Here is a 144,179-nt window from a genome sequence, read left to right on the forward strand (position 1 = left end):
GTTTATATAATCAGTGATGCTCGTTCAGTGGCCTTTTTCAGAGCTAGGCCTAATTACGGGTGATTTTTAGACTTAATTGATCGGCCGTTAGCCCTTTTCATTGCTGCGTATTTTAAAAAAAAATGCTCGTTCAGCTGCCTTTTTTTTTGGCGCTAAATAATCTGTTTACGGGCATTTTACGCGTTTATTTATTTTTTTTTTAAGCTAGACGTAGATCTAGTTAAATTTTTTTTTTATACAGCTGGCTGTCTAGCATGCCTGATATGTGAACTTTAAAAAAAAAATGACCGAACTTTAAAAAAAAAAATGACCAGAAGTAGGGAAGTAGGTCTGTTATTCAATTTGCTTGAAGAAGGGGGGGGGGGGGGGAAGAGAGAGAGAAGTGAAGACACCGACCATCTCGTGTACGCGTGTTCATTCTATGACGTGTACTATAGGTCACGGTGACCCCGCGACCGTGGTGGGATTTTTCATCCACAGGATAGTAAACATAAGCAAGCAATCACGCGAGTGACGATGTTTGGAGATTTTATTTTTAAAAAAAAAATCACATACGTCATGTTTTCAAGATGAAAAAAAATGTAATGTAAAAAAAAAAAGGGGGACACTAATACCATGTATGAACCTCAGCTGCAACACTGTTGACTCAATATAATGTGATTGAGTGTAAAATGTATTTGTATTTATAAACTATCTTAGCAATTACTATCATATTATTTTATGCATATTTATTATTTGAAATAAAAATATTTATTATGGTCATTTGATTTATGCAGGTGTTCATTACTTCATAAAATGGTATGAATAACATGTAGAGTAGAATTTAATAAATAATAAAATAACTAGATCTAGTTTTATTATCAACCAGTTGCTTTTTGTTATTTTCCGGTGAGTAAATAACCTAAGCTGACGCAATTACCATGGCGGGAATTAAAAGCTCGTGGACACAAGTCCACGACGTAATGTTATGCCGGTCGAGGGGATAAAACGCGGTTTTGTCTTTCATTTTCCAATATCGGAAAAATTTCAAATTCTCTCTTTTCTCGTCAACCGAGTAAGCTAGATATTTAAATGTGGTGTCAAATGTTCTCTTAAGGGGTAAGGAAGTTAATGGTGTATTTGAAATAACAGAATATTTTATTTTAAAAAATCCATAATTCAACCTAGTATTTAAGTATTTGTAAGTAAGTACTAGATCTAGATTCTAGACTAGATCTACAGACTACAGACTCTACAGTAACAGAGTCGTACAGTAGTTAGTAACTACACTACAGACTAGTACAGTTAGTACAGACTACAGACAGTGACAGTAAAGTAAAATCACAGTTAGTGTCAGTCACTGCTGTCAGTTGACAGTTAGTGATAGTGAGTTAGTACAGCACTGGAAGATCCCACTTCAACTCCACTAATAGCTTTTCACACAAGATTTTTAAAGACTTTTTTCGTCTTATTTTATCACTCTCGTCAATTTGTAGCATCAATACCTAATTTAATCGTTACCTCACATACTAATGCTATACTTATTAGGACAACGACCTTCGGGAGCTTACCTTTCGTTCCTTTGGTCGCCATCTTTGCTAAAAAAAAATAACAACTGCTTCTCTTTCTAATTATTTTTAACAAAAGAGCTCTGAGTAGCTGTTATTTTATATTTTCAATTTAGGAAGAGCTAGTTTAATTTTACGCAATTTTACCGATCTCGTCACCAGAAGTCGACCTTAACGTCACAAATGTGTATTTCATCATAAAATGTTGAAGCATGGCGCTTCTCATACAAAACTTAAATCAAAGTGATATCTGTTTTAAACTTAATTAAAATTTTGGGCTGTTTCTTTTTTAATAAGGTATTCTAGATCTAGATCTATTTTTAGATCTAGACTAGAATCTAGATTTTTATATCCAGATCTAGTTCTAGATTCGATCTAGATCTAGATCTAGATTATATCTATTATCTAGATTCTAGCTAGAGTAGTCTAGAACCTAACTAAACTAAGTAACTAACTAAACAATACTAGAAAATCTAGGCCTAGCCTAAATCTTAGGCATTCCGACTTCAGCTGTTTCGATTCGGTATTCAACATCCGGACTTTTCGATGCAGTCTTTATAAAAACTCGCCCTTTTCCGAAGAATGCCGAATCTCACTGTTGGAATCAAGTTTTTAGAAATATTCGATATAGATATTCTAGTGTGGTCGTATTATATGTTTCAATTAGAAAATTACCGCCAGTATGACAATCTTTAAGCCGAAATCGATCGCACGACTCTAATGAGTTTATCTCGCGAACATGTCCCGTACGGTGCTGTCACATTTTAAATAAGTTTACGTATTAAACACATTATAAGTGTCTTGCCATTAGTTGTAAGTGTCCATTAAATAAACAAATATTATTATAATAACGGTTTTATGGCACTTACTACTTCTGCTTACGAGTTATCATACATGTCAAATCCCCGAGCTAGCGATTCGGCCTTGACAACGCCATGGCGTCGGTTTAGCACCGCATTACCTATTATCGATAAAATACGCGCACTAATGCCAATGACGTAGTTTTCGAAGTTGGAAAGAATTTAAATTGTGGGTGGCACTGTTAAAACTAGATAAAATACGTTGATCAAGTTATCTATTAAAACCGACAGGCAAGAAGCTTAGGCTTACATTAAATAGTGTTAAGCATTTCACACATACCTACTTACTTAAATTTAAGGCTAATAGTAATACTAATAGTATACTAATTTTATTTTTAATAGCCTTTAATATACTATTACTATTATACTTTATACTATAAATAAGTTATAGGCTAGGCCTATTTCTTAGTATAACTAATGCTATATACTATATGTATCGATTGATAAAGTAAGTCTGGGCCTATTATTGGTTATGATAAGTAAAGAAGCTTGGTGATAAACTTATTTAATTATTTGTAATAATTATGCTTATGACATTAGTAAATAATTAACAAAAGGTGCAGCAATTGACATGGGGGGGGGGGTACTAATTAATAAGGCAGTGAATTTAGAATGACATGAAAAAGGCATGATAATTATTATTCATAATAATTTAGGATACAATTTTTACATTTAATAATAAAAAGTAACAAAAAACAAATAACAACAAACAATATGGATTTAAATCACTGCATGTTGCCAATATATTCATATAAGCAGATAGACATGGAAGCTGTAACTTCTGATTTGGTACAAATTAACACTTAGCTTAATAAACTTTTACAAGAATTTAAGGTTTTTCTATTGATTAGTAATTTAGTTGTACCAAAATATCAATAGGGTCCTATAAAGGCCCTAGTATATTAAAGTAGTTTCCCTTTTGGACCTGTCAATCCATCATCCATAAAGCAGCTGAAGTAGAGTCTGTAGAGTTTATCTGTTTCTTGACCCATGCACATGAAGTGATGGTGTGGTTAGCTCTCTGCCAAACTATCTTTACTTTCCCTTGGGTCAGGTACTCATCTGAGCTTGGTGGATGCTGCACGCTGCACAGACTCGTCTGAGATCTGAGCTTAAGACTTGCATGTTAGTAGTTGAGTGCTTTAACACACCATCCCTAGTTTTATTTTTCAGCATTCTTCTTATTACATGCTTCAGTATCAATAACCAAAATGTATCCTATCTATTATAGTAACATTCTGGACATACGTCCGTTGCAGTCACTATAATTACTATAAAAGGGTGCAACACCCTTTCATAGGACTTTTTAATTATATGCAGTCATACTTAATATAATTTTTTTCTATATTTCTATTGCCCCCACCCTCTAGCAAAGTTTCAATTTTAATATTAAAAAAAAACATAGACTTTCAGTCTGCATATTGACCTATATAGAACAGTACCCCTCACTTTAATTTGACTTGATTAGTTCTAATTATCCTTCATCAAATTTTGATTTTACTTTCATATTTCTATTGCCCACACTCTCTAGCACTAATGTGCAAAGTTTTATAATTATATCTCGAATAGCAGCAGTGGTATGCAAGCCTAAAGCCAATCACACAATTAAATCCGATGTTACAGTGATATATAACAGGTTTAATACATAAATTTAAAAATTCATATAAAAAAAACTATTAGGCCTAGAATGATAAATTTGGTATTTTTATCAATGGGGTATATTATAGGATTAATCTGTGTACATTTTATCATTCTATGGTAATTAGGAAAAATATCCCAACATCTATATACTACTAAAAGTCAAGTTTGTTTACATGTTTGAATATTTATTTGTTTGCCTGATCGAAAATTGTGATATGTTCGACTCTATCTGGAAAGCTGTAAAATGGTATGCAGGTAGAGAATAATTTTTTAATGCAGACAGACTGTTGATCACAAATTTATTTAAAGACGTTAATTAATTTATTGATTTATTCCTATGCAGAATAACCCATTTTTTTTTAAAATATTTGAAAAGCCACTAGACTCGGCGGGACCGTGACGTCACAGGTTTTTGTTTACTCTTTAGTACAATAAAATGGCGGCGTCTATTGAAGAAAATTGTGTTCCCATTCAAAAGTTTAACGCGTTCTAAATCTAATTTTCTGTCGGTCATAACTTTAACAATACGTCCGTTTGCTGTATTTATTACGTTCCAACACTTATATCAATTTTAAACTGTCTTTTTTCATTTACTTTTACGATAAATTTCTCTAGATCTACAATCTGTCCAAGAAAATGTTAAAACATTGACTAAACTTTGTGGGAATAGTGACGTCCCTTGATGTGTTTACTTTTTTAGTACAATAAAAATGGCAGACTTCATCATAGACTTTGTGGCCCATTCAAAAGTTTAACGCGTTACAAAGCTAATTTTCTGCCGGCTATAACTTAAACAATACGTCCGTTTGCTGTATTTATTACGTTCCAACACTTATATCAATTTTAAACTGCCTTTTTTCATTAGTTTTACAATAAATTTCTCTAGATCTAAAGATCAGCTGTTTATGAATCTAGCCTAGATTCTAGACTAGAACTAGATCTAGCCTAGATCTAGGTCACTAGACTCAATGTAATATGTATATCTAGATCTAGACTTAATGTAAATTCTACATCTAGAATCTATTTCAGGCCTTAATTATTTTACATAAATCTTTGTTTAGCTTCAATGATCATCTAATTCGAGAATAAATGGGATTTTTTAAATCTAGGTTCTATATCTAGATATAGTAGGATTACTAACTAACTTGGAGGCGTGGTCGGCTGCTAACAACAATATGGCGTCCGGACCGGACGAATGACTTCGGACCATTTTTAGGCCATGTTTACCACGAGCAAGATGGCGGGTGTTCACATTATTTAAACATGGTATAGGTGGCCAGGGCTAGATATGCCAGAAAAGCATTTTAAAATTTGCTTTGGAGAGTGAAGGCTAAATTTTAAAGTCAGTGTCATAAAAATTAATAGAACTTTTTTTTTACGTTTTCAATTATTTTTTCTTAAGCCCTATATGTGAATGATAAGGTTGACTATCAGGAACTCGCGGGGCACAGGGCAGGTGAAGTAAGTTTCATCTGTTTCTTTGTCCTAAGCATATGAAAGGATAGTGTGGTCAGAGACATGCTCGGCTAGAATCGTTTTTTAAACGATAAAAACATGTTGTCTGAGACTTGGCGGGACACTGGGCAGGTGAAGTAGAGTTGAGTAGGTCACCTGTGACGTCAGTATATGAAGGGATAGTCCGAAATCGGTGTTTTCGGTGTTTTTAAATGATAAAAAACATCTTTTTGAATGTGGGGTCTGTTTTTGTGACGATAAGTGACACTGCAGTAGCGTAGCGAGGAGGGGGGGGGGGGGGGCGGGTGGGGGGGGGGGGAGGTGGAGGGGGGGGGCGGGGGGGGACATATGTTGGGGCGCCAAAATGGTTTGGAAAAATAAATTGAAAGGTTGAGGGGGGTTCAAATCGAAAGTTTGAGTGGGGGGGGGGGGGTGCACATCAAAAGTTTGAGGGAGGGGGGGTGAAAATCGAAATCTTTGGGGGGGGGGGTTAAAATCGAAAAGTTTGTCCCCGGGCGCCGGGAAGGGTCGCTATGCCTCTGAGTGACAGACGTGATGTTTTTTGATGGATGACCCCCGAAACCCACAGTTATCCAACGGATGACGGGTATTCTAGTTCCTACTAAATCTAGATGATCTAGATCTAGACTCTAGCTAGAGTAAAGTGGCGTCTGCGGACAGTTGCCTCTGTGTGGACACCTTGCCGTTTTTCGCTTAAACAACAATTGTATGAATGTTTTATACGAAACTAACGCAAACAACACAAAGCATGTCCATTTTTAAACACAACTGAGTCAATTTCTTCTATTTCACTCAATAGGGAGATTAATTGGAATTTTTCAAAGTTGCGATGTATGACGTTTTGTGTAGGGAACCCTCACCCGGATGAAGAGCACTAGTCCCCGGATTAGAGGAATAAATTGAACCAATCATAGCTTAGTTAACTGGGTTAACTATAAATAGCTTATATATATATATAGAAAGCTATAAATACCATAGTTAAGGTTGTTTAAGCAGGGCTGCCTACTTGTACGGTTTTGCCCGTAACTTTACGATTTTGACACCCAGATTACGGAATTACGATTATGCTGCAAAATTACGGTTTTGATTTCAGTAGAGATCAAAATCGACTTTAGTGTAAAAAAAAAAAAATTTCTGGTGGTAACTTAACTTTATGTTCCCGGTCTGAGTTTTATATTTTAATTTAGCTAGTTATATTTCAGTGTGTTATCCGGTTCTAAGGTTCTCAGCCTCTTCCGTAACAATCCCCCCTTCCCGCTCATGTCATGGCCGGTGGCAGTCGTGTTTATATTGTGAACTATTGACCCCGCGAGTGGTCTGTGTTACCTCATGAGCCGGTGTTGTCCGGAGAAAAAAAAGGGCGTGGCCTAAATCATTGAAAGTCTGGTCGCGCAGTCCGGCGAGACATATTTGCTGAGGCGGTATTACGGCTAAATGCCTAAATAGCGAGATATCAAGGCATTTTGTTTGAGATGTGCGAGAAGACAAGATTTTACTAAACAACGAGATCTAGGCTCACCTAGATCAATTACGGATCATATTTTTAAAATTGTTCTTTTCTTCTAGATGTTACATTGATAAAATGTAGATTTAAAAAAAATATTCAAGAAATATGCTAATTCTAAACATCGTCACCCGTCGGCCGCTTACGTTTTCTTGTTCGCGGGAGAAAAAATCCTGACACACACACACACAGTCGAGGGGTCACTGAGTTCACATTGGTTTAGATATCCGTAGTGTTGGCCTATATCATACGTCATACTACTCATTGCAAGAACAATTCCTATTTGAAATTTTCCATTGTCGCCTTACATTCTGAATTTAACGGCGTTTTTTTTTTTTTTTTAAAATTATTAGTTCATAAAATAAAAAGTAGCACGAGTCGCCGACTGTCATCATTACGCCGATGAGCTTTACGATCGTATAATATGGGTCTTATTTACATTGTATTTAAAAAAATGTGTAAAAATACGGAAAGTTACGGAAAACCTATGCTCTTGTTACGGGAAAAATTTTTTTGGGGTAGGCAGCCCTGTTTAAGCCATCTTAGAGGAAAAATTGGGGTGTCCGCATCTTTTTTGAGGGTTAACCTTTTGCGGACACTAATGAAAAATCAGAGTATATTTCTTACACTTTAAGTAAAAAGGAGCTTTGAACTAATCTTGATACTCCAGATTTATATTTAAATTTAAGTCTAAATCTAGATCTATAAGTTTTTAGTAATGTTTTTAGGTTTTAAAAATATTTTTGATCATCAAACGTGTCTACTAAGCAAAAAGTGAAATAAAATCTCAACTGGGTCCTGAGTTTCTTTCAGGCATCACTTTAATTTAATTAAAACTTATTTCATATTTCTTCATATTTTTTGTTTTCCAATATATTAATATATAAAACAATCAACAACACTATTTATGTATGTAACATGTTTATTTCAATCATTTAAATAGAAATAAAATGAACAAAATATTCCTTGTCCGCATAAGGAGCAAGTGTGCGCACAGAAAATAAAATGTAAAAAAAAGTGCACTTACTGTCCGCACAGAGTCTCACCACTGAAAATGTTAATACATTCAATGCTATGGGTATGAATACAAAATGAATCAGACGTGATTAAACTAGAAAGAATGCGGAGTGAGATGGTACTTTCGGTTTGTTTCTATGTGAAGCGGTTACTGAATGGTGCTCAATGGAAATCGGCACTTCCAATTTTTTTTGCTACGTCTGTCCGCAGACGCCACTTTACTCTAGATCTAAACATTAATTTAACTTTAAACATTACTAAACAAAATTAAAAAATTGTTAGGGCCCTACTTATACTTAACTTAGCTAATAATTAGTTAGGCCGATGTCTCTAGATTGTAGAATGTACTGTAGTACTGTACTAACTGCCACTGTGTAGAATAGTCTAAGAATAGTAAAGCATACTGAAGAGTGTAGATCTGTTTTAGTTTTAGTTCTAATACTAGTTCTAGATCTTGATTCTATCTAGAAAATAAGTCATCATAATCATAGAGCTATTTAATTGATTTTAAATAAAATTAATTACTTCAAAACAATTGCGAATTAGGCCTTTTTAAAATTATTATTTTACAATTAAAGGGTCTTGGTGAAATGTTAAATAAATGGGGAGGCAGTTAAATGTGAAAAATGGCGTTTATCGTGATATTTCACTATTTTTTTCACACATTTTATCCCCAAGCGATTGGTATGCTTGGTGTGGATAAATAGTGCTGATATCTGTGAAAATTTTATTGCATCTCATATAGGGACAGGTTACAGTTAAGGATAAGTTAGGGGATAAGAATAGTCACATAGTGTAAGTGGTATGTGTACTTTTTAGTGAGAAGGATAGGTAAAATATGGTTATAGCAAATATTGCCTACATACAGTCACATTTTTGTTGACAATTAGCCTATATTTGATGATTTGTGTGTTTTAACTCAAAGTATTCAGTATAACATGATTTTTTTGTATTTCTTTTAGGTCAAATTTAAGTAGAATTATAGAAGAGTAGAAAGTTTAAATGGCATCTAGTTCTGCAAGAGAACGATTTATGGCTGACTCTAAGTCATTGAACAGTGGATCCAAGAAAATCCTCCACTCAGATCCACAGACCAGTAAGCCAGTTAACAGAGCAAAGACAATCTCCAATGCTGATGACCCTGTGACTTTGTTGATACCTCATCTAGACAATGATGAGACAGCCACAGAGAGAAAGCCAAGGGCAAACAGGGTTAGTAGATTCATGTTGCTTTTAGATATCCTTGCATGTTAAGATAGGGCTGGAACTAGATTCTAGATGGTTTCTTTAAAGTCTTTGATTCTGATTTAACCATGTGTGTTTGCATATAATATGAATAATTGAATGTCCACAGTATGATCCCTACTCCTTTCTTGAAAATATGACACTTCCCTTTGAGTTCACTAACATTGGCAAGTCTAAAGCTCAGGCCAGTAAAAAAAAACACGAAGCTGATGCAGCCGCTGCTGTTGCTGCTGCTGCTGCTGTTGCCACTGGTGAGAAAAGGCCTCTGCCCCATTGTAAGGCATGCACTGATTTCAAAACCTGGATGGAACTTACAGCTCATCCTAAACGGGTCAGTTAGGTTTGGTTACATTCAGACTTTTTATGTTTTCTAGCATTAACCCTTTACAGGCCTATGTGCCAGCGGTCGCCCAAAATTTTTTTTGAGTGGTACAGTCTGGTGCTCCTGTGGTAGCCCTACTATGTATATAACATTTATTTATGCGTAGTAGCGGAAGGCTTGTTGATAACGAGATTTTGAAGATGCCTGCAGTAGCCCGGAAAAAGCTTTTCTGGGTGGTACAGCCTGGTGTGCCCGCGGTCTCCCTATTATGTATAGTACAATTACTTATGCGAAGTAGCGGAAGTCTTGTTGATAATGAGATTTTGAAGAGGTCAGCGGAAGCTGGAAAAATATGTTTTATTTATGTTGTTTTCTCGTTGTTCTATCACTAGTGGTCCATTTTCTACAACTTTCCAAAGTTAAGATTTTTTTCTCAAAATTACGGGCAATATAACTAATGAAATTAAATCTAATTAAAATGTCGCTGTTGTTGAATCAGGCTTTATTTACATTGTCGGTTGATTTTTTTTTAGCATTTAAATACAAAATTTATAGAAATAGAATTAAAAGCAGTGTTTTGTTTACGTTTTTCTGGGATTAGGGTTATTTTTATTAATTATTTGTAAATTATTAAGCTATTTACTTCAAGCATAATAAACTTGGACCAGTTTTGTGTATATTGCTTTTTATTTTATTTAGTTTAACTTAAGTGATTTTTTTTTTTAAATATTTTTAAAAAGTGCCGTTGTTGAAAAATGTCTTGTCCTTTCACCTGTCCATAGGGGAAGTAAAACAGTTTAGTAAAATGGTTTAGCTTGTTGTTAAACATGAATACTATTCCTTTGTCAATATTTTCATTCATCTGTATTAATATATGAATGGTACCAGTATACTGGATTATGCAACATGAGTTGTTTCTTATCATGTACAAAAGGGGAACTTCGTATTGACTTGTTAATGTTAATAAATGCTTAATTTAAGAAAACAAAAATGCTCTGCACAATTTTTCGTTGCGCATATTTCTGGTCACCCAACGAACAAATCCCTCCAAAGGTATTTTTTGTAAAACAGCTGTGCCATTTTGAAAGAATGTTATGTGGGGTTCATCATTTACATTTTAGTGTTACTGCTAAATTGTAGCCATTCAATATTGTTTATATGTATTTTCTAATTTTTGTCAGCATATGAGCAGAGAAGAAAGAGAACAAAAGGAGTGTCCTCTTGATTCTGAATTACTTGGCAGAAACTCATGGGCATTCCTCCACACGATGGCAGCTTACTACCCTGAAAAACCTTCCCCGGAACAGCAATTTAATATGAAGAAATTTATCTCCCTATTGTCACAGTTTTATCCATGTCATAAATGTGCATCACATCTAAGAGAAGAGTAGGTCTTTGTTTATTGAAGTATAACTGGAAGGGGCTAAATATTGACAGACTTAAATATCACTGTTCTATCAAAACCTTTGTTTCCATCATGAGTTCATGTTTGCTACAGTGTTGTCTAGTAGGTTGGTTTCACTCATCTAAATTCAAGGCAGTCTATGTCTCATGTAGTACATGCCATAACATCCTGTACTATCTGTTACACTGTGTGATGGGGGGAAAATGAAGAAACTTTGCAAGACTAGCGAAGATTTGAAAGTATCTTTATTTATTTCACTTTTTTTTTAGCTTGAAGACCAACACACCTGACACCAGTAATAATATAGCACTGTCCCAGTGGTTTTGTAATCTACACAATAGTGTGAATGTGCAACTAGGCAAGGTTGAGTTTGACTGTTCAAAGGTAAGATACCCACTAGTGCACCATCCTATTTATTACTGTAGTCCTGAATATTTATCAGAACATTGTCCACCAATATTTTTCTTGGTTTTTTATTTTGCAAAAAAAACACAGAAAAAGTCTAATTTATTTGAAGGACTATTTTAATAATAGAAATTTGTTGAGACATGCTAAATGAATTTTACTGTGGACAGTCTCTACAACAGAAACCACCCCTCACTCACTTTCTTGATCATGCTGATAGTGAGGGTTACAGTGTGCCCTGCTAGCTAGCCCAGACTGTCTCACCTCTGCTAGCATTATTCTTTCAATATGTAGTTTTATCATAGTTATTTTTAGTTTAAAAACCTACACTAAGGTCTGACAAAATCAAAGGCATGTTTGAGAAAGGTGAAGGGGTTACTCAACAATTCATGTAGTTAAAGATTAACAAGATAAAAATTGTGTGCCAACTGTGGTTGCAGTCTGTTTATTTTTTAACTTTATGTTTGACAATAAGAGTTAATAGGGTGAGAAAATTTAGACCTTAAGGGCATGGGCGGGTGATGAGTACCAATTTCCTTATTTCCGAGTCTAAAGATGTAATACTTGGCTAATAGTTATAACTCAAAGAGATAAGCATAAAAATATTTTTTTTAATTTTTTAAATCCTCCGTTGCCATGGTGACGGCGGCCATATTGGATTTTATTGACGATTTTTAAATGGAAATAACTCAAAAATGGTTTGTACAAATTTCATAAAAACTTAATATAGTCTGAAGACACATGTGTTTAACACTTCTGATAGATTACATTTTCAAAAAAGACGATAGTTTTTTTTTCACTTTTTTTTCCTATACATCACTGTAAAAATTTCATTATTTCGTCCAATTTTTTCACTATTTCAACAATAAAAAAAATTTTTTTTTTAAATTTCCAAAAGTGTTCTATCAGTTTTATTTGAACATATATACAGAGTAACTGGAGCAAATTTAGTTCAGTTCTGATAATTATTAACAAAGTTATTTCACTAATTGTACACAAAAGTATCAAACTGAGAAAAACGCAAAAAACCAACAAAAAGTTGCAAAAAAAGAAAATTTACAGCTGTATGTCACTAAAATTGACCACATTTATTGCCTGAAGTATGGTGCTGCTGAATATATTTCTTCTGAGCTTGTTCAGCTGTTAGTTTTCTTTTTTTCTGGCTTTCTTTGTTGTACCTAGAGCTGTAGTAAAGCTGTTGCGAAGGCGTCTTTTTTGGCGTCCTTCACTGAGTCTTCGACTATGGTTTCCTTCTTTTGACAGCAATTCTATAGCATGCATGGGCCCAATACTGAATTATGCTATCGCAGAAACAGCAGTATATTTTGCATGGTCTCATGTCTAAAGCCAATTATGATAAGACGATGTCTTTGTTTATTATGAATGGCCTTGTTCTGGATTCTTTTGCAGTTGTATACATACGGTTTACAACATTTTTATTACTGCCACACCATGCTTGAAGCAAACCCTTTACACTTTTTTCATCGATAGTAGCCACTACATCACAGTTACACTCTGGGCAAGGAAATGTATTGATAACATCAAGAAGCAAATCACAGTCGACAATAATTCTGCATGGCTGTTGTTTACAATTAACACTACCATACTAGATGTAACAGTGCTTTCTTCTGTCTGTAAAAACTGTCTTACATTGCCGCAGTTTCTTAGTAAATGTGCATATTACATCTGCACCAGTGCTTGTCTGAATAGTGCTAGATTGAGTAGAGGTAGATCTAGATGCAATCAGTTGCATTCGGACGTGCCTTTGCTTTAGTAAATTCGTTAGATGTGTGTATCTATTTTTAGCGAGTGTTTTGTTCTACCCATTATCGAAAGAGAAACAAATTAAATCGTCTGACTGCTTATGATAATTCTCACAAACTAATCTAAACTGTTAAAAGTATATTTAATTTAAATAATTATATGTTAAAATAATGTAAGTATTTCACAGAAGCTTAGAGAAACAAAACTAGATCAAACTTAGCAACGCGCTGAAACTAAGGGATTGTTTACTTACGAAGCGAAACGACCAATCGCTAACTAGCTTCCGCCGTTGAATGCCAATGAAAAAATTGAGGTCAAAAATTTGCATACCGGAAAAACCCGACTGAGTAAAATAAACAACTTTATGACGTAGAAAAATAATCACATTAAAATAGGTATTTTGATTGGTCCTTTAATTTTAGAACAAATAAAGAAAGGAGGTCACGGCCTTTCCATTGATATGAAACACATTAGGCTTCCGCAAAATCTAATAGTACTTTTCTAGGTTGAAAAATGGCTATTTTTACCGAAAAAGTGAACAAATTACCCTGAACATACTACTTTGAACCCGGTTTTTCATAAATAAATAATGTTTTCAGGGTCATAACAATGTCATTTTTAGATTCAACGATGGTTATTCTGTATAGATCAAGTAAAAGTGGGAAATCGATGATTTAGTGGATTTATGACGAAAAGTACACCCGCCCATGCCCTTAACCCCACTTTTTCTTAGACAGGTGGTTACATCTCTGATATATTATGCATGTGGTTACATCTCTGATACATTGTGCATGTGGTTACATCTCTGATATATTATGCAGGCAGTCACATCTCTGATACATTGTGCATGTGGTTACATCTCTGATACATTGTGCATGTGGTTACATCTCTGATATATTATGCAGGCAGTCACATCTCTGATATATTATGCATGTGGTTACATCTCTGATATATTTAATTATGCATGTGGTTACATCTCTGATATATTGGGCAGGTGGTTACATCTCTGATATATTGGGCAGGTGGTTACATCTCTGATATATTATGCAGTCAGTCACATCTCTGATATATTATGCATGTGGTCACATCTCTGATATATTGGGCAGGTGGTTACATCTCTGATATATTGGGCAGGTGGTTACATCTCTGATATATTGGGCAGGTGGTTATATCTCTGATATATTGGGCAGGTGGTTACATCTCTGATATATTGGGCAGGTGGTTACATCTCTGATATATTGGGCAGGTGGTTATATCTCTGATATATTGGGCAGGTGGTTACATCTCTGATATATTGGGCAGGTGGTTACATCTCTGATATATTGGGCAGGTGGTTACATCTCTGATATATTGGGCAGGTGGTTACATCTCTGATATATTGGGCAGGTGGTTACATCTCTGATATATTATGCATGTGGTTATATCTCTGATATATTGGGCAGGTGGTTACATCTCTGATATATTGGGCAGGTGGTTACATCTCTGATATATTATGCATGTGGTTACATCTCTGATACATTGTGCATGTGGTTACATCTCTGATATATTATGCAGGCAGTCACATCTCTGATACATTGTGCATGTGGTTACATCTCTGATACATTGTGCATGTGGTTACATCTCTGATATATTATGCAGGCAGTCACATCTCTGATATATTATGCATGTGGTTACATCTCTGATATATTTAATTATGCATGTGGTTACATCTCTGATATATTGGGCAGGTGGTTACATCTCTGATATATTGGGCAGGTGGTTACATCTCTGATATATTATGCAGTCAGTCACATCTCTGATATATTATGCATGTGGTCACATCTCTGATATATTGGGCAGGTGGTTACATCTCTGATATATTGGGCAGGTGGTTACATCTCTGATATATTGGGCAGGTGGTTATATCTCTGATATATTGGGCAGGTGGTTACATCTCTGATATATTGGGCAGGTGGTTACATCTCTGATATATTGGGCAGGTGGTTATATCTCTGATATATTGGGCAGGTGGTTACATCTCTGATATATTGGGCAGGTGGTTACATCTCTGATATATTATGCAGTCAGTCACATCTCTGATATATTATGCATGTGGTCACATCTCTGATATATTGGGCAGGTGGTTACATCTCTGATATATTGGGCAGGTGGTTACATCTCTGATATATTGGGCAGGTGGTTATATCTCTGATATATTGGGCAGGTGGTTACATCTCTGATATATTATGCAGGCAGTCACATCTCTGATATATTATGCATGTGGTTACATCTCTGATATATTTAATTATGCATGTGGTTACATCTCTGATATATTGGGCAGGTGGTTACATCTCTGATATATTGGGCAGGTGGTTACATCTCTGATATATTATGCAGTCAGTCACATCTCTGATATATTATGCATGTGGTCACATCTCTGATATATTGGGCAGGTGGTTACATCTCTGATATATTGGGCAGGTGGTTACATCTCTGATATATTGGGCAGGTGGTTATATCTCTGATATATTGGGCAGGTGGTTACATCTCTGATATATTGGGCAGGTGGTTACATCTCTGATATATTGGGCAGGTGGTTATATCTCTGATATATTGGGCAGGTGGTTACATCTCTGATATATTGGGCAGGTGGTTACATCTCTGATATATTGGGCAGGTGGTTACATCTCTGATATATTGGGCAGGTGGTTACATCTCTGATATATTGGGCAGGTGGTTACATCTCTGATATATTATGCATGTGGTTATATCTCTGATATATTGGGCAGGTGGTTACATCTCTGATATATTGGGCAGGTGGTTACATCTCTGATATATTATGCATGTGGTTACATCTCTGATATATTGGGCAGGTGGTTACATCTCTGATATATTGGGCAGGTGGTTACATCTCTGATATATTGGGCAGGTGGTTACATCTCTGATATATTGTGCAGGTGGTTACATCTCTGATATATTATGCAAGTGGTTATATCTCTGATATATTGGGCAGGTGGTTACATCTCTGATATATTGGGCAGGTGGTTACATCTCTGATATATTATGTATGTGGTTACATCTCTGATATATTGGGCAGGTGGTTACATCTCTGATATATTATGCATGTGGTTACATCTCTGATATATTGGGCAGGTGGTTACATCTCTGATATATTGGGCAGGTGGTTACATCTCTGATATATTATGCATGTGGTTACATCTCTGATATATTGGGCAGGTGGTTACATCTCTGATATATTGGGCAGGTGGTTACATCTCTGATAAATTGGGCAGGTGGTTACTGTTAGCAGTATAAGAATTAGTATTGGTGATTATCTGTGCACTGGGTGATTCAACCGGTAGGAGGGTCTGAGCCGCTTCTCTACCGGGAATATAGTAAATGTATTTTTAAGTATGTATTCAACTATCACGGACAGGGTCAAGTAATAATAAAGTTTCAGCAGCTAATGCAGTAATAGTAATAAGTAAACTTAATAGTGGCGAGCTGAAGGTCTGATGACTACGCTACAATTCAATGTGCGCATTTTGAGTAATAGAGCAGGTAGAGGGTGGTGGAAGAATAAAATGGAGCTAGCCTAAACGGTTTTACCTCACAGTTACATCTCTGATATATTATGCAGTCAGTCACATCTCTGATACATTGTGCAGGTGGTTACATCTCTGATATATTGGGCAGGTGGTTACATCTCTGATATATTATGCAGTCAGTCACATCTCTGATACATTGTGCAGGTGGTTACATCTCTGATACATTGTGCAGGTGGTTACATCTCTGATATATTGTGCAGGTGGTTACATCTCTGATATATTGGGCAGGTGGTTACATCTCTGATATATTGGGCAGGTGGTTACATCTCTGATATATTGTGCAGGTGGTTACATCTCTGATACATTGGGCAGGTGGTTACATCTCTGATATATTAGGCAGGCAGTCACATCTCTGATACATTGTGCAGGTGGTTACATCTCTGATATATTGTGCAGGTGGTTACATCTCTGATATATTAGGCAGGCAGTCACATCTCTGATACATTGTGCAGGTGGTTACATCTCTGATATATTGGGCAGGTGGTTACATCTCTGATATATTGGGCAGGTGGTTACATCTCTGATATATTGGGCAGGTGGTTACATCTCTGATATATTGTGCAGGTGGTTACATCTCTGATACATTGTGCAGGTGGTTACATCTCTGATATATTGTGCAGGTGGTTACATCTCTGATATATTAGGCAGGCAGTCACATCTCTGATACATTGTGCAAGTGGTTTAGTGGTGAGGTCCGTACAGCTGGCTGTTGTGCTGTTTGTCCACTTCAGCTGTACCAAATGAATGTCCAATGACATCATCATTTTGCAATTAAACATAGGATAGACAGAATTGTTTTAAAAATCCCAGTATTTGATTGCTATATAACATTTATTACAGTGTCAGTTTCTTTAGTAATTTTTTTATTTTGAATTTCCTTAGGTGCTGGAGAGGTGGAGAGATGGATGGAAAGATGGCTCCTGTGACTGATGATTTACTCTTTACTTAACAAGCTGCTATTGATTGCATGTTAGCTTTGGTAGTGTGTTTTATATATGAAATTAGAAAACCATCTTTTGAAATCAAATAATAAAAATCAATTGTAAGATCGTGAAATAATTTTTGTGACAGTCAGTATATAAGGTAAATCAGTGTTGACCAAATGGAATGCTTGAAGAAATGTTACCCAGTGTGCTTTCTTGAAATGTTCCAGCCAATCTATAGTGCAAGGAATTGAAACAAATTTTGTGTGGAGCTTACCAGTTTTGTTACGCTTTGGAGATTAGTTTCTATCAAGGCATTTTTATGGACAGTTTTTTTTTTAATGTTTTAATAAGACAATGAATATCTACATGACTGCTTATCATACAGATGACTTTCTCCTCTTGATATTTAAGTAAATTTAAAAATTCGTGGTTACTTTTATTTAATTTGATTGAATGGGAGATAATAAATACCAGTAGTCAACATCTTTACAAAGTTTTTTTTTTTATTATTTCAGAAATTAATAGTTTTTCTTTCATAAAATAGTCTCTACAAAAATAATGTATGAAAGAAGTTTTTTTTTTGTGAATCTTGTTTATCTTCAATTCAGTTCACAATTATTTCAGTTCCTACATTTTAAAAATTAATTCATATCAATTCTGTACCATTTAATATACCATTTAATATACATTCATTCTAAAAATACAAAATGTTGCTTTAGAATTCTATGATCAAATTAAATGCTTTTGCCATGCATGATGCAAATACAGAGAGAACAGTAAACATGCTAGCATTACTTTATGCTTTAAAACAATGCAAGTCAATTTTTTTGCAGTTTCAATTTTTTTTAAACTATTGTAATGTGTCAAAATTTGTTTAGTTCCCATTACACACCAGTTGTCAAATATTGACTACTTTGTGTGAAAACTTTTCTCAGCTGTGTGCTATGTTGCCATCAGTGAAAATCCTGTTCTTTAAGCCCAGATAGCCAGTAGGATATGTCCAACAGTAATATAAACTGGGATGATCATTTGACTAGATAGCTATGGAAGTTATGTTTACTCTAGAATCTTTTTTTTTTTCTCAATGGTGAAAAGTACTGCACCATTTGGGTCATTGCCCTCTCTAATGTATTGTTATTTTCTGTTTAATGTCATTCACTATAATATGCAAATCAAAGTTTGAGTAAAGAATGTATTGTGTACTATGTTGTGTTATGTACATACATTAATAAACATCGAATACCTAGTCAGTGCCTTGTTAATAATCAAATAGACAATACAGACTGGCTGGCTTTTGTGGAACATCAGACAATACAGACTTTTGTTGTACATCAGACAATACAGACTTTTGTGGAACATCAGACAATACAGACTTTTGTTGTACATCAGACAACACACAGACTTTTGTTGTACATCAGACAATACAGACTGGCTGGCTTTTGTGGAACATCAGACAATACAGACTGGCTGGCTTTTGTGGAACATCAGACAATACAGACTGACTGGCTTTTGTGGAACATCAGACAATACAGACTGGCTGGCTTTTGTGGAACATCAGACAATACAGACTGGCTGGCTTTTGTGGTAAAAAGCATAACTTTCGTTTAGATTTTTTTTTTAAATTCACAATTCTTTGGGGGGGGGGGGGGGGGGTCTAAAACTATTTTTAACAATGTAGGTTTTAATTCCGTTATAAAATATAATTAAATACAATGTTTCAACTTACTCAGTGTTTATCGTCTTTTAAAATTGCAAACTTTGAATTCGCATGAAATGGTAAGACAATATAATTTGTTGTCCTCAACTCGCTGCAACAATGCATTCCTATACCTTTCGTCCTTCTGTTAGACTTAGGGGAGTTGTTGAGAATGCTCCTTGAAAATGTTGGGGGGGGGGATAAATTTTCGTCCTCCCCAATGCCTTAAAGAGGCCCCCTAGGGCCCAGAATAAAAATAAGGAATATTATTTAATTTTCAGAGGAATTAACCAGGCTTAGATTATTTAGAAAAAAAATATTAACCCGGTTGTTTCCCCCTTGTCCATAAAAATTCTATAACAAATAAACCGGGAGTGATCTCCCCTAAACTTTCTCGAATATTCTTAAATTAAAAAAACAGGGGATGGGAACTCGGGATATAGACATGAATTTGAATCCATTTAAATACTTAAACTTTTTAAAATAAAATAAAATCTCTTAGAAAAAGGAATTGCACACCAGTGAACGCCAAATAAAATGTGCATAATAGTGCGGAAAATTAGTACTTCCGGTCGACGGAAATTACTCAAAATTTGATAGAAGGCAGAGAATTAGGTCTTTTACTTACATGTGAAATTTCATTTATCTATATGAAATAGTACTCAAGTTATGGGCTTTTGAAAATATTAAGTAGAAAAAGTACCACTTCCGGTTATCGGAAATCGCTCAAAAGTTGATACGGATCTACGATTTTGATAAAATACTTATATATGAAATTTCATCAACCTAGCTGTAACGGTACTCAAGTTATCGTGTTTACACACACACACAGACATACGGACAAGATTGCAAAATTATGTTTTTCCGTATCAGTGAGGTGTAAAACGTCTAGATTTGCAAAAATCTCGATTTTTTTTTTTTTTGCACGATTACAAGACTTTCTCTATACTTCGTCTATACGAGAAAGTAAAAACTGGAGTAGTCATATTGTTCTAAAAATAAGTATAATTCTGAGTTTCGTAAGAAAATAGCGATTGTTTATCTATGCATAAAAATATGTCTATTTGTCCCTGTTTTGTCTTTTATGCCTTTGGAAAGTTGTTGAGAATACTTCTTGTGTAAAATTTGACGCCTCGGGGTCCCCTCGCCTACATTTATTTTAAACATCACAATAAGATAGATACACGGTGGCACATGCCATTCAATGTTTAAGTCGAGCCAAGGGCGTACCCGGCGTCCCTATGGTAGTGTAACCGGTGGCTCTCCAGAGCGCCCAGCGACACTCCTGACACATAGGCGGTCGCCGAAGGGTGTCTACGTCACTACTACGGAGGGTGACTAAAGAAATGCATGCAGCACGCAATTACCGGCGTCTGGGCGGTAAAGTGGATAAACCAGCGCCATAACTCAGATCCAGGAAATATAGCGCCTGCTTTCTTTACATTAAATACCTCAGTTTTAGAAAACAAGGTAACGCATAGATGTTCACGGGACGGGATCGCTAATAGTAATCAGTGGTGGATTAAAGGGGGGGGGGGGGGGGGGTTTAGGGGCCCCCAAATTTTCACTTACAAACCATAGAAAATTTCACTTTACAACTTAATTGTTGTCAGATGCGTAGCGAGGGGGGGGGGGGTTGCGGGGGTGCGGACCGCACCGGGTGACACCAAAAAAATAGTAAAATATATAGAGAAAAATTTGAGGGGGAGGGGTGCAAATAAAAAGTTTGAGGGGGTGCAAATCGAAAGTTCGAGGAGGGGGAGTTGCAAATAGAAAGTTTGACGGGGGGGGGGGGTGCAAATCGAAAGTTTGTCCCCGGGAAGAGTCGCTACGCCTCTGGGGAGGGGGGTGACACCATTAAGTGCCGCACCGGGTGGCACCCGACCTCGCTACGCCACTGATTGTTGTTTTTACTTTAAAATTAAAAATCAATGTTTTAAAGCAGAAATCACATTTTTTTTTCAAAATATACTCTGTATGCATTCATACAAGCAGCATTTTACATATTTTTATACACGTTTATTTCTATTAGTTAATTCATTAATTTATTGTCTAAATTACACGCTATTTTTAAACAAATAAAGGCCATACAAAACGGTGTGGGGGGGGTAGACTTACTTGTCACCCCCCCCCCCCACCCCCCCCCCCCACCCCCGGAAAAATGGAAATACCTCTGAGGCATTATTTAGATCTAGTCGATAGGCCTTCTTAATTAAAGTTCCTGCTCAGATTATGAGATTATTGTCCAATTATCTTGATATGTAAACCTACTCATTAGCTTTGTTTTCTAATTTCCTTACAACTGAACTAAAATCAAAGAACACATAGGCCTAAAGGCCTAAACTAGATTTAGATCTCAAGGCCTAGTTTAGCCTAACATTGCCTGGGACTACTAAAGTAATTTGCGCTCTTTGAGCCTTGTCATTGATTGGTTTAAAAGTTGTAACACAACCTACTCCCCGCCAATGAAAAAATATCTTCCGGATAATTCATATGACGTCATATTTTCTTCTACACACCTGACACATAAGAGGTCGGGGTTTTCCTCATTCGGATTTAAGGACTTGTGTTAAGTAAGGTCATTGTTTACACACATTTTCTTTTGAATTTGGTTCTATTCAGAGGGATAATATATTAATACATTTTGTTCAAAACTTTAAAATGAAAAATGCTATTTTTTTTATTTTACAAGGGATCCTGTGTAGATTCTAGATCTACTTGAACTGCAACCAAAGTGAATCTACGCCATTTCGATATTGCTCCTTGACGCAAAGGTCGAAGCCCGAGCCTTGGATAAACAGAAAAAAAAACATCTGACCAAATCATCTAGATATCTAGCTAGATCTAGATTAGATCACAGAAAATAATAATCTGTCGGACCTTGATGGTAAATTAAAAATTATACTTTACTAGAACTAATCTAGATCTAACATTAACATTTAGATTAGGCTAGGCCTACTTCTGAGTACTTTACTATTCACTCACTATGTGACTGTGTACTTAACTGTGTAGTCTAGAGACTTGAGTCTAAAGTAGACTAACAACTCTAGAATGCTCTAGAATCTAGATTGACTCTACTACTACTAGATCTAGATCTAGAATGATCTAGATTCTATAATCTTATTTTTAATCTAGTCTGTTGAGTTGAAATAAAATCTAGTCTATAGGGCACTATACTATAGGCTACTCTTAGTACTCTACTCTATCAAAACTCAGTATTCTAGCTAGATTCTAGATCTAGATTTTATCTCTAAACTAAACTACTTGACTTAGATCTAGACTAGTAGTCTAGACTCTAGCTAGACTAGAACTAGCTAGATCTAATCTAGATCAAGATTTTATTTTATTCTAAACTTAATTTAGCCTAATAATTTATAATAGTCTAGACTAGCTATATAAAGCTAAACATCTAGGCCCTAATAAATTCTAATAATAGGCCTAGGTATTCTCTTTTACTAGTTAAATTCATCTAACATATAGGGCCTAACTAGATGATTAGATCTAGATTAGAAAGTACTAGAAATCTAATCTAGTCTTTTAAATAAATCTGGATTTAGCTTGTTAGACTCTAGATCTATATACAATATACTTATATATAGGCAGTATAGGCCTAGATCTATCTGAATTTGAATTTCTAAATAGACCTAGCCTAGATGATCTAGATTCTAGATCTATTCTAGACTAGCTTGTAGATTGTAGATGAAGGCTGGATCTAGATCTAGATAATTTTAATTGTAGTTATTTTTGCCAGAGTTAAAAACAATTTTTAGTGCTGCACAATCTCGAATTTAGATCCACAATTTTTTTTAGAACTAGATCTAGCTAGTTCGAAGTAGATAGGCTATATAGCGCGATTATAGGCCTAGCTAGATTCTATGTCTTGTAATATTCATAATAATGTAGTATAGGCCTAGACCTCCATAGATGTTATGGTATGATAATTGGGTGAAAGTCTTGAGTTCATATCTCATTCTGGATTTGAGGCTGCTGGATGTCCTTGATTTCACCCAGCCCAGAATGGTGCCTGACTCATGTCCATGTTAAAGAAAATAAAGCTGCTGGGGACAGTGCTGACCACACCATACCTTTGTATGCCAAGGTTAACAGCACAAACTTCATCTGCCGTATTGATGGTTAGGAACTTGTCAACAAATGAAAATAGATTTTTTCGGCCTACCTCTAGGTAGTCCCATAAGTTAGTTTTGAAAATTTGATACCAAAACAAGCTAGAGTTAGCCAGTGAAGAGTAATAAAAAAAATTGCTTTCCATTGATAGCAGTGCAGAGTTATGACTGTAGTGGTAGCTTACATTGATATGAAAGAATATAGGTACTTATTTCCTTCACTACATTTAATAAATTTCATTTTTTTTCTAAATCTTAGCAGTTTCTTGGTGATTACAAAAGTTAAAGACAGAACCATTATTCGGTTTCAACCACTTTGAGTGCCACCAGTAGCCATACTGGCTTTGTCAAATCTCCAGTTTTGTCACAATATAAGACATTTTCACGTAGCTAGGACGTTACGGTTTTATGATGCATCGCATCAAAGACCTGTTGCTACGTTACTCCAAGTGCCATTCCTTCCATGAGCTGCCTGCCCTATACTGCAGCTATGCAACAAAATCAGTTGGACCTAAAGTGTTGGGGCCTGGAAGGTATTTTGGCACACAAGTTGCTGCTGAGCCTTTTTTAAATGGCAGCTCCTCCGCTTACATAGAGGATATGTTTGAGGCTTGGCAGAGAGATCCTAATAGTGTACATAAGGTAATTTGAATAATTATTTCTATGTTTGTTGTTGTACTAGCACATTGTTTCAAAACCTGCTTGTTTCTTATTTTCATGATTTAGGGTTTGGAATTTATAGGAACCCACAATTGTTTATTTTATTGCTGTAGTTGTTAATCATGAAATTCAGTTTTTTAACATGTTAAGATTATTGCTGGGTTATCTAATTTATCATTTACAATAAAATCATGAGAACACCAGTTGATACTTAAATAGATTGAATTTAAATAGTTCTATTTTCATAGACTGGAAAGGATTGCATTTCATCAGAGCGGTTTTAAATGATTCTAGTTTATTTAATTTGTACTAAATTTAGTGTGAACACTGGGTTTAAAAAATTTCAACCAATATGAATTATCCAACTTAACTTATTACTAATGATCAAATGATACACCAGTATGCCTTCTTAGCCACACAGTGTAGTCAAGTTGTTATGTAGAATGTGATAAGATAGTCGCCTACATACCCTCATGTTTTTTGATGATGTTTGACAAGATAAGCTGCCAGTTTGTTTATGCTACACTTGATAGATAATAGATTCAACATTCTTTGGCCTGGTGTACTTTTATTAACAGAAATTTATGGAGCTTAACAGTTTAATACCGTGCCTGCAGTGGGTTTTTTTCCATCTAGACATCTCTTAATGTCCTTAAAATGTCCATCAAGAGTTACTGTCCTTAAAATGTCCATTAAGAATTCAACAAGAGTCACTATTCCTAACTTGTCCATCAAGAACAAGAGTCACTATTCCTAACTTGTCCATCGAGAATTCAACAAGAGTCACTATTCCTAACTTGTCCATCAAGAACAAGAGTCACTATTCCTAACTTGTCCATCAAGAACAAGAGTCACTATTCCTAACTTGTCCATCAAGAACAAGAGTCACTATTCCTAACTTGTCCATCAAGAACAAGAGTCACTATTCCTAAATTGTCAAGAGTTACAGTCCTTAAATTGTCCATTTAGAGTTACTATTCCTAAACTGTCCATCAAGAGCTACTGTCCTTAAGGATCTTCCATTTATGACATCCACACAGACTTTTGTGAGGGGGGGGGGGTGTCCATGCCGACGTCCACATGTTGAACTTTATATCAAAGTTCTAACATTTTAAAACAAACTTAAAATTTGTATCCTGCATGTAAAAAGTGAAATTAAGACATGTTGAATAAAGATGCCCCTAGGTTCTACTTTGATATTTAGCCTAAAATAAACATTATTGAGTATACTAAATCCGTATATCAGTTATTAGGTACACAATACATGTTATTGAAATATTAAATAGGTAGTAAGTTTTGTGAGATCTACTAAATTTTTATGGACATCCACATGGGGATTTGTCGAAATCCATCATTTTTGTGGACGTCATAAATGGATGACCCTTAACTTGTCCATCAAGAGCTACTGTCCTTAAAATCTCCATCAAAAGTTATTGTTACAAAATTGTCCTTTTTGAATCTTGGCAGGAACTTACTGTTAGACCTCCACCACATAAGAATTGTTATAAAGTTTACAAACACAGTGTATTAAGTGTTAGCTGATGGAACCAAAGGTTGACTGTATCACTAAAGGTTGACTGTATCACTAAAGGTTGACTGTATCACTAAAGGTTGACTGACTGTATCACTAAAGGTTGACTGTAGTATCACTAAAGGTTGACTGTAGTATCACTAAAGGTTGACTGTATCACTAAAGGTTGACTGTATCACTAAAGGTTGACTGACTGTATCACTAAAGGTTGACTGTAGTATCACTAAAGGTTGACTGTATCACTAAAGGTTGACTGACTGTATCACTAAAGGTTGACTGTATCACTAAAGGTTGACTGTATCACTAAAGGTTGACTGTATCACTAAAGGTTGACTGACTGTATCACTAAAGGTTGACTGTAGTATCACTAAAGGTTGACTGTAGTATCACTAAAGGTTGACTGTATCACTAAAGGTTGACTGTATCACTAAAGGTTGACTGTATCACTAAAGGTTGACTGTATCACTAAAGGTTGACTGTATCACTAAAGGTTGACTGACTGTATCACTAAAGGTTGACTGTATCACTAAAGGTTGACTGACTGTATCACTAAAGGTTGACTGTATCACTAAAGGTTGACTGACTGTATCACTAAAGGTTGACTGTATCACTAAAGGTTGACTGACTGTATCACTAAAGGTTGACTGTATCGCTAAAGGTTGACTGTATCGCTAAAGGTTGACTGTATCGCTAAAGGTTGACTGACTGTATCACTAAAGGTTGACTGTATCGCTAAAGGTTGACTGACTGTATCACTAAAGGTTGACTGTATCGCTAAAGGTTGACTGTATCACTAAAGGTTGACTGTATCACTAAAGGTTGACTGTATCACTAAAGGTTGACTGACTGTATCACTAAAGGTTGACTGTATCACTAAAGGTTGACTAATATCACTAGTTGAAGGCACCTATGTATTTCTTGAAACATTTCTTTTTAAAACTACATTTAACTTATAGTCTAGTAAACCATCAGATCCATTTGTTGTTAAAACTACATTTAACTTATGCTTGTGTAAACCATCCGATCCATTTGTTTCTTCTGTCAGTCATGGGATGCCTTTTTTCGTCAAACTGCCAGAGGAGCACCACCAGGTCAGGCATATGCTGCCCCACCAACTCTAAGGGCCGCAATGATGTCCTCTGTTCCTGCTGCACTGCCCAGACATGCAGTGGAGCAGGGCATGCCTGTGGATGAGAAAACTATTGAAGACCATTTGTCTGTCCAGTCCATCATCCGCTCATACCAGGTATAGCTGCAGGTTTTGGCTGTGGGTGCATGCACTCATACCAGGTATAGCTGCAGGTTTTGGCTGTGGGTGCATGCACTCAATCAGGTATAGCTGCAGGTTTTGGCTGTGGGTGCATGCACTCATACCAGGTATAGCTGCAGGTTTTGGCTGTGGGTGCATGCACTCAACCAGGTATAGCTGCAGGTTTTGGCTGTGGGTGCATGCACTCAACCAGGTATAGCTGCAGGTTTTGGCTGTGGGTGCTTGCACTCAATCAGGTATAGCTGCAGGTTTTGGCTGTGGGTGCATGCACTCAACATATGCATTCATTTGAAATACTTCAAGTCAGTCATTTCAAGTATTTTTTTGTTCAATATAACATAGTGCTCTTAAGTTTGCAGATATTTTAACACCACTTGTGTTTTACTGTAATGTTTAATTTTTCAGCCATACCTGTGGTACTTCAAATTTCTTTTTTTTTCTCTTTTGACCAGTGTTTTTTTTTTTTAAATTAAATTATAGTTTACACTTGATCATTGCTACATGATTTGACTGCCAATGTTCCATAGCCCACCACATTTATGTTGATGATGTGAGCCATGCTTGTAAGTGGACCTTGGTGGTAGGTCAGCTCTACAGGCTGTGTACCATGGTGGAGGTTCCACAAGAGGGTCAGTCTGTTGCTAGATATGGCAGGTTCTAGGCACAATCATGGAGGCTTACAGTAGACATTTGATATAGAGTAGACATGTAAACACTCAGGTTCAAGACTAAATTCTCTGCCATGTCTATTGATGTAAACATGTCTTCATAGGGATGTTTTTATGACATACAAATGGTTACTATACTAATGATACAATAATATTAGCCTTTTATAACTATTTAATTGTTTTCAGTTTTCTCATGTCAATTAGTTGATTATAATGTTTATTGCCATTTGGCTTTTCTTGGTCCATTGTAACCATGGATGGTGTATATAGGTCAGAGGTCACAATGTCAGCCAGCTAGACCCATTGAGTATATTAGATGCTGATCTCAATAGTGAAACCCCCAAGGAGCTACTGCTAGATACTTACAAGCTGGGTAGGCGCTTCATGTTTTTTTCTTGACTGCATGAGGCGCTTTGTCCTGGTACCCTAGTGCCTTTATGTATGGAGTGTTTGGGTGGTGAGCTTGATTATGTCATTCATCGTGACATGTTTTCAACATTTTTCATCAAGGATGATTGCTACAATGCTACCTCCAATCAACATCATTTTATTTTAAAAACTGTATCTTGGTGACCTACGTTATATGCCAAGGTCCACTCTGTCTACCTACTGAAGCTGCTGGCCCAATGCTCACGCTTTCATTTATTATTCATCCAAACTGCTTGCGCTCTGGACTGATTGTTCCCTTGATTGGTGTAAGCTGCTGGTGCCTTAATAAATGGTTCACAGTTTCTGCTTTTTCCTCCTATGAAAAAGGGAAATTAAATAATTCACCATAACATGTAGCATTTGGAGTGGCTAGTTAGTGGTTGCTTACAGTCTAGTTAGTGATTGGTTAGATTTGGGTGAAGAGTGGCAGGTTGTATTTTGTACTTGTAATCTTATATATCAGTGGTGTCTAATTTCTCTCTCTCTAATTAGTCTATTTGAACACCCTGTCTTTACCCACAAAAATGTCATATCTTGCTTGAAACTATTACTGTAAAAAATGTGTTGTTGAAACTTGCAACAAAAGACTAGTTCCTAGCCCTCTTTGTATTGCCTAACTAGAAGCCAATGGCAAGAGAGCTGCCCATGGTTGTGTCTAGAACTGTTTAGCTGGCCCTGTAGCACAGTATCACATCCCTAGAGTATTTTCAGCAGGACCACCTGGCAAGACCACACCATAGGACTGCCAGTATTTTTATTTTACTATGCTTGCATATTTTATCCTCAATTTCTGGCTTTATAAGCGTGGGTTTGCCTGCGTTTTTCCGCTCTCATCCCTGTTTGCGTGCATCAGATTCGAGGACACCGCATGGCTCAGTTAGATCCTATAGGACTGCAGGTGCCCAACGAGGAGAAGGAGCTGCAAGTGCAGTATTACAACCTGGGTAAGTCAGCTGGGCAGCAGCTTTGTTGTCCCCAGTTTCCTGTGGTTAGACCTCCCTCTTCCTTAAGTTAGACAAGAAGCTGGGGCGCTCTAATCTTGGGTCAGTTCCTTGCTGCTGCCAATCAAATCTACTGATCATACACATCAGGGACTTACAACAATTATACCAGGCTCATGAACTACTAGTCCTGCCTAGCTGAGCATTTAACACAGAGGCATTTATGATGAGTAATCTAAAGGTTGATAGTGACATTCATCAATGCCGTGGACTGAGCCAATTCTTAATGCACAGTACAGAAAGGTCTCATCTCCTTAAGTCAGTCTTATGACCAGACTGTCCACCCCTAGCTTTATGGCTAGACTGAACCCCCCCCCCCCCCCTAAGCTTTATGGCCAAACTGAACCCCCCCCCCTAGATAAAATACCAGGCTGACCCCCTAGCTGTATGGTACCATGGCAGTAGATAAGATATTGGGTAGCATGTTTGGACGACGTCGGATGAGTTTGTTGTTAAAAATTTGGAGATGGGGTTGGGCGAAACAATGTGAACAATGTGGAGTCGACTGGACTAGGCAAGTGTACCTAACCCAGGGGGATCTCACGTCCCACGTGTGGTACCCTGACCCGCCACAGTGTAGGTGACGTCACGTCCATCACGTGCTACCAGTCAAGTGACTAGCGCGTGCTAGTCAGTGCGTGCAAACCGCCAATGCCACTCAACGCTTACGTCAAATATGCTCAAGAATGTCGTCTGCATGCTTGGTTGATCAAGCGTGTTAGTGATTAGGAATCTTGATCTGAACACGCCCTGTTGGTCAACTTTTGGTCTACCGTTATTGTCAGACACGGCGTGTGTTGTGAACTCCGTGTGTTGTAGGTCTGTAACAACACACCCACTAGATGGGACTTTGGTGTCAGATCCTTCAATAAAAACTCCGTGTGTTGTAGGTCGGTAACAACACACCCACTAGATGGTGGTGCCAGATCCTTCAATAAAAATTTGGTGTGTTGTAGGTCGGTAACAACACACCCACAAGATGGTGGTGTCAGATCCTTCAATAAAAACTCCGTGTGTTGTAGGTCGGTAACAACACACCCACTAGATGGTGGTGCCAGATCCTTCAATAAAAACTTGGTGTGTTGTAGGTCGGTAACAACACACCCACAAGATGGTGGTGTCAGATCCTTCAATAAAAACTCCGTGTGTTGTAGGTCTGTAACAACACACCCACTAGATGGTGGTGTCAGATCCTTCAATAAAAACTCCGTGTGTTGTAGGTCGGTAACAACACACCCACTAGATGGGACTTTGGTGCCAGATCCTTCAATAAAACTTACCGACGCATGGATGGTTCGATTCATAAATTCAAACTACTGAGGGGCTAGGTGACCTTGGCGCGTGCTATGTGACACATTAGACCTGATGACTGTACTGAGGGGCTAGGTGACCTTGGCGCTATGTGACACATTAGACCTGATGACTGTACTGAGGGGCTAGATGAACTTGGCGCGTGCTATGTGATAGACCTGATGACTGTACTGAGGGGCTAGGTGACCTTGGGGCAATGTGACACATTAAACCTAATGACCTTACGTTGGCCCAGCACTACCGGCTTCCCGAATGTACCTGACATCGTGTTCCAACCCACTGTAGCATGTCGCTATGGCGTGACGACAGCATGGATGGTGGCACTAGTAGCCCGTCGTGTTACCAGCCCACTGTAGCATGTCGCTATGGCGTGACGACAGCATGAATGGGGGCACAAGTAGCCCGTCGTGTTACCAGCCCACTGTAGCATGTCGCTATGGCGTGACGACAGCATGGATGGTGGCACACGTAGCCCGTCGTGTTACCAGCCCACTGTAGCATGTCGCTATGGCGTGACGACAGCATGGATGGTGGCACTAGTAGCCCGTCGTGTTACCAACCCACTGTAGCATGTCGCTATGGCGTGACAGCATGGATGTGGGCACACGTAGCCCGTCGTGTTACCAACCCACTGTAGCATGTCGCTATGGCGTGACGACAGCATGGATGGTGGCACTAGTAGCCCGTCGTGTTACCAACCCACTGTAGCATGTCGCTATGGCGTGACAGCATGGATGTGGGCACACGTAGCCCGTCGTGTTACCAACCCACTGTAGCATGTCGCTATGGCGTGACGACAGCATGGATGGTGGCACTAGTAGCCCGTCGTGTTACCAACCCACTGTAGCATGTCGCTATGGCGTGACGACAGCATGGATGGTGGCACTAGTAGCCCGTCGTGTTACCAACCCACTGTAGCATGTCGCTATGGCGTGACGACAGCATGGATGTGGGCACACGTAGCCCGTCGTGTTACCAGCCCCTAACATGTCGCTATGGCGTGACGACAGCATGGATGTGGGCACACGTAGCCCGTCGTGTTACCAGCCCACTGTAGCATGTCGCTATGGCGTGACGACAGCATGGATGGTGGCACTAGTAGCCCGTCGTGTTACCAACCCACTGTAGCATGTCGCTATGGCGTGACGACAGCATGGATGTGGGCACACGTAGCCCGTCGTGTTACCAGCCCCTAACATGTCGCTATGGCGTGACGACAGCATGGATGTGGGCACACGTAGCCCGTCGTGTTACCAGCCCACTGTAGCATGTCGCTATGGCGTGACGACAGCATGGATGGAGGCACACGTAGCCCGTCGTGTTACCAGCCCCTAACATGTCGCTATGGCGTGACGACAGCATGGATGGAGGCACACGTAGCCCAATACATTCGTTTGACATGCTTGTATTGGTGCTTATCAAACCCTCCCGAAGGAGGGGGGAGAGAGGAAGTAAAATAATGGTTACTTTTTTTTTTCATTTTTTGAATTCTTCCGTGTCCGTCCTCTTGGAGAAATGTCTGAAAGAAACTGCTTCCATCCCACCTGAACGATACAAGATCTTAGTTTTTGAGCCAATCAATGACGTCCCTTTCACTAGAGCCATTATCTTCCCGTTAACTGTAATCACGTGAGGTGTGCTATTATTAGAAGCAGCGTGTCACGTGCCGACAAGCGTGCTGTTGACTAGACCCACCTACCGAAGTTAAAACGAGAGCGGAGCGTACTTTTCCCGTCTATGCGCAACACCTCGTGTATCACCACCCCTCCCCATCCACCTCGCGGTACTTTAATGGGGGTTGGGACTTGTTTTGAAAACAACTTGGTCTCTGTGCACTGGTGTCTCGCCCCAAGGCGAGAATTGCTGCGGATATGGATTATGATAGTGATCAGGAATGGGACAGGAAAACCCAGACATCTAGAGATGGATGATGATAGAAATGGGGGGGGGGGGGAGTTATGACGTAAACACAAACATGGAAAGCTAGAGCTGATTTACATAAACAAAAATTAAAACATTAGGCTATCAGATGCCCAATGTTTTGTACCCTCTCTTAGATCCTGTTTTTTTTCACGTCAATCAACTTTTATTTGGGGGAGGGGGGTGTTGATTTTTACTACAGATTTTGAAATGTTTGCATGTTTTCCCCTATGAAGCCTTTTGTGTTGCTTTTGAAGTCAGTTGATTGAAATGGGGTTTTAATTGTCAAATTGACGCAGTCTCCTTTTGATTCACCATTCATAGTATTAATTTGGATATGCCTTTTTTTTTAAAATTTCACTCTACAATGTCATTAGTTGATCCACCCATTTCAAGCAATCTTCCCCCTGAGTAATGTAATTCTCTGCTGAAAATACCACCCTTATAGTGCATGATTTAGTGCAAGTAAGATGGAAGATGATGTTCACCATTATCTAAAGTAAACATTTGATTTGTGTGTATCCCTGCCACCATTTTCTGGCAATACACGTTTGTTAGTTGATGGGCCCTGTATAGTTGAGGTGGGCCCTGTATAGCTGAGGTGGGCCCTGTATAGCAGAGGTGGGCCCTGTATAGCAGAGGTGGGCCCTGTAGAGCTGAGGTGAGCCCTGTATAGCAGAGGTGGGCCCTGTAGAGTTGAGGTGGGCCCTGTAGAGCTGAGGTGGGCCCTGTAGAGCTGAGGTGGGCCCTGTATAGCAGAGGTGGGCCCTGTAGAGTTGAGGTGGGCCCTGTAGAGCTGAGGTGGGCCCTGTAGAGCTGAGGTGGGCCCTGTATAGCAGAGGTGGGCCCTGTAGAGTTGAGGTGGGCCCTGTAGAGCTGAGGTGGGCCCTGTAGAGCTGAGGTGGGCCCTGTAGAGCTGAGGTGGGCCCTGTATAGCTGAGGTGGGCCCTGTAGAGTTGAGGTGGGCCCTGTAGAGCTGAGGTGGGCCCTGTAGAGTTGAGGTGGGCCCTGTAGTGTTGAGGTGGGCCCTGTAGAGCTGAGGTGGGCCCTGTAGAGCTGAGGTGGGCCCTGTATAGTTTAGGTGGGCCCTGTAGAGCTGAGGTGGGACCTGTATAGCAGAGGTGGGCCCTGTAGAGCTGAGGTGGGCCCCTTAGAGTTGAGGTGGTCCCTGTATAGTTTAGGTGGGCCCTGTAGAGCTGAGGTGGGCCCTGTATAGCAGAGGTGGGCCCTGTATAGCAGAGGTGGGCCCTGTAGAGCTGAGGTGGGCCCTGTATAGCTGAGGTGGGCCCTGTAGAGTTGAGGTGGGCCCTGTAGAGTTGAGGTGGGCCCTGTAGAGTTGAGGTGGGACCTGTAGAGTTGAGGTGGGCCCTGTATAGCAGAGGTGGGCCCTGTATAGCAGAGGTGGGCCCTGTAGAGTTGAGGTGGGCCAGCACTTGTTCTTTAGATTGACTGTTCTTTCTATCTTGCTGAATGTGTGTTACATTTTATAAGCTAACGTTGAACAAAGATTTGAATAAAGGGTATCAGCAGTGTCTGTGTCTGCTAATTATAGCCTGTAATGTATTTTACAATGTATTTGTATGCAGGCACTAACAGAATTATAGAGTTGAACATTGTTCCCAATCAGGTGAAGGCGATCTTGACCGTGTATTCCGGCTCCCAAACACCACCTATATTGGAGGCAATGAGTCAGTCCTGCCCTTAAAGGAAATCATCCGGCGTCTGCAGGTCAGTAGATGTCCAGTTGTACTGACATCTGTTTGTATTTGTCTCAGTAGGTCAGTAGATGTCCAGTTGCACTGACATCTGTATTTGTCTCAGTAGGTCAGTAGATGTCCAGTTGTACTGACATCTGTATTTGTCTCAGTAGGTCAGTAGATGTCCAGTTGCACTGACATCTGTATTTGTCTCAGTAGGTCAGTAGATGTCCAGTTGTACTGACATCTGTATTTGTCTCAGTAGGTCAGTAGATGTCCAGTTGTACTGACATCTGTTTGTATTTGTCTCAGTAGGTCAGTAGATGTCCAGTTGTACTGACATCTGTATTTGTCTCAGTAGGTCAGTAGATGTCCAGTTGTACTGACATCTGTATTTGTCTCAGTAGGTCAGTAGATGTCCAGTTGTACTGACATCTGTATTTGTCTCAGTAGGTCAGTAGATGTCCAGTTGTACTGACATCTGTATTTGTCTCAGTAGGTCAGTAGATGTCCAGTTGTACTGACATCTGTATTTGTCTCAGTAGGTCAGTAAATGTCCATTTGTACTGACATCTGTTTGTATTTGTCTCAGTAGGTCAGTAGATGTCCAGTTGTACTGACATCTGTATTTGTCTCAGTAGGTCAGTAGATGTCCAGTTGTACTGACATCTGTATTTGTCTCAGTAGGTCAGTAGATGTCCAGTTGTACTGACATCTGTTTGTATTTGTCTCAGTAGGTCAGTAGATGTCCAGTTGTACTGACATCTGTTTGTATTTGTCTCAGTAGGTCAGTAGATGTCCATTTGTACTGACATCTGTTTGTATTTGTCTCAGTAGGTCAGTAGATGTCCAGTTGTACTGTTTTGACCCATTAGTCACATGATTATTTTATAAACTGTATAACATGGGAGGTAACTCCTAAGAAAAACGACTCTGTGTGGTGTGCCAGGCCAACTTGCCTTGGTTTCTTCTTTCATTGATTGGATTCTTCACTGGAGCTGGCATCTGTCCAACATGTAGCACTTGCAAGTTTTGCCCCACCATGTCTCCCCTGCACAACTTGTTGACACAATGTTTCTGATGTAGCAAGGCTCAAACATCATGCCACCTAGTACAGTTACAAGAGCTGTCTATAAACACTTACGTTTAAAATATAGTACAGTTACAAGAGCTTTCTATAACCCAATACATTTGAAATTTGGTAGTTACAAGAGCCGTCTATAACCCAATACATTTGAAATTTGGTAGTTACAAGAGCCGTCTATAAACCAATACATTTGAAATTTGGTAGTTACAAGAGCCGTTTATAAACCAATACATTTGAAATTTGGTAGTTACAAGAGCCGTCTATAAACCAATACATTTGAAATTTAGTACAGTTACAAGAGCCGTCTATAAACCAATACATTTGAAATTTAGTACAGTTACAAGAGCCAATACATTTGAAATTTGGTAGTTACAAGAGCTGTCTATAAACACATACGTTTATTATTTTTTACATTTACAAGAGCCGTCTATAAACCAATAGATTTGAAACCATAACCATGTCTCATATCAAGTTGGGGTATAATGGGAATAATGCTTGAGTTTGTAAACCAGTTCTGTGGGCACTTATTGATCTGCCCAGGATAGGTTGAAATCAATCAATCAGTTCACAGGTGGCCAGGGTTCTACACCTTTCAAACAGCCCCTTATCTTAGCTGGGTCAGGTTTTTGTTGGCTAGACTTGTGTATCTTATGTCAGCTGTCAGGTTTTTGTTGGCTAGACTTGTGTATCTTATGTCAGCTGTCAGGTTTTTGTAGGCTAGACTTGTTTATGTCAGCTGTCAGGTTTTTGTTGGACTTGTGTATCTTATGTCAGCTGTCAGGTTTTTGTTGGATTTGTGTCTTATGTCAGCTGTCAGGTTTTTGTTGGATTTGTGTCTTATGTCAGCTGTCAGGTTTTTGTAGGCTAGACTTGTGTATCTTATGTCAGCTGTCAGGTTTTTGTTGGCTAGACTTGGGTATCTTATGTCAGCTGTCAGGTTTTTGTTGGATTTGTGTCTTATGTCAGCTGTCAGGTTTTTGTAGGCTAGACTTGTGTATCTTATGTCAGCTGTCAGGTTTTTGTTGGCTAGACTTGTGTATCTTATGTCAGCTGTCAGGTTTTTGTTGGATTTGTGTCTTATGTCAGCTGTCAGGTTTTTGTAGGCTAGACTTGTGTATCTTATGTCAGCTGTCAGGTTTTTGTTGGCTAGACTTGGGTATCTTATGTCAGCTGTCAGGTTTTTGTTGGATTTGTGTCTTATGTCAGCTGTCAGGTTTTTGTAGGCTAGACTTGTGTATCTTATGTCAGCTGTCAGGTTTTTGTTGGATTTGTGTCTTATGTCAGCTGTCAGGTTTTTGTAGGCTAGACTTGTGTATCTTATGTCAGCTGTCAGGTTTTTGTTGGCTAGACTTGTGTATCTTATGTCAGCTGTCAGGTTTTTGTTGGATTTGTGTCTTATGTCAGCTGTCAGGTTTTTGTTGGATTTGTGTCTTATGTCAGCTGTCAGGTTTTTGTAGGCTAGACTTGTGTATCTTATGTCAGCTGTCAGGTTTTTGTAGGCTAGACTTGTGTATCTTATGTCAGCTGTCAGGTTTTTGTTGGCTAGACTTGGGTATCTTATGTCAGCTGTCAGGTTTTTGTTGGATTTGTGTCTTATGTCAGCTGTCAGGTTTTTGTAGGCTAGACTTGTGTATCTTATGTCAGCTGTCAGGTTTTTGTTGGATTTGTGTCTTATGTCAGCTGTCAGGTTTTTGTAGGCTAGACTTGTGTATCTTATGTCAGCTGTCAGGTTTTTGTTGGCTAGACTTGTGTATCTTATGTCAGCTGTCAGGTTTTTGTTGGATTTGTGTCTTATGTCAGCTGTCAGGTTTTTGTTGGATTTGTGTCTTATGTCAGCTGTCAGGTTTTTGTAGGCTAGACTTGTGTATCTTATGTCAGCTGTCAGGTTTTTGTAGGCCAGACTTGTGTATCTTATGTCAGCTGTCAGGTTTTTGTAGGCTAGACTTGTGTATCTTATGTCAGCTGTCAGGTTTTTGTTGGATTTGTGTCTTATGTCAGCTGTCAGGTTTTTGTTGGATTTGTGTATCTTATGTACACTTGTGGTACACCTGCGGTACACCTGCGGTGCACCTGTGGTACACCTGCGGTACACCTGCGGTACACCTGCGGTGCACCTGTGGTACACCTGCGGTACACCTGCGGTGCACCTGTGGTACACCTGCGGTACACCTGCGGTGCACCTGTGGTACACCTGCGGTGCACCTGTTGTACACCTGTTGTACACCTGGGGTACACCTGTGGTACACCTGTGGTACACCTGTGGTACACTTGTGGTGGTACACCTGCTGTACACTTGTGGTACACCAATGGTTGGCATGCTACCACAAAACTAGTGTCCAAGTCCCAAGCTGGTTTTTACCACGTTTTCTTTAACTTGCTTTCTCTGTGTGTTTATTTATTTATTTATTTGTTTGTCTTTCCAATCCAATCTTGCGATCGAAATTTCTGGCACTTCCCAGTTAGCTAGCGCGCTGAAATTTTCAGGGAAGCTTTCTTTTGGATGACCATTGAATATTCAATTGTTATTATTACTAAATTGATCAATGGAAACATTTTATTGAGCATTTTAGACCGCTATATAATCTATATATATAATTCTCCTCTGCTAGCCATTACAAAAAAAAACCAGCGACGCGTACCTCGCGCGCAGTGAAGCGAACGATCACATGTCGCCACAGGCTTAGGGGCAGAGAATTTAGCTTGAACCGAGTTTAAACTTACAGGAGGTAGGCCAGTTTGGGGGAGACGATATGGTCGAGTGGTTGGGCACACGATTGCTATCCCACTCGACACGGGTTCAAATCTATGTGTTCTAGTCAGTAACGTATTCAAACAACGTGTTTTTTACGAGTTGTCTTTTTACGAGTTGTCTTTTTACGAGTTGTCTTTTTACGAGTTGTCTTTTTACGAGTTGTCTTCGTTTACCCCAAAAAAGTGAAAAGATAAAATCGATAGCAAGATTTTAATGCAAACAAACAGACAAAGACTAAAAAGTAGAAAATAATAATCATTAAAAAAGTTTTTAAAAACCAACGTTTTCTGATTGAACTAAAAAGTAGAAAATAAATGCTATAGGCCCTACATCACAATAATGCAAGCGATCACTCTACTATAAGCGAGCAAAAACGTGGGGCGCCGTGATTTTCTTACAGTTTCTAATACTGTTGACTCTCTACAAGCTCCCTAATAAAAGTCAATAGTATTATCTAATCAATAGTAATATAACTTTTACTTCGGCGCCCCACGTTTTTCATCGCTTATAGTAGAGTGATCGCTTGCATTATTGTGATGTAGGGCCTATAGCATTTATTTTCTACTTTTTAGTTCAATCAGAAAACGTTGGTTTTTAAAAACTTTTTTAATGATTATTATTATGGGTTTAGGGAGCTTAGGGTTTTATGTGGGTTTAGGGAGCTTAGGGTCTTATGTGGGTTCAGGAAGCTCAGGGTTTTATTTGGGTTCAGGGAGCTAAGGGTTTTATTTGGGTTCAGGGAGCTAAGGGTTTTATTTGGGTTCAGGGAGCTAAGGGTTTGATGTGGGTTCAGAAAAAGGGTTTTGATGTGGGTTCAGGAAGTTAAGGGTTTTGATGTGGGTTCAGGAAGTTAAGGGTTTTGATGTGGGTTCAGGAAGTTAAGGGTTTTGATGTGGGTTCAGGAAGTTAAGGGTTTTGATGTGGGTTCAGGAAGTTAAGGGTTTTGATGTGGGTTCAGGAAGTTAAGGGTTTTGATGTGGGTTCAGGAAGTTAAGGGTTTAGATGTGGGTTCAGGGAGTTAAGGGTTTTGATGTTGGTTCAGGAAGTTAAGGGTTTTGATGTGGGTTCAGGAAGTTAAGGGTTTTGATGTGGGTTCAGGAAGTTAAGGGTTTTGATGTGGGTTCAGGAAGTTAAGGGTTTTGATGTGGGTTCAGAAAAAGGGTTTTGATGTGGGTTCAGGAAGTTAAGGGTTTTGATGTGGGTTCAGGAAGTTAAGGGTTTTGATGTGGGTTCAGGAAGTTAAGGGTTTTGATGTGGGTTCAGGAAGTTAAGGGTTTTGATGTGGGTTCAGGAAGTTAAGGGTTTTGATGTGGGTTCAGGAAGTTAAGGGTTTTGATGTGGGTTCAGGAAGTTAAGGGTTTTGATGTGGGTTCAGGGAGTTAAGGGTTTTAATGTTGGTTCAGGAAGTTAAGGGTTTTGATGTGGGTTCAGGAAGTTAAGGGTTTTGATGTGGGTTCAGGAAGTTAAGGGTTTTGATGTGGGTTCAGGAAGTTAAGGGTTTTGATGTGGGTTCAGGGAGCTTGGGGTTTGATCTGGAAGTGGAAGTGTTGATATTGTTTTAGGAAATGATAAACTTTCTTCCATCCATAATGTGTACTATCCTATTGGTGTATTGATCAACCAAACTTTCTTCCATCCAGAATGTGTACTGTCCTATTGGTGTATTGATCAAGCAAACTTTCTTCCATCCAGAATGTGTACTGTCCTATTGGTGTATTGATCAAGCAAACTTTCTTCCATCCAGAATGTGTACTGTCCTATTGGTGTATTGATCAAGCAAACTTTCTTCCATCCAGAATGTGTACTGTCCTATTGGTGTATTGATCAACCAAACTTTCTTCCATCCAGAATGTGTACTGTCCTATTGGTGTATTGATCAAGCAAACTTTCTTCCATCCAGAATGTGTACTGTCCTATTGGTGTATTGATCAAGCAAACTTTCTTCCATCCAGAATGTGTACTGTCCTATTGGTGTATTGATCAACCAAACTTTCTTCCATCCAGAATGTGTACTGTCCTATTGGTGTATTGATCAAGCAAACTTTCTTCCATTCAGAATGTGTACTGTCCTATTGGTGTATTGATCAAGCAAACTTTCTTCCATCCAGAATGTGTACTGTCGTTCCATTGGGTTATTGATGAACCAAACTTTCTTCCATCCAGAATGTGTACTGTCCTATTGGTGTATTGATGAACCAAACTTTCTTCCATCCAGAATGTGTACTGTCGTTCCATTGGGTTATTGATCAAGCAAACTTTCTTCCATCCAGAATGTGTACTGTCGTTCCATTGGGTTATTGATGAACCAAACTTTCTTCCATCCAGAATGTGTACTGTCGTTCCATTGGGTTATTGATGAACCAAACTTTCTTCCATCCAGAATGTGTACTGTCGTTCCATTGGGTTATTGATGAACCAAACTTTCTTCCATCCAGAATGTGTACTGTCGTTCCATTGGTGTATTGATCAACCAAACTTTCTTCCATCCAGAATGTGTACTGTCCTATTGGTGTATTGATGAACCAAACTTTCTTCCATCCAGAATGTGTACTGTCGTTCCATTGGGTTATTGATGAACCAAACTTTCTTCCATCCAGAATGTGTACTGTCCCATTGGTGTATTGATCAACCAAACTTTCTTCCATCCAGAATGTGTACTGTCGTTCCATTGGTGTATTGATCAACCAAACTTTCTTCCATCCAGAATGTGTACTGTCCCATTGGTGTATTGATCAACCAAACTTTCTTCCATCCAGAATGTGTACTGTCGTTCCATTGGTGTTGAGTTCATGTTCATCAATGACCTCCAGCAGACAGACTGGATCAGGCGCAGATTTGAAACTCCTGGCATCATGCAGTTCAGTACAGAGGAGCGCCGGTTGATTTTGGCAAGACTGATCAGATCAACAAGGTCTGGTTTAAATGTTGAGTTAGAAGAGATTGTAATAACTGTAATTGTGGCTGTCTATTACAGAAACTTGTTAGATTGTAATAACTGTAATTGTGGCTGTCTATTACAGAAACTTGTTAGATTGTAATAACTGTAATTGTGGCTGTCTATTACAGAAACTTGTTAGATTGTAATAACTGTAATTGTGGCTGTCTATTACAGAAACTTGTTAGATTGTAATAACTGTAATTGTGGCTGTCTATTACAGAAACTTGTTAGATTGTAATAACTGTAATTGTGGCTGTCTATTACAGAAACTTGTTAGAATCTGGAGGAGAAGAAGATTATAGACATTATAATTATTGTAAACAAAATTTGCTTATTCACTTGAATCTTTAATAGCTGCAGGTAGCAGGCAAGAATTGCTTCAATCCACTTGGTTTGATTGTGCTTTCTATTTCAAATGTTTAGATTTGAAGAGTTTTTGGCCCGCAAGTGGTCGTCAGAAAAACGTTTTGGTCTGGAAGGCTGTGAAGTTCTCATCCCTGCTATGAAGACCATCATTGACGCTTCCAGTGCTCTTGGAGTGGACAGCTTCATTATTGGAATGCCACACAGAGGCCGGCTCAATGTCCTGGCCAACGTGTGTCGCAAGCCACTGGAGAAAATCATTTGCCAGTTTGACTCTAAGCTGGAAGCGGCAGATGAGGGGTCTGGGGACGTCAAGTACCACCTGGGCATGTCACACGAGCGCCTGAACCGCGTCACCAACAAGAACATCAAGATTGCTGTTGTAGCTAATCCCTCCCATCTGGAGGCTGTTGATCCAGTGGTGCAAGGCAAGGCTAGGGCTGAGATGTTCTACCGGGGAGATAATGATGGCAAAAAGGTACCATTTCAGCCCCCAGCACTTACCTACTCAATTAGTACTATACATCCTCTCCACTCCACACACTCTGTAATTTAGCACTTGTAGTTGGATATTTTACCACTTATAGTCTAGTTCTGTTGTAGTTGGATATTTACCCCCCCCCCCCCCTTTGTAATCTAGCTCTGTTGGATTACCCTTCTTTGTATTGTAGTTCTGTTGGATATTTCCCCCCCCCCCCCCCTTTTTTTAAAATGTAGTTCTGTTGGATATTCACCCCCCCCCCTTTTTTTTAAAATGTAGTTCTGTTGGATATTCACCCCCCCCCCCTTTTTTTAAATGTAGTTCTGTTGATTATTTACCCCCCCTTTTAATGCAGTTCTAACTTAATTGGATATTTAAACACTCACATCCCTACTGTGTAAAGAAAGGTTTGCTTAAAAATAATGATTCCCTCTGACACTAATGTAGGTGATGCCAATGCTGCTTCACGGGGATGCTGCTTTTGCTGGGCAAGGCATTGTGTATGAATGTCTTCACTTGTCAGACTTACCAGCGTTCACCACCCACGGCACCATCCATCTTGTGGTCAACAACCAGGTAACCACGGCACCATCCATCTTGTGGTCAATAACCAGGTAACCATGGCACCATCTTGTGGTCAATAACCAGGTAACCATGGCACCATCTTGTGGTCAATAACCAGGTAACCATGGCACCATCTTGTGGTCAATAACCAGGTAACCATGGCACCATCTTGTGGTCAATAACCAGGTAACCATGGCACCATCTTGTGGTCAATAACCAGGTAACCATGGCACCATCTTGTGGTCAATAACCAGGTAACCATGGCACCATCTTGTGGTCAATAACCAGGTAACCATGGCACCATCTTGTGGTCAATAACCAGGTAACCATGGCACCATCTTGTGGTCAATAACCAGGTAACCATGGCACCATCTTGTGGTCAATAACCAGGTAACCATGGCACCATCTTGTGGTCAATAACCAGGTAACCATGGCACCATCTTGTGGTCAATAACCAGGTAACCATGGCACCATCTTGTGGTCAATAACCAGGTAACCATGGCACCATCTTGTGGTCAATAACCAGGTAACCATGGCACCATCTTGTGGTCAATAACCAGGTAACCATGGCACCATCTTGTGGTCAATAACCAGGTAACCATGGCACCATCCATCTTGTGGTCAATAACCAGGTAACCATGGCACCATCTTGTGGTCAATAACCAGGTAACCATGGCACCATCTTGTGGTCAATAACCAGGTAACCATGGCACCATCTTGTGGTCAATAACCAGGTAACCATGGCACCATCTTGTGGTCAATAACCAGGTAACCATGGCACCATCTTGTGGTCAATAACCAGGTAACCATGGCACCATCTTGTGGTCAATAACCAGGTAACCATGGCACCATCTTGTGGTCAATAACCAGGTAACCATGGCACCATCTTGTGGTCAATAACCAGGTAACCATGGCACCATCTTGTGGTCAATAACCAGGTAACCATGGCACCATCTTGTGGTCAATAACCAGGTAACCATGGCACCATCTTGTGGTCAATAACCAGGTAAACATGGCACCATCTTGTGGTCAATAACCAGGTAACCATGGCACCATCCATCTTGTGGTCAATAACCAGGTAACCATGGCACCATCTTGTGGTCAATAACCAGGTAACCATGGCACCATCTTGTGGTCAATAACCAGGTAACCATGGCACCATCTTGTGGTCAATAACCAGGTAACCATGGCACCATCTTGTGGTCAATAACCAGGTAACCATGGCACCATCTTGTGGTCAATAACCAGGTAACCATGGCACCATCTTGTGGTCAATAACCAGGTAACCATGGCACCATCTTGTGGTCAATAACCAGGTAACCATGGCACCATCTTGTGGTCAATAACCAGGTAACCATGGCACCATCTTGTGGTCAATAACCAGGTAACCATGGCACCATCTTGTGGTCAATAACCAGGTAACCATGGCACCATCTTGTGGTCAATAACCAGGTAACCATGGCACCATCTTGTGGTCAATAACCAGGTAACCATGGCACCATCTTGTGGTCAATAACCAGGTAACCATGGCACCATCTTGTGGTCAACAACCAGGTAACCATGGCACCATCTTGTGGTCAATAACCAGGTAACCATGGCACCATCCATCTTGTGGTCAATAACCAGGTAACCATGGCACCATCTTGTGGTCAATAACCAGGTAACCATGGCACCATCTTGTGGTCAATAACCAGGTAACCATGGCACCATCTTGTGGTCAATAACCAGGTAACCATGGCACCATCTTGTGGTCAATAACCAGGTAACCATGGCACCATCTTGTGGTCAATAACCAGGTAACCATGGCACCATCCATCTTGTGGTCAATAACCAGGTAACCATGGCACCATCTTGTGGTCAATAACCAGGTAACCATGGCACCATCCATCTTGTGGTCAATAACCAGGTAACCATGGCACCATCTTGTGGTCAATAACCAGGTAACCATGGCACCATCCATCTTGTGGTCAATAACCAGGTAACCATGGCACCATCTTGTGGTCAATAACCAGGTAACCATGGCACCATCCATCTTGTGGTCAATAACCAGGTAACCATGGCACCATCTTGTGGTCAATAACCAGGTAACCATGGCACCATCTTGTGGTCAATAACCAGGTAACCATGGCACCATCTTGTGGTCAACAACCAGGTAACCATGGCACCATCTTGTGGTCAATAACCAGGTAACCATGGCACCATCCATCTTGTGGTCAATAACCAGGTAACCATGGCACCATCTTGTGGTCAATAACCAGGTAACCATGGCACCATCTTGTGGTCAATAACCAGGTAACCATGGCACCATCTTGTGGTCAATAACCAGGTAACCATGGCACCATCTTGTGGTCAATAACCAGGTAACCATGGCACCATCTTGTGGTCAATAACCAGGTAACCATGGCACCATCTTGTGGTCAATAACCAGGTAACCATGGCACCATCTTGTGGTCAATAACCAGGTAACCATGGCACCATCTTGTGGTCAATAACCAGGTAACCATGGCACCATCTTGTGGTCAATAACCAGGTAACCATGGCACCATCTTGTGGTCAATAAACAGGTAACCATGGCACCATCTTGTGGTCAATAACCAGGTAACCATGGCACCATCTTGTGGTCAATAACCAGGTAACCATGGCACCATCTTGTTGTCAATAACCAGGTAACCATGGCACCATCTTGTGGTCAATAACCAGGTAACCATGGCACCATCTTGTGGTCAATAACCAGGTAACCATGGCACCATCTTGTGGTCAATAACCAGGTAACCATGGCACCATCTTGTGGTCAATAACCAGGTAACCATGGCACCATTCATCTTGTGGTCAATAACCAGGTAACCATGGCACCATCTTGTGGTCAATAACCAGGTAACCATGGCACCATCTTGTGGTCAATAACCAGGTGACCATGGCACCATTCATCTTGTGGTCAATAACCAGGTAACCATGGCACCATTCATCTTGTGGTCAATAACCAGGTAACCATGGCACCATCTTGTGGTCAATAACCAGGTAACCATGGCACCATCTTGTGGTCAATAACCAGGTAACCATGGCACCATCTTGTGGTCAATAACCAGGTAACCATGGCACCATCTTGTGGTCAATAACCAGGTAACCATGGCACCATCTTGTGGTCAATAACCAGGTAACCATGGCACCATCTTGTGGTCAATAACCAGGTAACCATGGCACCATCTTGTGGTCAATAACCAGGTGACCATGGCACCATCTTGTGGTCAATAACCAGGTGACCATGGCACCATTCATCTTGTGGTCACTTTATAAGTTACACATTTATAACAAAGTCTGGTTTAACTTCACTTTAGATGAGTAGTTTTATGCCAATTAGATTCTATCACATTTAGATGACTAATTTCATGCCAATATGACCTTTGACCCTATGACATTGAGATGCTAATATGACCCTATGACATTAAGATGCCAATATGACCCTTGACCCTATGTCATTGAGTTGCCAATATGATAACTCCACAACGTTTGACTTTCAGATTGGCTTCACTACTGACCCGCGATCATCCCGCTCCTCCCCCTACTGTACTGATGTAGCCCGTGTGGTCAATGCCCCAATTTTCCATGTGAATGCAGATGACCCCGAGGCTGTGAACTACGTGTGTAAAGTGGCAGCTGATTGGAGGGCTACATTTGGCAAGGACGTTGTCATTGACTTGGTAACTTTTTTAGTGTATCCATCCATTGCTGCTACTGTATGTGGCTTGTCTCACTACAATGTATCCATCCATTGCTGCTACTGTATGTGGCTTGTCTCACCACAATGTATCCATCCATTGCTACTACTGTATGTGGCTTGTCTCACCACAATATATCCATCCATTGCTGCTACTGTATGTGGCTTGTCTCACTACAATGTGTCCATCCATTGCTACTGTATGTGGCTTGTCTCACTACAATGTATCCATCCATTGCTGCTGTATGTGGCTTGTCTCACCACAATGTATCCATCCATTGCTGCTGTATGTGGCTTGTCTCACCACAATGTATCCATCCATTGCTGCTACTGTATGTGGCTTGTCTCACTACAATGTATCCATCCATTGCTGCTACTGTATGTGGCTTGTCTCACCACAATGTATCCATCCATTGCTGCTACTGTATGTGGCTTGTCTCACCACAATGTATCCATCCATTGCTGCTACTGTATGTGGCTTGTCTCACTACAATGTATCCATCCATTGCTGCTACTGTATGTGGCTTGTCTCACCACAATGTGTCCATCCATTGCTGCTACTGTGTGTGGCTTGTCTCACTATAATTAAGTCTGCCTGCTTACCTATTCTTAAGATGCTTGATATTTGATCCTTATGAGTTTGATCCTATACTACCAGGTGTGCTATAGAAGATTTGGGCACAATGAAATTGATGAGCCCATGTTCACTCAACCTCTCATGTACAAAAAGATTGCTAAACAACCCACTGTGTTGGCCAAATATGCAGAGCACCTCATCAACAACAACATTGTTACACAGGAAGAATATGAGGTAAAGATCAAACACTTATGTACACTGTCTTTGTGAAGTAAGTTTAACCGTTCACAGGCGGGGCATTAAATGATTCTACATACTGCACCACCAGGCAAACAAGATGCCTTTTTCAACCATGACAGTTTATGGTTGATGTTTTTTTTTGTGACAGTTGTTAGTGAGCATGTCAATTTATGGTGCAGCTAAAAGTCTGTCTGAATCTACCTGTCAATGTATGGTGGGCTATAGATATGGTGTATGTAAAAGCAAGTCTGTCTGAATCTACCTGTCAATGTATGGTGGGCTATAGATATGGTGCAGCTAAAAGTCTGTCTGAATCTACCTGTCAATGTATGGTGGGCTATAGATATGGTGTATGTAAAAGTCTCTGAATCTACCTGTCAATGTATGGTGGGCTATAGATATGGTGTAGGTAAAAGTCTGTCTGAATCTACCTGTCAATGTATGGTGGGCTATAGATATGGTGTAGGTAAAAGTCTGTCTGAATCTACCTGTCAATGTATGGTGGGCTATAGATATGGTGTAGGTAAAAGTCTGCCTGAATCTACCTGTCAATGTATGGTGGGCTATAGATATGGTGTAGCTAAAAGTCTGCCTGAATCTACCTGTCAGTGTATGGTGGGCTATAGATATGGTGTATGTAAAAGTCTCTGAATCTACCTGTCAATGTATGGTGGGCTATAGATATGGTGTAGCTAAAAGTCTGCCTGAATCTACCAGTCAATGTATGGTGGGCTATAGATATGGTGTATGTAAAAGTCTGCCTGAATCTACCTGTCAATGTATGGTGGGCTATAGATATGGTGTATGTAAAAGTCTCTGAATCTACCTGTCAATGTATGGTGGGCTATAGATATGGTGTAGCTAAAAGTCTGCCTGAATCTACCTGTCAATGTATGGTGGGCTATAGATATGGTGTATGTAAAAGTGTCTGAATCTACCTGTCAATGTATGGTGGGCTATAGATATGGTTTATGTAAAAGTCTCTGAATCTACCTGTCAATGTATGGTGGGCTATAGATATGGTGTAGCTAAAAGTCTGTCTGAATCTACCTGTCAATGTATGGTGGGCTATAGATATGGTTTATGTAAAAGTCTCTGAATCTACCTGTCAATGTATGGTGGGCTATAGATATGGTGCAGCTAAAAGTCTGTCTGAATCTACCTGTCAATGTATGGTGGGCTATAGATATGGTGTATGTAAAAGTCTCTGAATCTACCTGTCAATTTATGGTGGGCTATAGATATGGTGTATGTAAAAGTGTATGAATCTACCTGTCAATGTATGGTGGGCTATAGATATGGTGCAGCTAAAAGTCTGCCTGAATCTACCTGTCAATGTATGGTGGGCTATAGATATGGTGTATGTAAAAGTCTCTGAATCTACCTGTCAATGCATGGTGGGCTATAGATATGGTGTATGTAAAAGTGTCTGAATCTACCTGTCAATGTATGGTGGGCTATAGATATGGTGCAGCTAAAAGTCTGTCTGAATCTACCTGTCTGTGTATGGTGGGCTATAGATATGGTGTATGTAAAAGTGTCTGAATCTACCTGTCAATGCATGGTGGGCTATAGATATGGTGCAGCTAAAAGTCTGTCTGAATCTACCTGTCAATGTATGGTGGGCTATAGATATGGTGTATGTAAAAGTCTCTGAATCTACCTGTCAATGTATGGTGGGCTATAGATATGGTGTAGCTAAAAGTCTGCCTGAATCTACCAGTCAATGTATGGTGGGCTATAGATATGGTGTATGTAAAAGTCTCTGAATCTACCTGTCAATGTATGGTGGGCTATAGATATGGTGTATGTAAAAGTCTCTGAATCTACCTGTCAATGCATGGTGGGCTATAGATATGGTGTAGGTAAAAGTCTGTCTGAATCTACCTGTCAATGTATGGTGGGCTATAGATATGGTGCAGCTAAAAGTCTGTCTGAATCTACCTGTCAATGTATGGTGGGCTATAGATATGGTGTATGTAAAAGTCTCTGAATCTACCTGTCAATGTATGGTGGGCTATAGATATGGTGTATGTAAAAGTGTCTGAATCTACCTGTCAATGTATGGTGGGCTATAGATATGGTGTATGTAAAAGTCTGTCTGAATCTACCTGTCAATGTATGGTGGGCTATAGATATGGTGTAGCTAAAAGTCTGCCTGAATCTACCTGTCAGTGTATGGTGGGCTATAGATATGGGGTATGTAAAAGTCTGTCTGAATCTACCTGTCAATGTATGGTGGGCTATAGATATGGTGTATGTAAAAGTGTCTGAATCTACCTGTCAGTGTATGGTGGGCTATAGATATGGTGTAGCTAAAAGTCTGCCTGAATCTACCTGTCAATGTATGGTGGGCTATAGATATGGTGCAGCTAAAAGTCTGTCTGAATCTACCTGTCAATGTATGGTGGGCTATAGATATGGTGTATGTAAAAGTCTCTGAATCTACCTGTCAATGTATGGTGGGCTATAGATATGGTGTAGGTAAAAGTCTGTCTGAATCTACCTGTCAATGTATGGTGGGCTATAGATATGGTGTATGTAAAAGTGTCTGAATCTACCTGTCAATGTATGGTGGGCTATAGATATGGTGTATGTAAAAGTCTCTGAATCTACCTGTCAATTTATGGTGGGCTATAGATATGGTGTATGTAAAAGTGTCTGAATCTACCTGTCAATGTATGGTGGGCTATAGATATGGTGTATGTAAAAGCAACTCTGCCTGAATCTACCTGTCAATGTATGGTGGGCTATAGATATGGTGTATGTAAAAGTCTCTGAATCTACCTGTCAATGTATGGTGGGCTATAGATATGGTGTATGTAAAAGCAAGTCTGCCTGAATCTACCAGTCAATGTATGGTGGGCTATAGATATGGTGTATGTAAAAGTCTCTGAATCTACCTGTCAATGTATGGTGGGCTATAGATATGATGTATGTAAAAGTGTCTGAATCTACCTGTCAATGTATGGTGGGCTATAGATATGGTGCAGCTAAAAGTCTGTCTGAATCTACCTGTCAATGTATGGTGGGCTATAGATATGGTTTATGTAAAAGTCTCTGAATCTACCTGTCAATGTATGGTGGGCTATAGATATGGTGTATGTAAAAGCAAGTCTGCCTGAATCTACCTGTCAATATATGGTGGGCTATAGATATGGTGTATGTAAAAGTCTGTATGAATCTACCTGTCAATGTATGGTGGGCTATAGATATGGTGTAGCTAAAAGTCTGCCTGAATCTACCTGTCAATGTATGGTGGGCTATAGATATGGTTGTAGCTAAAAGTCTGCCTGAATCTACCTGTCAATGTATGGTGGGCTATAGATATGGTGTATGTAAAAGTCTGCCTGAATCTACCTGTCAATGTATGGTGGGCTATAGATATGGTGTAGGTAAAAGTCTGCCTGAATCTACCTGTCAATGTATGGTGGGCTATAGATATGGGGTATGTAAAAGTCTGTCTGAATCTACCTGTCAATGTATGGTGGGCTATAGATATGGTGTATGTAAAAGTCTCTGAATCTACCTGTCAATGTATGGTGGGCTATAGATATGGTGTATGTAAAAGTCTGTCTGAATCTACCTGTCAATGTATGGTGGGCTATAGATATGGTGCAGCTAAAAGTCTGTCTGAATCTACCTGTCAATGTATGGTGGGCTATAGATATGGTGTATGTAAAAGTCTCTGAATCTACCTGTCAATGTATGGTGGGCTATAGATATGGTGTAGGTAAAAGTCTTGTCTGAATCTACCTGTCAATGTATGGTGGGCTATAGATATGGTGTAGCTAAAAGTCTGCCTGAATCTACCTGTCAGTGTATGGTGGGCTATAGATATGGTGTATGTAAAAGTCTGTCTGAATCTACCTGTCAATGTATGGTGGGCTATAGATATGGTGTATGTAAAAGTGTCTGAATCTACCTGTCAATGTATGGTGGGCTATAGATATGGTGTATGTAAAAGTCTCTGAATCTACCTGTCAATGCATGGTGGGCTATAGATATGGTGTATGTAAAAGTGTCTGAATCTACCTGTCAATGTATGGTGGGCTATAGATATGGTGTATGTAAAAGCAACTCTGCCTGAATCTACCTGTCAATGTATGGTGGGCTATAGATATGGTGTATGTAAAAGTCTCTGAATCTACCTGTCAATGTATGGTGGGCTATAGATATGGTGTATGTAAAAGCAAGTCTGCCTGAATCTACCAGTCAATGTATGGTGGGCTATAGATATGGTGTATGTAAAAGTCTCTGAATCTACCTGTCAATGTATGGTGGGCTATAGATATGATGTATGTAAAAGTGTCTGAATCTACCTGTCAATGTATGGTGGGCTATAGATATGGTGCAGCTAAAAGTCTGTCTGAATCTACCTGTCAATGTATGGTGGGCTATAGATATGGTTTATGTAAAAGTCTCTGAATCTACCTGTCAATGTATGGTGGGCTATAGATATGGTGTATGTAAAAGCAAGTCTGCCTGAATCTACCTGTCAATATATGGTGGGCTATAGATATGGTGTATGTAAAAGTCTGTATGAATCTACCTGTCAATGTATGGTGGGCTATAGATATGGTGTAGCTAAAAGTCTGCCTGAATCTACCTGTCAATGTATGGTGGGCTATAGATATGGTTGTAGCTAAAAGTCTGCCTGAATCTACCTGTCAATGTATGGTGGGCTATAGATATGGTGTATGTAAAAGTCTGCCTGAATCTACCTGTCAATGTATGGTGGGCTATAGATATGGTGTAGGTAAAAGTCTGCCTGAATCTACCTGTCAATGTATGGTGGGCTATAGATATGGGGTATGTAAAAGTCTGTCTGAATCTACCTGTCAATGTATGGTGGGCTATAGATATGGTGTATGTAAAAGTCTCTGAATCTACCTGTCAATGTATGGTGGGCTATAGATATGGTGTATGTAAAAGTCTGTCTGAATCTACCTGTCAATGTATGGTGGGCTATAGATATGGTGCAGCTAAAAGTCTGTCTGAATCTACCTGTCAATGTATGGTGGGCTATAGATATGGTGTATGTAAAAGTCTCTGAATCTACCTGTCAATGTATGGTGGGCTATAGATATGGTGTAGGTAAAAGTCTTGTCTGAATCTACCTGTCAATGTATGGTGGGCTATAGATATGGTGTAGCTAAAAGTCTGCCTGAATCTACCTGTCAGTGTATGGTGGGCTATAGATATGGTGTATGTAAAAGTCTGTCTGAATCTACCTGTCAATGTATGGTGGGCTATAGATATGGTGTATGTAAAAGTGTCTGAATCTACCTGTCAATGTATGGTGGGCTATAGATATGGTGTATGTAAAAGTCTCTGAATCTACCTGTCAATGCATGGTGGGCTATAGATATGGTGTATGTAAAAGTGTCTGAATCTACCTGTCAATGTATGGTGGGCTATAGATATGGTGCAGCTAAAAGTCTGTCTGAATCTACCTGTCAATGTATGGTGGGCTATAGATACGGTGTATGTAAAAGTGTCTGAATCTACCTGTCAATGTATGGTGGGCTATAGATATGGTGTATGTAAAAGCAAGTCTGCCTGAATCTACCTGTCAATGTATGGTGGGCTATAGATATGGTGTATGTAAAAGTCTCTGAATCTACCTGTCAATGTATGGTGGGCTATAGATATGGTGTATGTAAAAGCAAGTCTGCCTGAATCTACCAGTCAATGTATGGTGGGCTATAGATATGGTGTATGTAAAAGTCTCTGAATCTACCTGTCAATGTATGGTGGGCTATAGATATGGTGTATGTAAAAGTGTATGAATCTACCTGTCAATGTATGGTGGGCTATAGATATGGTGCAGCTAAAAGTCTGTCTGAATCTACCTGTCAATGTATGGTGGGCTATAGATATGGTTTATGTAAAAGTCTCTGAATCTACCTGTCAATGTATGGTGGGCTATAGATATGGTGTATGTAAAAGCAAGTCTGCCTGAATCTACCTGTCAATGTATGGTGGGCTATAGATATGGTGTATGTAAAAGTCTGTATGAATCTACCTGTCAATGTATGGTGGGCTATAGATATGGTGTAGCTAAAAGTCTGCCTGAATCTACCTGTCAATGTATGGTGGGATATAGATATGGTTGTAGCTAAAAGTCTGCCTGAATCTACCTGTCAATGTATGGTGGGCTATAGATATGGTGTATGTAAAAGTCTCTGAATCTACCTGTCAATGTATGGTGGGCTATAGATATGGTGTAGCTAAAAGTCTGCCTGAATCTACCTGTCAATGTATGGTGGGCTATAGATATGGTGTATGTAAAAGTGTCTGAATCTACCTGTCAATGTATGGTGGGCTATAGATATGGTTTATGTAAAAGTCTCTGAATCTACCTGTCAATGTATGGTGGGCTATAGATATGGTGTAGCTAAAAGTCTGTCTGAATCTACCTGTCAATGTATGGTGGGCTATAGATATGGTTTATGTAAAAGTCTCTGAATCTACCTGTCAATGTATGGTGGGCTATAGATATGGTGCAGCTAAAAGTCTGTCTGAATCTACCTGTCAATGTATGGTGGGCTATAGATATGGTGTATGTAAAAGTCTCTGAATCTACCTGTCAATTTATGGTGGGCTATAGATATGGTGTATGTAAAAGTGTATGAATCTACCTGTCAATGTATGGTGGGCTATAGATATGGTGCAGCTAAAAGTCTGCCTGAATCTACCTGTCAATGTATGGTGGGCTATAGATATGGTGTATGTAAAAGTCTCTGAATCTACCTGTCAATGCATGGTGGGCTATAGATATGGTGTATGTAAAAGTGTCTGAATCTACCTGTCAATGTATGGTGGGCTATAGATATGGTGCAGCTAAAAGTCTGTCTGAATCTACCTGTCTGTGTATGGTGGGCTATAGATATGGTGTATGTAAAAGTGTCTGAATCTACCTGTCAATGCATGGTGGGCTATAGATATGGTGCAGCTAAAAGTCTGTCTGAATCTACCTGTCAATGTATGGTGGGCTATAGATATGGTGTATGTAAAAGTCTCTGAATCTACCTGTCAATGTATGGTGGGCTATAGATATGGTGTAGCTAAAAGTCTGCCTGAATCTACCTGTCAATGTATGGTGGGCTATAGATATGGTGTATGTAAAAGTCTCTGAATCTACCTGTCAATGTATGGTGGGCTATAGATATGGTGTATGTAAAAGTCTCTGAATCTACCTGTCAATGTATGGTGGGCTATAGATATGGTGTAGCTAAAAGTCTGCCTGAATCTACCTGTCAATGTATGGTGGGCTATAGATATGGTGTAGGTAAAAGTCTGCCTGAATCTACCTGTCAATGTATGGTGGGCTATAGATATGGTGTAGCTAAAAGTCTGCCTGAATCTACCTGTCAATGTATGGTGGGCTATAGATATGGTGTATGTAAAAGTCTCTGAATCTACCTGTCAATGCATGGTGGGCTATAGATATGGTGTAGGTAAAAGTCTGTCTGAATCTACCTGTCAATGTATGGTGGGCTATAGATATGGTGCAGCTAAAAGTCTGTCTGAATCTACCTGTCAATGTATGGTGGGCTATAGATATGGTGTATGTAAAAGTCTCTGAATCTACCTGTCAATGTATGGTGGGCTATAGATATGGTGTATGTAAAAGTGTCTGAATCTACCTGTCAATGTATGGTGGGCTATAGATATGGTGTATGTAAAAGTCTGTCTGAATCTACCTGTCAATGTATGGTGGGCTATAGATATGGTGTAGCTAAAAGTCTGCCTGAATCTACCTGTCAGTGTATGGTGGGCTATAGATATGGGGTATGTAAAAGTCTGTCTGAATCTACCTGTCAATGTATGGTGGGCTATAGATATGGTGTATGTAAAAGTGTCTGAATCTACCTGTCAGTGTATGGTGGGCTATAGATATGGTGTAGCTAAAAGTCTGCCTGAATCTACCTGTCAATGTATGGTGGGCTATAGATATGGTGCAGCTAAAAGTCTGTCTGAATCTACCTGTCAATGTATGGTGGGCTATAGATATGGTGTATGTAAAAGTCTCTGAATCTACCTGTCAATGTATGGTGGGCTATAGATATGGTGTAGGTAAAAGTCTGTCTGAATCTACCTGTCAATGTATGGTGGGCTATAGATATGGTGTATGTAAAAGTGTCTGAATCTACCTGTCAATGTATGGTGGGCTATAGATATGGTGTATGTAAAAGTCTCTGAATCTACCTGTCAATTTATGGTGGGCTATAGATATGGTGTATGTAAAAGTGTCTGAATCTACCTGTCAATGTATGGTGGGCTATAGATATGGTGTATGTAAAAGCAAGTCTGCCTGAATCTACCTGTCAATGTATGGTGGGCTATAGATATGGTGTATGTAAAAGTCTCTGAATCTACCTGTCAATGTATGGTGGGCTATAGATATGGTGTATGTAAAAGCAAGTCTGCCTGAATCTACCAGTCAATGTATGGTGGGCTATAGATATGGTGTATGTAAAAGTCTCTGAATCTACCTGTCAATGTATGGTGGGCTATAGATATGATGTATGTAAAAGTGTCTGAATCTACCTGTCAATGTATGGTGGGCTATAGATATGGTGCAGCTAAAAGTCTGTCTGAATCTACCTGTCAATGTATGGTGGGCTATAGATATGGTTTATGTAAAAGTCTCTGAATCTACCTGTCAATGTATGGTGGGCTATAGATATGGTGTATGTAAAAGCAAGTCTGCCTGAATCTACCTGTCAATATATGGTGGGCTATAGATATGGTGTATGTAAAAGTCTGTATGAATCTACCTGTCAATGTATGGTGGGCTATAGATATGGTGTAGCTAAAAGTCTGCCTGAATCTACCTGTCAATGTATGGTGGGCTATAGATATGGTTGTAGCTAAAAGTCTGCCTGAATCTACCTGTCAATGTATGGTGGGCTATAGATATGGTGTATGTAAAAGTCTGCCTGAATCTACCTGTCAATGTATGGTGGGCTATAGATATGGTGTAGGTAAAAGTCTGCCTGAATCTACCTGTCAATGTATGGTGGGCTATAGATATGGGGTATGTAAAAGTCTGTCTGAATCTACCTGTCAATGTATGGTGGGCTATAGATATGGTGTATGTAAAAGTCTCTGAATCTACCTGTCAATGTATGGTGGGCTATAGATATGGTGTATGTAAAAGTCTGTCTGAATCTACCTGTCAATGTATGGTGGGCTATAGATATGGTGCAGCTAAAAGTCTGTCTGAATCTACCTGTCAATGTATGGTGGGCTATAGATATGGTGTATGTAAAAGTCTCTGAATCTACCTGTCAATGTATGGTGGGCTATAGATATGGTGTAGGTAAAAGTCTTGTCTGAATCTACCTGTCAATGTATGGTGGGCTATAGATATGGTGTAGCTAAAAGTCTGCCTGAATCTACCTGTCAGTGTATGGTGGGCTATAGATATGGTGTATGTAAAAGTCTGTCTGAATCTACCTGTCAATGTATGGTGGGCTATAGATATGGTGTATGTAAAAGTGTCTGAATCTACCTGTCAATGTATGGTGGGCTATAGATATGGTGTATGTAAAAGTCTCTGAATCTACCTGTCAATGCATGGTGGGCTATAGATATGGTGTATGTAAAAGTGTCTGAATCTACCTGTCAATGTATGGTGGGCTATAGATATGGTGCAGCTAAAAGTCTGTCTGAATCTACCTGTCAATGTATGGTGGGCTATAGATACGGTGTATGTAAAAGTGTCTGAATCTACCTGTCAATGTATGGTGGGCTATAGATATGGTGTATGTAAAAGCAAGTCTGCCTGAATCTACCTGTCAATGTATGGTGGGCTATAGATATGGTGTATGTAAAAGTCTCTGAATCTACCTGTCAATGTATGGTGGGCTTTAGATATGGTGTATGTAAAAGCAAGTCTGCCTGAATCTACCAGTCAATGTATGGTGGGCTATAGATATGGTGTATGTAAAAGTCTCTGAATCTACCTGTCAATGTATGGTGGGCTATAGATATGGTGTATGTAAAAGTGTATGAATCTACCTGTCAATGTATGGTGGGCTATAGATATGGTGCAGCTAAAAGTCTGTCTGAATCTACCTGTCAATGTATGGTGGGCTATAGATATGGTTTATGTAAAAGTCTCTGAATCTACCTGTCAATGTATGGTGGGCTATAGATATGGTGTATGTAAAAGCAAGTCTGCCTGAATCTACCTGTCAATGTATGGTGGGCTATAGATATGGTGTATGTAAAAGTCTGTATGAATCTACCTGTCAATGTATGGTGGGCTATAGATATGGTGTAGCTAAAAGTCTGCCTGAATCTACCTGTCAATGTATGGTGGGATATAGATATGGTTGTAGCTAAAAGTCTGCCTGAATCTACCTGTCAATGTATGGTGGGCTATAGATATGGTGTATGTAAAAGTCTGCCTGAATCTACCTGTCAATGTATGGTGGGCTATAGATATGGTGTAGGTAAAAGTCTGCCTGAATCTACCTGTCAATTTATGGTGGGCTATAGATATGGGGTATGTAAAAGTCTGTCTGAATCTACCTGTCAATGTATGGTGGGCTATAGATATGGTGTATGTAAAAGTCTGTCTGAATCTACCTGTCAATGTATGGTGGGCTATAGATATGGTGTATGTAAAAGTCTGTCTGAATCTACCTGTCAGTGTATGGTGGGCTATAGATATGGTGTATGTAAAAGTCTGTCTGAATCTACCTGTCAATGTATGGTGGGCTATAGATATGGTGTAGCTAAAAGTCTGTCTGAATCTACCTGTCTGTGTATGGTGGGCTATAGATATGGTGTATGTAAAAGTGTCTGAATCTACCTGTCAATGTATGGTGGGCTATAGATATGGTGTATGTAAAAGCAAGTGTGTCTGATTGTGCAGGAGGAAATCTCCAAGTATGACAAGATCTGTGAAGAAGCTTACTCCCTGGCCAAGAAGGAAACAGCTGTCAGCAATATTGACTGGCTCGACTCCCCATGGAGTGGATTTTTTGAAGGTCGTGACCCCATGATGCTGCCCACAACTGGAGTGTCTGAAGAATGTTTGAAACACATTGGCACTGTGTTCAGTACCCCACCAGAGGACTTTGTTATACATGGGGGTTAGTCACATTCACATCTTAGCTCACTGTGACATTCACATCTTAGCTCCCAGTGACATTCACACCTTAGCTCCCAGTGACATTGACATCTTAGCTCCCAGTGACATTGACACCTTAGCTCCCAGTGACATTGACATCTTACCCAGTGACATTCACATCTTAGCTCCCAGTGACATTCACATCTTAGCTCCCAGTGACATTCACATCTTAGCTCCCAGTGACATTCACATCTTAGCTCCCAGTGACATTGACACCTTAGCTCCAAGTGACATTGACATCTTAGCTCCCAGTGACATTGACACCTTAGCTCCCAGTGACATTCACATCTTAGCTCCCAGTGACATTCACATCTTAGCTCCCAGTGACATTGACACCTTAGCTCCCAGTGACATTGACACCTTAGCTCCCAGTGACATTGACATCTTACCCAGTGACATTGACACCTTAGCTCCCAGTGACATTGACACCTTAGCTCCAAGTGACATTGACATCTTAGCTCCCAGTGACATTGACACCTTAGCTCCCAGTGACATTGACATCTTACCCAGTGACATTGACATCTTAGCTGACATTGACATCTTACCCAGTGATATTGATATCTTAGCTCCCAGTGCCATTGACATTGACATCATACCCAGTGACATTGACATCTTAGCTGCCAGTGACATTGACATCTTAGCTGCCAGTGACATTGACATCTTAGCTGCCAGTGACATTGACATCTTACTCAGTGACATTGACATCTTAGTTGCCAGTGACATTGACATCTTAGCTGCCAGTGACATTGACATCTTAGCTGCCAGTGACATTGACATCTTACTCAGTGACATTGACATCTTAGCTGCCAGTGACATTGACATGGTTCAAGAAGAAACTTGTAACTAGTCCTATTCTTCCCATCTCAGTCTATGGTTGAAGAAGAAACTTGTGTATTTTAGGCCTGAAGAGAGTGCTGAAGGCGCGTGCGGATATGGTGGAGAACCGGCAGGCTGACTGGGCTCTGGGTGAGGCCCTAGCCTTTGGTTCCCTCCTGAAAGAAGGGATTCATGTGCGACTAAGTGGTCAGGATGTGGAGCGCGGCACATTCAGGTCAGATCTGCATTGTTTGCTGCTTGTTTATAGGCAGGCTTTTAAATAATAAAATAGCTCTAGGCATAGGGACAAACAGCATTGAAGTACACACAATTTGTTCTTATGTGCTGCTTCCTCAATGCTACTCAAGTATGTACATCCATTTCCATTGAGTCCTTTAGATCAGGGGTCGGCAACCTCATGCCTCATGCTTCTCTTTTGATGTCAGGATGCAGCTCTTCAGCTCCATGCACAAATATTAATAATTATTTTTTTTTAGAACTAATAAAGTAATGAATCATATAATAATAAACAATAAACACTCCCTATTCTATTAGAATATTTAGTTACTCCCTATTTCAATGCACTTCCTTGTTTTCTAAAACTGAGTAATTTTAATGTAAACAATGCCTGTGCTTGGATCATATTTATCGGGGCAATGTTTACCCACACTACCCCCCATCATGCTGTATGAAAGCCTTGAGTGTAAGTTAATCACTCATCACCTAAGTATCGGGGATAGGAAGTGTCCATCTTGTGAACCTGATTAACTACTGCAGGGGTGCCGCGTACGGTCCCTAGCTTGGTTTAATCATCTAGTGTCATGTGCCGCATTATCAATATTGTAGGGTGCTCCTTAAAAACTAACGTAGGTACGTAGTGCTCGTAGTGCGTAGGCGCCTGATTCGATTTAGTGAGAGACTGATTGTATCCATAGCCTATCGCGTTGTTTAAAATGAATGATGGCGCCATGGTGCTCACTGGAAAGTCCAGGGCGCCAAATCTCACCCTGCAGGGGCACCTGAGCACGTGCCTACTTTGATATAGTCTGCAATAATTGTTGCCCATCGTGTCTTTAGTGTATAGCGTTTTTTTTTTTAACTATCGTGGGGTCATAGTGCGTCAAATTTTTTCCTGTAGTAACTTTTGCTTCCCGGTCTGAGTTTAATATTTAGCCAGTTCAAACTTGAGTTGGAATTTGGTTCTATGTTCGCAAGCAATGCTCTTTTGTTTCCTAACGAGGATCTAGCTAAATCTAGATTCAAATTGTAATTAGTCTATTTCTTTGAAATAAATCTGAGTTTGAGTAACATTGCCTATTTCATGATTATTCTGTTTTGTGATCATCTAACATAAGACTTATTTACCTTGTATTTTAAAATAAACGAGCCGACCCGCGGCATATCATACGCCGCTATTTAGTTGTTTTTTCTACTTTTCAGTTATTCATAATTTGTGAATTCGACACTACCAACGCTGCCACTGAAAATATTTCTTTAAAACACTATAAGTAGCTCAGCTCGTTAAGGACGATAACCCCCTCCCCCCACGTTTAAAATCGTTTCAAACTAAAGTATCTACCCCTAATAGTCGTCACTAAACCCGATTGTTTGTAAACATTTAGAGTGAACACAGCTCACCTGACCATGTAGGGGTGGGGCTGGTAGGGCGCGCGTTTACAGCTTGTTTTCTAGCGTCTCCCAGAAGAGAATTATATATATAGATGTGAAATTACTAAAAGTTAATACAGTTTTCAACTAGTGTGGAAAATCCAGGCTTGTTGCTAAAAAAATTGTTAGGGTAGGCAGCCCTGTTCTGGAACTGATTTCCAGTTTTAGTAGTTAAATCATATTTGTGTGTCCAATGATCTATTTCTTGACTGCACCAGCTTTGAAGTCATGAAAAAAAAATGTTGGGTCCCTTGTAAAAATGTTGGTTTTAAATTAAAAGAAAAATGATGGACCCCCTTGTTAAAATGTTGGTTTTAATTTAAAAGAAAAATGATGGGCCCCTTGTTAAAATGTTTGTTTTAAATTAAAATAAAAATGATGGGCCCCTTGTTAAAATGTTTGTTTTAAATTAAAAGAAAAATGTTGGGTACTTGTAAAAATGTTTGTTTTGAATTGAAAGAAAAATGTTGGGTCCTGTAAAAATGTTTGTTTTGAATTGTAAGAAAAATGTTGGGCCCCTTGTAAAAATGTTTGTTTTAAATTAAAAGAAAAATGTTGGGTACTTGTAAAAATGTTTGTTTTAAATTAAAAGAAAAATGATGGGCCCCTTGTAAAAATGTTTGTTTTGAACTTGCAGCCATCGTCACCATGTGCTGCATCACCAGACCATTGACAAGAAGACAATAGTCCCATTGAACAAGTTGTATCCAGACCAGGCCCCCTACACCGTCTGCAACAGTTCACTCTCAGAGTATGGTGTACTAGGTAGGACTGTCCTCTCTATGGTGTACTAGGTAGGACTGTCCTCTCTATGGTGTACTAGGTAGGACTGTCCTCTCTCTCTGGTGTACTAGGTAGGACTGTACTCTCTCTATGGTGTACTAGGTAGGACTGTCCTCTCTCTATGGTGTACTAGGTAGGACTGTCCTCTCTCTATGGTGTACTAGGTAGGACTGTCCTCTCTCTATGGTGTACTAGGTAGGACTGTCCTCTCTCTATGGTGTACTAGGTAGGACTGTCCTCTCTATGGTGTACTAGGTAGGACTGTCCTCTCTCTCTGGTGTACTAGGTAGGACTGTCCTCTCTCTATGGTGTACTAGGTAGGACTGTCCTCTCTCTCTGGTGTACTAGGTAGGACTGTCCTCTCTCTATGGTGTACTAGGTACGACTGTCCTCTCTCTGGTGTACTAGGTAGGACTGTCCTCTCTCTATGGTGTAAGGTAGGACTGTCCTCTCTATGGTGTACTAGGTAGGACTGTCCTCTCTCTATGGTGTACTAGGTAGGACTGTCCTCTCTCTATGGTGTACTAGGTAGGACTGTCCTCTCTCTATGGTGTACTAGGTAGGACTGTCCTCTCTCTATGGTGTACTAGGTAGGACTGTCCTCTCTCTATGGTGTACTAGGTACGACTGTCCTCTCTCTATGGTGTACTAGGTACGACTGTCCTCTCTCTGGTGTACTAGGTAGGACTGTCCTCTCTATGGTGTACTAGGTAGGACTGTCCTCTCTCTATGGTGTACTAGGTAGGACTGTCCTCTCTCTCTGGTGTACTAGGTAGGACTGTCCTCTCTCTATGGTGTACTAGGTAGGACTGTCCTCTCTCTCTGGTGTACTAGGTAGGACTGTCCTCTCTCTGGTGTACTAGGTAGGTCTGTCCTCTCTCTCTGGTGTACTAGGTAGGACTGTCCTCTCTATGGTGTACTAGGTAGGACTGTCCTCTCTCTCTGGTGTACTAGGTAGGACTGTCCTCTCTCTATGGTGTACTAGGTAGGACTGTCCTCTCTCTATGGTGTACTAGGTAGGACTGTCCTCTCTCTGGTGTACTAGGTAGGTCTGTCCTCTCTCTATGGTGTACTAGGTAGGACTGTCCTCTCTCTATGGTGTACTAGGTAGGACTGTCCTCTCTCTGGTGTACTAGGTAGGACTGTCCTCTCTCTGGTGTACTAGGTAGGACTGTCCTCTCTCTATGGTGTACTAGGTAGGACTGTCTTCTCTCTCTGGTGTACTAGGTAGGACTGTCCTCTCTCTATGGTGTACTAGGTAGGACTGTCCTCTCTCTCTGGTGTACTAGGTAGGACTGTCCTCTCTCTATGGTGTACTAGGTAGGACTGTCTTCTCTCTCTGGTGTACTAGGTAGGACTGTCCTCTCTATGGTGTACTAGGTAGGACTGTCCTCTCTCTGGTGTACTAGGTAGGACTGTCCTCTCTCTCTCTGGTGTACTAGGTAGGACTGTCCTCTCTCTGGTGTACTAGGTAGGACTGTCCTCTCTCTCTGGTGTACTAGGTAGGACTGTCTTCTCTCTCTGGTGTACTAGGTAGGACTGTCCTCTCTCTGGTGTACTAGGTAGGACCTATTCTCTTTCTCTGGCGTTTAAAGGTTTTTCTTTAGCCATCCCTAATTTATTTTTGCAGGGTTTGAAGTGGGTTACTCCATAACCAACCCCAATGCGCTTGTCATTTGGGAGGCCCAGTTTGGGGACTTTGCCAACACTGCCCAGTGCATCATTGACCAGTTCATTTCAAGTGGTCAAGCTAAGTGGGTCAGACAGTCTGGCATTGTCCTTCTCCTTCCTCATGGCTTTGAAGGCATGGTAAGTTTACCAATGTATACCTACCTTATATAAAACAGCAAGAGATATTTTGTCTTTAAAACAAACGCTGGTTTTTACTGGTTTACTTTGACCTCTCCACGGCATGCTGGCACATGGGGAAAAAAACTATTTTTTTGGGGAGGGGCCTAAATAGTTGGTCTGGCTGTTATTGATATCATTTACCTGTCGCTTGACCACCTTTTTTTACCGTCATCACAATAATGATGGCTGCCGAAAACAACAATACCGTGATTCCATTTTTAAAAAAAAATGTTTCATGTCATTTCAGAAATATACTTAAAATCCTTATTTTTGCATTTTATTTAACGATACTGGTCTAGTTTTAACAATGGATGATTTGTGTTTGATGCAAACTTGCCATTTGTACATTTTTTTGGTCTAACTGAGAATATCAAGCAGAACCTAAAAAAAAAAGCAAAACATGAAATGCTTTATTTATTATTGTTCTAAACATGCTGAAAATATATTCTAAACTATAAAAAATTATAACTTGCTTTCTATTAAACTGTCATTAATGTTTTAAAAGTCATGCAGGGTTAAAACAAAACCTATTAAAAATAACTTGATCGAGACAACAGCTAACTAAGCCCGCCCATTTAGCCTGTGTATTTGAATGGGGAGAAATCTAGCAGACTGAACAGCAGTGAACAGTCAGTCGCTTCACAACAACACTCCTTAAAAAACTAACCCAACGTTTCACTGAAAATCAGCCATATCATCGTAGCCATTTAAAAACAAACGCGTTTTTTTCACAAATCATTTTCTAGACTACTGATTAAATTAGATAAATATAATTGGTAGCAAATTAAAGGTAAGTAAATGTAGTTTTTAATTGTTTAAGTCATATTGAACAATAATGAAGTTTATAATCATAGGGGACAAACTAATATAGGGTGGGGATGAAAAATCGCTATTTAACAGATTTCATTTTTTTTTATGGCTGCTAAGATATACAATTTTTTATTAAGCCACCGTGATTCCTTGACGGGTTGGCACTAGGTAAAATAGGTAACTTATGTTTGGATAATTTGGCTCTGTTCTTTTTGGATGGATCAAATATCATTTTGTCAGTTCTAATTTTAAAACGCTCTGTGTGATAAGCCTATTGGCAGAAACATTCTGTCTTAATTTACAATGAGCTTTAAAAATCATTTAAATGTTACAATGGTATTATATCTAGTATAGAAAAAAATGCTTTTAATACTTACAATTTTTGTAACTTTTTTTACCGTAGTTTCTATCTGTATGATGATTTGTTATTATAAATAGGTTAAATTATTAATTTTAATCTACTTGAACAGTTATTTTAATATTAAATTTAAATATTTTTTTATTATGAGTTTGTGATATACAAAATAAAGCTACCAACCTAAGCACATTTGTAATAAACTTTAATAGCAATGATGGGATATCTTTTTTTCTCTAGGGTCCAGAACACTCAAGCGCCAGACTGGAAAGATTCCTGCAGCTAAGTAATGATGATCCAGACTACTTCCCTGTAAGTCATTTCATGCCATTTTGTCAACTCTGACAAAACTGTTGCGTGTAAAGCTTTTCAAATGGGATATTTCCCTACAATTTCATTTGATGGGATATCAAAAACTTACAAACTGGGATAAAGTTGGGGTGGCATGGTCAGATCAGTAAAGCTCATTGTTAAAAAAGTAAGGTTCTTCTTCCAAACCCAATGGTCTATGGGGCAAGTGAAGTAGAGTTCACCTATTTCTGTGACCTCGGCATATGAAGGGATAGTGTGGTCAGCAATATGCCCAGCCACGTGGACTGGATGGACTAAGGGATGGTCTACTGACTTGAAATTGGATTCAAACTCATTGCTAAACCAAAACGTCCCTAGTTTGATCCCTGGGCAGATGAGGCTCAATAGCTGAATACAGAAGCCCATCTAGAAAAGAACTCCAAAATCAAACAACTGCTCCCTTGTATTTTGTTCTTATATGGACAAAGGCTATGGAATCAAATCCAAAAAAAGGCTGAAATCTGAGTCAATATCCTATATAGAGCATAATGTAATACTTAACTGTGTTGGAGGAAATCCCTTCCAACATTACAAATAAGAATGAAGAAGAATAATGAAAGTTGTAGAAAAAGATACTAAGTTTCGACTTGAGTATTTGTTTATTTCCCCAGCCTGAAGGTCCCAACTTTGAGATTCAACAGCTTCATGATTCCAACTGGATTGTGGGCAACTTTACAACACCAGCAAACTTCTTTCATGCCATGAGGAGACAAATTGCCTTGTCCTTCAGAAAGCCTGTATGTAGACAAATTACCCTGTCCTTCAGAAAGCCTGTATGTAGACAAATTACCCTGTCCTTCAGAAAGCCTGTATGTAGACAAATTACCCTGTCCTTCAGAAAGCCTGTATGTAGACAAATTACCCTGTCCTTCAGAAAGCCTGTATGTAGACAAATTACCCTGTCCTTCAGAAAGCCTGTATGTAGACAAATTACCCTGTCCTTCAGAAAGCCTGTATGTAGACAAATTACCCTGTCCTTCAGAAAGCCTGTATGTAGACAAATTACCCTGTCCTTCAGAAAGCCTGTATGTAGACAAATTACCCTGTCCTTCAGAAAGCCAGTGTTCAGAGATGACACTTGCAGTTTAGTGGCAAGCTTAGCATTATCTGATATTTACAAAGTCTATTGTATGACGCATTGTAAACGTAGGTTTGATATTAGGTAGGTTTGAGTCTTAAAAAAAATCAACTTGGGGGGGGGGGGGGGGGGGGGGGGGGGGGGGGGGGGGGGGGGGGTTGAAGAAGCCACTTTTCTTTAATTTTTAAAATTATTGCTAAAGCATGTCGTGGCACTGTCTAAAACCATCATCACCCATGCCTCACATTTCCTTTAAGTCTCCCTTATGGATGAGCCCTAATTAAAAAAAAGGACAATTAAAGGTAAGCAAACGATAAAGCAAACGGAAATAGAGGTCATGAACCTTAGAAGGCCTAACGATTTATTGTTACAAATACTAATATAAATTATTAAAATACATCAAAGAATACAAATAATAATAGCTTTTGCAATACTCCCCCCCCCCCCCCCCCCCCCCCCCCCACACACACACACACACCTTCACTCACAATTTTAATACTTTGCATGAGTTTTTAGTTTCATAATTGAAGTAGTATGGAAAATAAATAACGTTTAATTTTGGATGAGTTATGTCTAATTTTTCTCACTACAAGTATAACTAGATTCTACTGGTAATATTCAAGCCTAATAAAAAAGATGACTGAAAATATTTAATCCATTTAACAGTTAAGGCTGGGTGCAGCACTTGGTTTACTATATCAAATTTCAGTTATGACCTAATTTTTTAAATGTATTCATTTTTTTCTGTCAAATTGCTACTCCTGTGTTACTTTTGCTTGTATCTTAATGACATCACATTGTATCTGATTATTCTTCAAATTTATACACATAGCTTCTTTGTTAATTTTTCATGAAACCTGTTGTAATTTTTATTTTATAGGCTGAAATTTGCTAATTTTGGGCAAATTTAAGCGTTTTTAATGGGTTAAGTGAAAAGAAAATTGGAAAAGCGTTGTTTGCATAGAAATTTTAATGCTATTAGTATTATTACCCTACATAATGCTTGCATTTTTGTGTGTTTAACACTGGTGGTTATAGAGCCTTAGTATTTTGAAAATGATGAAGAAAAATCCAAGACTGCGGTCATTACCATTTCAACCACAAAGAAGTATAGTTATTTTTACATTTAAAAAAAATACCTTTTGCTATATGTTATATGGTAAAGTTTCAATTAACTTGCTTGATTAATAACAAAAGTGCCTTTGGTGTAGCACCCAGCCTTAATAGTTAACAATACATGTTATTGAAAATAATAAATTGGTAGTTAAGTTTTGAATGGTTTAATAAGTTTTTGTGGATGTCTACTCGGGATGGGTCATCTTGAAAGAGATCTTACATTCAAAATGTTACGTTTGTCAAGAATGAATAGATTTGTTTATACCCAAATGTTTGTCAAGAATGAATAGATTTGTTTCTACCCAAATGTTTGTCAAGAATGAATAGATTTGTTTATACCCAAATGTTTGTCAAGAATGAATAGATTTGTTTCTACCCAAATGTTTGTCAAGAATGAATAGGTTTGTTTATACCCAAATGTTTGTCAAGAATGAATAGATTTGTTTATACCCAAATGTTTGTCAAGAATGAATAGGTTTGTTTATACCCAAATGTTTATCAAGAATGAATAGATTTGTTTATACCCAAATGTTTGTCAAGAATGAATAGATTTGTTTATACCCAAATGTTTGTCAAGAATGAATAGATTTGTTTCTACCCAAATGTTTGTCCCCACAGCTGGTAGTGTGCACACCAAAGTCTCTGCTCCGTTTGCCTGAAGCTCGCTCCAGCTTTGATGAGATGATTGAAGGCACCAGGTTCCAGCGTCTGATTCCTGACACAGGACGAGCTGGCCAGCATCATGAGGGGGTCAAGAAACTCATCTTTTGCTCAGGAAAAATTTATTATGAGCTTGTGAAGGAAAGGGAAACAAGAAATCTACAGGATGAGATAGCTATCTGTCGTGTAGAACAGGTGAGTTATGTCTGCTGTCTGTCATGTGGTACAGGTGAGTAATGTCTGCTGTCTGTCATGTGGTACAGGTGAGTAATGTCTGCTGTCTGTCATGTGGTACAGGTGAGTTATGTCTATGAGGTGGGTTCTAACTTTATGTAATTTCCACTTTTAAAAAATGTATTTTATTTGAAGAAAATGAATTTTGAAAAGGCATTCTGAATGGTATATCACAGCAGTGCACTTGACCCACTAGAGTTTGTTATATCACAGCAGTGCACTTGATCCACTAGAGTTTGTTATATCACAGTAGTGCACTTGATCCACTAGAGTTTGTTATATCACAGCAGTGCACTTGATCCACTAGAGTTTGTTATATCCAGTAGTGCACTTGATCCACTAGAGTTTGTTATATCACAGTAGTGCACTTGATCCACTAGAGTTTGTTATATCACAGTAGTGCACTTGATCCACTAGAGTTTGTTATATCCAGTAGTGCACTTGACCCACTAGAGTTTGTTATTATGAAGTGTTTTATTACAGCTGACCCCCTTCCCCTTTGACTTGGTGAAGGCCGAGCTGGAGAAATACCCCAAGTCTAAGGTGTGCTGGGCCCAGGAGGAGCACAAGAATGCTGGAGCTTGGAGCTACATCAGACCTCGCATCAAGACAGTCCTCAGAAAACAAGGAGTTTACAGAAAGATTGAGTAAGCTCATGCTCTTTACTACAAGTTCTGGTTTTACCATACCTCCTCTTCAGTTCTGGGTTACCACCCATGGTCATAATTAAAAATTTCAACAGAATATTGTATATCTGGTGGTTCACCCATTTTTGTAACTGAATTTGGACCCATTAATGATTGCTTACAAATTGTGAAATGATGCTGGCAACATTTTAAAAAATGTGTGTTGTGAAAATTGGAGTAGCTCCTGTTAGTTAACTCAACTATATACTTCTAGCACATAGGGGCTCACCTCATCATAAGAAAAGGGGCACTACTCTTAAAATAATAGACTGGCTATAATTATTTAAAACAAATTGACAAATATTGTCCATGAAATCAAAGTGAGCTTTGGTTACTTTTAGTAAATGAATATACAGTACCTCTCTTGCTGGTAAGACATTCCTTGGGAGAATGTTATGGTTTGCTTGTAACTAGGCAGAAAGACACCAGGTTCTTCATGTATACAAGCTTGAAATGTGTTGTTTTTGTCTTGCAGGTATGCAGGCAGGTTCTCATCAGCTGCGGCTGCTACAGGCAACAAACAGATGCATCTAATGGAGCTGTCACAGCTCTATGATGCAGCTATGGACCTCTCATCTGTACCTAAAAAATAGTTTGACCAGACAGTGTAATATAGTGTAATGTAGAGCTCATGACACACAGCAAGCAAAGGACTGTGTGCAGTATAGGACAGCACAGCAGATGGTTTGTTAGGTCGCTGTGGTTGTGCTGATCTTGTCCTGCATCTTGACAGTTTTGTCATTAACTTGTTTTTTCTCAATGGGTGACTCGAATGTTTGTTTTGTTTCTTTTTTCTCAATGGGTGTCTTGAATGTTTTGTTTCTTGCAATGGATGGCCAGTACTCTGACCAGATCTGGTAACATCAGTGACCTTACTCAAGAGACTTGTTTATCATTTACGCGGTTCCCTTTTTAGTTTGGATTTACGCAATCAAAAAGTTTGTAACACTGATTCGTGTGAGAAGTATTTCACTCTTCATTTGAGCTATCATTAGGTCAAAATTGTGTTAAGTTTATTGTTATTCAAGTGGATACTATCTCTCACTCTTGTAAAATGAGTTTATGCGCAATAATTTCTCTCAGTACTGAAATGTTCTGTGAGGCTGATTAGTTCTGATTGTGGTTACAATTCACTGCTAGATTTATAAGTAAACTTTTGTTTACCGTTAGTAACAAGTTGCCTTCAACACCCCACCCCCCCCCCCCCCCCCCCCTCCCATCATCTGGTAATTTGCTGCCAAGTTGGCCCTTGTGTAAATGCTTAATTTTTCTACCCCATTGGAAGGCCAGCGTCATCTCATTTGGTTAGCTAGTTGATGTGGATCAGCTATGTGACTTGACATCTAGAAACCAGACAATAAACTTGCTACATTTGTGTTCTATATTTTTAGAATAAATAGTCATGTTTGCCTGTGAGTAAGACTGGTTTTGGATTGTTTTAATTTCTGTCTTCTTATTCATGCACATAACTATTTATATATTAACATACATAACCTAATACATTTTTGATTTTACTGACAGTTTTATTATGTTTTGTTGTCATATTGATGTACATGTTAAAATTCAGCATTTATACTTAGTTTTTACTTTCTCGTATACAGAGTATAGAGGAAGTATTTGTTATCGTGCACAAAAATCACCTGAAATGTTGACATTTTTCATCATATAGGGGACTTATTTTAATCAAAAATTATAAATACAGACTCAGGGGTCATCCATAAATGACGTCACGCTTTTTTTGGACGATTTTTACCTCCCCCTCCCTCTCACATTGTCACAAAAAGCCAGACCTTCCCGCCCCCCCCCCCCCCCTCAAAATTGCAGTTGAATTTTTTTTAAACAGCTATATTTTTCCAAAAGCTTGTCTGAACTCTGTCAAAATAGAGTATTTTAATCAATTGTTAATACATTTTTATTAAAAGTTTTCTAAAACGCAAAATGTCTAAAATTCGTTTTCTAACATTGCTTTTTTATAATGCACCATCTGAACCCCCTCAGCACACAGTTACGGACCCCCCCCCCCCCACGAGTGTGACGTCATTTATGGACGACCCCCTTACCAATTGTCAGCAATTTATGCATAATCGAGTAGGAAAAATTGGGCTTTGTGTGTATCTGAACACAATAACTTGAGTACATTTCCAACGAGGTTGAAATTTCATAGATACCCTAGAAAACACTAAGCTGTAAGCGCGCCTAAGCAGCCCCCTCTCTAAGCATATCCCTACCACCCCCACATGGTCTGGTGAGCTGTAAGTAAAGTTCCCCTGACGGTCTATGGGGCAAGTGAAGTAGTTCACTTGTTTCTGTGACCTAGGTATATGAAGAGATAGTGTGGTCAGCACTATGCCCAGCCACTTTTACTTTCCCTAAGGTGAGTTAGGTAGGCCTACCCATCAGAGTTGGGTGGACTTAGCGACGGTCTACTGACTTGAACCCGGATTCGAGATCTAGACCACTCAGTCCAATTGGTGAGCTGTGGTTCACGCTAAATGTTTACAATTGTAGAATCAGGTTTAGTGAGGGATATTACTTAGGGGCAGATAATTTTGGCTCGTATATTAAGCTATTATTATATCAAATTTGTAGTTCTGTATCATCAAGCAATCTCCAACAACTGGAAGTGGGACTTATTCTACTTTTAGTTTTCAAAAGCCTGTTACCTGAGTACCGTCGAAATTTCACATACAAGTAAAAGATCTAATTGCCCTCTTTCAAATTTATGAGTAGTAATCTACGATATTTCAAATTATTTAAAAAAAACTCATATGAATAAAGTATAAATATTACGAATGATTATATTTATACTCATTGTTTGCCGTTTACTTGGTGCGCAATTCTTTTTTCTACGACATTTTATTCTATTTTAGGTTTGTTATTAAAAATCATGTTTATATCTAGAGTTGCCATCACCTGTATTGTTGCATAAGAATATTAGAGAAAGTCTAGGGGAGATCACTCCCACTTTATTTACAGGTGTAACTTTGAAGGAAGTTTGATTTCAAGGTTATTTCATTTGAAATAGAAAAAAATGTGTGGGCTACCAGAATGGCACAGATGACAGAACTCTGGTACAGGTTTGTGTGGGAGGAGTGGACTGTTATGTATTCAATCAAGTAACCAATAACTTTTGTTTCAAGCATTAAGTCAGTATTAAATTAAAATATATAGAAAGAAAAATTCCTGAAAGAAACCCTGCCAATTTTGTATAATATAAGCACTGAAGCCAAGACACTAGTGGTACAGCTTTGTTTAATACATTTTAAAACAAACATAAACCCCTAACAAAGAAATGGTTTAATCTTGATCAACCAATTTTTAGCCTACACATTTTTAAAATGGCATTATGGCCATTCCTATGGATTACAAAGTAAGAACACAACTACTTGTCAAAGTAAAATGAATTTGGGATAATTGTTGTAGGTCACTTAAGGTTTGTCAATTTATTTTATGATATAAAAATAAGAAAGAAACTGAAATAAATTGTTTAGACTGTGTACTGACACAGAAAAATAAAATATTCCAATTGTTGTAAAAAACATATTTACAGGGTAGTACAACAAGAAAATCACCATCAGCTCAACAAAATTACACTGTCTATCTCTTACAGTCACCACCAGCTTAAACTGTGTCTATCTCTTACAGTCACCACCAGCTTAAACTGTGTCTATCTCTTACAGTCACCACCAGCTTAAACTGTGTCCATCTCCAAACCATCTGAATCATCATCAGAACTGTAGTGTAGGTGAAGAGAACCCTCAATATCTGAATCAACACAAGGTTCTATCACAGTGTCAACATCAGTGATAACATCAGCTGTGACATCATTGACAACATCACAAGGTGTGACATCAGTGTCTATATAACAAGTGTCAACATCATTGACAACATCACAAGGTGTGACATCAGTGTCTATATAACAAGTGTCAACATCATTGACAACATCACAAGGTGTGACATCAGTGTCTATATAACAAGTGTCAACATCATTGACAACATCACAAGGTGTGACATCAGTGTCTATATAACAAGTGACAACATCACAAGGTGTGACATCAGTGTCTATATAACAAGTGTCAACATCATTGACAACATCACAAGGTGTGACATCAGTGTCTATATAACTAGTGTCAACATCATTGACAACATCACAAGGTGTGATATCAGTCTCAACATTAACAGGTACCAAATGGGTGCTGGTACCACAGGGAACTGAATGGTCAGGATTGGAGACAGTATAGTTAGAATGAGCACTTGGTTTAGTTGGTTTTATAATTGATGCTAAAGTGGAAAAGCGGTCTACTGAATGTTGGGGTTTAAACAATTTTTCAACCAGAGAATTGAGTGAGAGAGGTGGCTCATGAACCCTGGAGGGGATCACCACAGGTCGGATAGGCAATTCAGCATTGGTTAACTTGAGCCTTTTCCAATGGCAGAGTTTTAATTTCACACCTGGTGGTGAAGCTGATGTAGGAGTCTCAATCATCCCATCCTGATGCTCCACTATTGTCCTACTGGCTGTAGACCGTTTTTTCAAAGCCCGTCTGTCAGAAGTGTGCTCAGGACTTCCTTGTAAACACAACACAGGGCAGCCTTTGGTTGCCCCGCATGTCTCCACATTTTTAAAATGCAAACTTTCATCAATCATTTCAACATCAATGATATCAGCACTGAGTGCCCCATTTCTCTCTGTTACATTTGTATCATCTGCTGTAGTTTTTCTAGCTTCATCTATGACAGGTGGGTCAAAATGTTTGGACTTATCAATGTTCTCAGTGTTTTCTGAATCATTAGAACTTCTTCCTGAGTCAACATGATCATTGCTTCCTGGGTCAACATTCTTACAACTACTTCCTGAGTCAACATTCTTACAACTACTTCCTGAGTCAACATCTTTACAATTACTTCCTGTGTAAACATTCTTATATCTCCTTCCTGAGTCAACACCTCTACAACTACTTGCTGTGTCAACATCCTTACAACTACTTCCTGTGTCAACATCCTTACAACTATTTCCTGAGTAAACATGATCATTGCTTCCTGAGTCAACATCTCTACAACTACTTCCTGTGTCATCATCTCTACAACTACTTCCTGTGTCATCATCTCTACAACTACTTCCTGTGTCATCATCTCTACAACTACTTCCTGTGTCATCATCTCTACAACTACTTCCTGTGTCATCATGCTCAATGTGTCCTAAGTTGATGTTCTCATTGTTTCCTGATTCAAAATCTCTACAACTACTTCCTGAGTCAACATCTCTACAACTACTTCCTGAGTCAACATCCTTAAAACTACTTCCTGAGCAGACATTCTTACAACTGCTTCCTGTGTGATATTGCTCAATGTGTCCTAATTCAATGTTCTCATTGTTTCCCGAGTTAACATCCTTACAACTACTTCCTGAGTCAACATCTCTACAACTACTTCCTGAGTCAACATCCTTACAACTACTTCCTGAGTCAACATCCTTACAACTACTTCCTGTGTCATCAATCTCAATGTTTCCTAAGTTGATGTTCTCATTGCTTCCTGATTCAAAATCTCTACAACTACTTCCTGAGTCAACATCTCTACAACTACTTCCTGAGTCAACATCTCTACAACTACTTCCTGAGTCAACATCTCTAAAACTACTTCCCGAGTCAACATCCTTACAAATACTTCCTGTGTCAACATCCTTACAACTACTTCCTGTGTCATCATGCTCAATGTGTCCTAATTCAATGTTCTCATTGTTTCCCGAGTCAACATCCTTACAACTACTTCCTGTGTCAACATCCTTACAACTACTTCCTGTGTCATCATCTTTACAACTACTTCCTGAGTCAACATCCTTACAACTACTTCCTGTGTCAACATCCTTACAACTACTTCCTGTGTCATCATCTTTACAACTACTTCCTGAGTCAACATCCTTACAACTACTTCCTGTGTCAACATCCTTACAACTACTTCCTGAGTCAACATCTCTACAACTACTTCCTGTGTCATCATGCTCAATGTGTCTTAAGTGGATGTTCTCATTGCTTCCTGATTCAACATCTCTACAACTACTTCCTGAGTCAACATCTCTACAACTACTTCCTGAGTCAACATCCTTACAACTACTTCCTGTGTCATCATGCTCAATGTGTCTTAAGTGGATGTTCTCATTGCTTCCTGATTCAACATCTCTACAACTACTTCCTGAGTCAACATATCTACAACTACTTCCTGAGTCAACATCCTTACAAATACTTCCTGTGTCAACATCCTTACAACTACTCCCAGAGTCAACATCCTTACAACTACTTCCTGAGTCAACATCCTTATAACTACTTCCTGTGTCAACATCCTTACAACTACTCCCTGAGTCAACATCCTTAAAACTACTTCCTGAGTCAACATCCTTACAACTACTTCCTTTGTCATCATTCTCAATGTGTCCTAATTCAATGTTCTCATTGTTTCCCAAGTCAACATCCTTACAACTACTTCCTGAGTCAACATCCTTACAACTACTTCCTGTTTCATTATCTTTACAACTACTTCCTATGTCAACTTGTTCATTGCTACTTGATTCAACATCCTTACAACTACTTCCTGGGTCAACATCTTTACAACTACTTCCTGAATCAACATCCTTACAACTACTTCCTGAGTCAACATCCTCACAACTACTTCCTGAGTCAACATCCTTACAACTACTTCCTGAGTCAACATCTCTGCAACTACTTCCTGAGTCAACATCTCTACAACTACTTCCTGAGTCAACATCCTTACAACTACTTCCTGTGTCAACATCCTTACAACTACTTCCTATGTAAACTTGCTCATTGCTACTTGATTCAACATCCTTACAACTATTTCCTGTGTCATCATCTTTACAACTACTTCCTGTGTCAACACCTCTACAACTACTTCCTGAGTCAACATCCTTACAACTACTTCCTGTGTCATCATGCTCAATGTGTCCTAATTCAATGTTCTCATTGTTTCCCAAGTCAACATCCTTACAACTACTTCCTGAGTCAACATCCTTACAACTACTTCCTGTGTCATCATCTTTACAACTACTTCCTATGTAAACTTGCTCATTGCTACTTGATTCAACATCCTTACAACTACTTCCTGTGTCAACACCTCTACAACTATTTCCTGTGTCAACACCTCTACAACTACTTCCTGAGTCAACATCTCTACAACTACTTCCTGAGTCAACATCCTTACAACTACTTCCTGAGTCAACATCCTTACAACTACTTCCTGTGTCATCATCTTTACAACTACTTCCTATGTAAACTTGCTCATTGCTACTTGATTCAACATCCTTACAACTACTTCCTGTGTCAACACCTCTACAACTATTTCCTGAGTCAACATCTTTACAACTACTTCCTGAGTCAACATGCTCAATGTGTCCCAAGCCAATGTTCTCATTGCCTTTTATGCCAACATTCCCCAAGACACTAGCATCAATATTCTCTTTCATTCCCTTATCATGTGTACCCCTAGCAGATTCGGTACTGATATGTGTTGTGTAGCTGAGCAATGCCAAGTTGCTTTCTAATGCCTCTAAATGTAGATAGTTGAGAGCTTGTTGGAAATAATTCACTGCTGTCAAGTTCTGCTTCAGCTTGCTGCTTAATCTTGGGCTTCTTCTCAAGGTCCTTCCATCTATGACATTTTTAGTTAGGATTTTGGAGCTCATTCCAAAGGTCATTTCATCTAAGAAAGTTTTTTTATGTATTCTTGGACTCCTTCGAAGTACCGTTTGATTAAAGTGGGGATTTGAATTTTTTTGTCTAGCTTTCCTTAGCCTTTTCTGACATCCAGCTTTGTCTGTTTGACTACCACCACTGTTGCTGTGACTACCACTAGTGTTTCCCCCACAACTTTGAATGATCACAGAGTCATTGAGACTCATACAAAGATTTACCAAAGGAACTGTGCATGGAATGAGACATTGGCGTATTAGGTTCATTTCACCCTCAAAATGTAGTTTTTTAAAAAGACGATTCTTATCTTCAAGAGACTCCAGTTTTCTTTTATAGCTTCTTGTGTATCTTGTATTGCCTGAGGGTGGACATGTTCCTGCTACTACAGCGTTCTCATCACACCTGGTCACACCTTGTTTCAAAGTTTTCATCTTGTATACAGCGTTCTCATCACACCTGGTCACACCTTGTTTCAAAGTTTTCATCTTGTATACAGCGTTCTCATCACACCTGGTCACACCTTGTTTCAAAGTTTTCATCTTGTATACATCGTTCTCATCACACCTGGTCACACCTTGTTTCAAAGTTTGCATCTTGTCCAAACAGCGACCAGGCCTGTGAGCTTGTGTGTGACAGAACCAAGAGTTGCCATCAGCCAAGCCCACCTGTTTAGGCTGCACTAACACAGTTGGCAGGCTGATCATCTTACTGCTGGCCCTTGGTCTACAGTGTGTTGGCAGGCTGATCATCTTACTGCTGGCCCTTGGTCTACAGACAGAAGTTGCTGCTAGACAAGTTGCCATCATAGGGGTAGGAGCTACGTTACTCTCAACACAGTTTTGGTCAACACTAGTCACCTCTCCCACATTCAGCCCTAGTCCAGCTGACAAAGCTTTAACTGGGTGATCACTCGTTGCTTGACAATCTTTACCAGCTGACAAAGCTTTAACTGGGTGATCACTCGTTGCTTGACAATCTTTACCAGCTGACAAAGCTTTAACTGGGTGATCACTCGTTGCTTGACAATCTTTACCAGCTGACAAAGCTTTAACTGGGTGATCACTCGTTGCTTGACAATCTTTACCAGCTGACAAAGCTTTAACTGGGTGATCACTCGTTGCTTGACAATCTTTACCAGCTGACAAAGCTTTAACTGGGTGATCACTCGTTGCTTGACAATCTTTACCAGCTGACAAAGCTTTAACTGGGTGATCACTCGTTGCTTGACAATCTTTACCAGCTGGCAATAAAATAAGGGGAGGATAGGATTCCTCAGATGACATGTCTACTGTGTAGGTGTTCTTAGATGTCACACATTCAGTGGGAGGTGGGTAGGTGTTCTTAGATATCACACCTACAGTGGGAGGTGGGGAGGTGTTCTTAGATGTCATACCTACAGTGGGAGGTGGGTAGGTGTTCTTAGATGTCATACATTCAGTGGGAGGTGGGTAGGTGTTCTTAGATGTCACACATTCAGTGGGAGGTGGGTAGGTGTTCTTAGATGTCATACCTACAGTGGGAGGTGGGTAGGTGTTCTTAGATGTCACACATTCAGTGGGAGGTGGGTAGGTGTTCTTAGATGTCATACATTCAGTGGGAGGTGGGTAGGTGTTCTTAGATGTCACACATTCAGTGGGAGGTGGGTAGGTGTTCTTAGATGTCATACCTACAGTGGGAGGTGGGTAGGTGTTCTTAGATGTCACACATTCAGTGGGAGGTGTGGAGGTGTTCTTAGATGTCACACATTCAGTGGGAGGTGGGTAGGTGTTCTTAGATGTCACACATAGTGTGGGAGGTGGGAAGGTGTTCTTAGATGTCACACATAATGTGGGAGGTGGGGAGGTGTTCTTAGATATCATTCCTACAGTGGGAGGTGGGGAGATGTTCTTAGATATCATTCCTACAGTGCTGTGACTAGCTGTAGTATGTTTGCTGGGACTAGCTGTAGTATGTTTGCTGGGACTAGCTATAGTATGTTTGCTGGGACTAGCTGTAGTATGTTTGCTGTGACTAGCTGTAGTATGTTTGCTGGGATTGTATGGCAATGGCTGCCTTATGGAACCCTTCCTTTGATTTGTGTGAGCGCTGAGAGCACATGGCACAACATGACTTGTTAGGTTACCTTGTCCAGCACCTGAAAGCTGCTGGGTTAAGCATGTCTCACCTGATGCTTCACTTGACTGACTCAAGACAAGATATTCATCCGGGTTTTTTAGGTTCTTCAATAAAGTGATTTTTAGAGGATTCTTTTGCTTGTTCAATGGGTGAAATTGTTTGTGAAGTGATCCAAGATGTCTCCCAGCCACTGCTAGAGATGGGTTTGATAGACTGGGCGTGGCAGGATGTGGTGAGAGACTGGTGTGCACCTGGCTTAGTGTGGTGATACAACTGGTAGCTGGAACAAATGGCAAGGGATTACTACTTACACAAGGCACAATGGAGGGGGATGATCCTTGGAATGAATTGAAAGCAGGCAAGACTGGTGGTTTACCATCAAACTGGATCTGAGCTCTTAGAATGGGGGCTACAGAGGGCCCTACATACAGAGGCACACAATTGGGTGTCAATGAATCATCCACTTTTCTTTTCTTTACTGGAGGCAATAAGGTTTTTATGATATTTATTTGACCAACTTTGACAGAGAGTGGTTTAGTACTCAGATGTGGGACAACCAGAGGTGTTGTGGTGTTCTCAGATAGCACACGTACTGTGGAGGGTGTTGAGGTGTTCTTCCATTTCACACCTACAGTGGGAGGTGTGGAAGTGTTCTTAGATATCACCCCTAGAGTGGGAGGTGCGGAGGTGTTTTCAGCTGTCACTCCTACAGTTGGAGATGTGGAGGTGTTTTTAGATATCACACCTACAGTGTTAGGCGTGGAAGTGTTCTTAGATGTTAGGCCTACTGTGGGAGGTGTGGAGGTGTTTTCAGATGTCACACCTACAGTGGGAGGTGTGGAAGTGTTCTTAGGTGTTAGGCCTACTGTGGGAGGTGGGTAGGTGTTCTTAGATGTCACACCTACAGTGGGAGGTGGGTAGGTGTTCTTAGATGTCACACATTCAGTGGGAGGTGGGGAGGTGTTTTCAGATGTCACACCTACAGTGTTAGGAGTGGAAGTGTTCTTAGGTGTTAGGCCTACTGTGGGAGGTGTGGAGGTGTTTTCAAATGTCACACCTACAGTGTTAGGAGTGGAAGTGTTCTTAGGTGTTAGGCCTACTGTGGGAGGTGTGGAGGTGTTTTCAGATGTCACACCTACAGTGGGAGGTGTGGAGGTGTTTTCAGATGTCACACCTACAGTGGGAGGTGTGGAGGTGTTTTCAGATGTCACACATACAGTGGGAGGTGTGGAAGTGTTCTTAGGTGTTAGGCCTACTGTGGGAGGTGTGGAGGTGTTTTCAGATGTCACACCTACAGTGGGAGGTGTGGAAGTGTTCTTAGGTGTTAGGCCTACTGTGGGAGGTGTGGAGGTGTTTTCAGATGTCACACCTACAGTGGGAGGTGTGGAGGTGTTTTCAAATAGCACACCTACAGTGGGAGGTGTGGAGGTGTTCTTAGATATCACACCTACAGTGGGAGGTGTGGAGGTGTTCTTAGACGTCACACCTACAGTGGGAGGTGGGGAGGTGTTCTTAGATGTCATACCTAAGGTGGGAGGTGTGGAGGTGTTCTTAGATGTCACATTTACAGTGGGAGGTGGGGAGGTGTTCTTAGATGTCACATTTACAGTGGGAGGTGTGGAGGTGTTCTTAGATGTCATGCCTACTGTGGGAGGTGTGGAGGTGTTCTTAGATGTTAGGCCTACTGTGGGAGGTGTGGAGGTGTTCTTAGATGTCATGCCTACTGTGGGAGGTGGGGAGATGTTCTTAGATATCATTCCTACAGTGCTGTGACTAGCTGTAGTATGTTTGCTGGGACTAGCTGTAGTATGTTTGCTGGGACTAGCTATAGTATGTTTGCTGGGACTAGCTGTAGTATGTTTGCTGTGACTAGCTGTAGTATGTTTGCTGGGATTGTATGGCAATGGCTGCCTTATGGAACCCTTCCTTTGATTTGTGTGAGCGCTGAGAGCACATGGCACAACATGACTTGTTAGGTTACCTTGTCCAGCACCTGAAAGCTGCTGGGTTAAGCATGTCTCACCTGATGCTTCACTTGACTGACTCAAGACAAGATATTCATCCGGGTTTTTTAGGTTCTTCAATAAAGTGATTTTTAGAGGATTCTTTTGCTTGTTCAATGGGTGAAATTGTTTGTGAAGTGATCCAAGATGTCTCCCAGCCACTGCTAGAGATGGGTTTGATAGACTGGGCGTGGCAGGATGTGGTGAGAGACTGGTGTGCACCTGGCTTAGTGTGGTGATACAACTGGTAGCTGGAACAAATGGCAAGGGATTACTACTTACACAAGGCACAATGGAGGGGGATGATCCTTGGAATGAATTGAAAGCAGGCAAGACTGGTGGTTTACCATCAAACTGGATCTGAGCTCTTAGAATGGGGGCTACAGAGGGCCCTACATACAGAGGCACACAATTGGGTGTCAATGAATCATCCACTTTTCTTTTCTTTACTGGAGGCAATAAGGTTTTTATGATATTTATTTGACCAACTTTGACAGAGAGTGGTTTAGTACTCAGATGTGGGACAACCAGAGGTGTTGTGGTGTTCTCAGATAGCACACGTACTGTGGAGGGTGTTGAGGTGTTCTTCCATTTCACACCTACAGTGGGAGGTGTGGAAGTGTTCTTAGATATCACCCCTAGAGTGGGAGGTGCGGAGGTGTTTTCAGCTGTCACTCCTACAGTTGGAGATGTGGAGGTGTTTTCAGATGTCACACCTACAGTGGGAGGTGTGGAAGTGTTCTTAGGTGTTAGGCCTACTGTGGGAGGTGGGTAGGTGTTCTTAGATGTCACACCTACAGTGGGAGGTGGGTAGGTGTTCTTAGATGTCACACATTCAGTGGGAGGTGGGGAGGTGTTTTCAGATGTCACACCTACAGTGTTAGGAGTGGAAGTGTTCTTAGGTGTTAGGCCTACTGTGGGAGGTGTGGAGGTGTTTTCAAATGTCACACCTACAGTGTTAGGAGTGGAAGTGTTCTTAGGTGTTAGGCCTACTGTGGGAGGTGTGGAGGTGTTTTCAGATGTCACACCTACAGTGGGAGGTGTGGAGGTGTTTTCAGATGTCACACATACAGTGGGAGGTGTGGAAGTGTTCTTAGGTGTTAGGCCTACTGTGGGAGGTGTGGAGGTGTTTTCAGATGTCACACCTACAGTGGGAGGTGTGGAGGTGTTTTCAAATAGCACACCTACAGTGGGAGGTGTGGAGGTGTTCTTAGATATCACACCTACAGTGGGAGGTGTGGAGGTGTTCTTAGACGTCACACCTACAGTGGGAGGTGGGGAGGTGTTCTTAGATGTCATACCTAAGGTGGGAGGTGTGGAGGTGTTCTTAGATGTCACATTTACAGTGGGAGGTGGGGAGGTGTTCTTAGATGTCACATTTACAGTGGGAGGTGGGGAGGTGTTCTTAGATGTCATGCCTACTGTGGGAGGTGTGGAGGTGTTCTTAGATGTCATGCCTACTGTGGGAGGTGTGGAGGTGTTCTTAGATGTCATGCCTAAAGTGGAAGGTGTGGAGATGTTAGATATCACACGTACTGTTGGAGAGGTTAGGGTGTTTTCTAATAGCACACCTTTGGTGGAAGGTGTGAGGGTGTTCTTAGATATCACACCTACAGTTGAAAATGTAATAGTGTTCTTAGACTTCAGACCTAAAGTGGTCGGGGTTTGATGAGCCAAAGTGGTAGGGGTTTGATGAGCCAAAGTGGTAGGGGTTTGATGAGCCAAAGTGGTAGGGGTTTGATGAGCCAAAGTGGTAGGGGTTTGATGAGCCAAAGTGGTAGGGGTTTGATGAGCCAAAGTGGTAGGGGTTTGATGAGCCAAAGTGGTAGGAGTTTGATGAGCCAAAGTGGTAGGGGTTTGATGAGCCAAAGTGGTAGGGGTTTGATGAGCCAAAGTGGTAGGGGTTTGATGAGCCAAAGTGGTAGCGGTTTGATGAGCCAAAGTGGTAGCGGTTTGATGAGCCAAAATGGTAGGGGTTTGATGAGCCAAAGTGGTAGCGGTTTGATGAGTCAAAGTGGTAGCGGTTTGATGAGCCAAAGTGGTAGGGGTTTGATGAGCCAAAGTGGTAGCGGTTTGATGAGCCAAAGTGGTAGCGGTTTGATGAGCCAAAGTGGTATGGGTTTGATGAGCCAAAATGAATGTTGTTCCCTTGCTAACAAAAATACTTTTTATATTGAAGCTAGTATTCTCTAAAACAGTGCTGGGACTAGCTGTAGTATGTTTGCTGGGACTAGCTGTAGTATGTTTGCTGTGACTAGCTGTAGTATGTTTGCTGGGACTAGCTGTAGTATGTTTGCTGGGACTAGCTGTAGTATGTTTGCTGTGACTAGCTGTAGTATGTTTGCTGGGATTGTATGGCAATGGCTGCCTTATGGAACCCTTCCTTTGATTTGTGTGAGCGCTGAGAGCACATGGCACAACATGACTTGTTAGGTTACCTTGTCCAGCACCTGAAAGCTGCTGGGTTAAGCATGTCTCACCTGATGCTTCACTTGACTGACTCAAGACAAGATATTCATCCGGGTTTTTTAGGTTCTTCAATAAAGTGATTTTTAGAGGATTCTTTTGCTTGTTCAATGGGTGAAATTGTTTGTGAAGTGATCCAAGATGTCTCCCAGCCACTGCTAGAGATGGGTTTGATAGACTGGGCGTGGCAGGATGTGGTGAGAGACTGGTGTGCACCTGGCTTAGTGTGGTGATACAACTGGTAGCTGGAACAAATGGCAAGGGATTACTACTTACACAAGGCACAATGGAGGGGGATGATCCTTGGAATGAATTGAAAGCAGGCAAGACTGGTGGTTTACCATCAAACTGGATCTGAGCTCTTTGAATGGGGCCTACAGAGGGCTCTACATACAGAGGCACACAATTGGGTGTCAATGAATCATCCACTTTTCTTTTCTTCTTTACTGGAGGCCATAAGGTTTTTATGATATTTATTTGACCAACTTTGACAGAGAGTGGTTTAGTACTCCGATGTGGGACACCCAGAGGTGTTGAGGTGTTCTTCCATGTCACCCCTACAGTGGGAGGTGTGGAGGTGTTTTCAGATGTCACACCTACAGTGGGAGGTGTGGAGGTGTTTTCAGATGTCACACCTACAGTGGGAGGTGTGGAGGTGTTTTCAGATGTCACACCTACAGTGGGAGGTGTGGAGGTGTTTTCAGATGTCACACCTACAGTGGGAGGTGTGGAGGTGTTTTCAGATGTCACACCTACAGTGGGAGGTGTAGAGGTATTTTCAGATGTCACACATACAGTGGGAGGTGTAGAGGTGTTCTCAATTGGCTTTTGTACAGAGGCAGGTGTGGACACATAAGGCTCTATGCACAAATCACTGGCAGAGTACGGACAACACAAATTTCCAGTTGGGCATGTTTGATGTAGACAAGTTACATGCTCAGATATGTATGACCCACTAATACCCTCACTGTGTTGAGGACTGGCAGTGTCAGAGATGGCCACTTCTTGTACTGGCCGGTCAGTTTGGGCTGACAAAACTAGATGAGTAGGCTGGTCACTTGACTGGTCACTTGAATGTCTGCTAGTTTCACACAGTCCAGCTACAGGTGACTCCATAAATGCAGCTGGACCAAGTCCATTTATATGTTGTCTTCTACAGATTTTCCTACATGGGAATTGACTACCTAAAATAGTTGGTCTGAATTTTACCTTTGGTGTTTTGTTTTCACCAGGGTCAAACATGCTCAGTACCCTTCGCGCCTTCACTTAGAAATGGGCTTTTCTGGATCTTCAATTTTCAATGGAAATATCAACTTCTATAACCTGTGGATTGAATGTATATAGCCATTAGTTTTAAGAGCAGGGTCTACATCTTGACAAAATGTTATTAAACTAAAGCACATGACATAAATAAGATGGACTTTAAGAAAGGGATAAAACAATTATTTCTACAGAGTAATAAAATGTGTGCTTATAAAAAAAATGGATTGTGTTTTTTTTTAAATTTGATGAGAGCTGTTTGTTAATATTAATAATTTAGATAACTAGGCCATAAGCAATATTTAAAATGAACCAAAACAATTTAGTCTTGTGTCACATTAGAAAAAAAAACAATCTGTAGGAAAAAGGTTTTCATATTTTCATGTAAACATGATGGATGGGGGGGGGGGGGGGGGGTCTCTTTTTTATGCCAACTACCCCCCCCCCCCATAACAGTAGTAATTAGGCCTACTCTAAATATTACTAAGTAATAGCAGAACTCAAAATGTAGACTTGTAGACTCTATACTCTAATCTAGGCGCTATAGATTAGTTAGTTTTTTTTAGTTTAAGTATAGTATAGATCTGACACTGATTCTAAAAATATCAAATTTTCTGAATTATTTTCGGGCTTAAATTTTTATTATTTAGATCTAGATCTAGTCTATTATTTTTAAGGGTGTTTTGATTGCATAATCTTAAAAAAACGTTTTCTAATTTTTATCCAAGTCATTGTATGATTGTCAAAATTAAATTAGACATTAGATTTAGATCTAGATCTAGATCTATCTAGAATTCTAGATTCAAGATCTATCTAAAATCTAGATAATCAAGCTAGATTCTAGATCAAGTATTCAATAATGGGTAATCTATCGTTTTAGATTAGGTACGTAAAATCGCCCACTGCTATTTACCTCATTGTCAAGGCTTTAATAAAAGTATATTTATTATTGTGATATATTTGTGTCAAATATTATAGATAAATAATAAACCTAAATCAATGGCTAAATATATTAATATAAGCAAGAAATTAACTTTAGGCAGCAGTGCTTGCAAGCAGGATTTGCAATAGTATATAAAAAGCTGCCATCTGTAAGGAGTGGCTTCCCCTGAATCTTGTGCTATAAGTTTACAATAAAAAATAAATAAACAAGATGGGTGCTATAGTAAATGAGCATGGTTGCATCTGTTGGAAACATCACTAGTCTTCATTTATTACTGAAAAGTTTTAATTCAATTGTTTAAAAACAGCTAGATCTAGATAACTAAAACAAGGAAACATTTTAGTATTTTTCAAAACCTAAACTGTCCTAAACTAAATCCTCCTCAAAATGTGAAATAATTATTAAAATTTAAGAAGTCACCTGTTTTTCATATTACTAGTCGCGGGCGATTTTACGTACCTAAAACGATAGATTACCCATTATTACCCAATAAATATAATGAATGATTGAAGTTTTAAAGGATTCTCGTCCAATCTGTGGTAGATCTAGATTTATTATCTTGAATCTACAATTAATAATTATCTATAACTTGAGGTTTGAAGTTTGAAGTATCTAGAATTTCTAGAGCTAAACCAAGACAACTAGTCTACTACGAGTACTAACTTATTCATTAAATCATTCATAATTTTCATATTCATATCATTTCAATCAGTAAATCAGAATAAATCTAGTCTAGAGAGTTTAGAATAGTTTAGATTGTCTAGAAATCTAGATCTATCTACAACACAAATTCCAGCAGGACTTGAAAATAGAAAATGAAAGACTAGAATCTAGTCTAGATCTAGATCTAGATCTTCTAGAGATCTAGATCTACTAATCTAGATCTAGATCTAGATGAGATCTAGATTCTAGATCCAGATTCTAAATCTAAAAATCTATGATTAGATAGATCTAGATTTCTAAATCTAGATCTAAATCTAGATCTAGAGTTTAATTAATAATTAAGTTCACAAAAAATACAACAGCGTAAGTTGTAACCGGAAGTTGTAATGGTTAGTGCGTGTCAAAAGTTAAAACGAGACCAGAGTTTGAATTTGTTTTCAGTAAAAAACATTTCATGCTCCACTGTTTTCATAGGGTTGCCAGGTGTCCAGTTTTGAACTGGACAGTCCAGTATTTGAGCAGACTGTCCAGGATAAAATAAATATAAATACTGGACAAGTATATGAATAATACTCTGTTACCCCCCTAAGGGCCCCTTCTTCTGCTTTGCGGCATACCTGAGAAGAGAAGGATGGAAAGGTGTCCAATATTTTCGGAAAAGGTATCTGGCAACCCTATGTTTTCAAAATATTTTTTTAACAGATAGCCTAGATCTAGATTCTAGATCTAGATTCTAGAATAGATCTCGATTCTACATAGTATAGTGTTAAGCTTTAAACTGTTGAGCTAACGTTCAAGACTAACTCCGGGGGGGGGGGGGCTTAGGCGTGCATCCTTTACCTTAAGTGTAATAACATTGAAGCTAGTAGTAGTTAACTAGATCTAGATCTAATTTGAGGCGGATCAAACTTGAGCGGGCTGGTGGGGCTGAAAAGTTTTGGAAGAGGGTGTAATTTTGTGCTAGGTGTGATCCCATCTGTATAAAATGCAGACCTAGATCTAAACGTCAAATAAGATACAAAGAAATCATTAATATTATTTTCTTGAACTAGCCCTTAGCCTAACCCACAAGCCTAACCCTAGGTAAGATCTAATGCGTTAAAAATTGAATTCTAATGCCATTTGCACTTAATGACAACAACGAAAAACACACACTATCAAGACAAGTTTTGAACCCGAAAGCAATACTGGACAGCCGCCACACTATATATTTTGCCACTTAACGATTGAAAATAATGTGTAAAAATAAGTAGCCTGCATAATAATATTAAACGAAACCCTCTCTTAAAATTTTTAAAAATATGTATGCCTATAAATAACAGCTAAATATAGCGAATGTGAGAATCTCTATGCACGTTGCGTGTTTACTCAGTGGTTGGCGGATATAATCAGTTTCTTCTCGGCATCTCTTGGGGGGGGGGGGGGGGGGGAACTGAGCCCACCCGAAGAAAGTCTACCTCCCCCCTACCCCGAACGAAATGGAATTTATACAGGGCCGGCGCTACCTATAAAGCGAACTAGGCGGCAACCTAGGGCGCTGTCCGTAGGGGGGGGGGCAAAATGGGTTGGAAAAACAAATTGAAAGTTTAAAGGGGGGGGGGTGCAAATCGAAAGTTTGTCCCCGGGAATGGTCGCTGATAATACGGGGGCACGAAAACAATTGAGTGGGGGGTGGCGCTTTTAATAAGTTTTGCCTAGGGCGCTAAATAACCTGACGCCCGTACTGAATTTATATAGAAAATATAAACTTAACAGTGTACGCCCCCCACCCCCCGTAAATTTAAGTCCGCCTCCCAAAAAATTTCAAGTGCCCCTCCCCGGAGAAAAAAGTCTGGAAGAAACACTGGGGGGGGGGGGGGGAGGGGGGAAAGGAGCCCCCCCCCCATAAAGTCTATTTAATTTATGAAGTCGAAGTTAAATAAACTAATCTATCGAGTGATTAAATTTATCTCCTTTAGTTTTGAAACCGTTTAATTAATCTTGTCATCGAAGTGGAGCGTAACTGGAATGTTTGAATAAAATGGCTGTGTTCAGAGTTTCTTCCAGGCATCTCTTCCGCCCCCCCCCCCCCCGAACGCAATTAACTGTAATGTTTGAATAAAATGGCTGTGTTCAGAGTTTCTTCCAGGCATCTCTTCCGCCCCCCCCCCCCCCCCGAACGCAATTAACTGTAATGTTTGAATAAAATGGCTGTGTTCAGAGTTTCTTCCAGGCATCTCTTCAGCCCCCCCCCCCCCCCGAACGAAATTGAATTTATTTAGAAAATAGATACTTTTGACGTTGTCCGCCCCCCCCCCCGGAAATTGTTGTCTCTCCCCCTCCCCCCCCCCCCCCGAAAATTCTGGAAGAAACACTGGCTGCGTTAGAAGTGGGTCAAGATTGAGTTGGAAGATTTGCCACAAACAAATAAAAAACATACAGAGGTAACGATCTAAATAAAAGCTTGTAAAAATAACGAGTTTTTTTTTAATTAAACAAAAACAAAACTTCAATACTTTAAAAGTTTTAATCACTAAAATTGCATTACAAATGAACATCAACAATGTGCGTATTATAGCGCGGAAAATTAGTACTTCATATGCAGTGTTTCTTCCAGACTTTTTTCTCCGGAGGGGCACTTGAAATTTTCGGGGGAGGGGGGACGGTAGACTTTCTTCGGGGGGGGGGGGGGGGGGGGCGCACACTGTTAAAATTATATATTTTCTATATAAATTTCGTTCGGGGGGTCCCCCGAAGAGATGCCTGAAAGAAACTCTGCATATAAGAAACTTTAATTTAAAATTTAATAATTAATTACGCATCAATTAAGTCAAATTTTGATGTCACATTGCAATGTTATCAGATCTTGATGTACGTGCTAAGTTTTTTTTAAATTAGTCCGTTAGAAGTGCTCGCGACGTCATGACGGACGAAGCACTAGGCGGAGTACCAGGAAGTGAGGTAAACAAAAGCTGGTAAAAAAAAACGTGTGGAATGTGCAGCCAATCAGAGACTCTCATAACTCCGGTGAATTTTCTGTTTAGCTCGACGTGTGCCCAGGACAAGCAGGCTAACACCGCTCACCATGATGACGACAGATGCAAAGACCGACAACACGAAAGCCCAAGCCAGGTTGTCGTGTGTGTAGGTGGAGTAGAGTATAGCGCCCATCACACCTAGAACACCTGTGATTAGATTCACGGGATTAGGTTTCAGCAAAATACAATAAATTAAGATTAGACACTAGAAATCAGGATAAATCAATATTGCTTGAAGATTTAACAAAACATTTGATTAGGATTAAATCAAACAATCTAGTATTCAGACTTTTAGGCAAGTTAATGTAGAAATCTAAAGAACTGGTTCATCTAATTGAAGGCTTCTCAAAGATTCTCGTGGCTCTTTTGTTTGCACTGTTTGTCGAGTTAAGGTCTGTCATAGCGTCAGGATTAGTCCAGGCATGTTACTGCGGCAGCTGAGGCCTGACATATGTTCGTATATTCATATGTTCACGTGTTCATATATTCATATGTTCACGTGTTGATGTTACCTCTTCGTGTCAAAAGAAAAAACAAGCTAATGAACCAGACGAGGCACAAATGACGCACGTTATGAGCAAAGATGTGTACACTACCCCCCCCCCACATCGAATCTCCATTTGTTTTTCACCGTACAAAGTTATCGACCTAGTCAAATCTTACCTCACACATTGCCCCCCCCCCCCCCAATCAAACCTTACCTCCCACCCCCCACCCCCAATCAAATCTTACCTCACACATTGCCCCCCCCCCCCCCAATCAAACCTTACCTCCCACAGTAGCCGCCACTGCAGCAAGCCTGCGAGCCAAGTTCTGGTAGATGAGAAACCTGTTCTCAAGGACCTGGACGCCATAGGAAAACACCAGAGCCGCCACGGATGTGACGTCAGCAACCAGAGCAACAATTTCCAGACATTGGGTGGCTAGTGGGTTCCCTGGGTGGGGTGAGAGGTCAAAGTTGACATCACGTGACATGCTCATGGTAGTGCTATTGATAACTCACACATTCAAGCTGTTTACAACAATGCCCACGTGAATCACGTGTGTTGGATACAGCAAAAAGCAGCTTACCAAGCACGTTCAGTGAGCACCAGACCCCGTGTGTTGGGTACAGCAAAAAGCAGCTTACCAAGCACGTTCAGTGAGCACCAGACCCCGTGTGTTGGGTACAGCAAAAAGCAGCTTACCAAGCACGTTCAGTGAGCACCAGACCCCGTGTGTTGGGTACAGCAAAAAGCAACTTACCAAGCACGTTCAGTGAGCACCAGACCCCGTGTGTTGGGTACAGCAAAAAGCAACTTACCAAGCACGTTCAGTGAGCACCAGACCCCGTGTGTTGGGTACAGCAAAAAGCAGCTTACCAAGCACGTTCAGTGAGCACCAGACCCCGTGTGTTGGGTACAGCAAAAAGCAGCTTACCAAGCACGTTCAGTGAGCACCAGACCCCGTGTGTTGGGTACAGCAAAAAGCAGCTTACCAAGCACGTTCAGTGAGCACCAGACCCCGTGTGTTGGGTACAGCAAAAAGCAGCTTACCAAGCACGTTCAGTGAGCACCAGACCCCGTGTGTTGGATACAGCAAAAAGCAGCTTACCAAGCACGTTCAGTGAGCACCAGACCCCGTGTGTTGGGTACAGCAAAAAGCAGCTTACCAAGCACGTTCAGTGAGCACCAGACCCCGTGTGTTGGGTAGAGCAAAAAGCAGCTTACCAAGCACGTTCAGTGAGCACCAGACCCCGTGTGTTGGGTAGAGCAAAAAGCAGCTTACCAAGCACGTTCAGTGAGCACCAGACCCCGTGTGTTGGGTAGAGCAAAAAGCAGCTTACCAAGCACGTTCAGTGAGCACCAGACCCCGTGTGTTGGGTAGAGCAAAAAGCAGCTTACCAAGCACGTTCAGTGAGCACCAGACCACGTGTGTTGGGTAGAGCAAAAAGCAGCTTACCAAGCACGTTCAGTGAGCACCAGACCCCGTGTGTTGGGTACAGCAAAAAGCAGCTTACCAAGCACGTTCAGTGAGCACCAGACCCCGTGTGTTGGGTACAGCAAAAAGCAGCTTACCAAGCACGTTCAGTGAGCACCAGACCCCGTGTGTTGGGTACAGCAAAAAGCAGCTTACCAAGCACGTTCAGTGAGCACCAGACCCCGTGTGTTGGGTAGAGCAAAAAGCAGCTTACCAAGCACGTTCAGTGAGCACCAGACCCCGTGTGTTGGGTACAGCAAAAAGCAGCTTACCAAGCACGTTCAGTGAGCACCAGACCCCGTGTGTTGGGTAGAGCAAAAAGCAGCTTACCAAGCACGTTCAGTGAGCACCAGACCCCGTGTGTTGGGTACAGCAAAAAGCAGCTTACCAAGCACGTTCAGTGAGCACCAGACCCCGTGTGTTGGGTAGAGCAAAAAGCAGCTTACCAAGCACGTTCAGTGAGCACCAGACCCCGTGTGTTGGGTACAGCAAAAAGCAGCTTACCAAGCACGTTCAGTGAGCACCAGACCCCGTGTGTTGGGTACAGCAAAAAGCAGCTTACCAAGCACGTTCAGTGAGCACCAGACCCCGTGTGTTGGGTACAGCAAAAAGCAACTTACCAAGCACGTTCAGTGAGCACCAGACCCCGTGTGTTGGGTACAGCAAAAAGCAGCTTACCAAGCACGTTCAGTGAGCACCAGACCCCGTGTGTTGGGTACAGCAAAAAGCAGCTTACCAAGCACGTTCAGTGAGCACCAGACCCCGTGTGTTGGGTACAGCAAAAAGCAGCTTACCAAGCACGTTCAGTGAGCACCAGACCCCGTGTGTTGGGTACAGCAAAAAGCAACTTACCAAGCACGTTCAGTGAGCACCAGACCCCGTGTGTTGGGTACAGCAAAAAGCAGCTTACCAAGCACGTTCAGTGAGCACCAGACCCCGTGTGTTGGGTACAGCAAAAAGCAGCTTACCAAGCACGTTCAGTGAGCACCAGACCCCGTGTGTTGGGTACAGCAAAAAGCAGCTTACCAAGCACGTTCAGTGAGCACCAGACCCCGTGTGTTGGGTAGAGCAAAAAGCAGCTTACCAAGCACGTTCAGTGAGCACCAGACCCCGTGTGTTGGGTAGAGCAAAAAGCAGCTTACCAAGCACGTTCAGTGAGCACCAGACCCCGTGTGTTGGGTAGAGCAAAAAGCAGCTTACCAAGCACGTTCAGTGAGCACCAGACCCCGTGTGTTGGGTACAGCAAAAAGCAGCTTACCAAGCACGTTCAGTGAGCACCAGACCCCGTGTGTTGGGTAGAGCAAAAAGCAGCTTACCAAGCACGTTCAGTGAGCACCAGACCCCGTGTGTTGGGTACAGCAAAAAGCAGCTTACCAAGCACGTTCAGTGAGCACCAGACCCCGTGTGTTGGGTAGAGCAAAAAGCAGCTTACCAAGCACGTTCAGTGAGCACCAGACCCCGTGTGTTGGATACAGCAAAAAGCAGCTTACCAAGCACGTTCAGTGAGCACCAGACCCCGTGTGTTGGGTAGAGCAAAAAGCAGCTTACCAAGCACGTTCAGTGAGCACCAGACCCCGTGTGTTGGGTAGAGCAAAAAGCAGCTTACCAAGCACGTTCAGTGAGCACCAGACCCCGTGTGTTGGGTAGAGCAAAAAGCAGCTTACCAAGCACGTTCAGTGAGCACCAGACCCCGTGTGTTGGGTACAGCAAAAAGCAGCTTACCAAGCACGTTCAGTGAGCACCAGACCCCGTGTGTTGGGTACAGCAAAAAGCAACTTACCAAGCACGTTCAGTGAGCACCAGACCCCGTGTGTTGGGTAGAGCAAAAAGCAGCTTACCAAGCACGTTCAGTGAGCACCAGACCCCGTGTGTTGGGTAGAGCAAAAAGCAGCTTACCAAGCACGTTCAGTGAGCACCAGACCCCGTGTGTTGGGTACAGCAAAAAGCAACTTACCAAGCACGTTCAGTGAGCACCAGACCCCGTGTGTTGGGTAGAGCAAAAAGCAGCTTACCAAGCACGTTCAGTGAGCACCAGACCCCGTGTGTTGGGTAGAGCAAAAAGCAGCTTACCAAGCACGTTCAGTGAGCACCAGACCCCGTGTGTTGGGTAGAGCAAAAAGCAGCTTACCAAGCACGTTCAGTGAGCACCAGACCCCGTGTGTTGGGTACAGCAAAAAGCAGCTTACCAAGCACGTTCAGTGAGCACCAGACCCCGTGTGTTGGGTACAGCAAAAAGCAACTTACCAAGCACGTTCAGTGAGCACCAGACCCCGTGTGTTGGGTAGAGCAAAAAGCAGCTTACCAAGCACGTTCAGTGAGCACCAGACCCCGTGTGTTGGGTAGAGCAAAAAGCAGCTTACCAAGCACGTTCAGTGAGCACCAGACCCCGTGTGTTGGGTACAGCAAAAAGCAGCTTACCAAGCACGTTCAGTGAGCACCAGACCCCGTGTGTTGGATACAGCAAAAAGCAGCTTACCAAGCACGTTCAGTGAGCACCAGACCCCGTGTGTTGGGTAGAGCAAAAAGCAGCTTACCAAGCACGTTCAGTGAGCACCAGACCCCGTGTGTTGGATACAGCAAAAAGCAGCTTACCAAGCACGTTCAGTGAGCACCAGACCCCGTGTGTTGGGTACAGCAAAAAGCAGCTTACCAAGCACGTTCAGTGAGCACCAGACCCCGTGTGTTGGATACAGCAAAAAGCAGCTTACCAAGCACGTTCAGTGAGCACCAGACCCCGTGTGTTGGGTACAGCAAAAAGCAGCTTACCAAGCACGTTCAGTGAGCACCAGACCCCGTGTGTTGGATACAGCAAAAAGCAGCTTACCAAGCACGTTCAGTGAGCACCAGACCCCGTGTGTTGGATACAGCAAAAAGCAGCTTACCAAGCACGTTCAGTGAGCACCAGACCCCGTGTGTTGGATACAGCAAAAAGCAGCTTACCAAGCACGTTCAGTGAGCACCAGACCCCGTCCTTGCACGTCCACAGCCCCGCGTAGATGTAGGTGGAGAAGACATACAAGACCGACCACTCCGGACTGCTGAACGCCACGATAAACCCACACACAGCCAGCACCAGCAGCACATGGAAGCAGATGACCAACCGCTGCACGTCATCTCCCGGCGCCATTTCACTTCGACTGTCTCGTGGCAATCTGTCTGGGGTGCTAGATCACGTGTCTTGTTCTCATAGATTACGTGCCTTACTCACGTAGTTGACGGCTTACTGACTGAAATCCCATGAAATCACCAAGTATCCCATGAAATCCCATGAAATCACGCGAAATCCTATTAAATCACGCGAAATTCCATTAAATCTATTGAAATCAGAAGTACAAGTCTTCTGCAACTTGAAGACAGTGAAAGTTGCGACCGTCGACTGCAACACGTGATCACCGTGTTTTTTGTACTCAGCGCCACACACGGTGTACCGAGAAGTTGTCAGCAGACGTGAGCCAACTAAAGCACGACGTATTCACCAGTTATCAGCAGACGTGGGCCAACTAAAGCACGACGTATTCACCAGTTATCAGCAGACGTGAGCCAACTAAAGCACGACGTATTCACCAGTTATCAGCAGACGTGAGCCAACTAAAGCACGACGTATTCACTAGCCTGATCCGGTGTATGTCACGTGACTGGCTATGGTTTACGTCTTTCTGCTTTAGACGTACAGAGTATTGTGTTGTGATTGATTAGGCTGCTAGAGTATTGTGTTGTGATTGAGTAGGCTGCTAGAGTATTGTGTTATGATTGAGTAGGCTGCTAGAGTATTGTGTTGTGATTGAGTAGGCTGCTAGAGTATTGTGTTGTGATTGAGTAGGCTGCTAGAGCATTGTGTTGTGATTGAGTAGGCTGCTAGAGTATTGTGTTGTGATTGAGTAGGCTGCTAGAGTATTGTGTTGTGATTGAGTAGGCTGCTAGAGCATTGTGTTGTGATTGAGTAGGCTGCTAGAGTATTGTGTTGTGATTGAATAGGCTGCTAGAGTATTGTGTTGTGATTGAGTAGGCTGCTAGAGCATTGTGTTGTGATTGAGTAGGCTGCTAGAGTATTGTGTTGTGATTGAGTAGGCTGCTAGAGTATTGTGTTGTGATTGAGTAGGATGCTAGAGTATTGTGTTGTGCGACGATTGAGTAGCCTGCTAGAGTATTGTGTTGTGATTGAGTAGGCTGCTAACTTTTTGAAATAGAACCTCGGCTGTCGTCGATAATGTGTCTGAAACCCAGTGGCGTAGGTAGGCTAAGGGGGGGGGGGGGTCCATCCGGGGTTGATGTTTAGCCCAAGACTTCTACATTTGGCCATTAGTTCGATCATGGGCGTTTTCTTTTTCTGGCATGTGAGAGCCAAGTCATCTGGCAAGTCATCTGGCAAGTCACCAGGCAAGTCATCAGGCAAGTCATCAGGCAAGTCATCATCTAAGTCATCTGGCAAGTCATAAGCCAAGTCATCAGTCAAGTCATCTGGCAAGTCATCAGGCAAGTCACCAGCCAAATCATCAGGCAAGTCATCTGGCAAGTCATCAGGCAAGTCATCTGGCAAGTCATCTGGCAAGTCATCTGGCAAGTCATCTGGCAAGTCATCTGGCAAGTCATCTGGCAAGTCATCAGGCAAGTCATCAGGCAAGTCATCAGGCAATTCATCAGGCAATTCATCATCTAAGTCATCCAGTTTGTTTAGCTCCCCTACAGTTTCTCTTGGCCATTCTTTAGCAGCTTCTCTCACAGCCCAATCTATAACAGGTGACACGGACAGGTGACACTGACAGGTGACACTGACAGGTGACACTGACAGGTGACACTGACAGGTGACACTGACAGGTGACACTGACAGGTGACACTGACAGGTAACACTGACAGGTGACACTGACAGGTGGTATGACACAGCCCAATCTATAACCACAACAAAGGTGACATTGGCAGGTGACACTGACAGGTGGTATGACACAGCCCAATCTATAACCACAACAAAGGTGACATTGGCAGGTGACAGTGACAGGTGGTATGACACAGCCCAATCTATAACCACCACGAAGGTGACACTGACAGGTGACACTGACAGGTAACACTGAGGTGACACTGACAGGTGGTATGACACAGCCCAATCTATGACCACAACAAAGGTGACATTGGCAGGTGACACTGACAGGTGGTATGACACAGCCCAATCTATAACCACCACGAAGGTGACACTGGCAGGTGACACTGACAGGTGACACTGACAGGTGACACTGACAGGTGGTATGACACAGCCCAATCTATAACCACAACAAAGGTGACATTGGCAGGTGACAGTGACAGGTGGTATGACACAGCCCAATCTATAACCACCACGAAGGTGACACTGGCAGGTGACACTGACAGGTGACACTGACAGGTGACACTGACAGGTGGTATGACACAGCCCAATCTATAACCACAACAAAGGTGACATTGGCAGGTGACAGTGACAGGTGGTATGACACAGCCCAATCTATAACCACCACGAAGGTGACATTGGCAGGTGGTATGAAAAAACTCTGGAAGAAATACTGCTTGCACGACCCAGCTCTGACTATGAACAATTCGCTTGGCTGATGTTCATGGCACACACATCATTGGTTATCTTCATACATTGGCTTGGCTGAAGTTCATGGCACACACATCATTGGTTATCTTCATACATTGGCTTGGCTGAAGTTCATGGCACACACATCATTGGTTATCTTCATACATTGGCTTGGCTGATGTTCATGGCACACACATCATTGGTTATCTTCATACATTGGCTTGGCTGAAGTTCATGGCACACACATCATTGGTTATCTTCATACATTGGCTTGGCTGAAGTTCATGGCACACACATCATTGGTTATCTTCATACATTGGCTTGGCTGATGTTCATGGCACACACATCATTGGTTATCTTCATACATTGGCTTGGCTGAAGTTCATGGCACACACATCATTGGTTATCTTCATACATTGGCTTGGCTGAAGTTCATGGCACACACATCATTGGTTATCTTCATACATTGGCTTGGCTGATGTTCATGGCACACACATCATTGGTTATCTTCATACATTGGCTTGGCTGAAGTTCATGGCACACACATCATTGGTTATCTTCATACATTGGCTTGGCTGATGTTCATGGCACACACATCATTGGTTATCTTCATACAGTCATCTGGCAAGTCATCAGGCAAGTCATCTGGCAAGTCATCTGGCAAGTCATCTGGCAAGTCATCTGGCAAGTCATCAGGCAAGTCATCAGGCAAGTCATCAGGCAATTCATCAGGCAATTCATCATCTAAGTCATCCAGTTTGTTTAGCTCCCCTACAGTTTCTCTTGGCCATTCTTTAGCAGCTTCTCTCACAGCCCAATCTATAACAGGTGACACGGACAGGTGACACTGACAGGTGACACTGACAGGTGACACTGACAGGTGACACTGACAGGTGACACTGACAGGTGACACTGACAGGTGACACTGACAGGTAACACTGACAGGTGACACTGACAGGTGGTATGACACAGCCCAATCTATAACCACAACAAAGGTGACATTGGCAGGTGACACTGACAGGTGGTATGACACAGCCCAATCTATAACCACAACAAAGGTGACATTGGCAGGTGACAGTGACAGGTGGTATGACACAGCCCAATCTATAACCACCACGAAGGTGACACTGACAGGTGACACTGACAGGTAACACTGAGGTGACACTGACAGGTGGTATGACACAGCCCAATCTATAACCACAACAAAGGTGACATTGGCAGGTGACACTGACAGGTGGTATGACACAGCCCAATCTATAACCACCACGAAGGTGACACTGGCAGGTGACACTGACAGGTGACACTGACAGGTGACACTGACAGGTGGTATGACACAGCCCAATCTATAACCACAACAAAGGTGACATTGGCAGGTGACAGTGACAGGTGGTATGACACAGCCCAATCTATAACCACCACGAAGGTGACACTGGCAGGTGACACTGACAGGTGACACTGACAGGTGACACTGACAGGTGGTATGACACAGCCCAATCTATAACCACAACAAAGGTGACATTGGCAGGTGACAGTGACAGGTGGTATGACACAGCCCAATCTATAACCACCACGAAGGTGACATTGGCAGGTGGTATGAAAAAACTCTGGAAGAAATACTGCTTGCACGACCCAGCTCTGACTATGAACAATTCGCTTGGCTGATGTTCATGGCACACACATCATTGGTTATCTTCATACATTGGCTTGGCTGAAGTTCATGGCACACACATCATTGGTTATCTTCATACATTCGCTTGGCTGATGTTCATGGCACACACATCATTGGTTATCTTCATACATTGGCTTGGCTGAAGTTCATGGCACACACATCATTGGTTATCTTCATACATTTTCTTGGCCTATGTTCATGGCACACACATCATTGGTTATCTTCATACATTGGCTTGGCTGATGTTCATGGCACACACATCATTGGTTATCTTCATACATTGGCTTGGCTGAAGTTCATGGCACACACATCATTGATTATCTTCATACATTGGCTTGGCTGAAGTTCATGGCACACACATCATTGGTTATCTTCATACATTGGCTTGGCTGAAGTTCATGGCACACACATCATTGATTATCTTCATACATTGGCTTGGCTGATGTTCATGGCACACACATCATTGGTTATCTTCATACATTGGCTTGGCTGAAGTTCATGGCACACACATCATTGGTTATCTTCATACATTGGCTTGGCTGAAGTTTATGGCACACACATCATTGGTTATCTTCATAAATTTTCTTGGCTGATGTTCATGGCACACACATCATTGGTTATCTTCATACATTGGCTTGGCTGATGTTCATGGCACACACATCATTGGTTATCTTCATACATGCCTTTTAGTAGATTGATGACCCTTTCTGGGAGTCCAGAGAACTCGAATGTCTTACATGGTAATAGATGCTGGATGTCATCAAAAGCTGTTTCAAAACCTACATAATAATATATTTAGAGGAGTTCCATTCTACTGACGGTTCTCCTGTGTTTAGCAAAACATATTTGCTGGTTGTACGATCTATTCCCTGTAAAGCCAGCTTGTTGCTTATGGAACATCTATTCCAGGTCTCTGCAGCAAGACTTTGCATACAATTCCCTGACACTGACAGAAGGTAAATGGCTGTCCAGTTTTCACATTTAGCCACGTCACAATTTTTGTACAATTACCTCTGAGTGCTTTTACATCGTTCGTGGATCTTTGAAACTTTCAGGAGAGAAGATGACCAATCTCAGGAACAACAGATCTCAGAACGTCAAGTCCTAAGATCTTTTAAAATTTCAGGAGAGAAGATGACCAATCTCAGGAACAACAGATCTCAGAACGTCCCACGATCTTTTAAAATTTCAGGAGAGAAGATGACCAATCTCAGGAACAACAGATCTCAGAACGTCAAGTCCTAAGATCTTTTAAACTTTCAGGAGAGAAGATGACCACTCTCAGGAACAACAGATCTCAGAACGTCCCACGATCTTTTAAAATTTCAGGAGAGAAGATGACCAATCTCAGGAACAACAGATCTCAGAACGTCAAGTCCTAAGATCTTTTAAACTTTCAGGAGAGAAGATGACCAATCTCAGGAACAACAGATCTCAGAACGTCCCACGATCTTTGAAACTTTCAGGAGAGAAGATGACCAATCTCAGGAACAACAGATCTCAGAACGTCAAGTCCTAAGATCTTTGAAACTTTCAGGAGAGAAGATGACCAATCTCACGAACAACAGATCTCAGAACGTCCCAAGATCTTTTGTTTTGATATATTTTGTCGACAATGTAAACCAGAAGTAACATACAGAAGTACACGATGTAAACAATACTAAACACACACACATGTAGTATATGTAAACAATACTAAGCACACACACATGTAGTATATGTAAAGTGTAGTGTATGTAAAGTGTAGTGTATGTAAACAAGACTAAACACAGACGTATGTCGTGTATGTAAAGTGTAGTGTATGTAAAGTGTAGTGTATGTAAACAATACTAAGCACAGATGTATGTAGTGTATGTAAAGTGTAGTGTATGTAAAGTGTAGTGTATGTAAAGTGTAGTGTATGTAAACAAGACTAAACACAGACGTATGTCGTGTATGTAAAGTGTAGTGTATGTAAAGTGTAGTGTATGTAAACAATACTAAGCACAGATGTATGTAGTGTATGTAAAGTGTAGTGTATGTAAAGTGTAGTGTATGTAAACAATACTAAACACAGATGTATGTAGTGTATGTAAAGTGTAGTGTATGTAAACAAGACTAAACACAGATGTATGTAGTGTATGTAAACAATACTAAACACAGATGTATGTAGTGTATGTAAAGTGTAGTGTATGTAAACAAGACTAAGCACAGATGTATGTAGTGTATGTAAACGGTTGTAACTTGTGAAAGAAGTTCTAGGCCAGCAAGCGCTCTGTTTGTTTAAGTCGTCCCCCCCCCCCCCCTTCCAGGTTCTGCCAAATGTTTTTATCGTGTGTTCATTGAGCCCACAGCTCAGCAAAATGGTGGGAGAGTGAGCTGGGAATTCCCGTTCGTTACAAATATCGGGCTATAAAAAACATCAATGGCCGAGTTTATTTAATGTCTGCACATGAGTTACGCTTGTTTGTGTCTGTCTACCTTTCCTGTTTATTTTCTGTCTACCGATGCTTGTTCGTTGGGATAAATCTAGTGCCACTGCTAGCTCCCAGTCATTGATTCGACTGTCAAACCAAGTCCACTAAGTGTGGCTACATGTGGCTACATGTGGCTATATGTGACTACATGTGGCTATATGTGACTACATGTGGCTACATGTGGCTACATGTGGCTACTGTTGTAGTGACTAACCTTAGCTCGAGGCTGGATGTACCCTATTCAGCCCCCCCCCCCCCCCCGCCTTTCTGAAGTGGCTCTCAAATATCCACGCCCATGCCAGACGACCCGCCATCTTTATTGAGCTAATCACATCATCCTGCTCTTTTTTACCAGTTCATATCTGATAACTAACTCAAAACATGGAAATCTACTCGCACACACACACACTAAATCTCCACCCCCCCCCTCACAAAAATGCATTACACTCAGACGAATCTTGCAGTTCTGACCCCCGAAGAGATGCCTGGAAGAAACTCTGATTATTTTGTCTTGTTACCTATTATTTTACTCTTGAATTTAGTCATCTTATAATTACATTTTAATAACTAAACTAATGTCTAAATAGATTACAAATTATATATTCTTGCATTGTCACCCGAGACGAAAGCATCTGGAAAATTTGACCGAAATCGCTGCATTAAAAGTGGGTTAACATTGAGTTCACTGGCAACTCAGATTTGCGTGGCAAACTGTGGGAGAAGAAAACGCAGAAGATACTTCGTGTTCACCCAATAAACAAACAATAAATCTACCATCAGTATTTGAACAGATGTCAATGAAATGCTACCCCTACCCCCACCAGCACAACTTGCACTCACTGCCATAATCACTCCTTGATGACGCGGCGGTTTTTTCCTTCTATTTTTCCTTTTCTTTTCGCGCGTGAAAACATTAGAGCTCTCCGCTTATTAAGTGGCGCATGCGTGTCAGTGGAGCAGACGGACCGAAAACAGCAGACGTTGGAGTTTACCGTTCACACCAGTCACGTGGTCATGTGAGACCAATTTTTCAAACTCTGGAACTTAAGGAGCATTCTATGTTTTTCTGTGAACAAAAACTTATACGACCGATATGTTCATTTCATTTGTTCAGTTTCTGTGAACAGCGAGTTCTATACATACATATATATATATGACAGATACGTTCATTTAATGTATTCAAGTTTTATCGAATAAGCTCAATAATTTAAAGCAATTGTTACAATGTTTTCTATATTTGGCTTTTACTGGAGTAACTTATCTGGACACTTGCTCGTATGTTGTATCCTAGCTCTCTGCCAGGTTGGTCATCATTTCTTTACCCCCGTCTAGACATACATTTGTTGCCAATAGCTTCAGTGTGAAGTTACGTGATAGCCTGTAAGAGGGAGTAGGACATTCCCCCCCCACCCCCACCCCCCTCCTGTCAGTTGCCTCCGGTCATTTCCATACGTTCATAAACCCACAAATCAGTTAAACATGTGTAAATTATCCTCCCCTCCCCCTCCCCCCCCCCCCCAGAAAAAAAAGGTAGAACCACGAACGGATTGAGTCAGTGCGGACGATAGAACTATTAATTTGGAAGGGTTCGATGAATGAGTATATGGAACTGATGGGGTTCGGGAAATAAAAAAAAAAGTTAACAACCACTGAGTTAAAGATAGGGAGAATGGGATAGGTTTAAGTGTAGGATAAGAGTTAGGGTTGGGTTTAAGTGTAGGGTAAGAGTTAGGGTTGGGTTTAGGTGTGGGGTAAGAGTTAGGGTTGGGTTTAGGTGTAGAGTAAGAGTTAGGGTTAGGTTTAGGTGTAGGGTAAGAGTTAGGGTTGGGTTTAGGTGTAGGGTAAGAGTTAGGGTTGGGTTTAGGTGTAGGGTAAGAGTTAGGGATAGGTTTAAGTGTAGGGTAAGAGTTAGGGTTGGGTTTAGGTGTAGGGTAAGAGTTAGGGTTGGGTTTAGGTGTAGAGTAAGAGTTAGGGTTAGGTTTAGGTGTAGGGTAAGAGTTAGGGTTGGGTTTAGGTGTAGGGTAAGAGTTAGGGTTGGGTTTAGGTGTAGGGTAAGAGTTAGGGTTGGGTTTAGGTGTAGGGTAAGAGTTAGGGATAGGTTTAAGTGTAGGATAAGTTAGAGATAGGTTTAGGTGTAGGATAAGTTAGAGATAGGTTTAGGTATAGGGTAAGAGTTAGGAATAGATGTGTGTGATATGTTTGTTGGATGCTGTGTAATAGGTTTTTCGAATGCTGTTTGATATGCAAACTAAAAACTTTTTGCTTTGGTTTTCTCCCCTTTAGACTTGTACGTTGGTCTCAGCGAAATATGGTGAGTGTTTTAAATGTGACATTTTGTCTCAGCGAAATAAGGTGAGTCTACCGCCCCCCACCCCCCTCGAATGAAATGGAATGTATATAGAAAATATATACTTTTGAGAGTGTCCGCCCCCCCCCCCCCCCCCGAAAATTTCAAGTGCCCCCCGGAGAAAAAAGTCTGGAACAAACACTGCTAACAAGTCTAACCAGGTTGTGTATTTGCTGGACCAGCACTTTTAAAGCCGGGCGATTTGTGAAGTTCTGGCACAAACTTCGATTACGTCATTACTTCTCATTTATAAAGATAATAAACTAGCAGTGGGGTGCTATGGAAGGTTTGAAAGGAATACCTTACTTTATCAACAAGATGAAGATCTGGAATGTTTGTTTGGCTGTTGTGGTGTTGGCTAGCGTGCCGTCTAATTATCGGCTGTTGATGGTTGGCTGTTTTGTGCTGTTGGCTGTTACAGAGGTCACCTCTATGTGTAGAACTTGACCACTATGTTGGTTGTTACACCTCTAAGTGTAGAACTTGACCACTATGTTGGCTGTTACACCTCTAAGTGTAGAACTTGACCACTATGTTGGCTGTTACACCTCTAAGTCTAGAACTTGACCACTATGTTGGCTGTTACACCTCTAAGTGTAGAACTTGACCACTATGTTGGCTGTTACAGAGGTCATCTCTAAGTGTAGAACTTGACCACTATGTTGGTTGTTACACCTCTAAGTGTAGAACTTGACCACTATGTTGGCTGTTACACCTCTAAGTGTAGAACTTGACCACTATGTTGGCTGTTACACCTCTAAGTGTAGAACTTGACCACTATGTTGGCTGTTACAGAGGTCATCTCTAAGTGTAGAACTTGACCACTATGTTGGTTGTTACACCTCTAAGTGTAGAACTTGACCACTATGTTGGCTGTTACACCTCTAAGTCTAGAACTTGACCACTATGTTCTTGCTTACACCCAGTCAGGGCTCGGACGGTCACCCGTCTATATATTTACAGGCTACATACATATTGTATTGCGGGTCATAGTAACCCGATCTCTTGACCTTCTCAGCTCAGGTCGTGTTAGCTCAACTCCCCAAATGTTAGCTCAGGTCGTGTTAGCTCAACTCCCCAAATGTTAGCTCAGGTAACCAGGTAGACGCGAGATTTCTTAGCTCCCTGCACGAACATGCACTCAGGTTTCTCTGTAGTTAGGGCAAAGGGCTGGTGTAGACACACACACACACACACACACACACACAGACACACAGACATATATATATATATATATATATATATATATATATATATATATATATATATATATATATATATATATATATATATATATATATATATATATATATATATATCCTAATATATAAAACCACACGTGTTCGCACTTCTCTCTCTCTGTCCGCAAAATATTTTCGCCGGATATCACGTCAGAATCGGCAGCGATATATGGATACCTTTATACGGACTTTTGTTGAAAATAATATGTTAGATGTTTTAAATGTATAACCACAATTTTATTTAAAGAAGAAAAATAAAAAATAAAGGCGTATTCGAATGTAGAGAAACAGTATTATTTATGCAACCGGAAAAGTGTATAAACTTGGGACAAGAACACATTTAACAATGACGTCGCTTATTGTTTACACTAAATAGAAAAACAGCACAAAACTGATGACGTCATCTTCCGAGTTTAGAATTTTAAAAAATGAACTATTTCAATGAACTATTTCATTCAAATATGATTTAGAGCTATGTACGCTATGAAATGTATACAATACGATTTTCTCGGCCTAAACTTAAAAAAATAATTTTATCTATTTGGATTCTAGATCTAGAGATTCTAGATCTAGATATTGATATAGATCTAGATATTCTAGATCATCTAGATCTAGAGATTCTAGATCATATAGATCTAGAGATTCTAGATTATATAGATCTAGATATTCTAGATCATCTAGATCTAGAGATTCTAGATCATATAGATCTAGAGATATTCTAGATCTAGATCTAGATTATCTATAAAGCTAAGTTGTCAGGTGCCCGATAGGGCACTTCCCGGTGCCGCAGGCGCTTCAAATTTGGCAGGATCTTGCCTTGGGGCGACAGAACACGTTGGCCGGTTGGCCGAAAAGTCTACGATGAGGGGGTCAAAACTGACCTCGACTGACCGGCGCCTTATATGGGCGAATTAATTAAGCATTCAAATTCTCAATGTTTTCGAAAGCCTAAGCGAAGCTGGGCAGCATGCCCTAGTATATATATATTCCACAAAGATTCCCAGAGTGTGAAATTGTTGTTTACATGACTCAATCTTGAAGTCGACATCAATCGACACTAGCGCACCATTAGCTAAAACTAAATCCGACAACTCACAACTCATTTTAAAGGTGTATGCTGGGGGGGGGGGGGGGGGGGGGGGAGGAGGAGGGAGGAGGAGGAGGGAGGGGGAGCCACGCTCCCTTACCCACACCACAGCCTTTGACGTCATATTATCGGGGAAGGGGTCGAATTGAAGTCGTTTGGAATAGCTGAGCCCCGCGTGACGTGAGAGACGCAAATGTAATGCACGTGCATCAAAGTTGAGCAAAGATGTAGGTCGGGGCTTCAACAAAGCGGGTCAGTTGACCCCATTTTTCTTTGAACGGGAAAATCCGGTGAAGTCTTCAAAATGGCTGATATGCGCATCAGTGTCATCCCATTTATGGCGTATTTCCATCGCTGCTTGTATAAGAGGTCAAGACGAGGCGTTAGCTCCGGTCAGCCGAAGAACGGGCAGGTTTCATGCGTGGAGCTAACAGACAGATATTGGTTTTGTTTTAAATTCAACCCCCCCCCCTCCCTTGTTTAATGAAGCAGTTACACATGTATACCGCCACGGTCAAATCTTGACGCGACGACAACAATCCCAGGCAATAAACGTATACCGCACAAATAGAAATGCAAAATTGTTGGCCGTAAAAAATGTTGGACGTAAAATTGTTGGACGTAAAAATTGTTGGACGTAAAAAATGACAACTTGAGAGAACTTATCTCCCCCTTTCACTCCACCATCTGAAGATCATCCGAGACGGGCTACTTCAGAGAACTTATCGAATCAGCGGCACGTCTAGGGGGGGGGGGGGGCTCTTGATCTTCACCACACGCTCCACACACTTCATTACGTATTCAAATGTGCCACAAAAGCGATGGTGGTGTGAAATCCAGGCATCTTTTCGGGGGGGGGGAAGGACAAGCCTCCCCCGAAGAAAGTTTACCTCCCCACCCCAACGAAATGGAGTTTATATAGAAATCATATACTTCTACCAGTGTCCGCCCCCAGGAATATTTAGTCGTCCCCCCCCAACCCGAAAATATCAAGTGCCCCCCCCCCCCCCCCCGGAGAATAAAGTCTGGAAGAAACACTGTGTGAAATATAGGCGCATATATATATACGTATATATATATACATATATATATATATATATACATATATATATATATATATATATATATATATATATATATATATATATATATATATATATGCCGACGCCTTCATTGACCAGCCAATAATTGCTCTGGCCGACTTCGAGCAATGACCGTTATATATATATATATATATATATATATATATATATATATATATATATATATATATATATATATATATATATATATATATATATATATATATATATATATATATATATATATATATATATATATAGAATGCCCGCTGAGTTGCGGATGGCGTGATTAGCACTTGGTATGGTCACGTGACCGACCAAGCTGACGAGAAGATCAACTGTGAAGCAGAAAAAAAAATGGTGGATCTAACGGTCAGCTGACACCTCTGTGTCACGTGCACCTTCTGTTGTTGACAGCGTCTCATTTGATTGGATGAGTCAAGCGGCGGCAAATTTTTCGTTGTTTGATGAGTTGGTCGTTAACCGTTAGGGCAAATGTGTGTGCTGGCGACTGAAATAATAAATCAGCGGGAGTGTTTTTGTTTTTGTATCGTTGGCCCTACACGTGTGTACACAATTTATCATGAGAAATAACTCATTGAGTTAGTTGTTCAAAAGTTCATTATGTACGCAAATTACAGACTGGAAAATAAATGAATAAATAAAATAAACATTGCCGTGGTGCCGGCGACTGCGCCTGCTGAAATTTTAACACCGAAATAGCGCTACCCATCACCTGCTATGCTGGACGCCCGATTGACGATACCAAGTGGTAAAATAGCCGCTCTGGAAGTTTGGGCGACAAACCGTGGATTGACGAAAATCGCACCTTCCAGGGGCGTTCCCATAAGAAATTTTAATTATTTTGTTCACAGAAGCCTTATCGGGAGTGTTCTCATCAATTCCCCAAAGTTTCAGGGCACTCGGGTGAACGGTGTCGAACCGCATCCGACGTTAATTTTTTATATACCGTATATTGAGAATAATCGAATCGCGTCCTGCCGGGGCGCCACCCCTGCGAATTTGAAATATTTTTTTTTTCCGCATAAACATCCCCAGGAGTATTCTCAAAATCTTCCCAAGGTATCATGGCGATCGGATGAAAGGTGTAGAAATGCATAAAAGACAGACAAACACACACATACATTGCTTTTTATATTTATAGATAGACTAGCCGTCCCGGCCAGGCCCTGCTCTGGCTTCTGTGAAAAACCTTTCTGTTAAAGACCATTACCTGTGTGTTTGGTAATCATCATAAACCCGGCATTGCCCACCCAAACCACAACCAACCAAAACCAAAACAACAAAACGCAAACGTAACGCTAACACAATTACAAATACAAACGAAAACAAAAACCTAACAACAAACACAACCACAAACACCAATACAAACACAAAGAAAAAACAAACAAAAAAGCGAACGAAAACAAAAACCTAACAACAAACCCAACCACAACCACAAACACCAATACGAACACAAAGAAAAAAACAAACGAAAAAGCAAACGAAAACAAACCAAATCCAAACGCAAAACCAACCACAAACACAAACACAAACCCAACAAAAAAAAACACAAGCAAAAAAGCAAACGAAAACAAACCAAATCCAAACCCAACCACAAACACAAATACAAACACAAACCCAAAAAAAAAAAACACAAACGAAAACGAAAAAAGAAAGAACAAAAACGAACCAAATCAAAACGCAACCACTAACGCAAACCCAACCTAAACACAGTGAAAACACAAACGCGAACATAAACGCAAAGTGCTCACCGTCTAGCCCGGGGCAGAATCGCCTGTTTCAGCTTAATAAACGACTATAGTACCCCAACTTATTCATAGTCTTTTGCACTCACTTAAACTAACGTAGTTGCCAAACCAAACCAAATGAACAATTATAATACTCCAAGCTTATCCGTAAAATACCTACAACATTTGCACTTGATCAATCCCCGCTAATTATGTAATTATTTTTTCCCAACACCAAAACAAAGTAATAAAAAGTAAATTCTTTTCCACTAATGCAATGTTTTATAAAGGGAAGTAATTGTGTTTTCCTAATTTATCAAAGGGAAGTAAGTGCTAAAGGACTAAATATAAATAATTTTCAGACATAATTAGATTTTTTGTAAAAGATGATAATTTTTTAAAATTGTGTTTAATGAACATGCCGACAATTATTACTATCAGTTTGAAAAATGAAAATTATTTCCCAACACTTTCAATAGTAATTTTTAAACTCATAAATTTAGACTATGAGCACGATAATAATCTAACACTTAAATCCATCAAAGTATATCAACGACAAACTTATTACATGTTACATACAGAATTGAGCTTTATATATTAGATTACCTACTTTTTCTATTCGGAGAGGGGGCTATCAGCTGTCTTGTGTCTCCAGGTCAAGGTTTGCCGTGCCGGCCTGTGCACCAGGAGATCAGCTTCCCACGTGTGCGTGACGTCAACGGCAAAAAGACGTCAATCCATTCCATTTCCGGTGATACTGTGTACGTCACATTGACGTGGAGGAGGAGGAGACTGGACATCGTGCTACACAGGAACGAGCTGACCTCGCCAGGGACCTACAGCCAGTGGTCGCAGGAAAACGTCACATACGCTCACACCATCGACCAGACGTGCTTTTATTACGGCTACCTGGCCAACGTGACGTCATCGTCGGCTGCCATCACGACTTGCGACGGTTTGGTAAGATCGGACGTGACGTCATACTGTTTTGTTTGTGTAACCCATGCTAGTGTAGGGTTGTCTGACCCATGCTAGTGTAGGGTTGTGAGACCCATGCTAGTGTAGGGTTGTCTGACCCATGCTAGTGTAGGGTTGTCTGACCCATGCTAGTGTAGGGTTGTCTGACCCATGCTAGTGTAGGGTTGTCTGACCCATGCTAGTGTAGGGTTGTCTGACCCATGCTAGTGTAGGGTTGTGTGACCCATGCTAGTGTAGGGTTGTCTGACCCATGCTAGTGTAGGGTTGTGTAACCCATGCTAGTGTAGGGTTGTCTGACCCATGCTAGTGTAGGGTTGTCTGACCCATGCTAGTGTAGGGTTGTCTGACCCATGCTAGTGTAGGGTTGTCTGACCCATGCTAGTGTAGGGTTGTGTAACCCATGCTAGTGTAGGGTTGTCTGACCCATGCTAGTGTAGGGTTGTGTAACCCATGCTAGTGTAGGGTTGTCTGACCCATGCTAGTGTAGGGTTGTCTGACCCATGCTAGTGTAGGGTTGTGTGACCCATGCTAGTGTAGGGTTGTCTGACCCATGCTAGTGTAGGGTTGTGACTCATGCTAGTGTAGGGTTGTCTGACCCATGCTAGTGTAGGGTTGTGACCCATGCTAGTGTAGGGTTGTCTGACCCATGCTAGTGTAGGGTTGTCTGACCCATGCTAGTGTAGGGTTGTGTAACCCATGCTAGTGTAGGGTTGTCTGACCCATGCTAGTGTAGGGTTGTCTGACCCAGTGTAGGGTTGTCTGACCCATGCTAGTGTAGGGTTGTCTGACCCATGCTAGTGTAGGGTTGTGTGACCCATGCTAGTGTAGGGTTGTCTGACCCATGCTAGTGTAGGGTTGTCTGACCCATGCTAGTGTAGGGTTGTGACCCATGCTAGTGTAGGGTTGTGTAACCCATGCTAGTGTAGGGTTGTCTGACCCATGCTAGTGTAGGGTTGTCTGACCCATGCTAGTGTAGGGTTGTCTGACCCATGCTAGTGTAGGGTTGTCTGACCCATGCTAGTGTAGGGTTGTGTGACCCATGCTAGTGTAGGGTTGTCTGACCCATGCTAGTGTAGGGTTGTCTGACCCATGCTAGTGTAGGGTTGTGTGACCCATGCTAGTGTAGGGTTGTCTGACCCAGTGTAGGGTTGTCTGACCCATGCTAGTGTAGGGTTGTCTGACCCATGCTAGTGTAGGGTTGTCTGACGGTAGTGTAGGGTTGTGTGACCCATGCTAGTGTAGGGTTGTGTGACCCATGCTAGTGTAGGGTTGTCTGACCCAGTGTAGGGTTGTCTGACCCATGCTAGTGTAGGGTTGTCTGACCCATGCTAGTGTAGGGTTGTCTGACCCATGCTAGTGTAGGGTTGTCTGACCCATGCTAGTGTAGGGTTGTGTAACCCATGCTAGTGTAGGGTTGTGTAACCCATGCTAGTGTAGGGTTGTCTGACCCATGCTAGTGTAGGGTTGTGTTACCCATGCTAGTGTAGGGTTGTGTAACCCATGCTAGTGTAGGGTTGTCTGACCCATGCTAGTGTAGGGTTGTCTGACCCATGCTAGTGTAGGGTTGTCTGACCCAGTGTAGGGTTGTCTGACCCATGCTAGTGTAGGGTTGTGTTACCCATGCTAGTGTAGGGTTGTCTGACCCAGTGTAGGGTTGTCTGACCCATGCTAGTGTAGGGTTGTCTGACCCATGCTAGTGTAGGGTTGTGTAACCCATGCTAGTGTAGGGTTGTCTGACCCATGCTAGTGTAGGGTTGTGTAACCCATGCTAGTGTAGGGTTGTGTGACCCATGCTAGTGTAGGGTTGTCTGACCCATGCTAGTGTAGGGTTGTGTAACCCATGCTAGTGTAGGGTTGTCTGACCCATGCTAGTGTAGGGTTGTCTGACCCATGCTAGTGTAGGGTTGTCTGACCCATGCTAGTGTAGGGTTGTCTGACCCATGCTAGTGTAGGGTTGTGTGACCCATGCTAGTGTAGGGTTGTGTAACCCATGCTAGTGTAGGGTTGTCTGACCCAGTGTAGGGTTGTCTGACCCATGCTAGTGTAGGGTTGTCTGACCCATGCTAGTGTAGGGTTGTGTAACCCATGCTAGTGTAGGGTTGTCTGACCCAGTGTAGGGTTGTCTGACCCAGTGTAGGGTTGTCTGACCCAGTGTAGGGTTGTGAGACCCATGCTAGTGTAGGGTTGTGACCCATGCTAGTGTAGGGTTGTCTGACCCAGTGTAGGGTTGTCTGACCCATGCTAGTGTAGGGTTGTCTGACCCATGCTAGTGTAGGGTTGTCTGACCCATGCTAGTGTAGGGTTGTGACCCATGCTAGTGTAGGGTTGTGTAACCCATGCTAGTGTAGGGTTGTCTGACCCATGCTAGTGTAGGGTTGTGTAACCCATGCTAGAGTAGGGTTGTCTGACCCATGCTAGTGTAGGGTTGTGTGACCCATGCTAGTGTAGGGTTGTCTGACCCATGCTAGTGTAGGGTTGTGTAACCCATGCTAGTGTAGGGTTGTCTGACCCATGCTAGTGTAGGGTTGTGTAACCCATGCTAGTGTAGGGTTGTCTGACCCAGTGTAGGGTTGTCTGACCCATGCTAGTGTAGGGTTGTGTGACCCATGCTAGTGTAGGGTTGTCTGACCCAGTGTAGGGTTGTCTGACCCATGCTAGTGTAGGGTTGTGTTACCCATGCTAGTGTAGGGTTGTCTGACCCAGTGTAGGGTTGTCTGACCCATGCTAGTGTAGGGTTGTCTGACCCATGCTAGTGTAGGGTTGTGTAACCCATGCTAGTGTAGGGTTGTCTGACCCAGTGTAGGGTTGTCTGACCCATGCTAGTGTAGGGTTGTGTGACCCATGCTAGTGTAGGGTTGTGTAACCCATGCTAGTGTAGGGTTGTCTGACCCAGTGTAGGGTTGTCTGACCCAGTGTAGGGTTGTCTGACCCATGCTAGTGTAGGGTTGTGTTACCCATGCTAGTGTAGGGTTGTCTGACCCAGTGTAGGGTTGTCTGACCCATGCTAGTGTAGGGTTGTCTGACCCAGTGTAGGGTTGTCTGACCCAGTGTAGGGTTGTCTGACCCATGCTAGTGTAGGGTTGTGTTACCCATGCTAGTGTAGGGTTGTCTGACCCATGCTAGTGTAGGGTTGTCTGACCCATGCTAGTGTAGGGTTGTCTGACCCATGCTAGTGTAGGGTTGTGTGACCCATGCTAGTGTAGGGTTGTGTGACCCATGCTAGTGTAGGGTTGTCTGACCCATGCTAGTGTAGGGTTGTCTGACCCATGCTAGTGTAGGGTTGTCTGACCCATGCTAGTGTAGGGTTGTGACCCATGCTAGTGTAGGGTTGTGTGACCCATGGTAGTGTAGGGTTGTCTGACCCATGCTAGTGTAGGGTTGTGTGACCCATGCTAGTGTAGGGTTGTCTGACCCATGCTAGTGTAGGGTTGGCTGACCCAGTGTAGGGTTGTCTGACCCATGCTAGTGTAGGGTTGTCTGACCCATGCTAGTGTAGGGTTGTCTGACCCAGTGTAGGGTTGTCTGACCCATGCTAGTGTAGGGTTGTCTGACCCAGTGTAGGGTTGTCTGACCCATGCTAGTGTAGGGTTGTCTGACCCATGCTAGTGTAGGGTTGTGTAACCCATGCTAGTGTAGGGTTGTCTGACCCATGCTAGTGTAGGGTTGTCTGACCCAGTGTAGGGTTGTCTGACCCATGCTAGTGTAGGGTTGTCTGACCCATGCTAGTGTAGGGTTGTGTAACCCATGCTAGTGTAGGGTTGTCTGACCCATGCTAGTGTAGGGTTGTCTGACCCAGTGTAGGGTTGTCTGACCCATGCTAGTGTAGGGTTGTGTAACCCATGCTAGTGTAGGGTTGTGTGACCCATGCTAGTGTAGGGTTGTCTGACCCATGCTAGTGTAGGGTTGTCTGACCCATGCTAGTGTAGGGTTGTGTAACCCATGCTAGTGTAGGGTTGTGTGACCCATGCTAGTGTAGGGTTGTCTGACCCATGCTAGTGTAGGGTTGTCTGACCCATGCTAGTGTAGGGTTGTCTGACCCATGCTAGTGTAGGGTTGTGTGACCCATGCTAGTGTAGGGTTGTGTGACCCATGCTAGTGTAGGGTTGTCTGACCCATGCTAGTGTAGGGTTGTCTGACCCAGTGTAGGGTTGTCTGACCCATGCTAGTGTAGGGTTGTCTGACCCATGTTAGTGTAGGGTTGTCTGACCCAGTGTAGGGTTGTCTGACCCATGCTAGTGTAGGGTTGTCTGACCCAGTGTAGGGTTGTCTGACCCATGCTAGTGTAGGGTTGTCTGACCCATGCTAGTGTAGGGTTGTGTAACCCATGCTAGTGTAGGGTTGTCTGACCCAGTGTAGGGTTGTCTGACCCATGCTAGTGTAGGGTTGTCTGACCCATGCTAGTGTAGGGTTGTGTAACCCATGCTAGTGTAGGGTTGTCTGACCCAGTGTAGGGTTGTCTGACCCATGCTAGTGTAGGTTTGTGTGACCCATGCTAGTGTAGGGTTGTGTAACCCATGCTAGTGTAGGGTTGTCTGACCCATGCTAGTGTAGGGTTGTGTGACCCATGCTAGTGTAGGGTTGTCTGACCCATGCTAGTGTAGGGTTGTCTGACCCATGCTAGTGTAGGGTTGTGTAACCCATGCTAGTGTAGGGTTGTCTGACCCAGTGTAGGGTTGTCTGACCCAGTGTAGGGTTGTCTGACCCAGTGTAGGGTTGTGAGACCCATGCTAGTGTAGGGTTGTGACCCATGCTAGTGTAGGGTTGTGTAACCCATGCTAGTGTAGGGTTGTTTGACCCATGCTAGTGTAGGGTTGTGTGACCCATGCTAGTGTAGGGTTGTCTGACCCATGCTAGTGTAGGGTTGTCTGACCCATGCTAGTGTAGGGTTGTCTGACCCATGCTAGTGTAGGGTTGTGTGACCCATGCTAGTGTAGGGTTGTCTGACCCATGCTAGTGTAGGGTTGTCTGACCCATGCTAGTGTAGGGTTGTGTGACCCATGCTAGTGTAGGGTTGTCTGACCCAGTGTAGGGTTGTCTGACCCATGCTAGTGTAGGGTTGTCTGACCCATGCTAGTGTAGGGTTGTCTGACCCATGCTAGTGTAGGGTTGTCTGACCCAGTGTAGGGTTGTCTGACCCATGCTAGTGTAGGGTTGTCTGACCCAGTGTAGGGTTGTCTGACCCATGCTAGTGTAGGGTTGTCTGACCCATGCTAGTGTAGGGTTGTGTAACCCATGCTAGTGTAGGGTTGTCTGACCCAGTGTAGGGTTGTCTGACCCATGCTAGTGTAGGGTTGTGTGACCCATGCTAGTGTAGGGTTGTCTGACCCAGTGTAGGGTTGTCTGACCCAGTGTAGGGTTGTCTGACCCAGTGTAGGGTTGTGAGACCCATGCTAGTGTAGGGTTGTCTGACCCATGCTAGTGTAGGGTTGTCTGACCCAGTGTAGGGTTGTCTGACCCATGCTAGTGTAGGGTTGTCTGACCCAGTGTAGGGTTGTCTGACCCATGCTAGTGTAGGGTTGTCTGACCCATGCTAGTGTAGGGTTGTGTAACCCATGCTAGTGTAGGGTTGTCTGACCCAGTGTAGGGTTGTCTGACCCATGCTAGTGTAGGGTTGTGTGACCCATGCTAGTGTAGGGTTGTCTGACCCATGCTAGTGTAGGGTTGTCTGACCCATGCTAGTGTAGGGTTGTCTGACCCATGCTAGTGTAGGGTTGTCTGACCCATGCTAGTGTAGGGTTGTGACCCATGCTAGTGTAGGGTTGTCTGACCCATGCTAGTGTAGGGTTGTCTGACCCATGCTAGTGTAGGGTTGTCTGACCCAGTGTAGGGTTGTCTGACCCATGCTAGTGTAGGGTTGTCTGACCCATGCTAGTGTAGGGTTGTGTGACCCATGGTAGTGTAGGGTTGTCTGACCCAGTGTAGGGTTGTGACCCATGCTAGTGTAGGGTTGTCTGACCCATGCTAGTGTAGGGTTGTCTGACCCATGCTAGTGTAGGGTTGTCTGACCCATGCTAGTGTAGGGTTGTCTGACCCATGCTAGTGTAGGGTTGTCTGACCCATGCTAGTGTAGGGTTGTGTAACCCACTGTTTTTGATAAAATTATTCGATCGTGTCCAGATTAGCACCGTCATCAATGCAAAAAAACGCCTTAAAAACAACTTCTTCTCCGCCTCTAGTGTTGGTTAAGGTTAGGAACATGGTTAGGGTTAGTGTCCGGTTAGGGTTAGTGTCCGGTTAGGGTTAGTGTCCGGTTAGGGTTAGTGTCCGGTTAGGGTTAAGGCTAAAAACTAAAAGTACAAGTTTAATATCCTCTTTATAATCTTTTAAGTAGGGGGGGGGGACTTTTACTTTTAACCTTCATTATGGATATGTGCATGGCGAAATGGGACATTAGCTACCGTCACACTTAAGGGGTCATCCATTTATGACGTTCACAAAAATGTAGAATTTTAGACCCCCCCCCCCCCGTCCACGTTCAACCAACCCCCTACCCTGAGTCCACAACTGTCGATTTTTTTCGAACTCCCTTCCCCACCCCGTGTGGACGACATAAATGCATGACCCCTAAAGGGACATTAGCTACAAGTGTGTCTGTCGCCCCCCACCCCCAGGCTGGCTACATCCAGACGGACAGAGAACTCTTGTTCCTTCAACCTGGCGCAAACAAGGGAACAGACGGCGCGCAGCCGCACGTACTTTACACGTGCGAGCCGGAGCAGTCAGCGCCAGAACCGGAAGTCTGGTCACGTCATTCAGGTGAGTAAAACTGCTGCAACCATTCATGTCATGTCACTCAGGTGAGTTTCAAATGTTTGGCAAAGAGGTCACCTACTGCTGCAACCCTTCATGTCATGTCATGTCATGTCATGTCATGTCATGTCATGTCAGCAGTGTCAAGCGATGTTCCATTACTTGAATGTGCGCATGCGCCAAATATGTCTTCAATGTCACACAAAACCACCAAACGCTGCTCCACCAAACTATGCTCCACCAAACTTTGCTCCACCAAACTATGCTCCACCAAACTATGCTCCACCAAACTTTGCTCCACCAAACTATGCTCCACCAAACTTTGCTCCACCAAACTTTGCTCCACCAAACTTTGCTCCACCAAACTTTGCTCCACCAAACTTTGCTCCACCAAACTATGCTCCACCAAACTATGCTCCACCAAACTTTGCTCCACCAAACTATGCTCCACCAAAATTTGCTCCACCAAACTATGCTCCACCAAACTATGCTCCACCAAACTTTGCTCCACCAAACTTTGCTCCACCAAACTTTGCTCCACCAAACTATGCTCCACCAAACTTTGCTCCACCAAACTATGCTCCACCAAACTTTGCTCCACCAAACTTTGCTCCACCAAACTTTGCTCCACCAAACTTTGCTCCACCAAACTTTGCTCCACCAAACTTTGCTCCACCAAACTTTGCTCCACCAAACTATGCTCCACCAAACTATGCTCCACCAAACTATGCTCCACCAAACTTTGCTCCACCAAACTTTGCTCCACCAAACTTTGCTCCACCAAACTTTGCTCCACCAAACGTTGCTCCCCCAAACAATCATAAAAACGCTACACCTAAATATCTGAGATGTGTGTTTGTCTGTTTGTCTGTGTACCCAGCCCAGCCCTCAGGGAGGAAGCGACGTGCCGCGGCAAAGACCAAGTACCTGGAGGTGTTGGTGGTGGTGGATCACATGGTCCAGGAGGCGTTGGGTAGTCGGGAGAAGACGGAGAGCTACGTCATGACGCTGATGAACATTGTAAGCAATCGTTACGTCACTCTCTACATCACAGTCTAAGCAATCATTAGCTACATCACAGTCTAAGCAATCATTAGCTACATCACAGTTTAAGCAATCATTAGCTACATCACAGTCTAAGCAATCATTAGCTACATCACAGTCTAAGCAATCATTAGCTACATCACAGTCTAAGCAATCATTAGCTACATCACAGTCTAAGCAATCATTAGCTACATCACAGTCTAAGCAATAATTAGCTACATCACAGTCTAAGCAATCATTAGCTACATCACAGTCTAAGCAATCATTAGCTACATCACAGTCTAAGCAATCATTAGCTACATCACAGTCTAAGCAATCATTAGCTACATCACAGTTTAAGCAATCATTAGCTACATCACAGTCTAAGCAATCATTAGCTACATCACAGTCTAAGCAATCATTAGCTACATCACAGTCTAAGCAATCATTAGCTACATCACAGTCTAAGCAATCATTAGCTACATCACAGTCTAAGCAATCATTAGCTACATCACAGTCTAAGCAATCATTAGCTACATCACAGTTTAAGCAATCATTAGCTACATCACAGTTTAAGCAATCATTAGCTACATCACAGTTTAAGCAATCATTAGCTACATCACAGTCTAAGCAATCATTAGCTACCTCACAGTCTAAGCAATCATTAGCTACCTCACAGTCTAAGCAATAATTAGCTACTTTTATGAATCAGCTACATCAAATGGATGGAGTGGCCTAGCAGTAGAGAGCTAGACTGCCAACCCGTAAGCCTCGAGTCCGAATCCGGGTTCAAGTCAGTATACAGTCCTTGAGTCCACCCAGCTCTGATAAGTACCTAACTGATGTTAGGAAAAGTAAAGGCGACTGGACATATTGCTGACCACACTATCTCTTCATATGCCGAGGTCACAGAAACAGATGAGCTCTACTTCACTTGCCCCATAGACCGTCACTTTAGCTACATCAAGCTATAGTAATCATTAGCTACCTTACACTCTAAGCAATATTTAGCTTTAAACAATGGTTAGCTGCAGATCTGGACTAAATGCGCATAAAAATAACTCTATGACGTTGAAGTTTAGCTCATCAAATCATGGCTCACCTGTCAATAAATCAAAGCCGGAATACAGGGGAATATTTCAAAGCGTCGATTTCGATGATATTTTTACAAGCTTTTATTTAACTTGCTGCCTCTGTCGTCATATATATATAACTGAGAGTATGTCGCCCCTCCACCTCCCCCTGTCTTACTACCCCACAGGCCAACACCGTGTACCAGCACCACAGTCTAGGGCAGGATATCCGTGTTGTTGTTGTCAAAATTCTCCTTCTTGACAAGAGCCAGGTAAGTCAACCTTGTCTTTCTTGACTGTACCCCCCCCCCCCCCCCCCCCCATCTGAATGACAACATATCCCATGTAGCTAATGTGTGAATGACGACATATCCCATGTAGCCAATGTCCGAATGACGACATATCCCATGTAGCCAATGTGTGAATGACGACATATCCCATGTAGCCAATGTGTGAATGACGACATATCCCATGTAGCCAATGTCCGAATGACGACATATCCCATGTAGCCAATGTGTGAATGACGACATATCCCATGTAGCCAATGTGTGAATGACGACATATCCCATGTAGCCAATGTCTGAGTGACGACATATCCCATGTTTGAAATATTCCAGCAAAGACAAGTCGTGCTGGCCAACGACCCTCTCTACTCGGTCAACCTGTTCTGTAGATGGTCGCAGCAACAAATCCCCGCTGGTCAACCCATGGACTATGACGTGTCAGTCCTGTTGACCAAGGAGTCTCTCGGCCCTTCAGGTAAGCCATCCATCATTCAGGTAAATCATCCATCATTCAGGTAAATCCTCCATCATTCAGGTAAATCATTCATCATTCAGGTAAATCATCCATCATTCAGGTAAATCATCCATCATTCAGGTAAATCATTCATCATTCAGGTAAATCATCCATCATTCAGGTAAATCATCCATCATTCAGGTAAATCATCCATCATTCAGGTAAATCATCCATCATTCAGGTAAATCATCCATCATTCAGGTAAATCATCCATCATTCAGGTAATTCAACGTGTCAAACCTGTTTAATAACCGGCTCGAGTTATCCCACTACGTCTAGAGTTATCCCACTACGACTAGAGTTATCCCACTACGTCTAGAGTTATCCCACTACGACTAGAGTTATCCCACTACGTCTAGAGTTATCCCACTACGACTAGAGTTATCCCACTACGTCTAGAGTTATCCTACAGCCGGTTCGAAGGTTTCCATATTTCAGCTTTCTGTAGATGTTTGTTTACTTTACAATCATGCACGTCTAGACGTGGCTAACTGATCTTCTAGAGGTTTGCCTCAAATCTCAGCTGAAATTTTTAAAAGAAGCTGAGATCTGGGATAAGAGAGTCTGAAGGAAAAAAACGAGGAGGGAAACGTTGACTGGCCTGTGGGTTGGAGTTCATTCCTCGTAGGTCAAGGTCATTACACCTCCTCCACCTACTGCCCGATAAACTTTTCAACTTTCCAGACGGCTCACAGTGACCCAGTTTACAATGTCAACATCCGTTATTCCCTGACCTTGCCACCCCACCCCCCCATTATTCCCTGACCTTGCCACCCCACCCTCCGTTATTCCCTGACCTTGCCACCCCACCCCCCCATTATTCCCTGACCTTGCCACCCCACCCTCCGTTATTCCCTGACCTTGCCACCCCACCCCCCCATTATTCCCTGACCTTGCCACCCCACCCTCCGTTATTCCCTGACCTTGCCACCCCACCCTCCGTTATTCCCTGACCTAACCTCCCCCACCCCCCCATTATTCCCTGACCTTGCCACCCCACCCTCCGTTATTCCCTGACCTTGCCACCCCACCCTCCGTTATTCCCTGACCTAACCTCCCCCACCCCCCCATTATTCCCTGACCTTGCCACCCCACCCTCCGTTATTCCCTGACCTTGCCACCTCACCCTCCGTTATTCCCTGACCTAACCTCCCCCACCCCCCCATTATTCCCTGACCTTGCCACCCCACCCTCCATTATTCCCTGACCTAACCTCCCCCACCCCCCATTACTCCCTGACCTAACCACCCCACCCTCCGTTTTTCCCTGACCTAACCTCCCCCACCCCCACCCCCCATTATTCCCTGACCTAATCACCCCCACCCACCATGTGAGAAATTCGGGCAGGTCAAGATGAACCGATGTTTGGTATTTAAGAAAATCGAGTCTTTAAAAATCATTTTATTCTTTTCTTTCATTTGCCCCCCTCCTTCCCTACCCTTTCACCAACACCCTCTGCCCACCCCCTGTTCTTCCCTTCCACCAACCACCAACCACCCCCTGACCCCCGCCCCCCACCCCCACAGGTTACGCCCCCATCACGGACATGTGCAACCCGGCGCGGAGCTGTGCTGTCATCAGGGACGAGGGCTTCACCGCGGCTTTTGTCATCGCTCACGAGATCGCTCACGTGTAAGACGTCACGACATCTTGGCTCAAGGGGGGCCCCGCACAATAGGGGTGGGGGCCCCGCACAATAGGGGTGGGGGCCCCGCACAATAGGGGTGGGGGCCCCGCACAATAGGGGTGGGGGCCCCGCACACTAGGGAGGTGGGGGCCCCGCACACTAGGGAGGTGGTGGTGTCCCACACACTAGGGAGGTGGTGGTGTCCCACACACTAGGGAGGTGGGGGTGTCCCACACACTAGGGAGGTGGTGGTGACCCCACACAAGGGAAGTGGGGGTGGCCCCTGTCAGATTTTCCCCTCCTTGTAAAATGATGATCCAGCCTATGTTTGTTTGATGTAACCTTGACCTTGGTGTGGCCTTAAATGTATGATGAGCCTGCCAGCGGACATTCAAAACAAACTTATGGTTGCTGGTAAAATAAAACTATTTACATTTATTTAGACACACCCATGTGTTTTTTATAATCCTGTCTTCACCACTAATTGACAACATATTTAGGCGAGAAGTCCCTAGGGTTCCCTGAAAGTCCCTAAGGTTCCCTGAATGTCCTAAGGTTCCCTGAATGTTCCTAGGGTTCCCTGAATGCCCTTAGGGTTCATTGAACGTCCATACGGTTCTCCGAATGTCCTTAAAGTTCCCCGAATGACCCTAAAGTTCCCTGAATGTCCATACGGTTCCCTGAATGTCCCTAAAGTTCCCCGAATGTCCCTAAGGTTCCCTGAATGTCCATACGGTTCCCTGAATGTCCATACGGTTCCCCCAATGTCCCTAAGGTTCCCTGAATGTCCCTAAGGTTCCCCGAATGTTGATAAGGTTCCCCGAATGTCCATACGGTTCCCTGAATGTCCATACGGTTCCCTGAATGTCCCTAAAGTTCCTCGAATGTCCATACGGTTCCCTGAATGTCCCTTAAGTTCCCTGAATGTCCCCAGAGTTCCTCGAATGTCCCTAAGGTTCCCTAAATGTCCCTTTGGTTTTCTGAATGTCCCTAAGGCTCCCCGAATGTCCCTAAGGTTCCCTGAATGTCCTAAGGTTCCCTGAATGTCCTTAAGGTTCACTGAATGTCCCTAAGGTTCCCTGAATGTCCTAAGGTTCCCTGGATGTCCTAAGGTTCCCTGAATGTCCTAAGGTTCCCCGAATGTCCTAAGGTTCCCCGAATGTCCCTAAGGTTCCCTGAATGTCCTAAGGTTCCCTGAATGTCCCTAAGTTTCCCTAAATGTCCTAAGGTTCCCTGAAGGTCCATACGATTCCCTGAATATCCTAAGGTTCCCTGGATGTCCTTAAGGTTCCCTGAATGTCCTAAGGTTCCCTGAATGTCCTAAGTTTCCCCGAATGTCCTAAGGTTCCCTGAATGTCCTAAGGTTCCCTGAATGTCCTAAGGTTCCCCGAATGTCCTAAGGTTCCCCGAATGTCCTAAGGTTCCCTGAATGTCCTAAGGTTCCCTGGATGTCCTTAAGGTTCCCTGAATGTCCTAAAGTTCCCTGAATGTCCTAAGGTTCCCTGAATGTCCTAAGGTTCCCTGAATGTCCTAAGGTTCCCTGAATGTCCTAAGGTTCCCTGAATGTCCTAGGGTTCCCTGAATGTCCTAAGGTTCCCTGAATGTCCTAAGGTTCCCTGAATGTCCTAGGGTTCCCTGAATGTCCTAAGGTTCCCTGAATGTCCTAAGGTTCCCTGAATGTCCTAAGGTTCCCTGAATGTCCCTAAGGTTCCCTGAATGTCCATACGGTTCCCTGAATATCCTAAGGTTCCCTGGATGTCCTTAAGGTTCCCTGGATGTCCCTAAGGTTCCCTGAATGTCCTAAGGTTCCCTGAATGTCCTAAGGTTCCCTGAATGTCCTAAGGTTCCCTGAATGTCCCAAGGTTCCCTGAATGTCATAAGGTTCCCCGAATGTCCTAAGGTTCCCCGAATGTCCTAAGGTTCCCCGAATGTCCTAAGGTTCCCCGAATGTTCTAAGGTTCCCTGAATGTCCTAAGGTTCCCTCGATGTCCTTAAGGTTCCCTGGATGTCCTAAAGTTCCCTGAATGTCCTAAGGTTCCCTGAATGTCCTAAGGTTCCCTGAATGTCCTAAGGTTCCCTGAATGTCCTAAGGTTCCCTGAATGTCCTAAGGTTCCCTGAATGTCCCTAAGGTTCCCTGAATGTCCTAGGGTTCCCTGAATGTCCTAAGGTTCCCTGAATGTCCTAAGGTTCCCTGAATGTCCTAAGGTTCCCTGAATGTCCTAAGGTTCCCTGGATGTCCTAAGGTTCCCTGAATGTCCTAAGGTTCCCTGAACTCCTAAGGTTCCCTGAATGTCCTAAGGTTCCCTGAATGTCACAGGTTTGGCGTGTTCCATGACGGCCACGGGAACGAATGTCACGGCAGGAAGTGGGAGACGGCCCTGATGGCCACACTACTGGAGACCAAGCTCAACAACTTCTGGTGGTCCGAGTGTAGCCGTGCCAGGATGAAGGAGGTCTTACAGTAAGTGGGCTGGGGGGGGGGAGTCTTACAGTAAGTGGGCTGGGGGGGGTGAAGTCTTACAGTAAGTGGGCTGGAGGGGGGCATCTTGCCCCCTGTAAAATGTTCATTTAGTGTGAGGAAAAGATTTCGACAAAAATCATATTGGCGTGGTTGTATGTTTCTTTTTATGTCGAAATATGTGTACACCATTGTACACCATTGTACACTACTGTACACCATTGTACACCATGAGAACAAGTTTCTCTCTGACTGTCCTAGGTACATTACCTGCCTTGACAACGAGCCCAGAAAGATGGCCAACAAACATTACCCGCTCAAGGCTCCAGCCACCATAGAGAAGGTGCTGGGCAAACCCTGGAGCCTCAACTTCCAGTGTAGCCAGGCCTTTGGTCCAGGTTTCCAGCTCTGTGCGGGGGTAAGTCTCCCCCCCCCCCAGTGTAGCCAGGCCTTTGGTCCAGGTTTCCAGCTCTGTGCGGGGGTAAGTCTCCCCCCCCCCAGTGTAGCCAGGCCTTTGGTCCAGGTTTCCAGCTCTGTGCGGGGGTAAGTCTCCCCCCCCCCCCAGTGTAGCCAGGCCTTTGGTCCAGGTTTCCAGCTCTGTGCGGGGGTAAGTCTCCCCCCCCCCCAGTGTAGCCAGGCCTTTGGTCCAGGTTTCCAGCTCTGTGCGGGGGTAAGTCTCCCCCCCCCCCCCAGTGTAGCCAGGCCTTTGGTCCAGGTTTCCAGCTCTGTGCGGGGGTAAGTCTCCCCCCCCCCAGTGTAGCCAGGCCTTTGGTCCAGGTTTCCAGCTCTGTGCGGGGGTAAGTCTCCCCCCCCCCCCAGTGTAGCCAGGCCTTTGGTCCAGGTTTCCAGCTCTGTGCGGGGGTAAGTCTCCCCCCCAGTGTAGCCAGGCCTTTGGTCCAGGTTTCCAGCTCTGTGCGGGGGTAAGTCTCCCCCCCCCCCCAGTGTAGCCAGGCCTTTGGTCCAGGTTTCCATCTCTGTGCGGGGGTAAGTCTCCCCCCCCCCCAGTGTAGCCAGGCCTTTGGTCCAGGTTTCCAGCTCTGTGCGGGGGTAAGTCTCCCCCCCAGTGTAGCCAGGCCTTTGGTCCAGGTTTCCAGCTCTGTGCGGGGGTAAGTCTCTCCCCCCCAGTGTAGCCAGGCCTTTGGTCCAGGTTTCCAGCTCTGTGCGGGGGTAAGTCTCCCCCCCCCCCCAGTGTAGCCAGGCCTTTGGTCCAGGTTTCCATCTCTGTGCGGGGGTAAGTCTCCCCCCCCCAGTGTAGCCAGGCCTTTGGTCCAGGTTTCCATCTCTGTGCGGGGGTAAGTCTCCCCCCCCCCCAGTGTAGCCAGGCCTTTGGTCCAGGTTTCCAGCTCTGTGCGGGGGTAAGTCTCCCCCCCCCCAGTGTAGCCAGGCCTTTGGTCCAGGTTTCCAGCTCTGTGCGGGGGTAAGTCTCCCCCCCCCCCCAGTGTAGCCAGGCATTTGGTCCAGGTTTCCATCTCTGTGCGGGGGTAAGTCTCCCCCCCCCCCCCCCAGTGTAGCCAGGCCTTTGGTTCAGGTTTCCAGCTCTGTGCGGGGGTAAGTCTCCCCCCCCCCAGTGTAGCCAGGTCTTTGGTTCCCCCCCCCCTACTTAACAGTTGAATAATTAGCAGTGTCAAACCCTACACTACCACGGGTCACACAACACTACCATGAGTCACACAACCCCACACTACCGTCAGATAACCCCACACTACCTCTGGCACTAATGGTTCCATGTGTTTCCTGCGTCAAGTTCAGCCAGGACCCGTGCAACATGCTGTGGTGCAGCCATCAGACCCAGCCCCTGTACTGCCGGACCAAGCGAGGGCCCCCCATAGCTGGATCTGTGTGTGGGACAGACAGGGTAAGTCTCAATTAGAGCCCCCCCCCCCTCCCTAGGGTTTCTCAGATGTTAGGATCTTGTGGTTAGATTTGGCCTATGAGATCAGTTGTGTTACCATCTAATCCCATACTAATGGGACGTGAGTAGTATATTAGGTCCCTTTTGGGTCGTATGGGTGAGCAGGATGCGGATGCGGATGCGGATGCGGAACAAAGGCTATATAGGAAAATACTCACCCAGCCTGGGACAACGACATATAGCAAAATACTCACCCACCTGGGTGAGGCGAAGGAGCCGCAGGTACAACGAGATATAGTAAAATACTCCCTGGGGGAGCAGGAGGGACATCGACATATAGTAAAATACTCACCCAACTGGGTGAGGGTGGGTGAGCCGCAGGTACAATGCCATATAGTAAAATACTCACCCACCTGGGTGAGCAGGTGGGTGAGGGTGGGTGAGCCGCAGGTACAATGAGATATAGTAAAATACTCACCCACCCTAGGGTGGGTGATGCGGATGCGGAGTAGGTCAGTAGGTCACCACCGGTGACCTTGTGACGTAATCACCGACCTTGTGACGCAATCAGTGACATTATGACGTCATCATTGACCTAGTTACGTAATTTTAATGAGTTTTTTTAATGAGTTTGAATTTAATTAATTTGATTTTAGTTAATTTTTGACCTAGTTACGTAATTTTAATGCGTTTTTAATGAGTTTTTAAATTTTTAATTAATTTTTATTATCGAGTTACGTAATTTAATTACTTTGATTGTATTTTTATTTTGTTTAATTTGTTTGTTTACTTGTTGTTTAATTTAATTACTTTGTTTATATTGTGTAATTTTTATTAACGAGTTACGTAATTTGATTATTTGTTTACTTTTTAATTATTTTTATTTTGTTTATTTTTAATTTTATTTTATTTTATAATTAGTTAAATTATTATTATTAACTAGTTACGTAATTTGATTTTAATTACTTTTGTTTATTTATTTATTTGATATATTTCTTTTCTTTGATGTATGGTATTTAAAATAAAAGACACTGTTTATTTGATTGTATGTATGTTTAATAGTAAACGGATAGGGGTGTTGGTGGATGAGAGGGGGAGTAATGATGGGGTTTGAGGGTAGGGGTGCGTTAGCGTGTACTTTGTGAATAACATCCATTAACCAGACATGTAACACCTGTTACGTATTGATCGCACCCACTGGGCCATCACAGCATGATGTCCCACCTAATTAAATTTTTGTTATGCTTCACCGAGTTTCCCCCGAGCGGTTTGATAGGTCATGATGATTAACGACGTACATTAAGTGCCTCTCCGCGTTAAGTGTGGGAACATCTGTTACCACTTTAATTGATTTTTTCCCCTGGTTGGGTCCCGTGCTTTCCACTAACAGTTATACAGTGTCATGGGTTTTTAAGTTTCTGGTACGCGTATGCTACACGTATACACACACACACACACAGAAACTCACTTTCTTACTTTTATATTAAAAGACAAGTATGTGTTATTGTTTTGTTACTTGTCCCTGAAAGTTATGTAACTCGGTATCCTATATAAGATTTTTGACTGGAAGCAAAATAATTCATTTAAAACGATGGATCCGAGATGGAAACATCCCTTTACCGCTCTGATCGCAGGGCCAACTGGGAGTGGTAAAACAGTATTTGTCAAAACATTTTTATCCCAGGTGTCAGAGATGATGGATCCTGCACCTGAGGAAATTTATTACTGTTACGGGGAGTGGCAGCCTTTGTTTGATACCATGAAGAACGTTCAGTTTGTGGAAGGTCTTCCTGACTTAGAAAGTGGATCACTGGGGGATGGAAAACGTCGACGTCTAGTCATCCTCGACGATTTGATGGCGGAAACAGATGAGCGAATTACAAAATTGTTTACGAAAGGGAGTCACCATCGTAATATTAGTGTCATGTATATTGTCCAAAACCTATTCGGGAAAAATAAAGAACAAAGAACCATCAGTCTCAATTCGCATTACATAGTGTTGTTCAAGAACCCTAGAGACGGTTCACAAATTACAAATTTGGCAAAACAAATGTATCCCGGTCGCGTTTCATATGTCCAGGAAAGTTTTAAGGACGCAACATCGGCCCCTCATGGTTATTTGTTGATCGACCTTCGACAGGAAACACCGGATAATCTGAGATTACGCAGTAGTATCTTTTCTTACGAGCAGCAAGTCGTTTACGTCCCGAAATAAAAGCAACCATGTCTGAGTCGGTAAAACGACAAGGTGAGATGTTAAGGTTTTTGGCTCGGGCCAAACCACCCGCCGTGAAAGCCGTTGTCGAAAATGCTACCCCACAACTCGTAAAAACGTTATGCGAGTGCTGTCACAATGTCTTAAAAGGCAACGTTCCCCTCACGCCCGGTCAGAAGAGACGTTTGCGTCGTCACAAAGTGAACTTGAGACAACTTACCAAAAAGTCATTGACCGTCAAAAGACGAAAGCAAATTTTGCAGACCGGTGGTTTCCTAGGTGCTTTACTCGGACCAGTTCTCGGTGTGCTTAAAGGTGTCTTGGGATTTTAAAGATGGCCAGGAAAATGCTTTTAATGGATCCTCGAATATTAGAGTCTATGCAACAAAAAGCATATGTACCACCCGATACACTCAACGATAGTCTACGCCTTTTGGATATGCAAATGGAACATATCTTAAATAGGGAAGATTTGTCACCACACGACAAAGTGAGACAATATCAAAAGACACTACAGCTCTACACGACGCGACTTAGCGATTATAGAAACAAGTCCCTAGGATTAGTCGATGTGAAACCATCCACCGTGAATACCCCAACGACCGAGGTTGAAAAACCACAAGAAAACATAACCGAACCTAAAAAAGAAACGATAGACATAACAGAATCTGAAACTAAAACGAAATCCGGCTCGCCTGACTCTGATATTCCCCCCTCGAAGAAAACGAAGACACACGTAGAAAAAACACCACCCTCGAAACGTACCAGAAGTAAGAAAACTAAAACAAGCACTACCAAATGGGACGCGTGGGAAAAAACCAAACACTAAAAAGACATTACTATGATCCTAGTAGACCAGGTGCCTACGGCGGCGTGTTTAAGCACCCTGAAATTGGAACTAAGAAAATTAAAGAATGGTTAAGTCATCAGGATACCTACACGTTACATAAACCTCTTCGGCGACGCTTTCAGAGGCGCGCCACCATCACCGGTGGGATAAATCACCAGTTTCAAGCGGATCTTATAGATATGCGCATGTTACGAAAGTACAATGGTGGTGCTTCTTACCTAGTGACCTGCTTCGATGTGTTTAGCAAATTCGCCTGGGCGATTCCGATAAAGAAAAAAACGGGTAAGGCTCTAGCGGAGGCCGTACGTAAAATATTTACTACTAGAAAACCTATAAATTTTCAAACAGACAAAGGTAGTGAATTTGTCAACAAGACATTTTTAAAATTTCTTAAAGATGAAGGCGTTCATTTCTTTACCACTGAGAATGAAGATATTAAGGCGGCTATAGTTGAGAGATTCAATCGAACATTAAAAGAAAAAATGTGGCGGTACTTTACAAAAACAAATCGTCTTCGTTACATTGATGTCGTAGACGACTTGATCACCAACTATAACCACTCGTACCATAGGAGTATTCGTATGGCCCCTGTGAATGTTAATTTGTCTAATCAAGAAAGGGTCTGGAATACTTTATACGAACATGGGGACATTACTTATCGAAAAGTATTTAACGAAGGTGATCGTGTACGGATCGGCCAAAGCCGAAACACGTTTAAAAAGGGTTATACCCCGTCGTGGACGGAAGAACTGTTTACGGTGAGCCGCGTGAACGCGACAACGCCTGTAACATACGTCTTGAAAGATGATTCAGGTGAAGAAGTGAAAGGTTCGTTTTACAAAGAGGAGCTTCAGAAAGTGGGGGACAAAAAAGTGTACCGCGTCGAACAAATTATACAAGAAAGAAAGGGTGTTGGTGGTAAAGAGTATTTAGTCAAGTGGTTCGGTTATAACCCTTCATTCAACAGTTGGATTTCAGCTAGAGACATTTCGAAATATAAAGACTAAGGATGGAGGAAACGGTAAAAAGCCTAAGTCTGGATGACCCCGTGTTGGAAGAAACGCTCAGACCGTTCGGTGGGATCGAGGTGAGACCCAGATCCACCACGTCTTCTATCGGTTCAACCATTTCGAGTTGGTTCGATAAACTAAAGACACGACCGGAAATCGTTTTCATCTCTCAAATGTTGGTTATATTTGTTGTCATTGCTTTTTCACTATTTAATCTGACGCGTGGAACGGTCGACGACAAAGAGGGAAAACTCTGGGTCGTGTTGTTATCCAGCTGTCTCGGATATATTTTACCTAACCCAACCATTGCAAGGACCAAAATTTTACAATGAGTTTTTATGTGACCCTGCCTAGCAATACATCACCAAATGTATTTCCAGACAATGAGGCTGGGCATTTTTTCGTTAAATTACCACAGACTATCGATGTGAGTTTACACTACGAAGTTGGTCTGGTCGAGATTCAAATGCCGAATGCGTTTTGTATGCTTAGAGAACATGAAATTTGGCTCCAGTATCATTCCATCACAGAAGGTGAAGACGTTAACCTTTTTCTATATGGATTACGTCAGTCCAAATATCAATACATAGACTTGCTTGTTAACGCTATAAAAAAACTAGTAAAAAGAGAGGTAGATGAACGAAAAGTGGAAGTTATAATTTCAAACTGTAACAAGGGATTTAAGAAAGTTGTCGTAAAAGTAATTGCGGCGGGAATAGAAAGTACCGTCCGTGAGAGGTTGACAAGCTATTTGCTTGTTCCTGGTAGAGTTACAGAGAAACATCTCCCTGAAGACGAAGTAAAAACGGTATTCGTCTATTGTGACCTCGTAAAAACGAGACCGGTTGGTGATGTCATGGTCCCTTTGCTTTGGACCGTACCGATCGTTGAGAAGAAACCAAGTTCCGTTTTTCGTATTTACGACAAACCCCACTACATCCCCCTGAACCGCTTTTCATTCGACACTGTGGAAATACTTTTATGCGATGACTTGGGACAAACGCTCTCATTCACAAGTGGAACGTCAGTGTTGACACTCCATTTTAGAACACGTAAACATTTCGATCTCGAATAACTCACACCATGGTGAAACACACACTTTTACATCGAAACCCTAAATTGTACGAGGATTTTTACTGTAACCAGTACGGTGATGGTTTACCCGTTTTTATCGGTGGACGAAATCAGAGAGGACACGGTATTGGTAGTTTCTTTAGTGGTCTAGGTCGAATGGTCCTCCCTTGGATAAAGACGGGAGGTAAGGCTTTACTCAGAGAAGGTGTTAGTACTGGGTTGCAAGTTGCAAACGACGCATTAGCGGGAAGAGACGTTGGAGAATCGTTCAAAGAACATGCCAAGGAAGCCGGACATCGTTTATTGCAAGGCGCCGTTGATCACCTGGGACAAAACCAATCAGGAAGCGGGTTGAGAAGAAAGCGTGGGCTCTCGAGACCACCGGGTGAACCCTTCGAACAACAGATAAAACTAACACGCAGACCAAGCTACAAACATTCGAAGACGTGTGTTAAGAAGAAGCATCCCAAGTATTCAGATATATTTGCTTAACCATGGCTCTTATTCACCCGAGTTCATGTGAGTGCTTACATTCTGGATTGGATTTATTTAGTACACCCCCGACACAAACTGCCGTCGAGGAGGGTCAATTTGTTGAAATACATCCCCTGGCGTCCTTGGCACAAGGTGCACCTATAGAATTTGCCATTTCTGGCAACAGTGAAGACTATCTCGATTTGTTTAATACTTATTTACACGTGCGCGCTAAAGTGACTTTAGCGAATGGTGATTCAATACCGCCTGACGTTGATGTCGCACCCGTCAATTATTTTTTGCACAGTTTATTTTCACAAGTGGATATTTCTCTAAACGATACGCTAATTACTGCTAGTGAGAACACCTATCCGTATCGCGCCTATCTGGAAGCTACGTTAAATCACGGGGAAGAGGCCAAGAATGGGTCTCTATCGGCCGCTCTTTATGCGAGGGACTTAGCCTGTTATTTCGAGGAATTCAAAGATGACAATAATGAAGGGTATAGGATTCGCCGTACCACCGCTGCTGAAAGTCATGAGATCGATATGATGGGACGTATACACTCTGACATTTTCGCTCAAGATCGGTATATGCTGAATGGTGTTGACATTAAAATTAAACTTACACCCGCAAAAGACAGTTTCACTCTCTTGACAGCAGAACCAAACAAGGGATATAAAGCGGTTATAACGTACGCAACATTGGTGGTTAGAAAAGCCAGACTTAACCCCGCCATTTCTATCGCACACGAAAAGGCTTTAACGACAACAAATGCAAAATACCCTTTTAAACGCGTTGTAATAAAAACCTTTGCTATACCGAAAGGTATGTTAAGTCACAACCAAGACAATTTGTATATGAGTCAAACACCGACCCGTTTAGTGATCGGTCTAGTCGCCTCTACCGCCTTTAATGGAAGTTACACGAAAAACCCCTTCAATTTTCAACATTTTCACTTGACGTATTTAAATGTAAGCGTTGATGGTCGCTCGTTATCGGGAAAACCACTGGTCATGGACTTTGATAAGAAACAAGCCATTAGAGCGTTTTTCAATAGTAACCTCGCTCTTGGTATGGTTGGAAAAGATGCTGGTAATGGGATAGATTATAAAAACTTTAAGAACGGGTATACCCTGTTTGCTTTTGATTTAAGCCCTAGTCTTTTGGATGGTGAACAATTTGAATTGGCTAAATCCGGACCTGTTTCTATTGAACTTAAATTTTCACAAGTTACAGCTGACCCGATTCAAGTTATTGTGTATGCTGAACTTGATTCGGTGTTAGAAATTTCGAAAACGAGGCAAGTGCTGACAGATTACACCGCCTAACTTGGCCTATAAAAGAAAATGAACACAAGAGAACTACAAAGTATACTGGCCGCGGACTTATTTGTGCAACGCACAACTCTCTTTGCCGTTTTAGCGTGCGATCAGTTACCCGCGCGTCTCGATAGAACGAAGCAAGCGGCATTCATTATCAATCTAGATTCGTCCTCGGAGGCAGGGAGTCATTGGGTTGGTCTATTTTTCAACGGACTATCGCAATTTACTTATTTCGATAGTTTTGGCTTACCACCTCGGGAGCCGGCCATTTTGTCTTTTATAAAAAATAATTCAAACAGACCACTCGTTTACAATTCAAGAGTGTTACAAGATATTCTAACCAACAGTTGTGGGCTATATGCAGCCTATTTTGTTTTGAAGAAAGCTCGAGGTGCAAATTTAAAAGTTATATTACAACCCTTTTCGGCGTCAGCGAGTCGTCAATATATTAACGATCGTATTATAACACGTTTAACACTTCAAATTATTGGAACTAATTATAAAAGATTATTTCAAGATGTCTAATGAAGATTGGATACTTGTGGCCAGGAGTAACAATAAAGTGACGGAAATACGAACGATGAATCACACCGGATTTAAATTGGCGATTGTTAGCCAATTCATGAACAAAAACACTTTAAATCTTAGAGAGCTTATAGATGGGACCGATTTTAATTTTCCTACAAATTCTGGTGTTAGTATGAGTCGCGTCTGCTTTGAGCGCCTGTTGAGTTTACAGGATGAAATTTTAAAAGCGTTTGATGAATTGGAAAAACGTTAATAAACAAATAAAATATAAGAAGACTTTTGTTCTAATTTAGTGTGTGTGTGTGTGTGTGTGTGTGTATACGTGTAGCATACGCGTACCAGAAACTTAAAAACCCATGACACTGTATAACTGTTAGTGGAAAGCACGGGACCCAACCAGGGGAAAAAATCAATTAAAGTGGTAACAGATGTTCCCACACTTAACGCGGAGAGGCACTTAATGTACGTCGTTAATCATCATGACCTATCAAACCGCTCGGGGGAAACTCGGTGAAGCATAACAAAAATTTAATTAGGTGGGACATCATGCTGTGATGGCCCAGTGGGTGCGATCAATACGTAACAGGTGTTACATGTCTGGTTAATGGATGTTATTCACAAAGTACACGCTAACGCACCCCTACCCTCAAACCCCATCATTACTCCCCCTCTCATCCACCAACACCCCTATCCGTTTACTATTAAACATACATACAATCAAATAAACAGTGTCTTTTATTTTAAATACCATACATCAAAGAAAAGAAATATATCAAATAAATAAATAAACAAAAGTAATTAAAATCAAATTACGTAACTAGTTAATAATAATAATTTAACTAATTATAAAATAAAATAAAATTAAAAATAAACAAAATAAAAATAATTAAAAAGTAAACAAATAATCAAATTACGTAACTCGTTAATAAAAATTACACAATATAAACAAAGTAATTAAATTAAACAACAAGTAAACAAACAAATTAAACAAAATAAAAATACAATCAAAGTAATTAAATTACGTAACTCGATAATAAAAATTAATTAAAAATTTAAAAACTCATTAAAAACGCATTAAAATTACGTAACTAGGTCAAAAATTAACTAAAATCAAATTAATTAAATTCAAACTCATTAAAAAAACTCATTAAAATTACGTAACTAGGTCAATGATGACGTCATAATGTCACTGATTGCGTCACAAGGTCGGTGATTACGTCACAAGGTCACCGGTGGTGACCTACTGACCTACTCCGCATCCGCATCACCCACCCTAGGGTGGGTGAGTATTTTACTATATCTCATTGTACCTGCGGCTCACCCACCCTCACCCACCTGCTCACCCAGGTGGGTGAGTATTTTACTATATGGCATTGTACCTGCGGCTCACCCACCCTCACCCAGTTGGGTGAGTATTTTACTATATGTCGATGTCCCTCCTGCTCCCCCAGGGAGTATTTTACTATATCTCGTTGTACCTGCGGCTCCTTCGCCTCACCCAGGTGGGTGAGTATTTTGCTATATGTCGTTGTCCCAGGCTGGGTGAGTATTTTCCTATATAGCCTTTGTTCCGCATCCGCATCCGCATCCTGCTCACCCATACGACCCAAAAGGGACCTAATATACTACTGACGTGTGATTAGAGGAGCCATTAGAATGAAAGTTACATTGAGCACTGGCTTGATAAAAAAAAAAGTTGGAGTAAATGAACCTTTGAAAGAAGATCGTGCATCGTGTTTAAAAGTTTGAGACGTCTCGATATACTTTCTGTCTCAGGAGTGTCGCAACGAATCTTGTCAATATGTCGGCAAGGAGAAACCGGTCAACGGCAACTGGGGGTCATGGGGGTCATGGACCGCCTGCAGCACCGCCTGTGGGGTGGGGATCAAACAGAGGACCCGGGTCTGTGACCGGCCTGCGTGAGTAGACCGTGTTCACTTTTTACGTCATTGTTTGTTTACTTCTTGCACGTCATTGTTTGTTTACTTCTTGCACGTCATTGTTTGTTTACTTCTTGCACGTCATTGTTTGTTTACTTCTTGCACGTCATTATTTGTTTACTTCTTGCACGTCATTGTTTGTTTACTTCTTGCACGTCATTGTTTGTTTACTTCTTGCACGTCATTGTTTGTTTACTTCTTGCTCGTCATTGTTTGTCTTATCCATTTTTTATGGTATCACCCTTTCACGCTGTGTCACCCTTCAGTGTGTCACCCTTCAGTGTGTCACCCTTCAGTGTGTCACCCTTAGTGTGTCACCCTTAGTGTGTCACCCTTCAGTGTGTCACCCTTCAGTGTGTCACCCCTCGTATTGTGTCACTCACTAGCATTTGGTACACCAACAGTTACACCCAGGCAGACGCTAACCAATCGTGTCTTGTGTTTCAGTCCAGCTTATGGCGGAAAATCTTGTGATGGCGAGGCAGAAATCATGGACACGTGCAAAGATACAGTAAGTTGGTGGGCGTGTGGGCTTTTGATACAGTAAGTTGGTGGGATGTGTAGGCTTTTGATACAGTAAGTTGGTGGGATGTGTGGGCTTTTGATACAGTAAGTTGGTGGGATGTGTGGGCTTTTGATACAGTAAGTTGGTGGGCGTGTGGGCTTTTTATACAGTAAGTTGGTTGGCTGCGTGGGCTTTCGACACAATACGTTGGTGGGATGTGTGGGCTTTTGATGCAGTAAGTTGGTGGGCTGTAAAGGCTTTTAATACAATAAGTTGGTGTATTCTGTGGGGGGGGGGGAGGTTAAGTTTTTAATTTAGTTAATGCCATCATAGTCGTACCACCACTAACGCCAACAGTTGTAGCACCAGCACCACCCACAACTGTACCAGCAGCATCTTATCATTTATTCCAGACGTGTAGGAATTATGTGGACACCAGGAAAGGAGAATGTGCCGTCTGGGACTTGCTACTGTTGCATGGCAACCACAGTTGGCAGCCGTTTGAAGGCCTAAATGGTAGGTCACGTGATCAGGCGTAATAAGGCAGGTTTCAACCTTGATTTAAGCTCCTGACTTATAGTTACACCCGCCATGATTTAAACTCCTGACTTGCCACAACCTGACTTACAGTTACACCCGCCATGACTTAAGCTCCTGACTTACAGTAACACCCGCCATGACTTAAGCTCCTGACTTACAGTAACACCCGCCATGACTTAAGCTCCTGACTTACAGTTACACCCGCCATGATTTAAGCTCCTGACTTACAGTTACACCCGCCATGACTTAATCTCCTGACTTACAGTTACACCCGCCATTACTTAAGCTCCTGACTTACAGTTACACCCGCCATGACTTAAGCTCCTGACTTACAGTTACACCCGCCATGACTTACGCTCCTGACTTACAGTTACACCCGCCATGACTTAAGCTCCTGACTTACAGTTACACCCGCCATGACTTAAGCTCCTGACTTACAGTTACACCCGCCATGACTTAAGCTCCTGACTTACAGTTACACCCACCATGACTTAAGCTCCTGACTTACAGTTACACCCGCCATGACTTAAGCTCCTGACTTACAGTTACACCCGCCATGACTTAAGCTCCTGACTTACAGTTACACCGCCATGACTTAAGCTCCTGACTTACAGTTACACCCGTCATGACTTAAGCTCCTGACTTACAGTTACACCCGCCATGACTTAAGCTCCTGACTTAGTTACACCCACCATGACTTAAGCTCCTGACTTAGTTACACCCACCATGACTTAAGCTCCTGACTTGCAGATTCCTCCCTGTGCCTACAGACGTGCAAGTCGTCCCACACGGGTGAAGTGCTCACCATCAACGTGCACGTCTCGGACGGCACGGCCTGCAGCTACACAGGCAACAACAGCAACATCTGCATGGACGGCGCATGCGTGGTAAGTGACCAACGTTTGTATGGACGGCGCATGCGTGGTAAGTGACCAACATCTGCATGGACGGCGCATGCGTGGTAAGTCACCAACGTTTGTATGGACGGCAATATCCTCATTCGTCACAGCCACAAGTCAACTCTGCTTCACCTACCCTAATGCCCGACAGGTCTAAAAATTACTTTCACAGTTTATAACAGCGGCAAGCTGATGAGTACCATGACCTCAACTACATTTAATTAATGAACACCATGACCTCAACTACATTTAATTAATGAATACCATGACCTCAACTACATTTAATTAATGAATACAATGACCTCAACTACATTTAATTAATGAATACCATGACCTCAACTACATTTAATTAATGAACACCATGACCTCAACTACATTTAATTAATGAGTACAATGACCTCAACTACATTTAATTAATGAATACCATGACCTCAACTACATTTAATTAATGAATACCATGACCTCAACTACATTTAATTAATGAATACCATGACCTCAACTACATTTAATTAATGAATACCATGACCTCAACTACATTTAATTAATGAATACCATGACCTCAACTACATTTAATTAATGAATACCATGACCTCAACTACATTTAATTAATGAATACCATGACCTCAACTACATTTAATTAATGAATACCATGACCTCAACTACATTTAATTAATGAATACCATGACCTCAACTACATTTAATTAATGAATACCATGACCTCAACTACATTTAATTATTGAATACCATGACATCAACTACATTTAATTAATGAACACCATGACCTCAACTACATTTAATTAATGAACACCATGACCTCAACTACATTTAATTAATGAACACCATGACCTCAACTACATTTAATTAATGAATACCATGACCTCAACTACATTTAATTAATGAATACCATGACCTCAACTACATTTAATTAATGAATACCATGACCTCAACTACATTTAATTATTGAATACCATAACCACAACCACATTTAATTAATGAATACCATGACCTCAACTACATTTAATTAATGAGTACCATGACCTCAACTACATTTAATTAATGAGTACCATGACCTCAACTACATTTAATTAATGAGTACCATGACCTCAACTACATTTAATTAATGAGTACCATGACCACAACCACACCTAATTAATGAGTACCATGACCTCAACTACATTTAATTAATGAGTACCATGACCTCAACTACATTTAATTAATGAGTACCATGACCTCAACTACATTTAATTAATGAATACCATGACCTCAACTACATTTAATTAATGAATACCATGACCTCAACTACATTTAATTAATGAATACCATGACCTCAACTACATTTAATTATTGAATACCATAACCACAACCACATTTAATTAATGAATACCATGACCTCAACTACATTTAATTAATGAGTACCATGACCTCAACTACATTTAATTAATGAGTACCATGACATCAACTACATTTAATTAATGAGTACCATGACCTCAACTACATTTAATTAATGAGTACCATGACCACAACCACACCTAATTAATGAGTACCATGACCTCAACTACATTTAATTAATGAGTACCATGACCTCAACTACATTTAATTAATGAGTACCATGACCTCAACTACATTTAATTAATGAGTACCATGACCACAACCACACCTAATTAATGAGTACCATGACCTCAACTACATTTAATTAATGAGTACCATGACCACAACCACACCTAATTAATGAGTACCATGACCTCAACTACATTTAATTAATGAGTACCATGACCACAACCACACCTAATTAATGAGTACCATGACCTCAACTACATTTAATTAATGAGTACCATGACCACAACCACACCTAATTAATGAGTACCATGACCTCAACTAGATTTAATTAATGAGTACCATGACCACAACCACACCTAATTAATGAGTACCATGACCTCAACTAGATTTAACTAATGAGTACCATGACCACAACCACACCTAATTAATGAGTACCATGACCTCAACCACACCTAATTAATGAGTACCATGACCTCAACCACACCTAATTAATGAGTACCATGACCTCAACCACACCTAATTAATGAGTACCTTGACCTCAACCACACCTAATTAATGAGTACCATGACCTCAACCACACCTAATTAATGAGTACCATGACCTCAACCACACCTAATTAATGAGTACCATGGCCTCAACCACACCTAATTAATGAGTACCATGACCTCAACCACACCTAATTAATGAGTACCATGACCTCAACCACACCTAATTAATGAGTACCATGACCTCAACCACACCTAATTAATGAGTACCATGACCTCAACCACACCTAATTAATGAGTACCATGACCTCAACTACATTTAATTAATGAATACCATAACCTCAACTACATTTAATTAATGAATACCATGACCTCAACCACATTTAATTAATGAGTACCATGACCTCAACCACATTTAATTAATGAGTACCATGACCTCAACCACATTTAATTAATGAATACCATGACCTCAACCACATTTAATTAATGAGTGCCATGACCTCAACCACATTTAATTAATGAATGCCATGACCTCAACCACATTTAATTAATGAATACCATGACCACAACCACATTTAATTAATGAATACCATAACCTCAACTACATTTAATTAATGAATACCATGACCTCAACCACATTTAATTAATGAGTACCATGACCTCAACCACATTTAATTAATGAGTACCATGACCTCAACCACATTTAATTAATGAATACCATGACCTCAACCACATTTAATTAATGAGTGCCATGACCTCAACCACATTTAATTAATGAATACCATGACCACAACCACATTTAATTAATGAGTACCATGACCTCAACTACATTTAATTAATGAATACCATGACCACAACCACATTTAATTAATGAATACCATGACCTCAACCACATTTAATTAATGAATACCATGACCACAACTACATTTAATTAATGAATACCATGACCACAACCACATTTAATTAATGAGTACCATGACCTCAACCACATTTAATTAATGAGTACCATGACCTCAACCACATTTAATTAATGAGTACCATGACCTCAACCACATTTAATTAATGAGTACCATGACCTCAACCACATTTAATAATGAACACCATGACCTCAACCACGCAGGCTGTGGGGTGTGACGGAAAACGCAACTCCACACTGAAAGAAGATATGTGCGGGATGTGTGGGGGGACAGGCTCAGAGTGTAAGACAGTGCGGGGAACCTTCAACAAGAAACCAAGTTCAGGTTAGTGAGGAGATGGCTCGGAGATGGCTGTTAACGGGGTCATATATATATATATATATATATATATATCGATGGTCTCGGTCGCAAACCGTCTAACTCCGAAAATGTAAATTTTTCAGGAGAGACAAAAAACTTATTATTTCCTTATCGATCGCTCTAATACACATTTTTTTTAATGATATCTCCGAAGAAACTCTCTACCGACTATACTGTAGCGTTTTAAAATGAGTTGTGTTAATATTTACAAAATTATAGCAGGTTTAAAAAGATAGACGGTTTGCTCGGTCTAAATTTCTCGGTGCAAACCGTCTATCTGTGCGCGCGCAGACTTAGCTGTTTTGAGCCGAGAATTTCGGTCTCAGCCGCGTTCGTTCGTTTTGTCCAATGAACGTGATTTACTTATGTTTATGTTTTTAAGTTATAATTAACACTTCACTAGACTTGTTAACTGTTAAAGGTTATGCTTTATTTATTACATCTTTCTATTCTCACAGTTTATTTTACTTAATCTGAAGAGTGCTGGGTTTGTAGAATGATAATAGTAAAAACAGAAACCGTATTGTCAGATATATTATGAATGAGACATAACACACTAATCACATTAAAACTGACTTAATGTTTACTTATTTTACAAAAATGTATCACAAAAAATGTGTTTGTTTTTAAAATGTATTCTTTAAATAAACGTCACATAAAGAAACATCAAAATGGCAACATATTTTTAAAATCAGGGAAATCATCATAAAAAGGTGTGTTTATGACTTGCTTTTAGGTGCTCAAATATGACAGCTTTTTCTTTTTTTTCTGCTCTTGTACAACTTGACAGGGGCTACAGATGAGATCATAATCTTACGACCCTAGCTTAGCAATTGCAAGCTATCTGCTAATTCACTTTGAAGTAGACAGTAGCATCAGGCTTGTACTGCAGTGCACGAATATTTGTCGCTTTGAATTCTTGATAGGTCTGACTGGTCTTTTGAGAGCGGCTGGTCTCTTGTATAGTTAAGCTGGTCTTTTTGAGAGAGGTTGGTGTCTAATGTCTGTTAGGTGAAGCTGGTCTTATGTATGTTACGACTGATCTGTTGAGAAAGGCTGGTGTCTTGTATGATAGGACTGGTGTGTTGAGAGAGGCTTGTCTATTGTAGGATAAGACTAATCTTTTGAGAGAGGCTGGTCTCTTGTATGGTAAGAATGGTCTGTTGAGAGAGGCTGGTCTGTTGAGAGTTACTGGTGTCGTAAAGGGTTAGACAAGTTTGTTGATATATTCTGGTGTCCTGTATGGTAAGATTGAACATTTCAGAGAGAGTTTGGTCTTTTGTATATTACGACTGGTCTGTTGTGAAAGGCTGATCTGTTGAGAGATGCTGGTGTCTTTAAGATTGGTCAGTTGACAGATGCTGGTGTCTTGTATGGTAAGACTGGTCTGTTGAGATAGACTGATATGTTGAGAGGCTGGTCTGTTGAGAGAGGCTGATCTGTTGAAAGAGGCTGGTTTGTCAAGAGAGGCTGGTCTGTGGAGAGAGGCTGATCTGTTGAGAGATGCTGGTCTGTTGAGAGAAGCAGGTATGTTGAGATAAGCTGATCTGTTATGTGGTAAGACTGGTGTGCTGAGAGAGTCTGGTCTGTTAAGAGAGGCTGATCTGTTAAGAGAGGCTGTTCTGTTGAGAGAGGCTGGTCGGTCGAGAGAGGCTGATCTGTTGAGAGAGGCTGGTCTGTTATGTGGTAAGACTGGTGTGTTGAGAGAGGCTGGTCTGTTGAGAGAGGCTGGTCTGTTGAGAGAGGCTGGTATGTTGAGAGAGGCTGGTCTGTTGAGAGAGGCTGATATGTTGAGAGGCTGGTCTGTTGAGAGAGGCTGGTCTGTTATGTGGTAAGACTGGTATGTTGAGAGAGGCTGGTCTGTTGAGAGAGGCTGGTCTGTTGAGAGAGGCTGGTATGTTGAGAGAGGCTGGTCTGTTATGAGGTAAGACTGGTGTGTTGAGAGAGGCTGGTCTGTTGAGAGAGGCTGGTATGTTGAGAGAGGCTGGTCTGTTGAGAGAGGCTGGTCTGTTGAGAGAGGCTGATATGTTTAGAGGCTGGTCTGTTGAGAGAGGCTGGTCTGTTATGTGGTAAGACTGGTATGTTGAGAGAGGCTGGTCTGTTGAGAGAGGCTGGTCTGTTGAGAGAGGCTGGTCTGTTGATAGAGGCTGGTCTGTTGAGAGAGGCTGATCTCTTAAGATAGGCTGGTCTGTTGAGAGAATCTGGTATGTTGAGAGAGGCTGGTCTGTCGAGTGAGGCTGGTATGTTGAGAGAGGCTGGTCTGTTAAGAGAGGCTGATTAGTTGAGAGAGGCTGGTCTATTGAGAGAGGCTGGTCTGTCGAGAGAGGCTGGTCTGCTATGTGGTAAGACTGGTCTGTTGTGAGAGGCTGGTATGCTGAGAGAGGCTGGTCTGTTGAGAGAGGCTGGTATGTTGAGAGAGGCTGGTGTGTTGAGATAGGTTTGTCTGTTCTAAAATTAATCATAAAAGCATTTACCAAAGACAACTAACCATGTCGTTGAACATGTACGCCAAACATTTTGTAACCTACCATATAAACATTTCTTAACACGTATCTAAACCCTCAATCTATAGCTAGTAGTGAATTAACAATAATTAAATTTATTGCACATTCTTGTGGAAATATAATTCGAATAATGTTGTTTTGATTTATATTTAGATTCTAGAACGAAGATCTAGATCTAGTTTCAAAGTATTGTGTTAGCCTAAAAAATTGTAAACAAATCAGTTTGGTTATTGACAATCTGGAAATAGGCTATATTAAACAAATACTATGTGTTTATAATTCTTTAAAATGATAAAATGTAATAGAATAGTTGACAATCATTAATCAAATATCCTTACCTATAAGTACTGTGACTGCTGTGCTGTAAAATTGTGTGATAATACGGCGTGCGACTGCGTTCCCGATCAAAAGTGTACTGACAAATATAGCGATGTTCGTTTTGCGCCGAGATTTTTCGCGCTAGAAATAATAGGCGGTTTGTTCAAATGATTATATCTCAATAACCATTCTACAGATTTCTCAAATATTTTCAGGCATTATGGGGAATCATATTGGCTTTTGATTTATGTAAAAAAAAGAAAATCGAATTTTTTTGAGTTAGACGGTTTGCGACCGAGACCATCGATATATATATATATATATATATATATATATATATATATATATATATATATATATATATATATATATATATATATATATATATATATATACAGAGAGAGATAGAGGTGCTTCAAACAATTTTGTGGGTTGGGTTGGGGGACATTTTAATGGATCTCTAAACATATGTGTGAGTTTTAAGGCCACTAGCGGTTAGGGCACTACTCGAGTAATACTTATGTGATGACAAACTAAGTTGGCTCCCTTGTGTAACTACGGCGTATACCCCGCCAACTGAGTTGTCTGTAGTGGTAAGGTCTACAAATAATTGGGCTAAGTTAAGTCTAACACTTATTTTCCAAGGTCACATAACCACCACTCATTGTGCTGAGTAACCATCACCCCATTTTATCACTGACCTTCACCTTGAGTTTTTCGCGTCGTGTGACCGCCATCAGATTTGGGGGACCGAATGACGTCATGTTGTGTGGCTAAAAATTTTAACAAAATCTGGTTTTGTTTAGCTTACGTCTTCACTTTTTTTTTATTACTTCACAAGAAAAGGATAATCTAAATGAATATTTATTGCTTGATAATAAGATCTATATCGTGGACTACTAATTACTCTAATTAATACTCTCTTAAACAGGACAAGAGTACATTCCAGTGATAACAATTCCAGAAAATTCTAGAAATATTGAAATTATTGAAACTAAATTAAGTGGCCATTTTTTAGGTAAGTCATTTAAAATACCCATGTCACATTCAAAGAACAATCACTCATTAATATCACCTGAACCTACCTAGACCCAATCACTCATTAATATCACCTGAACCTACCTAGGCCCAATCACTCATTAATATCACCTGAACCTACCTAGGCCCAATCACTCATTAATATCACCTGAACCTACCTAGGCCCAATCACTCATTAATATCACCTGAACCTACCTAGGCCCAATCACCCATTAATATCACCTGAACCTACCTAGGCCCAATCACTCATTAATATCACCTGAACCTACCTAGACCCAATCACTCATTAATATCACCTGAACCTACCTAGACCCAATCACTCATTAATATCACCTGAACCTACCTAGGCCCAATCACCCATTAATATCACCTGAACCTACCTAGGCCCAATCACTAATTAATATCACCTGAACCTACCTAGACCCAATTACTCATTAATATCACCTGAACCTACCTAGACCCAATTACTCATTAATATCACCTGAACCTACCTAGGCCCAATCACCCATTAATATCACCTGAACCTACCTAGGCCCAATCACTAATTAATATCACCTGAACCTACCTAGACCCAATTACTCATTAATATCACCTGAACCTACCTAGACCCAATTACTCATTAATATCACCTGAACCTACCTAGACCCAATTACTCATTAATATCACCTGAACCTACCTAGGCCCATCCTGTTGTGTCTAACACCAATCTTGTCCACAATCCCCTTGTTGTCTGCCTACTGTACAGTTGGCAAAACTATTTCAGCCAGCTACAACTTGAGCACTTAGTAACTGAGGTATCTGTTACAGTTGGCAAAACTATTTCAGCCAGCTACAAGACAACTAGAGCACTTAGTAACTGAGGTATCTGTTACAGTTGGCAAAACTATTTCAGCCAGCTACAAGACAACTAGAGCACTTAGTAACTGAGGTATCTGTTACAGTTGGCAAAACTATTTCAGCCAGCTACAACTTGAGCACTTAGTAACTGAGGTATCTGTTACAGTTGGCAAAACTATTTCAGCCAGCTACAAGACAACTAGAGCACTTAGTAACTGAGGTATCTGTTACAGTTGGCAAAACTATTTCAGCCAGCTACAACTTGAGCACTTAGTAACTGAGGTATCTGTTACAGTTGGCAAAACTATTTCAGCCAGCTACAAAACAACTAGAGCACATAGTAACTGAGGTATGTTTTCTCGCAGCCATAGAAGATCCCAAGTATGGCACATTACCGCTGAACGGGGAGAAGCGACAGTCTAAAAATACCCGACTTGTCATCAATGGCGCCATGTTCGAGTACAAGCGCTCAGGGCCCAACAGTATGGAGAGCATTACCTCCCCTGGCCCTCTCCGCAAGCCTCTTCAAGTGCTGGTAAACTTTTTATTTTTTATGCCCATGTCATTTCAAAGATATCTATTTAAGCCCATGTCATTTCATGAAAAATTTCATAGGTCATGCTACTCACTGACATGCATTATTAAATAAAGACCTT

The 144,179-nt window shown here is 41.6% G+C and overlaps 4 protein-coding genes across 7 annotated transcripts in view; 3 read left to right on the forward strand and 1 right to left on the reverse strand.

Moving 5' to 3' along the window:
• The first annotated feature begins 1,652 nt into the window (after positions 1-1,652).
• Positions 1,653-18,184, forward strand: LOC131941558 (FAD-linked sulfhydryl oxidase ALR). 2 transcript variants are annotated; one of them, XM_059300853.1, is made up of 6 exons: positions 1,653-1,790; positions 9,008-9,257; positions 9,400-9,621; positions 10,794-10,999; positions 11,287-11,401; positions 17,656-18,184. In XM_059300853.1, the coding sequence occupies exons 2-6, from the start codon at positions 9,048-9,050 to the stop codon at positions 17,701-17,703; spliced, it is 801 nt and encodes a 266-aa protein (XP_059156836.1). In that variant the 5' UTR covers positions 1,653-1,790; positions 9,008-9,047; the 3' UTR covers positions 17,704-18,184. The 2 variants fall into 2 exon arrangements, with proteins under 2 accessions (XP_059156836.1, XP_059156835.1); XM_059300852.1 differs by having other exon boundaries at positions 1,702-1,844.
• Positions 18,185-21,875: 3,691 nt separating this feature from the next.
• LOC131941568 (2-oxoglutarate dehydrogenase complex component E1) lies at positions 21,876-69,807 on the forward strand. Of its 3 annotated transcripts, none has more exons than XM_059300865.1 (20): positions 21,876-21,968; positions 22,088-22,282; positions 23,779-24,161; positions 26,756-26,956; positions 27,919-28,021; positions 33,937-34,037; positions 40,602-40,756; positions 41,207-41,624; positions 42,075-42,203; positions 45,710-45,889; positions 46,565-46,717; positions 57,618-57,837; positions 58,776-58,926; positions 60,997-61,124; positions 62,773-62,951; positions 64,399-64,470; positions 65,121-65,246; positions 67,322-67,558; positions 68,081-68,244; positions 68,759-69,807. In XM_059300865.1, the coding sequence occupies exons 3-20, from the start codon at positions 23,928-23,930 to the stop codon at positions 68,874-68,876; spliced, it is 3,069 nt and encodes a 1,022-aa protein (XP_059156848.1). In that variant the 5' UTR covers positions 21,876-21,968; positions 22,088-22,282; positions 23,779-23,927; the 3' UTR covers positions 68,877-69,807. The 3 variants fall into 3 exon arrangements, with proteins under 3 accessions (XP_059156848.1, XP_059156850.1, XP_059156849.1); XM_059300867.1 differs by lacking the exon at positions 27,919-28,021 and adding an exon at positions 28,931-29,021; XM_059300866.1 differs by having other exon boundaries at positions 23,782-24,161.
• Positions 69,808-87,990: 18,183 nt separating this feature from the next.
• On the reverse strand, positions 87,991-94,014 carry LOC131941562 (uncharacterized). The gene is made up of 3 exons (XM_059300856.1): positions 93,353-94,014; positions 89,224-89,388; positions 87,991-88,600 (listed from the first exon to the last, which is right to left on the reverse strand). The coding sequence occupies exons 1-3, from the start codon at positions 93,537-93,539 to the stop codon at positions 88,422-88,424; spliced, it is 531 nt and encodes a 176-aa protein (XP_059156839.1). The 5' UTR covers positions 93,540-94,014; the 3' UTR covers positions 87,991-88,421.
• A 6,994-nt stretch (positions 94,015-101,008) lies between these two features.
• Positions 101,009-144,179, forward strand: part of LOC131941556 (A disintegrin and metalloproteinase with thrombospondin motifs 2) — a 58,240-nt gene continuing 15,069 nt past the window's right edge. The window contains exons 1-18 of the mRNA XM_059300850.1: positions 101,009-101,381; positions 102,363-102,390; positions 108,243-108,547; positions 115,177-115,321; positions 116,196-116,335; positions 117,600-117,683; positions 118,029-118,170; positions 119,736-119,841; positions 122,155-122,298; positions 122,557-122,713; positions 124,040-124,150; positions 133,400-133,542; positions 134,011-134,074; positions 134,482-134,584; positions 135,359-135,495; positions 138,670-138,790; positions 142,580-142,666; positions 143,889-144,058. Coding sequence (XP_059156833.1) covers positions 101,304-101,381; positions 102,363-102,390; positions 108,243-108,547; positions 115,177-115,321; positions 116,196-116,335; positions 117,600-117,683; positions 118,029-118,170; positions 119,736-119,841; positions 122,155-122,298; positions 122,557-122,713; positions 124,040-124,150; positions 133,400-133,542; positions 134,011-134,074; positions 134,482-134,584; positions 135,359-135,495; positions 138,670-138,790; positions 142,580-142,666; positions 143,889-144,058 — 2,265 coding nt within the window. The 5' untranslated portion in view covers positions 101,009-101,303. The remainder of the gene's footprint in view (positions 101,382-102,362; positions 102,391-108,242; positions 108,548-115,176; positions 115,322-116,195; positions 116,336-117,599; positions 117,684-118,028; positions 118,171-119,735; positions 119,842-122,154; positions 122,299-122,556; positions 122,714-124,039; positions 124,151-133,399; positions 133,543-134,010; positions 134,075-134,481; positions 134,585-135,358; positions 135,496-138,669; positions 138,791-142,579; positions 142,667-143,888; positions 144,059-144,179) is intronic.

This window comes from Physella acuta, unplaced genomic scaffold (genome assembly GCF_028476545.2).
Source record: "Physella acuta isolate Inbredline_101_S28 unplaced genomic scaffold, ASM2847654v3 ptg000365l, whole genome shotgun sequence".
NCBI classification, from domain to species: domain Eukaryota; kingdom Metazoa; phylum Mollusca; class Gastropoda; family Physidae; genus Physella; species Physella acuta.

Coding starts and splice junctions, on each gene's coding strand:
- LOC131941558 (XM_059300853.1), top strand. CDS start 9,048: ATGGCATCTAGTTCTGCAAGAGAACGATTTATGGCTGACTCTAAGTCA. Junction 11,000..11,286: donor GCATCACATCTAAGAGAAGA/GTAGGTCTTTGT, acceptor CTTTTTTTTTAG/CTTGAAGACCAACACACCTG. Junction 11,402..17,655: donor TTGAGTTTGACTGTTCAAAG/GTAAGATACCCA, acceptor GAATTTCCTTAG/GTGCTGGAGAGGTGGAGAGA.
- LOC131941568 (XM_059300865.1), top strand. CDS start 23,928: ATGATGCATCGCATCAAAGACCTGTTGCTACGTTACTCCAAGTGCCAT. Junction 57,838..58,775: donor GGACTTTGTTATACATGGGG/GTTAGTCACATT, acceptor TGTGTATTTTAG/GCCTGAAGAGAGTGCTGAAG. Junction 58,927..60,996: donor GTGGAGCGCGGCACATTCAG/GTCAGATCTGCA, acceptor TTGAACTTGCAG/CCATCGTCACCATGTGCTGC.
- LOC131941562 (XM_059300856.1), bottom strand. CDS start 93,539: ATGGCGCCGGGAGATGACGTGCAGCGGTTGGTCATCTGCTTCCATGTG. Junction 89,389..93,352: donor GTGCTCACTGAACGTGCTTG/GTAAGCTGCTTT, acceptor CACCCCACCCAG/GGAACCCACTAGCCACCCAA. Junction 88,601..89,223: donor AGTGGCGGCTACTGTGGGAG/GTAAGGTTTGAT, acceptor ATCTAATCACAG/GTGTTCTAGGTGTGATGGGC.